We start from the raw sequence: 125,649 nt of genomic DNA on the forward strand, positions 1-125,649 counted from the left end.
GTAATGAGTCTTGTGACAAAAATAATGACAGGTATCAATAAGATAATGCAAAATGAAAATATATACGATGAAGAAATGCCAGTTCTACTAACCATGCTCCAAATTCTATCAGGATTGTGGTGCCTACCCTTAGACTGCAAAATTAAAGTAAAAGTTTAACCTAAAAACCATACATCAAAAACTAATTGGCATCATAATCAATGGAACCAACAGACATAAATTAACAAAGACAAATTCACAGGCTTAAAAATAGGAATAGTGTAACATAGTGATCTGGTAACCTGCAAAAATGGCTGCCACTCGGGACTTGGCAATGCCTGTACCTAACAGCAAAGAGAAACCCAAGGAAGAGGCAACACCTACAGTAACCAAGCCTGCGGGCTGCGGCAAAGTATGGGAACAACCTTTCTCCCCCACCAGCCTGAAGCCCTTCCCGCCACAGCCCTTTCATCCCCTTCCTCCAAACCTTGCGGAATCGCCTTACAGTGGGAGTACTCATCCCACCAACCTCAATAAAGAAAAATGTATAGAAAGCCATGGACATTCAAAGATAATTATGATTATAATTCGATCAGAACTGGGAAAACCAGTCACAGCGAAGTGCTCAACAGGAAAGGAATTCTGCTTCCTTGTGCTTAACTCACGTGCCACTCTTCTATTTTCTGTCGGAGAAGTCTTCGAATGCACTTTTTGTTTATTTGTTTATTCGTTTGGTCGTTTGTTTGTTTGGGTAGAAAATTATCTCTGCCGTCTAGTATTGATTTCGCAGTGGGGACGGATTATGAAATCCCAACCTTGCTGTGTCTAGCAAAGGAAAGAACAAGATGGATAACCCTCTCAGTGACTTCGTCTTCAGCATTATCCCCCTTCCCTACGTCAAGGAACTAAAGTAAGGAGACTATCATGTGACCATTTCATTTCCTTTGGTTAGCACTAGAAGCCCATGACGGCAGCTCAATCCTGTTGGACAAAAAATGGGGGGAAGGAGGCAGGTGGCAACCAGTCAGTCGTGTAGTCGAGTAGTTCTAACACCGAATCATCTTGCCTCGCACCACAGGTCTCGCCCTTTCCAGTTCCTTCAATCAGTTCTACATTTTTGGAAGGAGTGGTCTAAAAATAAAATTACCTTGGCGGTGATCAAGTACATATAAGGCTAGTGCTGCACAGGGCAGGCTGAGAGTAGATGTGGTAGACGTGTTTGCAGACAACTTAGGTAATTAGGTTGATTGCTTGTGTAAGTTATTAACCCTTCGGTATTTTGTGTGTGTGATTTTGTACTTGGGAGTAGGACACCGGCACACTCTCTGATGGCTGTCAACTGGCGTCACAACCAGAGATTGTTGCCCCCAGGCGGGATCTGATCCGAAGGCACATGATTTTGAATTTCACTGCCCTGACAAAGAGCAATCGTTGCACCAAGCTTGTGGTCCCTGCCTATATTTTTTCCGAGTTTTGCCACATGCCTTTTCTACGCATGAGCGAAAAATAACCGTGATTGCCAGATACCAGACCTTGGCCTCAACCATGCGTTTTCTGTGTTCGATCATTTTGCCAAAACCTATACCTAACCTGTAACCCTAAGCCTCAATGCTAGGAACCTTCATTTCCTGGATAAGTGTCTTTAGTGCTCTTCCTCTTCGCCCTATCATTAAAAGTCGAGCCCTTCACGAGGAAGTCTACTCAACTCCGATTTCAAACTGGCGAATCTTTCCATCGTCTAGCGAAGTCTATCAGAAGATTTGTGCATAATAAAGAATTTTTTTTACAAGAACATCTCAAAACATACAGCTGAAGGAGGTAAGCTGCTGTATTTGCAAACACTTCAATATTGTATTGATAATACAATAAGATTTTTATGTGTCTTAAAACGAGTGATCACTGTTATACAAGATTCATTTTAATTTATTTTTAAGAAACCAATGTTTTCTCATTTTAGTACTGTCAGCTTGTTAGCTTAAAATAAATGCTTACCATTTTTTTCTAAAATTTGCGCAAGATTCTTATTGTGTATTTAATAATTTTGCAAAGCGTGATAGTTATTGACATCTGTTAATATATATTATCAACACTAGCAAAACCATAGATTTTGATAATGCACAATGATTGTGATGATTTTTTAGTCATCAGACGAATGATCTGTTAAAAGTTGTAACATGCTAGCAATATGTGTCCGTGTCTTGAACCCTTCTCTCAAGATGACGAAGACCGCACCGCCTCACCCCGGATCTCGCGCGACTAATCGTCAGATGTACGCGGCTCTCGCCAAGCCTCTTTGTCGACATTTTTACACGTGCCAGCCAACATCAGTGGCGTACGAACCAGGGAGGCAAGAGAGGAGGGGGCCACCCTCTAAAAAAAAACCCAGAAAAACAAACGAATTCTGAGGGCGCAAGACTATCTGACCAACCCCGGCCCAATGCTTGAGATGAGATTTTTCGCAAATTACTAATAGGGCACAGAGAGCGAAATGACAACTCTTTATTAACGGGGCAACAGAATAAGCAAAAGTTGTGGGTTTTTCCTTTTTTTACATCGATCCTTTGATCTAAAGAAAGGAAGAAGAAACACTCCCTTAATTCTTAAAAAAGGGGGCATTATTACAAAAAAGGGTGGTTGTTTTTTTTTGGAACACTGACTTTCAGATCTTGCATGTGAATAATCTGATTATAAAGTTTATCTTATTCTGAGTATTACATAATTTTTGTTCTAATTTCTATAACTGAGTCATTTTCAATGAATTTTGTTTCTTGTTTAGTGTTGCTTTGTCGTTTAACACTGAAAGCTTCATATGTCTGATGCTACCACCGCCGTGTACCCGCGTGTGTGTGTGTGGTGGCACTCATGCACCTCCTAGTTTTCGTAATGTGCGGGTGCAAACATGGTTTCGTTCGTTGTCAGCATGGACATTGCCCTCCTTCCCAAAGCCGAGCATCTTCCTACACCACTGAACTTGGTAGCAAACAGCCTTGACAGCGGGTCATAAGTTCAATTGCCTACAGCATAAAAATTATGCTATGTCATAATCAATGTGTGTAATTGGAGCTCCAATGCCGTTGTTGTTGTTGTTGGAGGAGGAGAGGGGGCAAGGGAAGAACATCTTTGACCCAGATTTTGAGAATACTTACGAATACTACCGCCAAGATATGCTTCTTCACAGCTTTCCATCCACTCTGTGTGGGTTCTGAGGGAATTCTTGGGTTTCTGACAGGAACTGTCAGCTGGTGTAAGATCCTAAGAACCTCTTGAGACACATCAGACAGCATCATGTCCCCGGTGAGTTTGTGAGTCTTTGATGATACTGCTTCCTCCTTGCGACGTCAAGGCGAAGAACCAATACATAAGGCATGTCGCCATGACGACCAGTCTGTCGATGAAAGAAAATCAAGACATGGGGAACGGAAGACAAATATTTCCTCAGATAGAGGAAACGACAGGTCCTTCGCTCGGAGATGTGCATAAAATATTTTACTTAATTTAGCACTGAATGTACAGGGGCACAGCTGACAGGGTCTCATCCCAACTCCTTCTGCCTTTCAAAGCACGAACTAATGTTCAAAGTGGAATATTTTACATTCAACCCACTTGTGCTTTAATAAGACTGTTTAGGAATGGTTAAAAAAAATCTTCATCGTGGCATAAAACTGTTATATTTTGTAAATATGAAATGATTGGAATGAGAGTAATGTTCCTTCGTCTTTCTCGCTTGAGGGGATGCATTGTAATTTTGTCTTGTCCGTTGAACTGCGCTTTTTGTTGTACCAGTTGCCTAAACTTGTCCACCACACCTTGAACTAAAGATCTTGCTCCTTTACTATGATGCTGTATTGTTGTGCCTCTGAATATTTGTTGTTATGTTTTGTTCTTTCTATGCATACTATGTGACTGTTAAATACAAATAATTTGTGTATTTTAATGTTTACCTTTTGTAGGTCCATTGCAAGGAAGAAATATGCTAACCAATTAGGCATGAGATCCATGAAATAAAATAAATGAAAATATTATTACTATAAATATTGTTTTGAGAGCTCACTGATTCCATTGAAATCAAACACTTTGTTTTTTAGTACATGTCTGGCCACAAAACGTTTAAAAAAATCTCTGTTTTATTTGTTCGTTGTACGCGCAGTCTAGCACATCTAAACACAATCGCAATTACAGATGCACGCACATACAGACACATTGACACACGTGAGAGCACGCATGCACACACGTATGTGTAGGATGCAGAGAAGATGCTCTCCCGACCTTCTATCGATTGCGACTGCCAGGGAGGCTGTGTCCAGCAACAAGTGTCAGCCTCACGCACAGCACATGACAGGAGGCTGCGACACACTCCCACCGCGTGCCTCCAGCCTGGGGTGCGTTGCCTAACTGTTAGGGTGACGAGCGATCGCTCGCTGTGGCTACGAAACCGATGTAGCAGGAGACAAAAATGGAGGTTGCTTCAAAATCTGAGCTACTGACAAAGTTTGTGAAAAAACACCCTAAACACTAAAGTATGAAAAAGAGCTTACATTTTTCTCTATACTTTAATCTTGCCATTAACATCGTAATCATACGTGTTTCCTAAAATCACAATAACGCACTCAGTTTTCGTAAATTTTAAAAGTATTTTGCTTTCATAACGATGATTTGGCCTCTCTTGATGCGTTAAGAAGTTTTCTAATAAAAAGAAACGGAAATAAACAAAGGATAGAAGAAAAGAAGGAATTGAACGTTCTTTACTTACACCCGAGCTCTGGTGCTGTCGGTGTTCAGGAACGGTATCCAGGGAAAAGACGGAACAACTCTAGTCTGGTAAAGTCCGTGTACCAGGTTCGGTGCCGGAAATAACCAGCCGCCCACCTCATCGCGAGATGTGATGTATCAAAGAGGACAGCGTGAGTTCTCAGTCAAGCCCAGATCGAAGAGCCTTCCAAAACAGTAACTGGGGCTGGCTTTACTGGATTCAAGACAAGTATTACAATGTCAAAATGTGAAGTGACAAATGCTTGTTTATGGTATAAAAAACTTATTTTCATCACTCAGTCCTTCCTACACACAGCGAAACCTCGATACACCCACACACGCGTGCTCTCACTCACATACACACATGCAACACTTACGATCTCTCTCTCTCACACACACACACACGTGCACACACACACACACAGTCACACGTGCAACACTTACACATCACACACATGCTCGCATACACATGCAACACTTACCCATCTCTCTCACACACATACATACAAACTATACGTACATAAAATAAGCACACATAGTAACTGGCGACTACATAACGTTTCAGTACTCAACACTCAGATGATTGAATGAATAAAGCTGTTTCTGCACCATTTCGTTCTGCCAAAGGTTGGGGTGGGGTTTTAAAAGCTTCAGCAGGAGGGAGAGGGGTCAAAGTATTGAGCAAGGAAATGTCTGTCGTCTTGGACGAGTTTTCTACTGCGGGCTGTGGAGCTGTGACAGACAGCTACCCTCAGCCTCCTGTCGTCTGCTCGCAGTCAAGTCCACAGAACAAGGAACTGCGCAGATGTCGTGTCACTAGTGTGTGAAAAGTGTTGATCAAAGGTTCTAGTCTCTATGCTGCTGTATAAATCCTCGCGAGCCTAGTTCCTCACCTACTGCCCTTCCCCTCACCCCCACCCCAAACATCCGGGTCTTTCATCTTCCGTAGTCTCTATTCAAGTCACCGGTAGTTATAGGTCATCACATTTGTTCAGGAGCCCGCAACAAAAATCCTGTCGTGGCTCTGCACAGTCCTTTAAAAGCCAACAGTTTTTTTAAAAAGAAAATGTATCCTAACTGTATTTAACTTTGCTCTTCCTGCAGTTTGAGTTTAAAGATAATGCTTACAGGTATGTGCAATGGCGCCTAAACAAACAGCAAACACAACAGGTGGCTGTTGGACAGGTTAAGTTGAGGTTTTTTTTTACTTATTCTAAAAGATTGTACATTGCTTCGTCGACACCCACTCTTGTCGCATTCGGTGAGTGGACTGCATACCAGCAATGGGCAGGAACAGATGGTAAATATGGCCTAGGTAAAATCAGCAAAAGGGTCTGAGATTCCTAAAGTTTGTAGAAAGCCACCGATTCAGCCAATACCTTCTATCCCACACAATGAATCCATGATGGCAACGTTGCAATCTCTAGATGATTTGCTTATATAATCGACTTAATCTTGCTGCCAAGGCGTTTCAAATCCAGTACCAACAATGCTGAAGCAAAGTCATAATCAAGGACTAACATAGACAAAGAACATAATCTCATAACGAGCCTCAAGTTGAGGCTGAAGGTAGAACCCGGCTTCGACATGCAGAATCAGTAAGACCCAAAAGTTGGGGTGGATGGATCTTTAAGGTCAAAGACAGAGGTAGTTTTGCCGATCTGAACGTGGTGGACTGTGATGTAAAAACCTTTATCGAAAACATAAAAAGATACTACAGATGAAGCTAGACCAACAATGGAAGAAAACAACCCTAGGTCACGAATGGCATCCCATATCTCTGTGACCAACGAAGAGTTTGATGAAAAAGAAAAAAGCTATCCAGAAACAGAACTCAAGACCAAGCAGTGACATGCGACATCTGGAAGAAGATGAAGGCTACACCGGAAACCTAGATCGAGGACCAGTGCCAGACCAAAGAGGAATGAATGGCACGAGTTGACAGGATAAACGTCTAACAGCTACTGAAAACCCTCAGAAAGACATGTCAACGTAAGACTTCCATCATCCAAGACAGAAATGGCCGCCTTTTCAAGAAAAGAGCTTTTTTCTAAGCTGATGGACTAAATATTGCAACGACCTGTACAACTTCCAGCTGACAAAAGCTACCATCCCTCAAAGCATCCAAGGAGCCTGCAGACCTAGAAGTCCTACGATAAGAGATTTAAGGGAGGGAAGTCACTTGGTGTGAGCAGATCACTGAGGGCAGTACTGTTAGACAACCAAATGGGAGATTACTTTCACACAACAGTGGGCGTCCGTCATGGGGTCCTACTTTCACCTGTACTGCTCAACATATTTTTGGAGGGTATCATGCCAGAAACACTTCACGACCAACACACTTCCATTTTACTTGATGGTAGGCTCACGTGCAACATACGGTTTGCAAATCGATTTCATGGCAGACACCTACATTGAACTGCAAGACCTGACAGACAGTTGCAACACGTATGGAATGGTCACCAGCAAAGTCGTGTTGAAAGGGAAGCCAAAACAGAGATTGATATAAAAGAAGCCCATCTCGAGAAAAAAAAAAGTTTTAACTACTTGGGAACTATCCTTTCCAAAGAAGGCAACTCCACGGCAGACATCCGCATCAGGAACGCAACAGGGACACCGGTAATGGCCAGGCTGGACAGGGCTCTGGTACGGCAACACCATCAAACCAATCTTTTACAAAACATGGTTGCCACCTTCGTAGGACACCAGGAACCCATTCTCGCAACAGTCAAGCTCTGGTTCTGTCAAGTGACGGGGCAGGACATTCTAAGACTGTCCTTCAGACTACCTCAGAGGTAAAGGGTCGACACCGAGGTAGATGAAGAACTGACGCAAATGTAAAGGAGTGGACCTGCTCACCACCACTGCCCAAGACAAGACTAACTGGCGAGTCTTGTCAACCGCTGTTCCACCCAACGATCAGCATGACCGTTTGTCAGCTGGTACCGGTCAAGGAATGAATGATTGATGAATTAAATCATCGTTCGTTCATTGTCATTATTACATTGGAATGATCTCATTGGGTGTAACTGGCTAGAGGGCGACTCTTTATCCATCTCTTGTCGTCTTGGTCCGTAAATCTTTGTCCCGCTTTGTGTACTGTTGATCTGTGCTTCTGTTACGTCACTTGTTTACTCTGGATTGTTTTTCTCTGCTGCGCCTCGTTCATTTGTTTACGGACCACTTTGTTAACTAGCCATATCTACCAACACATCTACATCGCACTGCCGCTGACTTGCTCCTGGATGTGTCAGCAACATGGACTTTAAACTCTGATCTCTTTTTTGCTATTGCTCCATAAATTTTCTCGGCTGTTAATACAACTGCTATCCCACTAATCATTGTGCAAGCCGGAAATGACAGTCACGTGCTCAGGAGCTCAAGTCTCTGCCGCCAATGAAACAGTCGTTTAAGGATTTTTGGTTATTATGCAGCGAAACAATGGAACTCTCTTCCTTTCCATATCCGCCACCTACCCAGTATTAAATCCTTTACACGTGCACTAAAGACACATCTTCCGTAAACATCACTCCTGGACATCCTTTCCCATAATGCTAGTCTTTTTCACACTCTTCCTTTTGCAATATCATGTTATCCTCAGCTCTTGTTTTGTTACTTTTACTCTTTGTGTTATTCTTTGCGGCCCTATGCCCCTCGAGGAGTAACAAGGACTAATATTGTGTTTTGTGTATTTGATGTTATTTTTCGTTGCTACATTGTCTCCATCCTTTTGTTTGCTGACGTGTTTGATGTTGTTGCATTTTGTGTCTGTCTGTCTTTCTCTGCGTATTTGTATTTGTTTTGTCAAGCGCATTAAACCAGTTAAGGACACGTGCTATACAAATTCCATTACTGTTATTACCATGGGGATCCGCTTGACATCGCTAACAGCCGGTAATTTCCTGGTTCTTTGCTCGTTTCTCTTTGTTGTTGAGAAGAGGACAGAAGTCCACAAGGACAATTTTCAACTGACATTCAAGTGTGCTAATTTAATTCCTTGTATTTTTTTTATTTACTTTTTTTTAATCTATTGTACACTCACCAGCACTTAACTAACCTAGAAGTCCACAAAAGACCCAGCTTTATCTCTTGTGTTTTCTTCGATTGTTCATGTTTCTCCATCTTCTTTGATGTAATTCACATTCGCTCTTTGCTCAGCATGTAGACCTCGCACGTTTCACTCACCCAAGATGTAGCTTGTGTCAAGATCAGAACAAACGATTGGCCTCGCGCAAAGAGGTATGTAAATTCAAAAATGGATTTATTTATACTTTTATTTCTAGTACTTTATCCTTTGCTACTCTTACTTTGTCTAGTATGAACATCTTTCATTCCCAGACCATCCGGAATCTTAGAGTTATTATCGACACATAGTTATCTCTTGAATCGCACATCAATGCAGTCTGTATCTTCCACGAGCTTCACAGGATGAGTCACATCGGACCCTTCTTGTCTGTTTCTGGCACCAAAAAGCTGATGTCTGCTTTTGTGTTGTCCCGGCTGGATTACTGCAACTCTCTGCTCGTCGATCTCCTTGATCGTCTACTGGACAAACTTCAAAGGGTTCAGAATAATGCCGCTCGTATTGTCTTCCGCATGCGACAAAAGATCATCTCCACCAGCTTCGCTGCCTGCCAGTCCGAGCTCGCACTGATTACAAGATGGCCACACTGTCCTACCCTTGTCTTCATGGCCTAGCCCCAACATACCCGTCTGAACTACTGACGCCTTACCACCCAAGTCTCTTCGGTCTGGGTGTTGCCCTCTGTCTGACGACAGGAGAAATCGAGCAGACGGTCCATCTCCTTCTCAAACCCCATTGTTTAATACTCTCTGCTACTTAGTAATATTGAAGTCTAGCACCAAAACCCAACTCTTTCAAAAACAAACGCATTATTCTGTTCACTACTCAGTTCTTATCTTCACCCATGCAGTTCTTTTAAGTTTGCTATGTGTCATCCGTTTATGGATGCTAGTGTTTCTTGTGTACTTGTTGACTGTTGGCTTGGGTATAGTCTTTCCTCGCGGAAAAATGCGCGACACAAAATTTTTATTATGTTTTGAAGATATTGAAAATTTCATGCATGGCATTTATCTGTAATAGTTAATCGTAGTCTTGATTTCAAATTTTGTTTGGTGATGCATTCACATGACTTCTGATTATGTTTATCGTCTTCATACGTGTTCTGATTGCGGATAATAATACTCGTCTATTATGTTCTAATCATAATCGTGCCCTTATGACCCTATCATATTTACATATTGGGGATGATTTGAGGACATGGTTTCTGCATGTTACGCTTCACGTCTTATCCCGTAATCAGTGAGCACTGCGTACCCATCATAATCATACAGTTTCCTATGTGACAATGTTGACCACACGATTAACATTCAAGTGCTCGGGTGGCCTCGCAGCCTCCTCTCCATCGTGCGCGGGATGTCAAGGACGACAGCAGCGACCCTTGTGACGCACGTGTACAATGACCTTGCCCCAGCTGGAGTCGACCTGTCCCACATCTCCAGACAGACGCTGACTCGTGGGAGCATGCGATGGGGGGAGAGAGAGGGAGGAGGGGAAAGCGGCACCCTAAAAATGGAGATGCAACAGCAGCACCAGCGGTAGCCTATTACAGTGCCGGCCGGTGCTCGTCTGTTGATTCAGGGGAGACCACGCTCGATCGATGCCAGTGGGCGTCTGTCTGGAAGGCTGAGAGAAAGAGAGAAAGAAAGAGAGAGAGAGGGGTGCTGGGCAGGCAGCAGCGATTTTCGACCAAGTGAGGGGCTGGTGCTGAAGCACGCAATGGCAGGGTGTCTGGCATGCCTGTTGCCGCGGTGACGACTGGGTGTCGCATCCGAGACTGTCGGCTTTCTTCCGGGAATCATGGGGGCTTGTCGACAAATTCCTCTTTTTTTCCATTCTTTTTTTAATGAACCGATGCAGGAGAATGTTTGATCCAACAGCAGAGGAAACAGAACAGATATTCGATCAACGCTCAAGACAGCTATTTGTGGAATTCCACCTGTGACCTTTTCGCCATCATTTGGATTTTTTTTAAACTAATTTTTTTTTTTTTTCATTTTCTCCATCTTCCCTTCCATTATTTTTCTTTTTGTTATTTTTATTGTTGTTCTTGTTATTCTTCTGGCAGTAAAGCTTTTTGAGCCAGTTAAGATCGGCTCTTTGGTTCAGATCTCGCCTTGGGCAAGCTTTTCTTTTTGTGGCATAAATGTAAAGAAGCGGATGTGATGCTAACATGAATATCAACTCAAAATTACCCTCATTCTCCCCCTCATACCCATCATTATTACAAAACAACCGTGCTTGAGAGCTAAAGAATTCTACACATAGAAAAAGAGAAACACTGATCCTTGTACCTAAGGAAAGGAAAAGAAGAAAGCAAGCCATATGTTTCTCCTGTTTTTATATACACCTTCTGAATGTCGCTTTTAGGATTTCTTTCCTTCCCTCCGCTAACCGACCATTCAACACGTGGTCATGTGATTAGTCCTTATATGGCTAAACCCTTCCCCGTGGTAACCCCACCAATGCCCTAACTGCTAGCATGTGAGCTGACAATAGTCGGATTGCAGGATCGTAGGATGTAAACATCGGAGTTTAAGTAAACTCTTTTTTTTTTTTTCATTTCTGCCATGGCCGTGATCTGTAGACCCCGCCTCCACTCTCGATCCATCTCCAGCAGCTGTGTCAGGAGCTGTTGACAGATTTGGCCAATTCTACCTCACGAAGCTAATCATACCCAGCATCCTTCTCCACTCGGGTACGTTGGTCAGATCATGGTGCTTATCGCTTCAACCTTTTCCGGGTGTAGTGAAATTCCAATTTTTCTCATTCGATGGCCCAGAAATTTAATCTCATGCTCACTAAGTTCACATTTCTCAAAGTTAAGTTTGAGGTTAATACTAGCAATTAAGCTTCTTCCTGATGCTGTCGAGTAGTTTGTTCATTCTCACTATGCACATCAAAACAGCAAATTACTCTGAACTTATCTTTTACAATAGTTTCCAAGGCTCTCTGCAAGATCTCTGTAGTCGAGAATTGCCAATTGGTAGCATCTTGAAAAAAATGTTTCCCCGCTTAGAGTGATAAATATACTAAGCTTAGCAGAACCTGGATCAAGAGGAACCTGGTAGAAACCTGATGCTGTCCAAATTTCTTAGACTGCTGGTAATGTTGGCAAGGTGGACCGCTTTCATTTTACTGCGGTATTGAGTCGCTTATAGTCAACACAAATACAACAATTTACTTGACTTTTTCGTTTTCAGCTACTATTGGAGAGCACCAGTATGTTGGTTTTATTCATTCCTGTGTAACTCCTTACTCTCTGCATCTTCTTCCAATCTTTCTTGACCTTTTCCTGGTATCGGTATTCTTTTTGCCGAATAAACATAAATGGTTCAGTATATTTTTTCCTTCAGGACGATACTGACTGCTGGACCTCCACATGTGTCTTATCAAGCTTGCGACTATAGCATGACAACTTCTATCTTCTTCACCGAGTCCATCCTTCCTGCTACTTGTCTGCTAACAGATTTTCAGTGATTGAAAACTCACACTGTATGAATCTTATCATGAATTCTTGTTCAAGTAATGACTAGTCCATCGCACTTCAGGTCTTTTCCTACACTCTTAAGGATTGCATTAGTCTTCAATACCTCGAGATGTGGTGAAAACTTATTGAATTGTGTGCTGATAAATAACAGCAACGCCCGCCCATGTGTCCATTTTGAACTTGACATCACAACCGCCAAACTGGAGTACAGTTGGTCATGGTGGCTCTTAGCTGTCCCAGCAAAATATTTCTCTACATGTTTTTCGTAATGACTTTTTCTACACACTGTAGCAAACTGTCCAAGACTACCGCTTCTTTCCTGAATGCGTGTTCAGTGTGGTTACCCATCGAAAAGCACTGACCTCAACAACTCGGGTAGAACCTTATACGCAGCGGAAGTGAGGGTGTGAGTTATGTGCCATTAATGAACTGCCTTTAATGAACCGGGTGATAGGGATATTTTATTGTGTTTTTTTTAATCGATTAGAATGTGTGAGACTGGGGTAAACAGACGACAGAAATGGAGTGGCTTCACAATATCTGCATAGTTCCGCCATTTTATATAACGGCCGTCGACTGTTACTTCATAAGAGAAAGCTAATGCCTTTGTTTTCTTTGTCTAATCTTGATGCACATTTGATGTTTTCACTCAGGCAATAAACTTGACTGAAGTAAAGCCAAACGGTTCGGGAGCTGTGACTGAGCCCATCTTGCCGCTTGATTAATACTGAGCTGGTCAGAATACAAGATCCGCCGACTCCGCAATGTAAAGTCAGCCGTCAAACAGAAGCTGAATTAGGCAAAAGAACAGAAAACAATAATGGATGACAAAAGCGACTCCCAGCCGGAAAACCAACAATATAAAAGCCTCAGAGCTTTTTCCGAGAAACACAACTCCCTATAATCACTACATCGTTTTAGGCAAGACGCATGCATCTTGGCGGTGGTCCTTGTTCTTGTCACTGAATGAGAAACGGTGGTAACTGGACACTTGCCTCAGATGGCGTCTACCGCTGCGAACACGTGGTCTGAGGCGACCTGTTTGAACACCTGGCCGGACACCCGAACTGTGAGACAAGCTAACGGACCAGTACAGCAAAAAATATTTACCGAAAAATTTACCTCCAACCTCTTACCAGCCCCCACTCATCAGGCCAACGACGAGCCCCTAACTTGGGTTCATTCGCCCCAACAATACTGACTTTCAATTCACTTCAAGCATCTGTCAGTGATTTTAAATCTTTATGTTTGTTAAAAGATATTTAACAGAATGACAATTTTTAAATGAAGAAAGGTGGAAACTATAATGATGGAGGGTGGGATGGACAGAGATTATAGAGAAAGTCGTCGCATGCATCAAATGGCGCAAGATGTGGGAGCTTGGGGATAAGCATCTTGTGTTCATATTTATAAAGCGGTGTCCACAGGTGCAACTTCACCCTAGGGTGGTAGTTAATAAGCAATGCCAAAGGTCCTATGGTCAAATGGCATACACCACTGTTTGAGGGGTCTGCACACTCCTGAGACAAGATTCTTGTTTCCCACCCCACCCAACTATGCTCGGGGGCAACGTTTTACCTCGCGACCCTGGGACCGACAAAAATCCCATCTCCAGCCCTCTAGACATAAGTCACATCCACGGACACGAACGTGCGTCCCCAAGACGAGACCTGAACCAACACATCGATTCTTACTGCCGTTAGTGTCAATCATGCGACCGCCTTACCACTGCGTCACCGCGATGCCCGCCCGCACCTGTCTGGATTGACTGCGGCTCATCACACGGCGGAATGTTTGAACTAGTGACTTCCCCGGATGTACATACATGCACTGACGTCTTCAAAGATGGATCAGACCGTGCTCCCACCCCCCCTCCACAAGGCCTTCGCTGTTCAACCGATCAATACCAGCAGCGGTTCGGAAAAAAAGTATCGAATCTCAGGAACAGGTTTACGACCGGCATGTCGGCTGCAGTGTTTGGATGCAATTTTATATACAGAAATTTCTGGATGCAATTTCCAGATACATAAAAAATTATATAACCATAAATACAGGTCTGAAGATTGTGTGTGTATTTGTGTGTTCAGATATGAGAAATAGAGGCAGCTGGCGATAACTGGTGGTTGATCACCAAGTGGAGTGTACCCCCTCCTCCTCCTCCTCCTCCTCTTCCCCATCTTTCCAGTGTCATCCATCCACATCCACATCCTCCTCAGTGAGGAAATCGCTTCCAAGAGCAAACACAGGCCCTACTCAAGAAAATTCCCAACCGTACTTACACTCACACGGAAGAGAAAAGGCAAGCGAGACAGACAAAAAGACAAGCCTGAGAAGTAATTGTTATCATAGTGTAGCGCTAAAAACTCTCATAAGATCCGATGGGACTGGGACAAAAGCTCTCCCTTACGTCAGTCTAATTACGCCCTCGAGGTACGAGGAGCCTCCAGACGGTTTTTACCATGCGTCTCCCTGTATGCAGCTGACTAGCAAATCCCTGCCGCCCTCGTCGTCATAGTCCTCGGCACAAATCTGTGATACTCATAGAAACCTTTGTACAGTCAGGTTCTTACACAGCTGTCCAGACAAACGCAGCTGTTGATGTACTGCCGAAGTGTTGTTCAACTCTGATTGCAGTCTGCATCATACCCAGTCCAGTTGCGCATGCTCTGTGAGTTTGCGGTTTGGCAGGGTGGAAGGCGGCGGAGGGAACTAAAATGTTACTTAGCGAGATTAAATGTGGTAATTTGATCGCGAAGACACAAAACGTTTCTTATGTTAATAACCTGAAGAGCTGAACACTTGTTTGTCCTCGGTTAGGTAAAAATTGAATCCAGCTTGCTTTTATGGCAAAAGCGAAGCTGTGTTGACAACAGTCTTTCTGTATCTCTTCCTTTCTTTTACATCTATTGACAGGGTTAGCTGCCTTGCCACCATATAGACTTAGCTGCTGGCTCCGTGTAAACACCAATTCCTTCCCCTCATTTCTTTTAATTGTACAACAGAAGCAGATGAAGCGCAGTCTTAAGGATTAAAAGTGATTGAGGTTTGTGGTCATTTGTGTCCACCAGGGGAGGAAGGGAGGATTGCAAACTTTTTTTTTCCAAAACTGATTGGTAGGGATTCTTGAAATTTGTCTTTGTCACTGAATATAACGATGAAGCCGATTGCATGACCCATCCTCAATCTATGCCACACAGTTTTGAACTAGTTTGTTTTATGGTTTAGCCTCCTATGCATTTCTCAGCCTTTTGGTCTTTTGTTTCTAACTCCCTTAGTTCTTCTTACCTACTAAAATGCGAGGCAAATTTGCAGATGACGTTTTACACTCATTGTCTCCAGCGAATTCTGGCATTAATGATAATAAATATTAATAATGATAGTATGCTTTTACCCCAAACAGCTAAAAGTAATTTCTCCGCAAAAATTCTTCAATTCATCCTTAGCTCTTCGTGGCACAAACACGTTTAAATGTTAATGAAGGGATGTATTCCTTTAAATTAATAAGTCATACATAACATGCTCTCCTTTAAATGGGATTTTTTGCGTTTTGAGATGTGAAATCAATCCTGCTAGTTGTTAAATATGCCACATCATTTTAAAAATGGTCGCTACCAATAAGCAATAAGCTGTTATCTGTGTAAGACGAATCTTAATCGTGGAATCAAAAGTAAATAACAGGACAGCTACTGGCTGCATGTCTCACCTGATTCTGTTACACACATTGTGCAGCAAGAACACTGCCACTGGCATCTATGATGACACCTAGTTGCACGGGAGGGTCGCTCCGACTTTGTGAATGGTAAACTTGCAATGTTACCTGTTACTGACATTAGAAGAAAGACTACATGAGAACTAAAGTAGAATGCTTAAACCATTAATAGCTAATCTTAATTAATTGTTATACGATCTTGACACTTTAATGATGTTTTTAAACAAATTTTGACAGATTTTATGTTCATCACTTCATCATGCGTTAGATTCAGCTTACACAAGGATCGATGCCATTAGCGCGATTTTCTCTAGACATCGACTCTTGACTGCACTATATTAACCAGCTAACATAACCACTAGTTTTTTTGTTTTGTTTTTTGTTGTTTGTTTGTTGTTTGTTTGTTTGTTTGTTTTTTTACTATTGCTTCGTGTTATCAGTCTTCTAGGACTCACGCTAGAAATCGGAACGCCTGTAGATGTAAACTCGACAGCGTCTATCAAAATGGCGCCGAATCTCAACATACGGGTCTCTAACAGGGAATTCCCCTTCACAAAGGCCCGACGGGATTTTCTTTCGTTATAAGTGGTGAACTCTCTTTCAATAGTATTCTCATTAACCGGAATATTCACATTGAGTTAAAAAATAACAGAAAAATAAATGATGACGATTATTTATCTTGGAAAAAGGCCATGGCCTTATTCCTCGTGACTTCACAAAGCTGGAGTCGCTGAAAAATAGCTAGTTAGATGTTATTAGCGCACGCTCCAAGGTATGGCGTGGGCTGCAGCCTTCAATAACACTAGAAGCTAACATTTACATGTACATCCATTAACGTTTTCTTTAAAGCACCAGTGGGTGCAAAATTCGTTACTATGGATTTGTTAAAGACCTACCAATCGATCCGAGTTATAAACAGATTCTAATAGGAGAGATACTATAAATATATTTTGTAGGTTTCAGCGGTTTATTTATTATTTAATTTCAAACTACAGTCCTGAGAAATCTCGCTCCCGCGCGTGAATAACGTGAGACGTCAAAGGTGGTGAGGTCCACGCGCCAGAAGGTGGAGCAATACATCGAGTTTATCGGACAGCAGATGACGAAGAACTTCATCAGACTACATCGTAAGCATTGTTGATGTTCGTCAAATTTTGAAAGCTGCTGATGACCATTCAGTTATATGTTTCAGTTTACTTACGTACTGTCACAAAAGCTAAAGTTTGAAAATGTACTGTTGTGACCGATTTGCACATTTATATGGCATAGTTTTTCAGACGGTTGTTGATGTAAATAGCAGTATGAAAAGGAGAGATTTTCGTCCGTACAATGGGGGAAAAAAAGAAAATCAGAAATATATTTTTGGGAACTCTGTTGATTCCTAATCATTGACTGTCTGCCTGCATCTTGTTAATGACAAATACTGTGTCGCCGATCACAGTTGTATTTGTTGGACTTTCTACTTTGGCTTGAGAAGCTGAATTCGAAGTACCATACTTATTGAGCTAATTTTAGATGTTTGTGCAGCTACTCCTTGAAAGCAAACATTGTATTCTTTAGCCAAAAGATTGTACTAAACATGCTTTATAACATTTCCGGCAATAGCAGCCTTAGTCTACAGTTATGTAGATGATTTTTCTTTCGGATTTTTTTGAAAAATATAATCTAAGGGCATACACTTTCAATAAACTCCGCCTGGAAATCCCCCGGGTAACCTGCCGGTCCCAAGACCGGATGAAAGAGGAGGGTTGGGCGTGGGGCTAGCAACCCCACCCTGTAAAACAACTCCTGCTACGGAAACCGCAAATACAACACAAGCACAACGAGAGCCTGGACGGGAAGATCTCTCTTCGGAAGGGCCTATGACGCGTGTTGGCGAAAGCCCTAGGGAAGTCAGCTCGCCGACCCATCTTCCCACGGCCAAGGCAAAAACCAGGATAGGGACCTGGAACATCAGAACCCTATACGAGAGAAAATCAGCTCAGGTAGCACAGGAAATGAAGAACTGTACATCAAGCTCCTCGGCTTGTGCGAGACAAGGCGGAATGGCAACGGTCAGACCAGACTTTCGTCAGGGGAGACTATTATCTACTCTGGACATGAAGACCCTGACCATGACCACACACAAAGAGTAGCAGTACTGATGACACCAGAGGCTGCAAGAGCACTAATAGCATGGGAACCGGTTTCTGCTCGTTCAATGACCTTGTTGTCGGAGGCACAGTTTTTCCACACAAAATCATCCACAAGACCACCTGGAAGTCACCAGATGGACATACAGAAAACCATATCGATCACATCACCATTAATCGCCAGTTTAGAAGGAGCCTGCTGGATGTCAGGGTAAAGCGAGGCGCAGATGCAGCCACAGACCACCATTTGCTTGTGGCAACCATGAAGATAAAGCTGAGGTCTTTCCATGACACATCAGACAGACCGCACCACAAATTCAACATGCAGTTTCTTAGAGACTGCAGAAAGCAAGAAGAGTTCAACTGCGAAGTTAAAAACAGGTTTGCGCACTGGAGGAACTCCAGAAAGAAACACTGGCCAACCACTGGACAGGATTACAAGACACGTGGAAGACTGCCTGCACACGCCTTCTGGAGAAAAAAGGAACAGCACAAGGAATGACTGACTTTAGGGACATCAGAAAAGATAGAGGAAAGGAAAGAACTGGAGCAGATGATCAACCAATGTCAAGACCAGCAAGAAAAAGAAGAGCTCAGAGCAAAGTACTGGGAGATAAATCGAGAAATGAAGAAGACTGAGAAGAAGAGTGTCGCAAGAGGCGACAAGAGACAGTTCGCACACAGAATGGCAGAACAAGCAGAACAAGCAGCTGGGCTAAATAACACAAAGAGATTATGCGAAATTACAAGAATTCTGTCAGGAAGGAAAAACACCACTGCTTGCAGGCTAGTAAAGAATATACCATAACAATGATCACGCTGGGCGGAAAACTTTAAAGAAATACTGAACCAGCCACCACCAGCAACCACTTTGGACATTGCTCAGCCGCCGAACAGCTCCAAGTGAACACCAACCAACCCACCAACCAAGGTAGAAATTATCAAAGTCATCAAGTCCTTGAATTCTGGAAAGGTGGCAGGCCCAGGTGGCATTCCTGCAGAGACACTCAAGGCAGCAAGTTTAACTGGATTAAATCTTGGCTTGTAATTAAAATTAAACTGCATCCTTCCTGCCTGTGCTGTGTTTACCATCAGGAATCACAATCTAAGTGCTGATGGCATCTATAAAGGCTAAATGGAGCCTCAAAAGGTTAATACATGTATACAAACAAATATACCTCACTCCTCAGTTGTGTTTCGTGTATCTTTTCCCATTTAATTCTTAATTTTCCTACCCTGATATAAAATTATTGGGGATTCTCCAACTAGTTGCTGGGAAATTTTTTTTAATGTTTTACTATGTATGTGATTGTGAAAGTGCTTATTATTAATGCCATGTTTTATGCTTGCAAACAGCATCACTGACATCTGTCCTGATAACTAATAATGACAAAATATCAAAGTTCATGTGTTTTATTGCAAGACTTCGTGAAATGTCGCTCGATGATTGCTGATTTCTCTGGTCAAATGTCCTGAAAGTCAGTGCAGATTGGGCTTTTTCTTAATCATATCTGAGCTTCATGTCAGAGATAGACATCCGCCGAGAGGCAGCATGGGCCACGGGGGCAGACGACCTCTCCGGGGCCCTGTGTAATTGTAATCGTACCTCACGCCTGGAAATAGTATACTGCAGACTTGAAACTAAACATCTGCATGTGTAATGCTTGGGTGTTCTTTCCTCACCCTCAAACCTGTTTTTAAAAGAAGAAAAAAAAAGGGAAAACAATCCACTGACCAAGGCAGGGCCCCCTTCACAGCCGCGGGCCCCTGTACAGCATCCCCCTCTTTGTCTCCCCCTACTCTCGTCAGGCCTGCAGAGATACTAAACTTTGCTGCTAAGTTCAGGACCCCTGAGGTAAGCTCTTCAACACAATACACATTCTTGAAATTCATCACATTTCAAGATTGTTAAAAAGCAGTACTAAACTATGTGCTCCGTTTTCAAAAAGAAATTTCCATGGTGTCTCATCAAACTGCACCTGGCATTATTTTGCTGCTTCTCGAATTACATATTTAATCATACAGATGGGGGAAACTAATCATAGGTACAGTTGACTTTCTTCACAGTTCAAACCTTTTCTTTGCCTCTCTGAAGGCCAGTGGTGTGCTATTTAAAGCAACTGCTAATTTAAATTGAGCTTTCCTGTCTGTGTATGCATCAACAATGTCACTTTTTATGTTAAAAACTGTTTGACGACAGTATTTCATGAACTGGGAATGTAGACACACATATTCCGTCACTATGTTTTCCTGGGAATTCAACAAAAACACAATAGTTTCCATACATGCGCTTGGGCTTTCGAGATTCGGTATTTTGGGGGCAACTTGTATCACCCATTCTAAGGTCACCACCACTGAGGTCACACGCGGATTCGGGTCCAAATAAAGATTTAAACAGGGGAAGAAATCGTTTTTATTTAATTTATCGAAATTCATGTTTTTCCTTGCGATTTCATGTTCGAGGCATTAATAAGAGATATGAAAGAAGTCTTTTGAGCGGGGTATGTGTCACCAACTGGGTAGGTCTTTAAATCTCGGTATAAGATACTATTTCCCTAAAGCTGGTAATTAATACTCCTCTTTCGTTCTCGAGATACAGGCGTCTCCAAAATTTCATCATACACAGGAAGAGGTCAAAATCATGGCCCCACGATGTACCTAATTAGCATTTCCAAGCTCTCCCATTCACAAATGAAATTTATCCACGCACATTCCTGACGACTGTTTTATTAAAGAGCTTTTGAAATGCTGTCAGGCATTGCTTCTCACTGTATTGAAAGGATAATCACAGATTTGCCTACTTCTATGTCAGTGAGCGAGCATCTGTTTTGGCAGCAGGCGTAATGTGCTCATAAAAATATTTTCTAGGTAAAGTAACACCACCATTCAAAGATTCAAGAGTTTAAAACCTATTTCTTCTCTTTTTTTGTTTCTTTAGTAAACTGCAAGTGAAGTCGAGCAAGTGGAGGGACATAACTGTTCCAGACCAGAAGTCAATGCAACACCTAGATGTCGAGATTTTTAGAAATGTTCATCTCCAAGCTGACTGATAAAAAATTCCTCTTAAAATTCTGTAATTTCTAAGACAGTTATATGTCAGCGCAGGTGTAATTTTAGAAACATTGTCTTTTGTCAGAGTTTGGCTACTGGAGAAGGTGAGGCGGGGTGTGAGTGTGTAAAGACGATGTACAGAGATCGATAACACTCTGTACAGCTGTGTCCCTTCTCTTACCTCGTCCGTCGGTAACTGATCCTTGCGGCAGCCACACAACCTTCCGGCCACCATCAGTCCCCTTGAGCGCCATTCACAGTTCTGTACTTGGCATTCACACATTGAAAGGTTTCAGTTTGAATGGTGGTGACGTCTTCAGCTGCCATCTTGGAGTTCGAGTTAACCACGTTGGTGACGAACATCTTATTCACCAGTATAAACCATCACTGATACAGTTCTTTTATTCCATTTTGACAAGCGCATTTAATTATTTAGATGTAGATACACAGCTTGAAACTACCTGTCAGTGCACTTAATGTATACACAGACACGTGGAACTTAAAATTACTTTAGAGCATAACTTTTTCTAAAATAGTTAATATAGACGGATCTCTTGTGTGTGCATACTCTTGTGTGTGTGTGTGGTGAGTACCTTCTAGCTAGAACCAGGCATAATATAAAAATTATTAAGGCCAGACACCGGTCGAAAAATTGTCAAAAATTTTTCATTTTGGCCATTTTCAGATTACTTCATACTGTCAAAGTTTATCTTTTGTTCTATTCACTCACCAAGTGGTTTTTCATAGAATAATCTAGAAATATGTCTATTTTGTCAATGAAAACATCTACTTCTATCCTATTTACTTTTCCCGAGCGCAGAATTAGCGAGAATAGAGAATGTTTGAGACATAGCAACACACCTCGCCACGTGGGCAACTGTGTCACATCGTATATCGGTCGAAAGGTCATGACATGAATTTTCAAACAAAGGCTGAGTCAAAACCCTTAGAAGGCCCCAAGCTATGATACAAGCTCTTTTCTAGACGACACAAAGGGTCGGAAACTTCCTTATATGGACGCATGCGTAACATACTTTGCATATAGCCAATCAGAATTCACTAATGCCGACCTAGACGGGTCATAGGGCACACGAACACGCTTCGGTTGTGCTCGGGTATCCCACAAGGCAACTGTCATGGCCTCCGGATGTATAAACAATGGCGACAGCAAGTCAAAGCTTGTTCTGGGATATTTTCTTTCTAAGACATTAACGTTGATATAAATGTTTACTGTGACTGTCAGACGCTCATTTCTTCTCACAATACCACGTGCAAAAAAATAAAAACCACGTGGACATTCTTAGACCGTCGTAGCAGCTAAAAAAAGTAACTTAGTGAACCGAATTCGGCTGTCGAAACACCATCAGTCATGTGGTAAGCGAGCTGAAAATAAGCGAAGTTTTCATTTCTGCTGCAAATCTCGGTAGTAATCAGGACTAGATGCGAACATTTACACATTTGAGTCAACTTGCAATGCTAGTTATTTATGTACTTTGTCTGGAATGTAGGGAAACAGAGCTTACATCATTTGCACAGAAAACAAGGTTGGGTGGGGGTTGGATGGTCTTACTCCAACCAAATGTAACAACAGAATGTGAAGACAATTATGTATAGCATTCCTAACAAATAGAATGAAAACTGCTATCTAGTCAAGTTTGAAGCCATTCAGTGTCTAGAGAGCACATCATTGTCAGCCCCTAAAGGCCAGACAGCTATAGTGCTTTCCCAGAAATCTTTGACAGAAAATAAGATACCCCCTAGCCACAAAATCAACCATCTATAATCTATGTGACTACAGAGGTAATTCATAAAATAATCCTAGCATACAGAGGAACAGAACATGAGCAGCTGCTTAAATTCTGGTGCACCAGTGATGTATCTCTAGATTTCATGAATAGGTTATTCTTATTCTATTTGCCCCCAGTGGAGCATAGGGCTGCAAGAATTGGTTATACTCCCCTATAAGCTTTTGAAATAATTTCTTTAATTGATGTTCATCCATCACCTGCAACTGAAGGCTAAGAAAGATGAGAGTGTTTCCTACTAATGCTGCTACTTCAGTAGATGCTCGCAAAAATTGGAAGCATATGCGACATCATCACTAAATGTTAGATAGCAAAAGACCAAAGATGGCAAAAACCATGAAGCTAGTGGACACTGAACTTCTATATAACTAACTAAACCTATAACTGTGTTGCTCAATGTTTGCAAACACCATTGTTTTTATTACTGTGTACTTCTCTGAAGCCTGGTCAGCAGTTGGGTACACAACACAACCATGTTGACTTTTCTAAAAGTGAATAAAATAATTAATTTTATTAGTAATGTTAAAGTTATATGTAGTAACACATTGAAAGATGGTTATATTTTTCATTCAGCAGGTAAATTACATGAAAGGCTTAGATAAAACAAAGTTACTAAGCTTGATATTTCTGCTCGCGCTTTTTCCGTTCATTGTTTTTGTTACAGTTTGTTTACTTAAAATCCCTATAACTTTATATTGACATGTGATATAGGCCTAAAATTTGAATGAAGTTTTTTTCATACATATGTAAATATTTCAGTGAGAGCTTTTTAAAAAATATTTAGTGGTTTAGTAGTTACTAAGCTTTCACTTTGTTTTCCTTCGCCTTTTCAGTTTCTTGTTTTAGTAAGCTTGTTTAGTTCAAAAGCTTATAACTTTATATTGGCATGTGATACAGGCCTAAAATTGGGTTGAAGTTTTCTTTATTCATATTTAAACATTTCTATGAGAGCTTTTAAAAAAATATTGAGTAGTTTAGAAGTTACTAAGCTTTCAGTTTTTCTTTCCGCGATTTCTCAGTTCCTTGTTTTGGTTAGAGACTGTTTACTTCAAAAGCTAACTCCTTCTTTTTGACAAGAGATATAGATCTGCAATTTGGTTGAGCTTTTCTTCATACCAATTTAAACATTTCTATGATAGATTTTTAAAAAATACTTAGTAGTTTGGTAGTTATACCGTTTTACAGCAAAAACTTCTTAAAATTTAACACACTTTTTTACAAAAAAAATTATAAAAAAAAAACTAAGAGGAATTCGCAAATTCTTTATCATAGAAATGTAGATCTGTCTTTTAGGTAACTATTTCAAAAAGAATTTTGAGTCTACTCACAAAATTGAAGAAGGAGTTAGCTTTTAAAATTGTTTGTTTTGGCGCCATTTTGGATTGTTTCCATGGCAACCGATAGCGCGACGAGTGCAGTAAAACCATTTTTTGAAACTTCATTCAAGGGCTAAATAGCTGATACAAAAAAATCCGCGCTATCCCGTGAAACAAAAAAAATTTTTTTTCGACCGGTGTCTAACCTTAATAACTGAAATTAGAAATTTTCCCCTTGAAAGCCTCAACTGAAACGAACAGCGATACTAATTTGTTTCTTGTTAGAAACCAGCTCCTCTTGGGAATTCAGAGGCACAGAACTGTAGGTCAGATCATTGGACAATGGACAATCATACACTTAGCATGTTACCTCTGTGTGTGTGTTTTTTTTTTTTTTGGTGGGTTTTTTTTTTCTTTGTTTGTTTGTTTTTTAACCTGGGGAAAAATAACAGGCGTGGAGGACAACTTTTTCTGTCAAATGTAGCAGCAACCACGGTTGAGGAGGAAAGAATTATATAGGGGTAAGAAGGGAAAAAGGGGTGGGGTGAGATATGTACATTATAATTATTTAATCCCCTTCAGTAACGATCTTTAGGTCGTCCACTAACCTTTTTTAGTCGATAGGATATTAGGTGGTAGAGACCTCAGACTCGCTTTTCTCAGTCAGCTTTATGTAACGGTGGAATCCATCTCTCCTTCTTTGGCTTTTATTCCCAAACCCTTTGTGAAATCAGGTAACTATGTAAAATTACAGATTTTTTCCTGTAAGTACAGTTCATTCGCGAACGTCAGTTCGACGCATGCACAATTAAATATACAAAATTATAAGCGAGAAAGGGAAAATATGGTGTCTTTAGTCACAGAATAGTCTATTTATATACACGTATATATCTTTGAGCAATGACACACGTTTGTCCGTGGGGGGCGCCCGTTAGTGTATATATATATAACGGCTATAAAAAAAACTCTCGTCACCACTGCAGTGAGGAATGTTTCAGATCTCGTTTCGGGACACTCTGTGTGTGACACCTGTCCGCATGCCTGGGAGTCGGGGTTTTCTGCGGGTACGAATGTTTCCTACCTTTCCCTCCCCCCACAGGGCAAAAATCACGTCAAGGTGGAAGCACTTTCCTACTAAATAAACCAACCACACGTTTGTCATACTCCACTCAACAAATATCTAAAATGTCTAAATCAACAACTGGAGTTTGTTTTTTAATGTCTCGAAAATAACCAGCCTCACACGTTGTCAGAGCGCTCAGCTCTATTCCTTCAGGATTTCGTAAAAACAGCTTCTTCGCAAATTAATTCCGACAGCGTATGCCGCAAAACTTCCGCCTCGCGTCGCTCGTTACGTATGGCGGCAGCCAATGCTTCTCCCCTGTGACCTACATTCCACGTTCGCTCACGTTGGCGGCCGACGCCACGATGAGAGCCGCCTTCCCATTGGCTGCAATGTCGTTATGGAATAAGGTTAGGTATCCAACCCAGTTTGTGTGTGGAAAAGATGGCGCATCACAATAAAATGGGTTACACACCGCCTACAATGGTAGTTCGGATTCACACTCCCCCCTAGAAGATACTACCTGTGCACCTTATTTATTAAATTCGTGTGTGGAGTACCTGACACAAGATGCGCTGGACAAGGCCTCAGACGGAGCCACCTAAGACTTTCAGCCGCACGCTCAAGAAGGTTGCGGTCCCTCTTGCAACCAAACTAGTAAGTGGCATTGAGTCTGCTGATCAACAAACCATGATGTGATAGCAGTAAATAATTTTCAAATTTCGTTTTTACGGGTCTAAATCTACCTCACCACCGATCTGCTGACCATGGCTGCTAAGTTTCCCGGAGATATTTTCGGAGAGTGTTGTGTCTGCGAGAGGAGCATTGAATATCGAGCAAAGGCTTTTTCAGGTTGTGGTCACAACATTTGTGAACATTGCTGGTACAAATACAAGTTTCCGACTCACTATTCCTCGATCCTCTGCCCTATTTGCGCTGATCGACGTAAGCGAAGCGAATCGTTCGTGAACAGTGCTCAGGAAAGCAATTCAGATGCAAATCACGACGAGGGCTGCATAGCCGATATGTTAGGGCCGGATGTTTTGCTGCAGTTTAATGTGCAACAAGCGTCAGATTTGTTTTCCGTCCAAGAGGACCCGCAGGAATTGTCGCAGCAGGTATCTTTTACAGTTTTAAAACGCTGCTTCTGTTAGTTTCCTCCCACTTTTTTTTTTTTTTTTTGTCATCTCACTTCATGACTGTTACACTGCTGTATGTTATTTTCAGCAGATTTCTTAAAATTTTTGAATATCTTCTTACCATTTACAAGGAGATTAGTGATCTGAAACGTTTTTGTTACAAACAAATATGTTCAAGCTTACTTGTCTATTCAAGAAATACCTAGGGCTTTTAAGTAAACGCAGTCAGGTGACAGTCAGCCTTTTGAGAGTAAATCCTCAGATTATGTAGAACAGGGTAATTATTTTTTTGCACAATTTTAATTATACAATTTTGCTGTATAAAATTTAAATAAACCTATTGATGATCTTGTAAGCTTTCACTTTGTTCCTTGGATACTCTTTAGTGCAAAGTTTTTATATCAACTGTCTTCAACATTAAATAATAGCAGTAACCTGGAAAACATAAGTAAAACTTTTTTTTAAATAGGGATTTTTTCCCCCCTATTGTTCTTCAAACAACAAGTATAAAAATCTTACTCTGTAAGCAGTGCAATTTTGATTGTAACATGTATAGCATTAGGAAGTCAGTGGCAAACATCTGCAGTTTTTAAAAGAGCTTCTCCTCTCTACTAGCGCTAGTATTGATTTTACTTTGTTGAAGCATAAGCACCACATACTGCTTTAGCTCACATTACCAGTGTAGAAACAAAATGAGTGGAGTGCTTGAGTTCTTCTTGTGTCCTGCTTATGTCCAGAGCTGATGTGACATGGTTTTAATTATGAGGTCTAAGTGCCTGCTATTGACAATAAAGCTTGTGCTTGGAATTTCTCCTTTTCATTTTTATTTATTTTGTAGCTTCAAGGCTGACGTATTGCGTGTCAGTCCCTGCATGCCTTAATGTGTCTCTGCCTGAGGTCATGTAGTGCTTGAAAAGCTTTGCAAATAAGAATTAAATGTTTACATTTTATTTCTACAGCTCTTCAGACTGACATTCATTTGATCAGCAAAATTTTTTTGGGGGGGGGGTTTAACTTTTGCACAAGAGACTATATGTATTACAGGATCATATAATAAATACAACTTCTCATTCCTTTTTGTTGATTGGTGGAATAACCATTAGAAAGGTTATTAAATTCATTGCTGATATATCCATTTCATCGGTAGTACAAGTTGAAAATGCCTTAAACACGTGTATCTGTGCAATAGTTTAATTATGTAGCATCATTTTTTTAGTGGTTTGGAAATTTAAAGTAACGAAGAAAATGCCACATTTAAGATTGAAAAGCTGACATTAGACATGTGCTAAGTATAAGTGACTTATTAAGAATGTGCTAAACTTCACATCTGCCTATTAAAAACTATCACAACAGATTCAGGTACACCTAGTGCATATGAAGTCCCTGAAGTTCTGCTGTCTTTCAGCGCCACCATTTTCTGCTTGTGAAGCTTTACTTAGCACCTTGCTTGGATGGTCATGATAGTTTCTGCGATCTCATCTTGTTTTTGTTTTCACATTCTCTCTGTCTCATAACGAAGGTGAAGAATGATTTTAGACTTGAAAAGGAAGTAGATGAGCAGGAGAGTTCTCAAAGGCAGATAATGTATAAAACATATTTTTCTCTTACTGTCCTTGTTCATTATTCATTTGCTCTCGGCTGTCGTAATTAGTCATTGAGCAAGTTTGCTTTTGTGTATAAACTTTGTCACATGTTAGTTAGTTTCTTTATTAAACAGTTTGTCTCCGTCAAATGCCATGATTTGTGGACAATATTAAGTAGGGTAATAAAGCTAGAGAGAGAAGCAGAACCTTGCCATAAGTACTTTCAGTAATTACCACCAAAGTTACAAAAAATTACCACTAACCCTCTAACTTCTCAATCCCACCACTTCCCTGCACTCACCTTCAAATTTCACTGACCCGTTTCCATGGTTCCACCATAGCTGGTACAAACACACTCTCACACACTGTTTGTCAGTCTTCCCATTGATTGTAACTAGAGCATGCTTAATTCTGTGTTTGGCTTGCTGTCATTATGAAAGACTTCTTTGCGGCTTTTATGCTCACTGGTGACGGTGGTGGTAATGCTAATATACATCTGTCTTTGAGGATGAAAAATAGCATACATTTAAGGCTTGGGTTGCATGAATGTATATCTTTTCCTATGTGTAAATTGTCCATTGCTGTTCTTTTTAAAACATAACAGATTTGAAGTTTCTGTATAAAACAACTTGCTAATCAGGTGTATTATTGTTACAGTGGGATTATTATGCATTATAAATCCTACAGTTCATGCTGTTTTTTATTGTCATGGTGAAGTTTGCATCTTTATAATTACAAGAGTTTGGAGTTTTTGTGAACAGAAGGGAAGAAAAAGACCTGACCATGTGGTTATTGACATTCTGAAAATTTGGACCAAAGAAACCTTTCATTCCAAAATTTACTGGATTTTTTTAGACTCATTTTCTAATTTTTTGTTGTTGCTAATAAATATCTTTCTTTTATTTTCTTCAGCAGATATCTTCACAACATAGGCATGGCTTGGGAATAGAGATGCTTCTTATCCCACAGAACCAGGAGATATCTGGTAGTGTCTGTATGGTGTGCAACAGTGCAGCAAACCATGTCTCCGAGTTCAGTGATAAGCTTCTGTGCAAGCAGTGTGCACAGATATATAAAAAAGCAGTGGCAGAACCTCAATACACCCATCCACATGTCTTTTACTTCGAGGAGCACCCAGTTCAACAGAAGTCTACCTCAAGTCCGACACCCATCACATTCACATTTTTTAAGCAAGAGCAGCCATGTTCAGTACCACCATTTCCTGCTGCTTTGCCACCAGATGACTCCTATAATGTAAAACCGGCCTCGCACGTACAGCAGACAATGCAGCAAAATTTCCAGCAGCACCAGCTGCCTCGGCAGTTCCAATCCTCTCAGGTACGCCAGTCTCAGCCTCAGGAAACCCAATGTTACCATCTACTTTCTGTACAGCCCCCACCAGTTCCTCGAAACCATATTTTGCACAATCATCAGAGCCCATTTTCTAGCGACCCATTTCAGTCTCATGAGAGCAGTGCTTCCAAGGTTCGTTCCCATCATTCATCTGCACCTGTTTCGACAGCAAGGGCTATAACCAACCATCCCAGTGACTTAATGACCAACCAGATTTTTAGTACATCTCTCAGGTCCTGCAGCACCAATTCAACATTGCTTTCTAATCAGCTTTTGAAGCCATCTTCGGGGCCTGCAGTGGAAAAAGATTCTCGTGCCCTCAGCCAAAGAAATTCTCCAGCACTTGATTGTACAGATCTGAGAAATGAATTACCTAGTCAGTTTACAAAGCAATTATTTCAGGAAAACCAGTTTGAAAGTCAACAGTCCATGTGGGAGCAAAGTGGCAGATCTGTCTTGGCACCATATGGTGATTCTTGTAACATGGAGAGGTTTTCTCCATTTGGTTTTCAAAACCAGCCAAACCACTGGCCACATCCAACGTCACCAATTTCATCGCTGGTAGAAAAAGCATCTTCACTGCCTGTAGGTTCAGTTCATTCTCAGAAGAGTCCAATACTCACTTCAAATGATAAATTGTCTTTTCAAGTTAATGGCCCAAACAGCCACTTGCGTGTGTGCAGTTGCAGCGAAGTGTCTAACAAATGTACAGAAGAATCAGAATGCCGGGTAGGCATTCAAAATAGCTCCAGTGAGGATTTGACCCAATGGGACCAGATAGCAGAGTTGTGGGATAAGCTTCATTTAATAGAAAGGGACAGGGAATCATATAAAGATTACTTGTTTGAACAGCCAATACTGATTGACAATAGGGAAGACACGGTGTGTGCTGAAATAAAAGATCACTTCAGGATGATCCAAGAAAGCTGTCTGAAACGGAGCAAAATAAGTTGGTTGAGAGTCACAAGATTGCTGAAGGCAAACGTGCAACATTGAAAGAATACTTGCTTAAAACCGAAGCAGACCTGGCCGAGATACGCCGGTTAATGTCTAGCATTAGGCGTACACTGGAATTGGAGCAAGGCATTGCAGCTTGCCCTCAGAGTGCAGATATTGTAGCTTTCTTGCAGCGGCTGCAAGAAGAAACCCTTGGCCCATTCAATGTAATGGATTACAAGTTTTTGCCTCCAGATGAGAAAGTCCTACAATATATTTCTGCCATTGGATCAGTCACCTCAGAATCTGAACCAAAGTCATGTATAGTTAGGAGTGAAGATCTTCACTACACAGTTTGTGGAGGCAAAGGAAAATTTGTTGTTATTCCACAAAATGCTGCAAACCAGTCAGTGTGTGATCAAGGATTTTCAGCCTACATAACAACTCCAGACAAAAAGGAGCACGCACTGATAGTAGATAAAATAGATGAAAACTATATTTTTAATTTCACATTTTCAGACAAAGGCAAACATACACTGATGATCAAGGTTCGGGGTCACCGGGTTGCTGCTAGCCCATATACTATCAATTGTCAAGAGGGATATACCTATGTCAGCTTATCAAAGGGACCAGATGCAGTCTTCCTTGACCGCGGTGAGCTGAACAGAGCATGGGGAATGGCTGTCAATAGGTCTTCTCCCAGATTATACATAGCAGATCGTGGGAATCACAGAATTGTTGCTTGCTCCATTAAGGAGGGTCATCATGTCGGTCCTATAGAGTTCACGTTTGGTGAAGAGGGAGAAGGACCAGGACAGTTCAAGAAGCCAGTAAGTGTGGCATATAGCACATTTGATGGCAGGGTTGCAGTTGTGGACAAGGACAACCATAGAATACAGGTATTTACAGAAAAGGGGCGCTTTCTTTTTGAGGCTGGGGCGCTAACTGCATCACATCAAGTCAAGAAGCCCCCACCACTGGCCTTCAACTTTCCATGGGATATTGCATATAGTCCTGATGGAAATATGGCAGTATCTGATTCCAAGAATAATCGGATACAACTTTTAGATAAGGATGGAAACTTCCTCAAGACTATAGGTGAATCATTCCTGCTGGACAGTGTTCGAGGTATTACCTTTGACAGCCAGGGAAATCTTTATGCTACAGATTTTAATTTTCACAGGCTGGTGGTTTTTGCAGCATCAACTGGTTTTGCAGCATTTGCAGTTTATCGAGTGGCAAAGGCAGATGGTCTGACTGGGCTAAATCGTCCGCAAGGGATTTGCGTGGACAGGTTGGACAATGTTCTCTTAGCTGATTCAAAGAATATGAGAATATTGGTATTTTCTAAGGAGCTTTTTGGCAGTTTTCTAGCTGATCCTACTTCAAGTAATGAAACGGCATTATGTTGGCATGTCACGTGAAGTCCTTCTTCATCCAACTGCCATATACACAACACCAAATCGTGAAGGCAACACGCAACGACTCCTTAGCATCGCTTCAGCACCTGATGGTTCACTGCTGTGCATGTATCAGTCTGAAGAACGCACGTCATCTTTGTCCAATTCTGATGAATCTCTGGAGAATGGTGGAACAAGAAGAACTGTGATGGGGAACTGTGAGAGTAGAAATCACACATTGCCATTTCCGCTGAGAAGAAGAGCTGGATCTTTGATGAATAATGGTAAGGACAGCCTGAAGAATGATGCTGGGTCATCAAGGGCTGGAAGCAAAACTTCCAACAGCATTCATGGTGTGAAAAATGCAGTGTGGCTTTTTTTGCAGGATACATCCTGCAATCCTAAACATTTTTAGCTCCAAAATGCTTGAAGCTTCATGTTCTAGAAAGGGGCATTCTAGCTTTGTTGCCTGTGCTTTGTCTGTTGATGCCTCAGGGATTTTACATGTATTTTAGGACTCTAGTTTTGATGCAGCCTTTTGATGTGTTACCACATATTATATGGACTTAATCTCATCACTTTTGCATTGTCCATTTGTAGATTTGCAGTCTAACAATCGCTGTTCTATCGTTGACAGTTATTCTTGGTAAACATTTATTTTTTAGCCTTTTCTAAACATCTTAGGCATGTCTAACATTTTTCTTCCTTTTTTTGTCATTTTGTAGAGCTCTCATGTTTTAGGGTTTGCACTCAGTGGGCAACAGGTCTGATGCATGAACTGAGAAAACTACAAGCTCAGGTACAAGCTGCAGTGTGTCTGCTTCATATATGGGAAATAGAGGGTTTGTGTAAAGTCAGACTGGCATTTTTATGGATAAGAGGCCTGTAGTTTGCAGATGCATTGACTACAGAGCTCCGCACCATTTCCTTTTTTCCAAACAGTGACCTAACACTGTCATGCGACCATTGTATACAGATTTGATTGTTAAAAGGTTTCTTGTTCAGACTAATGTGGAGTTATTTTTTCCCCCACCTGTAACCTCTCACCCATCCCCCCTATCCCTCTCCACTTCCCAGTCCCACCAACCGGGCTTGTACTTTCAGACCACACTTTTCCATGTAGTTTCAATGTGTTGTCTGGGTTCAAGCATCAGAGCCAGTTTTTTGACTTGGGCAGCTTGCAGGTGTTTTGCATAAATTATGTGACAAATCCCAGATGAACGATTACTGTTTTCAGATAACAATGTGATGTGATAGTGTCTTGTGAGACCAGGATGGCGTACTTTTGTGTTTTTTGGACTGTGGCTCAAGGATCCTCAAGTGATCGGTAAAGTGTTTTATTATTAATTTGTTGTTTGTTCAGGTGACCGGTGATTGTTTTAATTGTTTTCATCTATCATTGCTGCGACACTGTGAGTGTTTGTCATGAAGACAGAGCCTCAGAGGCTTCATGCAGAAGTGGCTGTCTGAAAAACAGCATGATGTGTATGATGTGCAAGCACATGTACACATATGAGTTTTGTCAATCATAAGCTAGAGCAGACATTTATCCTTTTTATCCTGAAGAGCAGACATTTATCCTGAATCAAAATTGAAAGTGAGATTATGACAGCTGTCATGCTCCATGCTAGCCTTCTGCTCTCAAATTAATTTAAAGATGGCATTTCTCAAAGAAGCCTCCTAGTACTATTATATATTAAAAAAAAGAAATCATTGCAGACATAAACAAGTTTTGCTGGCATTTGCATGGTGGTTGCCTGGCATTGTTTTTATTGTAATCAAACGCTGGTGACATGTTCAGCAACAAGACTTAAATTTTTGAGGGCGCATTTGTGGGTAGATAGCTCCAACGTTGATTATGCTTTAATTATGACTTGCCGTGTAATTAAAATGTTAAGTGTGTGACAGTCATGTGAAAAAGTGCACAATGCACAGATGTGGCAAAGAAGATAACTCCTGTATTCATAATTATCTTGAAATGTAGATCTTGTGTCACTGCCATTGCTCACTTGTACTTCGCAACAAAAATTAAGCTAAAAGATACATGCAAAAGTACGTTCTGCAGCTGTCCAGCTTTTGAGTGCTTTTATTGTGGAGTTGTCAATGCTTTTTCTCTCAGGGCTTTGCTTTTAGGACTGAAATACTGCTTGAGCTTGATAATTTTGTCGGGTTGTTTTTGGCAGTGTCAGAACAATTTAGCATGTCACTGGTCCAAGCTTGTTTTTTTTTAAATCTGGGATTACATGTTTTTCTTTGTATGTTTTAATATCAAAAGTGTTTTATAACTTTTTTCTTAAATGTGAAAGGGGATCATTATTGACTACTTTGTATTTTTGTTGATTGTTCAGGTATATAGCAAGTTCTCTGTTAATTAACTAGAGAATTTTACAGGCTTTATATTGTTTTACCTTTTATGATTTTACTTAATAATGTACTACAGTACTCATATTGCAAACTGTGGAACAGGAGTACTTTATATCATGAACTTACATTTACTGAGCATTTAGGAGTTTATATAGGTTATATAGCTTGATGTGGTTTACACTAAAAGGGAGAGCTCAGTTATGCTCAGTGGTGATTATGGTAACTGACCTCGGGGAAATCTCTCCAATATATTTATGTCATGCAACAGTGAAGATTGGCAGCTGAACTAATGTTGATGACCTGCCATATATGACACCATGGTGAAAATGCTTTTATACTTTTTTCTGAAAAACATGTTTAGGTAAATGCAGTTCATTTCAGCATGTGTATTACACAGTTGACAGCACCAGAAGCATGTGCATTATTAGGCTACTTTATACCTCTTACTGTTCTGAGACTGGCTACAAATTCTAAACACATTAGTTGTGGTGCTAGGAAACAGAATATCACTAACATTTCTGTTTCTTTCTCTCTTTTTTTTAAATCTGCAAATGCACCTAAAAATCTTGGATGTCGTCCGTGTATTGGATCCATACAGATTTGAAGCTTTTAGTGCTGTCTAAATTCCTTCTTCAGAGAGACTGTACTACCTACAAAGTACCTCCAAGAACTTCCCTTTTTTAAGTACCATTTTTGTGCTCATGAATTGTTAACTAAGTCAAGAAGACAATGATTTTGCAAATTATGAGAAGCCCATCTCATCTACTTTTATCATTTGCTCATGATTTATAAATAAGGTAAAATGGGAATTAGTCTATTTTACAATAAAAGATAAATAGCAAAGAATATTTATTACTAAGCAGGAATGGATCACTGGAATAAATTCTAGATTGGAAAACAGCTGAGACTTCCCTTAGGCTGAAAGTGTTGCTGTTTCTGTGTCAAGGCAAGATTAGGTTTTAATTTCATTTGAAAATTGAGCAAGATTAAGGGTTGTTTTATCTTGTTGTTCTGGTAAGGTATAAAATTTTAACAGTTCACCCACGAATGTGAACATCTTCATAGATGTAGCTCAATCGCATTGATACACCCATATTGAATGAATTCAAACCTTTCTCTAAAATATCTTCATCTTCTAAAGGTTGCTCGTGATTTTATGGCATTTCAAAAATAAAAAGAATAAACCTGTGACATTATAATAAAGATAAATGTATTCATTACTAAGCATGAAATCCTTATAGGATTGCAAAATCTGAATTTAGAAAGCAGGGCTGAGACTACCCAGAGTAGGCTAAATGTGCATTATTGGATGTCAAGGTAATTTACATAAGAAAATGAGAAAGGTTTTCCTTGTAGATGTTGTGTTCTTAGTTATGTGTGTGCTTCAGTTAAAAGAACAATGTCAATATTTTGTTCTTTTTTTGGATAGTGGTTTGTGCAAATAGTTGTAGAGAAAATAGTTCCATCAAGGAGGTTTGGTTTTTTTTTGCAGTTTTTTTCTTGGATGCATGATAGGATCACTAGATATTTTCTCATCTACAGCATGTGTTTAGTTGACCACACTAAACTTGAGCCATTTCAAACATTTTTGAAGCTTTGCTCAGTCTACCGGTAAACTTTGGACCAACTTTGGTTTCTGACATAATGTGAAAGAGTAATTAGTGTTAATTATGAGAAGCATGCAGGACCAAGTGAGCTGCAGATTAAGGTATGTTTTAAAAGTCCAGCTTTACTGTCCAGAAGAGAAGCAAACACAACCAACATACTGTTCTTAGAGCAGTTTTCATTCCTGCCAACTTTGTGCTAAAACTTCCTTGAAAAGAGTTCTACACATCTTGGAGAGATTTCTGATCCATATAGGCTCAGCAACATGATTGGTGAACCGTTCTTAGAACAAAGTGGGTGCCATTCTTTGTCCTCAGTGTTAACTGTTTCCTAGTCCTAAACATGTTCATAGAACATTCTATTAATGATAACTCATTATCATTTACATCATCCAATAAAAAATTGATAATTTTTTTTAATTTAAAGTAATGCAAATGATCAGTACATAAGAGAATTTTTAAAATGTTAAATTGAAAAGCATTTATGTACTGTTATTGTGAATAATTTTCTTTTAGGATAAATATTTACAAGGAGAATATTTTATCAAATACCATCATATTATCAAAAACCCTTTCCCAAGAACTTCCAGTCGGACATGGTAAGTCCATGTGATGAAGGTGAAATATGTTGTTCTGTAAAATTCCTCAGATTGGTCACCAGATAATTGTTCTTGTACATGCTTTTGATGGCTCAGATGTAAAGATGGTCATCTGTTGGAACTGAAATATATTTGGTATATAGAATGCTGCGAATGAATGGAAAATGCAACAAAATCTCAGGTGTCAAGAAACGCATATAGTTTGTTCCTTAATCACTGGCTGTTGCTGGTGTTATCTAACAAAATCCTCATACATCAACAGTCTTTACATTGTTTCAAGGTTACCTCAAAGCTTGACGTTAATAACACCAAGCAAATTGATTTTTTTTCTTCTTAATTTTGGGGAATAATTGTTGTGTGCGCTTTGTTGGTTTCGACCTTTTACTACCTCCTTTTTAAAAATAAAGTATTGAAACCTTTCAAAGCTTTGTGCTGTGTGAAATAAGGAACTTGTGAATGCACATTACCTCCAATTATAGCCTTAACCATGTTGGCATATTTTAAGAGCTTTCTGCAAATTGAGATGTGAGATCTTGCTCCTTGTGATGCTGTGTTAGTGATTCTGTAGACTTGTTTCATGTTTTAGTCTTGTGTTCAATGTGTTTCGGTACAGCAAACATATCATAATTTAATTTGAGTCGTGTGGCTAGTAAAAACTTGAAATTTAGAAAAATGATTAAATTGCTTAAAAAAAAAATGCTTTAATCGCTGAAATATAACCTAAAAAGTGAATGTGCGTGTTCGTTGTTCTTAAGAAGCCGAAATCAACTGGATGCGGAATTAATTTCTCAATTTGATTTGAATATCGCTATTTGCGCTAGTAGGATTTTTGTTTTTAATATTGGTGATGTCGTTACAGCGGACATATTAAATCAGAGATTGAAAATAAAAATTGAAGCAAGGAGTACAAAAGTGACAAAACATTTTTATGTCTGTGGCAAGGAAGGAAACTAATAATCGCTGGTATTGATTCAGTGCGCAGTCAAGCTGAACATAATAAGCAGAGGTTATGCTAGGATCCGGCAGGATTACTGCAAAACGTGGAAGGGCGCAAAGTTTACGAGTGAGCGCACATCGAGACAGATGGTGCGGCACTAATGACTGAAACGACTATATAGAATCGATGACTGATGACATTTCACCAATTATTCATTGCATGCGCAGTTCACGCTCATCATGGAGGAGGGAGAGGGTTCAGTTTATTAGCCTTACCGATACGTAAGAATGTAACGAGATGGTGGAAAAGAATACTGTTGTGCTACAAACTGTCGCAACGGTAAAGTAATAATATAGGGCAGGAGAACATTTATATTCTACCGATGATGAATGCCGAAAGCAGAAAATCGCAATTGCAAGCTATTATCAACATACTCAACAGTATGCAGTCGACTTTTCGTAGCAGGATTTCAGATAAAAATAACCGTGTTCAACCAGCTATAGGTCCCAACACTGTACATCGTGGATATGGGTCTGTGAAAACGTACGAGCTAAACAACCCCTAACAGTCTATAAGCTCGATCTGATGCATTGATTCCAAAATAACAGCTGGTGGCGTGAACCTTGAATGTAGGAGAACTTGCATTGTTGCAAGAATATACCTTAATTAATTACCCTAAAGCTGTTCCACAATTTTTATTTTTTTTTTTTACAAGAAATAGAAATGCGCACTTTTTTCCTGCCTTTAATTTCACCGTGATGTGCTTGCCAAATCACCAAAAATAACAATTAAATACGAAATAATACGTTTGTTACAATAGCAGCAGCTGACAAACGCTCAAAGGCTGCAGAGCCAGACTGTGCAGGCTAAGTCACGCATGCTTTGTTTCTCCTACCCTCTAAAATTATTACTTCGACAAGAGCAGGCAACAGTAAAAGCGATTCTGTCATAATCAGAACTTCTCTTTGATTCAAATCGCTCTTTATCCATGTCACTGGAGCAGAAATCGCATACCTCACAGATAAAAGAATGCTATAAGCTCAGTCACGCAAATAATCTCGACCCCCTTTTCCGGTTTGCGCACGGCACTAAGAAAACTGCCAAATGCTGATTGGATGTTGCTGTAGGACGCCGATCTAATATGGAAGACCCTTAGATTTTCGCATCATCAGTTCTTCTCCACCTACCAGTTCTAAATTTGCGATAGGAATCTGAAGCACTAGGACCTGCCACTGTCGCTTGCCATCATCCCTGAAGGATGAAAAAATGTTTGATGGTGCGCTCTCATCAAAGCTAGATCAAACCATGGATGTATGTAGGTGGATTGCAGTCTGTATGCCAAGACCAACGCATAGCCTCTTGCGAAGTTCTCCACTGTTAGTCTCGGCGAGCCTAAACAAAGAATGTGACTACACCGGAAGCTTTGTAGACTCATGCCTCGTTTTAGAAGTTAATCTGAAACGTGAATAAACCGGAAGCTTTGGAGTAGCATGCCTCGTTTTTGTAGTTAACTGAAAAAAAATCGTCTGCTAGCAGTCCAGTAATACAAGTTCGTGATCAAACACTGAATGGAGAGCTTATAGAGTTGACGAGTAGAAGGGAGTTTTGGAGAAAGAAAAATGAGGAGAAGCTACATGAGGACTGTCACCATGTCTCAAAGCAAGGCAGGTGCTGCTAAAGAAAGAACTGTGTATGATGGATATCGATAATGTGATCATAATGCGGAATTTGTGTTGCTATAGTTTGATGTTTTAGTGACACTAATAACCAATTTTTTTTATAGGTAATAGAGAACGACAGGTAATCTCTACAATGTCAAAAATTAATAAACACAGTAATGTAACATTTGCCCATCTGAGCTCCAAGAAAGTGAATTGGGTTTTGGAACATGTCTGGCTAGTCACCGAGAAGTTTGGAATGAGAATAAATTAAGTGTTAACAAATTTACGTTTCATTCGCCAGTTTAGACTGTTGGTAGTGGCTATTCATAAAAGATGACGGCACATAATTTAATAAGAAAGAGATCTATGCATCTAATTTCATCATATTATATATATTTTTTTTTGTTTCTACCGTATTTTGCTTTATCTCAAATGTATAGAAACGAAAAAAAGTGAAATTGACAAAACTGTTTTTGTTCTGAATAATCTTAGAAGAAGTAACAGATTCCTTATTTCACGAAATAAGGAAATCATGGACGACCATTTGGACTGGAATAGTGAAGTTTTGCTGTGAGGAATTTGTGCCTGCATTATTGCATGGGCCATATACTATCTTTCCTATTTCTTTCTGGTCATCAGGAACTTTGTTGATAATGATATGCAAGAAGATGCAACCCAACCCAAGGAGTGAAATGGTTAAAAAAGAATGTCTAATGCCATCTAATACAGTTAAATGCAGCTTATAAACTAATTTGCTTAAATCCACCTGACATTCAAATGCAGTATCAGGTGCCAAGCTGCTGATACGTTCTGCCTCACGCTGTTAAAAGTCCATGATGCTACTAAGAACCTTGTGAACATAAGAATGAGTGCAGCATTTAATAAAGTTTTAAATAGTCAACAGCTCTGATAATGTCCAGTCCAATGACAAAATTTTCTTAGCTTATGAACAAAAACATGACAGGAGACATAGCACATAAGAAGATGATGTATTTTCTGTACACAAATCACTTACACAAAAAAATCTCTTCCATATGTAATAAATTTTTTAATGTTTTGGGGGTGGGGGTGGTTTAGCAAAAGATTTCCGCATTAGAAACTGCTTCCTGCATCACCTAAGGACTGTTGTTTCCTTCTAGAAATGGGCACAAAATTCTTTAGATGAGTATAGCACCAGGCCATCCAGATTTTATTAACTTATTGACTGATACATCCTGCTTATAACCTATGGCTGTTAGCGGTTGGGTGTCACATGTCCAAAGTGCTCTTTGATTACCGACTGGGCCATCTGTCTCCTTCCTGGAGAAACAAAATTATAACTTATTTTCACACTGAGAAGACATGTATTAACTAAACGTGCTTACCTGGGATTGCTCATAATTTTATATATATAAATGCAAATAAGTCAAGATGAAGCTCTTCTTTAAACCAGTCTGAGACAGTACAAGCAACATAAAAAAAAAACTGTTAATGCAGTGCAGCCACTGTGAATATAAACAGAAGTTAATTTACTCAGCAACAATTCTAATATAAAAAACATGTAAAACTGTTTAGTCTCTCTAGTCCCAAAAGGGTTAGTAGAAATTAAGAAGAATTATACAAATGTTTGTATGTTAACATCAGTTTAGCCATGAATAAATTACCTGAGATTAAAGTGATTACCAAATGATTTTGTTCCCATGTCACCTAAGGTCATCATCAATACTCACCCTCCATGAGATCAAGGTAGAGCTTCAGGTAGTACATTTGAGCTGGCAATGGTGCGCCATTATTGGTTGACCCCTGAAACCAGTCAAGATGCCAATCAATGGTAGGAGAAACTTAAACAAGCCATACCATGAACAGATTCAACATCCTAAAAACAGTACACTCTAAGGCTTGCCATAAGTGTCAAATGATATGTTCAAATGTTTGATACTGTGTATCATTTGACTCCTCATCCCCACCAAATCAACATTTTCATTTTTAAACAAAATCTTAATAATACAATTAATTTATTAGTGTAATTGTATGAAGACAGTTGATTACAAAGATTCCTACAGCTGCAACAAGACGAACTATGCAGAAGGTCCCCTGGAGAATTTTACAAGCATTCCAAGGCAATGAGACTAAGAGACAAGTTTTATGATCCAGCAAGAGTTATCCATCTACCCACAACACCCAAAGGGTACCAATGGATGATAATGTAGAATAAACCAGGCAAGAAAGGAAACAAGGCTTATAAAATTTATACAAAAAAATCTTTATAAGCAAAAAGTGCCCTTGAATTTTGAGTGTCATAAGTTTGAGCCTTGCTTAAAGGCCAACATGAGTACAATATTTTTTCTTTAGGATTGGGTTAAGTTAATTAAAAAAAAATAACTTACAAAATATGAGTACATAATGTTCTGGTCTCCTGTTTTCTTTTACTGACTATGACATCTTTCCTCTTTGAATTCAGTTCATGCAGATGACATTATTTTTTAGAAATACTACCCTTTTGTCACTTCCTGTTTTCTCAGCAAATCCAGGTATGATTAAAAGAAAAACAATATTTCTTGTGCCTCTTTGTCATGGAATATCACCATTTTGGGGCTACTTTATACTCTATTTCCAGCTATTTTCACTGAGCACTTGTGTTGTCCTTTAAGTAAATGATTAGACTTGGAAATTCCATCTATCCATAAAAGCATGTTCGATGGAGGGTTATGGAAGGCAGAAAGAAAGAGTTGTTCCTGCCTTCTATACACTGTACCTTTGCATGGTGAACCACTTACAGTTCACCCCCTCAATTCATACTAAAATATAGAACCTTTTCCTTTAATTTTGTTGAGTAGGAAATCAAAGTAAATGCTGTTTAGCAAGTGCTGACTGAACAGTACTAAACCTGAAATGGACACACCTCCTTATAGAGAAGCAAGCTTCTTTCTATGAGCTATCAAATCCCAGAAAACACTACAAAACTATCTGAAAGACATCTGTCCTGGCAAATCAGAAAGATACTTCAAAGGCAAATTCTTATCTCAGAAAAAAAATACTGTAGAAGGCAACTGTTTTGTCTCACAAAAATACAAAGATGACAAAGTGCACCAACTCGCAGCATCAAAACAATACAAAAGAAAAATACTATTTATCATCTAAAATATCACAAAGAAAGAATGATGCCTCACTTCTGAAAGATATTTGTTGGCTTTGTCATATTCTCCACGGACAGCATGTGCCACAGCCAGGTTATGTTGCATCAAGGCCTTTGCTTTTTGCAGGTCCCGTGGGATCCAAGGGTACGGGGCTGCTGTATGAAACATCCTGACTACAAATCATACAGTTGTAGCAAGAATGTTCTGCAGCTTGTAAAATAACTATAAAGATAAACCCTACATGTCTCAGATAGTATATATAGTACACCTGACACTATCTTACCCCTGCAAAGTAGTCATTCTTGTAAAAGTTATGCCAGCAAAGGAAAATCATCAGAAAGCAGGATCTAAAATTAAAAAAGCAGCAAAAGAAAAACTGGAATGAAACCAAAGACCAAAACGAGATACTTTGTTCATCTTACCTTTGTCCTCTAAATTTTCCATCACCTCTTTCTCTCCCTTATCGTTCTTGTCTATTTTTTCTGCAAAAGGAGTATCAAAAACATTCATAAAATGCATTTCCCTGCAAGCTCAGTGCACTGCAAATGAAAGACTACAAACTGACAATCAACCATACACAAAAAATCACCATCAACAAATGAATGACACCACTGCAAACATGAACTAAGTGCATAGATGACTATGAAGAACTGAAGAGTGAAACGATTACATGTGTGTGCCAAAAAATTCTTTAACAGATCAGTTTTGAGACAAGATTTGAATGCTTTGAACACAGACAACTCGCAAAGGAAAGGGGAAAAAACTTTCAAATAGGAAGGCCTGAGAAGGAGAATGAGTGTCTGACATTGGATGAGACCAACTTAATAAGGCATTAGTAGTTCAAACAGGACCAATTAGAAACAATAAATGCAAATATACCTAAATCAGACATTAAGTAATGAGAAAACACTGGATTTGACGACTTCTGATTCAGCTGATGTAAGATATTTTTGTTTATTTCTTCTTTTCTTGTATTTCTTTTCTTTAGCAGTCTCATATGACCTATGGATGGCACAGTTAAGCATGCAAAAACAGGAAAGCATACCAGGGTCAGCCTTCACTTCCGGTGGCACAGTAATGATGTCAGCCGTTGTGAGAGTGTCTGGGCTAAGATGACTGATGGCATCTGCCACACGATCCAGAGCTACCAGAGCCTCAGCCATGTACATGTTGCCTACATAACTGCACAAACCATGGCAACACACATATATGCAGAACATACATAGATTTTTCAGTCACATCATTCATGTTGCTTAAAATATTGGACTAGAAATGGTGACAATTTTTGCCATGCAACATTCACACAATCTGATGTCAATGATGACTGTGAAATGTCTATGAATACTAGACAGCTAGTTTTCTATTTCCTGTACTACTGTCCTATCAACTAGCACTCTGCTTGACCTCTAACTGCTTGAATTCTCGCTACAAATGTCCAGGAAAGTAATTTTTCTGCCTCTTGAAAGACGAGGCATATTTGAGAAAACACAAATTTAAACGTAAGAGATGAAAGGGTGGAACCACAGACAGAACAACATTTCTTACCGCTGAGCACCAGAGAGACGTGGCTGTCGAAGAAGATTTTCAGCATGCTGCAGTGCCAGTAAAGGGTCATTGAGGCAAAGAGCAACATATGCACTTGCTGCAAGTATTGAGCACCTACAAGTATCATCATTGGAAGAAGTGAAAATCAGTGTACCTAATTCTGTTTACCAGCTTACTTCAGAAAATGCATATAATGCAGAAAATCAAACAACTACCATAAAAATATTATTACATAATAACTTAGTAAATCATCATTGCACATAAAAAATTAATTTGCTAATGGGAATATGCTGTGTAATTCTTTCTCTTGGATCATTATTAGGCATTGATAAAGTATTCTTAGAAGTGTTTTTTTTTTTTTAAACCCAGCTTTTGTACATTTTTGCAATGCTTGTCTTTTTTATATAATTTTTCAAATGTATGCTTTTGAAAATCCACATAAATTTATGCCAAACACATCCAAAATTCATCACCTACAGTTTTGAAAGATCACAGGTCCCAAGTATTCAGTTTTACCCCCTTGGTGGAATCAACATTCAGTCACTTCTTCTTGTAAAAAAATTAAATTGGAAAAATAATACTAAGTCCTTTAGTCAAATGAACACATTATCAGAAAGGATACTAGAGATGATGACAATGACAGGATGGAGGAGAAATAGATTACCTCAAGTTGGCCACTTCCACCATTCTCATGGGGTTTGCTGGAGGAGCCGGGACTAATACAGGTTCTGGGTTCGGTTTGCTGATGAACGGAAATACTCATTTTATCAGCAAAAACTTAAAATATCCCTCTGAATTTATCAAGTTTATCCACCCTTACAAGAATACTGTACCACACTCAACAAGCACTTTCAGTGACTTTGATTCATAGACTTTTTAAGAACATTCAGCTGAGTCAATTCTAACAAATATTACAAATATATTACAATATATTAACTCACTTTCCATCAGAGCTATCATCAGTCGAGGAGGTTTCTGAATCTAGTGGATCATCAGGAAGCAGGAGGACTGCATTACGAAGACAAAGAGCAGCAAATTCAAGCTGAAGAGATGGCAGAGCTGGTGGATTTGTGCTGGTCCTGTTAGGAAGATACATTACTTCTATTACCAGAAAAAACACATTTCTGTGCATAGAAACATCCTCTTAAATGTGATATAGTCACTGTATAATGTCATGAAGAATTATTCTCTTTTGTCTCACACATAATATTATATACATAGATAGGTAGGATTTTGTTTCAAAATAAAATAATCCTTTAAATGACATTTAGTGAAACGTTCTTACACGTTTACTGTCAAAAACGAATAATGCAAGAATATGACATGCCATAAGAAAAGGGCACATTTTAAAACTGATCACTCACAGAGCCTTGTCTTGACCTGTACCTGGCCCCAAGATTATTTTTCTATGAATGCCACTACCAACAGAACCTTCAATTACTCGAAGTCTCTTCTCAAGCTTAGCATCATCATCATTGTTCTGAAAGCAGAGAGGTAGGTCAGTGCAGGCAACACCTCATGTTCACAGTGCAAAAGAAACCATAATCTTTCTTTAAAATTAAAATCGAAGTCCAAGCATTCTCTATCACACTCTAACAGGCTCCAAACAATGATGATCTTTAAGGCTTTGTAAGATTACATATACCTCATCTCCCTTTGGTGAATAATATACATCACAGGACCTATGTAACCCTTGTTGATGACAAGCCTGGATTGATTTCTGCCACTAACTCTTTCAGCTATGTTTTTATTGTCAACTTTTGACCTCCTCCTTTATCTGATTCATGCATGGCGTGCATATGAAACACTTGTACTTGAATGCTACCCTCCCTCCCTGTCTTTTTCTTTCATCTTTATGACATTGTCCGAATTTGTGCTGCACAGCCGAGGCATGTCAATTTTTTTCCCATAATAATAAAGAGGTCACTCCTCTAGAGCAATTCACCCCTACAATGTAACTTAAAGTAATTTAACATGCAGTTTCTATATATTATCATTTCATTTGGAAACTTTAACATTTTAGAACAAACACCTTCCAGAGTAATATACAACAACGAAACATAGCATATGACATTATCACAGACAAAAGTATTTCTTCAGAACTTGGTGCAATCAAACTGCAGATTTACATTTCCTAAACAACCAAACAAAAAAAAATACATATACACACCCTGTCTCATGTATAAGGTTGCAAACACAAGCCTCTTTTCTAGTGCATATAATTACATTAATTGCTTTTTAATTTCAGTTTATTGTAAGGCATACATTTCTGTTTAATATAGCATAAACCATAACCAACCTCTCTGTTATGCATGATGCAACACTCTGCTAGTCTCAGCCAAAGCCTAGGGTTCACCTGATAAACCTGTACTGCCTGAATAAGACAGTCAAAGGCAGCGGATGACTTTCCACAATGCAGCAGCTGCAGACCCATGTTGTACATTAGCTCATAATATCGACTCACTCCCAGTGTGTGCAGTGGCTTACCTGAATGGAGAAAGATTCTTATATAAATACAGCTTTACAGAATTTTTGCTTCTTAGTATCATACAATTGCAAGATCATATGTTTATTTCTATATTAAAAGGGGCCTCTGGCTAGCTTATAAGTTAAATAATACTTAATATTTTTTAAAATATACTTTTATATGGAACATTTAATTTTTAATTGGTATCTTCTAATGTTATTCCTTACACGCACAAACTAATGAGGTTTGACTGTACTGCTCCTAGATGACTACAAAACCCACCCTTTTGGGAGCTCTTCACTTCTTTCACTATCTTTTCGTTCTCCATCATAGCTCTTCGGAAATAAAGGGCTCCAGTGTGGTGCTTGTGCAGGTGATAGTGAATGCAGCCCAGATTATTGTAGTACATAACAGGAAGGCTCTCTCCCGGGGAGCATGATGCTGTGCTAGGCAAAGAGGTTAGCATCTTCTGTGCCTTGCGAAAGCTGCTTCTCAGGTATTCAAAATAAGCACGCAGGTACTGAACAGTTGGACCCTACACAGCAACCAACTTTTATCAGTAACCATCAAAGCAAACTATATTCTAACATGAAAGTTATTAATAGGACTTCAAATTATTTTTACAAACACTTGTTATTATTATAATAATAGAATATATAAAGTTCATTTCCCTATATAGGGGTGTATAGATGTTCACAAACTTTTTTGGTGTGTTTTATGTACCTGCTTGACATGTACATGTATGTGAGAAAGAAGGGCCAATGCAAAAGACAGATGTTCTGGTTACTACAAGACAGTAAAAGACAAACAAGCTTAACACTTACTGCTGCTAAGCCTGGAGTGTTGACCAATGTTTTGATTTCTCTCTTGCAAGACTTCATGGACTTTTTCATTGCCAGACATCTTGTTTTATACTGTAGATGAAAAAGACTACACTTAGACACAAAATCCAGTTGCAGATGTTCATAAATCTTTTTTTTCTGATTGTGAGAAGGTAAGAAAATTATAAATTACAAAACAACCTTTCTCACAAACTGTTTCAGCATGAGGTGATAAATACTATCTAGCCAGATATGAGCTTAAAATGAACAGCTCTAAGATGTTTACCAGACACAGCCGCGCTCTCAGCATTTCACTGCTCTCAGTATTTGTTGATTCCTTCCCAGCATCTTTGTTCTGTTCTCCTTTATCGCCTCTCTCTAGCATGTTTTGGCCTCCTTTCCACTATTCAGAGACTTTTCTAAGTAGGCCAGCATATTTAAAGCTTTTTCAGGCTGCAATGCACAAAAACACACAAAAAAAATCTTCCATACACATTTTCTTATCAATGAACGGTGCATGTATTTGTATACGTGCAGTATATGCACATCTATATATATATAGGATGTTTGTGTGTGTATGCATGTGACTCTATGCATACATGACAGTGGATCTGGATAGTCATAAATGTGTTGCCCACGAGCATCCTCTTCCTTACTGATTCTCTCGTTTCCACATCCAAGGAGTTGGATGAGGGAAAAGGAAGCACTAGCATCATACATTTAACAGATCCTACTTGTACAAAAACAAATTGAGAACTAACTAGGAAAGCTTAATAAATAGTAAAAATAATATATAAAAATAAATATAAAAATAATACCCAAAAGATTGGTCACACTCAAATAACGAACTTGTATTATTGAACTGCTGGCAGATGATTTTTTTCCAGTTAACTACTAAGGCAGGTTTATTCAAAACTTTTGGTTTATTCACATTCATTGTTTAGCTTGCCGAGACTAACAGTGGAGAATTTGGCAAGAGGCTAAGCATTGGTCTCAGCAGACAAATAGCAATCCACCTATACATGTCTGTGCTCAAATAAAATGACTGAAAAATAAAATTTAACCCCAGTATATCTCCTTTGTATGTATATCTACTATTACTTTTCAAAGATGTGCTGTTTGTTTTGAAAGCTAAACCCACCTGACAAACACAAAGATACAGCTCCACCCACAGCAGCAACACATTTTGAGCCAGCAGTTCATCTGTAAACATTCCTTCAAGGGTCAACTTGAAAGCCAATTGCAACAATTCATGTTTCAATTGTTTATATAGATCAATACTCTGGCTACAGATGTTTTATACATAAGCATATGGCAAAACTCCATTTCCTGAACAGCGAGACATATCAAGGCAAACACATTAAAGACCCAATATTTTCTTTCGTATTCATCAGCATATTAATGTTTCACCTCCCAGGAGACACATATGCCCAGATTAATACACTAAATATCAGTCCTGCAATGAATCACTAGACTCATCAAGTTTGAATCTGATTATCTTGGAATAGACTTCTTAGAAAAAGAAAGAAAGGAAGGAAGGAAGGAAAAAAGAAAAAAAGAAAGACTGGCATGAAACATCCAAGAAACAGTTTCCACTATCTCAGATGTAAAATGTCAGGGACAAGAGGTGAAAGTCCTCTGGTGCTAAGCTGATGGTTAACATATAGCAATCAGAAAAAAAATCCTCATAACATGTTCATAAAATATAAGCATTTGACATTAATACTATTTATTAGCCAGCCCCTTAGCATTAGCAGTGTTTCTGGTCCTAGGTCTGCTGCCTCTTCCTTTCACTAATCATGATTTTTTTTTTAAGGAATGAAATTCAGGCACGTTGCAAATATAAATAAGCAACAAATGACATCTACCTGGTGGCTCTATGTAATGAAAACCCTTCTCCAGAATATGAAGAGCAGCTCGGTACTGTCGCATGTGGTAGTTCAGAACAGCCTGGTTGTAGTACAGCACAGCATTATCAACATCCTCTACCCCATCACTTGGATCATCTGGTGATTTGTCTATAAAACAATTTTTAAAACTCCAAATAATTGTATTGCATTTTTTTGTTGGTATTATTAAGTCTTGACAAAACCCAAGCAGCAACAAATAGACAACACTACAGTGTGTCATAGTGACATAAATCCTCACATAATAAATTGTGAAAGCAATGGCGACAATATAACAGAATATTCAATATTAAACATTGTAATTTAATCAAAAGGAGGTATAATACAATTGTAATTTAAATATCAATGGTTTATCTTAATTATACTAAGTACATGTAGTTAAAGATACCATTTGACAAACAGTCTGAAGAGCTGCCTTTAAATCCTCCACAGCACAGGCGCCACTTTGATAAAATGATGCCACAGCTTTATTATGTAGTACTTTTGGATCATTGCCCCGTTGATTCCCTAACTTTGTCATGGTGTTCACACACGGAGTAAACTGTCCTTTCTCAAATTCCTGCATAGCTTGAATGGCTAGCTCCTTTTGTTGGTCTGTAGGTGGCGGGATGCCTGAAGTGGTCAGATCACTGCTAACAACTTCCTGCCTTTCAGAAGCCATTGTGCTCTGTCTTCTTTTAAACTGCACTGCTGAAAAATTTATACAAGATGGTTTGAGAACTAAACGACAATCGAAAATTCTGAGGCAAACACCTTTACTTCATATGAAGAAACAATGTTATTTAGTATTTGAGTCTGCGGTTGGTTAACTGTATGAATGTAGCCTACCATGAAATACAAGAAAGTTTACTTTTTATTTTCGCTGTAAATCGCTAACTTATGTTGACATAGACAAAATGATGTCAAAATAAAACAAACGTTTTCAAACTTTACCCTAAACTTACGAAGACTGCCAAAGCAGAATACATTACTTTGTTTTCTGCATGCGAGATTCTTTTAAAGGGAGGCAACTTTGTACGTAAAAATAATTTGACATTTCCTCAAAAGGAAAGGGAAAGGAAGGTAACATTTAAAGAAAACTACATGTTCTCTACAGAGTATACACTACATCTGTTCAATGTAACCTGTGGAATAAGTGATAGACATACGAATGGTTCAACGTAAGATAACATGGGCCATAACGTCTCTACACGATTGAGCGGAGGCGCTCAGGGAGAGAATCGTTGACTACACGGGAAGTTGGCGAAGCTAGTTTGACATAGTTAATTCCCCTTTTCATCATTCTCTAGTGGAGATTGGTTTGCTCCACTATTTCCGGCCCCTATGGCTTGTTAATCTCATCATATTAGTTCGTGATCTCATGTTTTTTCATTTCTCTTGCAGACATCTGGAGTTTTATTTTTGTTATTTTAGTGCCCTTCGTTTTCTTACACTTCTTGCTGGTATCTTTATGTTGTTGGACGGTTTTGTTGCCTGCAGGCTCTTTCACCTGTGACTTTCTGCTTGACTGCTATCTCCACCTACTGCCATCCTGACCAACCTTTTTTGACTTCATTGTGACAGAGAAGAGCTATTAATTCACTTTGTGAAACTGTGGACCTATTTTGATTTTGCCTGCCTGACATAATGGATTTACTCTTTCCTTGATCAACCATATTGCCACTGTCAATCACAAAATAGATGGAAAACAAAATTGAACATAAAGTCTCATTAGGAAATGGAAAATCAAAACAAGCTGTGGTGAGTTTACGTTTACAAACATGCACACACACAAAACCTCATCACTCTGGTTCCTTGTAGCTACCAAATCAAAGATGTCACACACACTAGATGGAAAAATGCAAATAGCAACAAATACTCCACCAGACTGGCCATTTCCCTCTTAGAAATACTTTCTTTGTCGCCCCTCATTTTGTCCATCGTACAAGCTTGTAGATCAACTCTTCTTCCTATTCCTGCAAGGGAAATAGTAACCATACCCGAACACCCTTCTACCCTACTCAGCAGGGTAACAAACTCGCAGCAGCTGGTAATCGATTTCGTAAAAGAATTTAGTTTCTTGAAACCGAACATAACACCTCAAAATAGATCTTATAAGCAACTTATTTAAAGTAAACAAACGAGTTCACTGCTTGATACGTCTATGCTTTGTCTCCCCTGCGCAGATGCTGGCTCCCCCACCACCCCCATCCATTCTTCGAGATCGAGTTACTTCCGTGAGCACTCAACACCTCAAAATACCTGAACACTATAGCTTTGCGACAGATGTTTAATAGCAATTCGTGTTATCAAAAACATAAATACAAATAATTCTCATTTTATTAACTAAAGGCAGAATATCTTCGCCGTGGGGGAGCAGATAGCCAAGTGCCATAAAAACACATTTATTTACAGAAGACGTCGACAATGTTGATTTGGTCCCCAGGGTGACACGGGTCTTTGTGCGCTTCAAGGTACTGTTTTTGAATGCAGCTATGGCACCTATTTGTAGTGATTATCTTCAGTACTCCTCTTCTCGGTCTCTGCATGGCTATTTTCCCCACAATGCCAAATTATATTCTGACAGGAGCATCTTCCAAACAAATTAATCGGTTGAACCCAACAGTCTGGGTAGCGCCCTGTAGTTCAGTGTTCGCAAGGCAAGGCATCAGGAGTTTCCCCATGTCCACCATCTCTTTCCCTGATCATGCGAAATCGTACTTTGGAGGAAGCAACTTTCTCGACAAATAAATTATCTAGAATATAATATCTCTCAATGTCGTGTGATTGTTTCGTGCCCTGTTTATATGTCTGGCGCATGCGAAAACTCTACGAAAATAGTCTATCCAACACGCCAATCTTCACTTTATAGCTGCGAGTTTTGTTTCTCTTCTTTTTTTTCTTTTTGCCTTAACTGTATTGCTTGACGTGATGACCACTTTGCAGTCGTGATGGATTCCACGTAGCTCACGAACAGTAACAGCCTTGGAGCGCGTGGACAAGCCACGTGGACACATTACAAAAAAGTCCTCTCGGTCTTTGGGGAGCGATTTTCTGAAGGTTAAGCTTCCGACGATGCATTCTAGGTGACTATATTAGGTGTTGTAGTGACCAAAGCACGTGTTTACACACGCGCACAGACTCTCTTCTCTCTCAGCACCACACACACACACAAACAAGTACTCTCTTCTTTCTTTTACAGAAGGGAAGAAGGACAATAGAGAACAAATACAGCATGCACACACACACACAAGTGCTCGTGTGGAACATCACGTATTCATCCTCATCAAGTCAAAAGCACGTGTACGCTTCGCATGCACCGAAGAATTAGCAGCATGGTCGGCATTAGGTTACCGCAGTATTTAATGCGAAGTGTAATTGTGTAACCGCTATGATAAGAGAATTCATTTTCGTTCATCCACGTCAAAGCCGAGCTTAAACTCTTCTGGCAGCACTAGTCTTTGAGTGAGCAGCACACGCGGTTGGACACAGTGCATGGAGGTCTCAGCATATGACTTCTTGTTCTGAGGACGAAGGTTTGAACCTTTATGAGTCATGTTTGGGTCGGGGTGGGAAGCAATGAGTTCGACTCCAGACCAGCACAATCACCGAGAGACACTTTGCAGCGAAGCATTGAGGGGAAGGCTCCAAGGGAGTTAAACAGCCGGAAGTCCAGTCATGCTGAGTGACCCTGACCTCGTCGTCTTCGACTGCCAATCACGTTGCAAAGGACTGGAGAGGCTCTGAGCTGCGGGGAAGGATGCGGAGAGGAAAGCGTGGGAGGCAGCAGACGACAAGTTCTCTGATGGTCGACTTGTCTGCAGGCCTGTGGGCAAAGAATGAGATCAGCTGGCATCGGATGAAGCAGTCATTAATGTAGGCCTTAGGGATGTGAAAGGGCCGAGGAAAATCGATACAACAATCGATCAGCTAAGCCAACCAGAGATGCTGTTTTTTCTGCATCTGAAGAACCCACCCTCCGTTTTGAAAACGTACAAGACGCGTGGTGCGTGCGTACACATTCACTAACACACGCGCAGGCACGCCTCCACAAGGTTTTTAAGTTTAAGTCTACAGCATCCCAGACCGTGATATTCAAAATCCCAGAAGCACGCCGATATTAAACAAACAAACTCCAAGTAAAAGGGATTTAAAAAAAACCAGTTGAACTCATTCCAGGAATGTTTTTTTCAGGCCGCGCACAACTTTGCGAAAATATATTAAAATGGTTCGATTTTTGTGGATAGTGGATATTGATTGCCTAGATGTTCATTTGGGAGGGGGACTAAAAACCTTAATATGAAACGCATAATCAACATAATTAACATTCCGGGAAAATTGCTTAGTAAGACACAGGGACAGTGATAATAGTTCAAATTAATCAGAAGAAAACCTGTAGGACCCATGACCACTGGTATCATGAAGTATGTCAAGAAGTATGTTCTAAGCTGATAATATTATTTCAACGTACGGCGTTTGGGCAGCGGGGGAGGCGTCATGGAGTGAGTCTGCAGACGGAGCCAATCAACGCCAGCGAAGAAAGGATCGGCCGCGAGGGGGCGCTTATCACCGGAAGACTTGTACCCGGGACGATCGCGCGCAGACTTGCTTAAAAGCTGAAGAAAGAGAATTGAATGAATTGAATTGAATGATTTTGATGTTACACTGGTGCCTGACCATCGAGGACAACAGCAACACTATACAAGAAAGCAGCAAAAACAAAACATAAAATTCCACAATTAGTAATAATAAACATTGGACAGTTAACTGTTGACATCCGGGCGTTGGGAGAAAGACAACGACTATATGCAATGATTAGATGTCATAATCATAATGATGACAATGACGATGTTTCGATGTTTCATTCTCTGGCCCCTTACACGGATGGAGGGTTAACCACGGCAAACTGCTGTAAAGTTAGAGCTGCATGAGGGCTTCCTGCTGATACCGGAACTGACGTCAATTTAGACAATTTTTTTTAAAACATGGTCTACATCCCTGGTTCTACAGACTCCATATAAATCAAGACTGCACCTAGTCGTCCCTCGATCCCTGCTTCGGGACGAATCGTGAAGGCCGTAAGAAGGGGCAAAGGCCGTCGAACGTTCGACCAAAGGTCTAGGTAAAGGTCAAGGGAGCCCGATGGTTTGCGAACCAACGTTAGGGACTTTAGAACATCCGCCAGCATACTAAGTTCGAGCTTTTTTGACAATACACTGGCAATACATTCGCCATTACAGTGGGATTTAAGGCACTACAGAGGTTTGACAAGTGGTACTGTAATCAATTAAGAAAGGTCTTTAAACATTTTCTGAGGAAGTGGAAGCAAAGGCGCGCATGCCTCGGTACCCAAGAGGTACAGCGAACTTCCCTTCGCCAGCCCACCTGTCGGGAATGAGAAGGTATTCAAACGCAATCCCCACAAAAAGCTGGCCTAGAGAAAAGTGGGATCTCGAACACTGCCCTCTCCAACAACCGAAAAAGGTTAGGTTATTACCTTTACCTTAGTTTTTTTGTTTCTTTTTAGTTACCTTTTTTTGTGAACATCCTCGGAGTGATTCCCCCAGGATCGATGAATTGTGTGTGATGTTAGGAAGAAGCAGGAAAATAAAAAGGACTGGACTGGAAGTCGAAAAGGGACAGAGAAAAAGAAATGAGAGCAAGAAAACACACGAACAAGAGAGGAAGAAAGAGTATCAAACATGCAGGCACGTGCAAGAGGACGAGCAAATAATGAAAATTGTGACAACGATGTTGTTGATGATGATGAAGATAACGCACAGCTAATAGATATCACAGCTAAACTCAAAGAATAAAAGTGCTACTGAGAAAATAAAAACTCAGAGCCATCCGTGAATAAGAAAAAAAAACCCAGTAGCTTTTTACGTTTCGAGAAAATCAATCAGTCAGTCAATCAAATAAAGAAGGAAGGAATAAAACAAGAAAAAGAGTGCTAAAGATTTAGCAGGTGATGCTGTCAACATTTACTCTTTTCAGAAGGGACACGAGAGCTGAGCTGAGGAAACTGTCGTAGAACGGCTCCCTCCGAGTGATGGCAACAAAGAGTTCCTTTATGTTCTTGCCGCCGAATGGAAGCTGCAAAGCAGTGAGGATATGACTAAGAAGGTATGGCATCTGCAAAATGGCAGTAGCTGAAAAACAAGACATCACGCAGCGAAAAAAGCAAAGAAACAAATTAATGTCTTCAACTCCCAAGTGATAGAGTGTGGGAGTGAGGGCGGGGGACTTCACATTTCTAGAACTAGTAAGGAACTGAGAGTTTGTGCGTGCGTGTAGGTGGGGTGGGTGAGTAGAAAGGTTAGAAGCACAGTTGAGCCATTTAACATATACGTATTTATGAATATTTATATAAAGTTTCACTTCTTTCACAACCGCATGAAAGAATATACATAGGATACCTACTCTTCCGGTAGCCATAAGGTACAGGAGTACGCCATAAGACCACCAGTCGGCGGCCTTGCCATATGAATTTCGAAAGACCTGAAAATAGTTAAAATAAAAACACCAAAGCACATTTACTACATGATATGTTATCGCCTCCCCAACCCCCGGTTAAGCATACAAACATTTGCATCTCGCCGAAATAGCCGTTAATTAAAGGCTTTGACCAGCAAATGCTACCTAGTCCGTACGGCTTGACTAGGGATACATGATCAAGATTATGTCAATATAAATGAAACAGGCTAAAATATTCACAAATAAGGTCTCCACTAGTAGTTCTCTCTCTCTCTCAAGCACACACACACACGTGCATCTACTGTCATCATTGCCCTCATAGGGAGTTTCTAGCCAGCCTACTCATCATAGAAAAGATCAAAGGATTCAAGTACTGTTGATCGGAGCTAGACAAGCCACCACCACCACCATCCCCCGGCATAAAGGGGAGGGGTGGCTGTTTGTCGACAGAACAAATGGAGCCACATGAACAAAGTACCTACAGCGTACCTCCGGAGCAACATACAGCATACCTCGGGGGCAACGTACACAAACGTGCCGCAGGGACTATTGACTAGGCCGTCGTCTTGGAAACCGTCCACGCTGAGGCCGAAATCACAGAGGCGGATGAATCCTGCCCCGTCCAGCAGCACATTGTCCAGTTTCAGATCTCTGTAAGTGAGATATACCACAAATAAACCGTTGAACAAAGCTGTAGTAAAACTGATTGCTTCACATCGTCGTCGTCATCATCATCGTCGTCGTCATCGTCGTCGTCGTCTTCTTACCATTTCACGAAGTGGCAGCTGCAAGTGTGTTGTTTGTCAAGAAAGTGGTGGCCATCATTAAGACATGTCGCTTGGCAACCATATTTTTATCATTCTTCATCGTTATTCTCTCGACCTACAGTGGCGATGCTGACTATAAATATAAACCTCACCTGTGCAGTATGTTTTGTTCGTGAAGAAAAGACAGCGCAATGAATATCTGAGCCGCATAAAACCTGTGCAGAAGAAAATATCCCATAATAGAACAAGATAAATATTTAATGACTAAGTGAAGCAAATGGACACTCGTTACCCGCATGTGTGGGAGTGGGAGGAGGGCGTGGACACCTTCAATAATTTAGGACCGTTTTTTATCCTCTTTCTTTTTCAGACGATCAAAACTGCTCAATTCTTTATTTAGAATAAACATCTGCAATGTTTATGTTATCTATTAAGGTAGTGTTTTGATGCCATTTCCTAGCTAACCAAACACCCACCTTGTTATTAAAAGCGACTGTCCCACGTGGAGCTATAAATAGGAAATCTGATTTCAAGAAACAGTAATGAGTACTTGTTATTATTGACCAGTCAGAGACAGCTTTGATGGATCACATTAGCTGGAAGGTTAGCCTTTAAAACTCATGCAGTTGAAATGTGAAAGATGAATGGCACACTGTACCTAGGTGTATGCCTCCCAGTGCATGCAATGGAACTGCAAGTGTGTCACTGGTGATTGCCATCATTAAGACATGTCCTCGTGCAATGCCACTTGGCATTGTTAATAGACCTGATATGTAATTCTCAGGGAACAAATGTTTAGGAAAGAAAATTATGACTTGTATCCGTCTTTACGGAGAGCAGTCGTTAGACTTTGATATAAGAACAACAATGGGGGTTTTTCCCCTGGAGGGTAGGGTGAGGGAAGTCGTTTTCTCTTCAATTCACGCATCCATCCATCTTATTTCCATTCAATCAGCTTCCCGACTCGTGCCATTGGTTGTGAAACACATACTGACGTACCGGACGTTGACCTCCGGAAGTCGTCCAAAGCGGGTCAGAAGGTCTGTCAGTCGTCCTCCTTCAGCCAGCTCCATCAGTAGGAAGAAAGCTAGCGAGTGAAATGAGAACATAGAATAAAATAAAACTGAAGACTTTACACAAAAGATTATATTGCTAGTCAATGGTATCACTCTTACATTTGACATTTACTGGCAATAACTGGACGACAAAGCTTTACACCTATTAAGGAATTGTTTTAGTTGTGCGACCAGATGGACAGTCACACAGACAAAGGATGACGAGTTTCTTTGCTTCCTCAAGGTTTAACAAAATGAGTTTCCCGAAAGCAACAAAGATAACTGAAATATGCTTTTAAACCACATTAAATGGTTTTAGAATGGTCAATACAAAACTGATCTCCCCTCCTCACACAACCGTACCACTCACATTCATTGTCAACTCACACATAAAGCAAACATGAACAAATTCAGACATACAAACAAATGTACACAATCGAGCAGACACAGTAACCTAGTTACATGTCTGGTACCTTGGTCTGGAAGCATGAGACAAGTTGAATGATGAAGGGACACGAAAGGCCGGTGGCCAAGGCCCGCTGCTCGGCCAGAGCATGGACTTTGGTTTCCTCGCCGCGTTTTGTTATTTTCTTTAAAGCGAATCGCCGTTGTCCAGTTTTACATGTTGAATTTCTTAGAGTAGCATCATAGACCTTCAAATAAACACACATACACATAGAAATGTGCTTTATAACTTGCGTGTATGTATGTGTGTGTGTGTGAATGTGTGCAAGCATTTACATGAAAAACCCCGAGCACATGTAAATAGTGCGAGCATCTTGGTGTACGTTCGTGAATGTTCTCCATCTGTCTCCCCGGAGATCTTGGGTCCGATGGCCACGTGCATGTGCATTGTTGTCCAATCCTTACCGAAAAACAACTCGTCTGCGTCTCGTCTCACAAATCTTCTTCTACACCCAACTCGTTATCTCGCAACCATTCACCGAACACAGACATTGGGGCAAAGGCGACATAAAGACACTGTATGATCCATAATTAAGGATGGGAAGAGCTGATTATTGGGGACAAAAAGTTGACGCTGTAATTCTTCTTTGTTTTTGCGTGCGTGTGTGTGTGTGTTGTGGGGTTTTTTTGGGGGATTTTTTTTTTGTGCACGTGCAATACCAGCCCTTGCGCAGACCATACCCGAGTGTCCAGTTACCCAAACATTCCCGGCCACAAGTCACAGAAGACAACAAGCACCTGCCATAGCGACACTCTCACCTTGCCGTATTGGCCTTGTCCGATGAGATCCTCCACGTGAAGTACGAGATGGAGGATATAGCTGGGGTCCTGTGCTGCAGCTAGCCTTTGCTGGGCCGTTGGCTGCAGATCTGGCTGGTCTGGCTGTCAGGACACACACACGGACGCATGCAAACGTCAGTTAAGCTTAGTGTAACTTAGCATGGACTGCTTCATGGGTGAGCCTAAACTCGTATACAACAGTTATACATCATGTCTGAAGTCTTAACCTATACAGTATGTCAAATGTCTCAGCTCATACTCACATACACACTCTTCTTTATTGTTGTGCTAAACGATTTCCTTCTCTTCGGCATTTTGTTTTTATCAACAGCTTTCTATTGTCCCATCCCCCAATACATTGAGGATTGGCTCTTCCGGATTCAGTTCTCGTCTCGGGCAAACTGTTCTTTGTGTGTGGCATTTGTTTACAAGGCTGGCCATGATATAGCCTCAATTGCTGGCTCGTAGAACACCAAATCATCTTCCTCCCATATTGTCTGCCTCCTCTGTCTAATGTCAGATCGGTTTCTTTGTGCGTTCGTTGGGGAGAAGGTCACAAAGTCGATTCAGTGTGGTCTGTTGTCAGAGTTCTGTAGGTCTCTGAATTGAAGAGCTAGCAATCTACGGAAAATTTTTATTTCTGGACAAGGGTATTCTGTACCACTTACTTAATACTGAAGGTTGTTTTGAAAACCTTGATGCGTTACCATGGAGATCACGTGTGGTGTAATTTAGCGATTCCTGCTGTTAGTCCCCGTCGTCATTCACAACAGCACAGAGTGTAAACATGTAAATGTGTTAACGATAAATGGAGGAACAGTAATAGAAAGGGGTGGAAGGGAGGTAAGCATGATAAAGGGAAGATAAGTAGACCATGACCAATTCACTTCTCCACTTTCAGACTTCTATTTCCCACTCTTCAAAGTTAATTCTGTGTAGTGGGTGTACAAGGATAGGTAGAGGTCTAGTTAGAATCCTATGTCTGACTTTGTACTTACATGAATGACAGAACTCCACGTTAGCCACGGGTAGCCAGCGGCTTTCTCTGGAGTCAAGCAGAGGGAAGCTGGGCCCAAGTCTCTGGAAAATCTGCCTTCCCCTCGTCACGGCCTCGTCCTCTTTCGTACCTCTGTGCTCCTTACCTCTACTCTCAGTACCTTCGTATTTGTCCTTTGTACCCCTCTCCTCGACTACCATCTTGTGGGAAGCAGGAACTGTCCCTTGTTCAAGCTTTAGGGTAAATTCGCTGCAGAGAACATTCGTCTCTGAAGTCGAGAAATTTTTTTGTGTTAAGTTGAAATCGTCGGTCTCCCTGTTGTCTTGGAGTTCAAGATCATTTTTAATGGACTGTTGTGACCCATGTGGATACACGGTGGCTAGATGTTGTGAGGGTTGTAGCTGTGCATCCCAGTAAAAGCTACCCTTTTGTCCTCTAGAACATGTTTGTCCTTCCATGATGGCGATACTGGCTTAGGAACAACGGCGTTGGTCACCTGAAAGGTGACATCGCACGTTACAACTTCAGGTGTCGTAATACTGGAAACAAGTGGCCTTTGACCTGCTCCAACTGTCGACAAGGGACGCGATTTACCAGAAGACCTTTGATTGGTTACATCTGCAAGCGACGGAATGTTCGGTGTGGAAGATGACTTTCCCTTTTCCGACTTTAAATCCGCTGGCAACGGAACTTCTGGTCGTTGAGAACTGTCTTCTTGAACCTAATGCTCGTTGATCAAAGCCGGCTTGGGATAGCGTCTGTCGACTGTTCTTTGCCATGCTGCTCCGACACCTTGAGGACGGAGTCCCTGGAATGCAGGGCTGATGTAAATCAACAACATGCATGCGCGCACGTGAGGATATTCCTTTCTTCTTCCGGTCTGTGACCGGGGCGTCTGGTCTGACCGAAGACGTCACACGGACTGGACACTCTTCGCCGCAGAAGCGAAGAAGGCGGCGCCGGGGTCACTCGCAAGCGGTGCCCTCTTGCCTTCCTTTACAACCTTTGACCTGGCGGCAGCTACACGCGACCCATCTCGCGACAAAACCGAGGAGTCGTCAGTCTTGGACAGTCTTGACAATTTTTGCTGTTGTTTAACGCCTTGACCAGCACGTGCAGCACTGTCGCTCCTGTTCGCCGTAAGACGACCATCTGCCGTCCGCCCAACGCCGTCTCTGCTCTCAAGTCGATACATTTGCCGGCTGCTGTGCGTCAGCGGGAGACGGAAGGAATCGGACCAGGAGATAACGCCAGCACTGACGCCACATAGGTTCTGACGACGCCGTGAAAGCAGCGGGCTTCGAACGTGCTGTCCGTGGTGTACGTGCTGACATGTTGTTGTCGCCACTAGGCTCCGCCCTCTTATACAGAGACAGTGCTTCTCACCACGTCACATCCGTCGCACGTAACAGGAGCCCCAACAACCCACCCTCCACTGTCAGCAGACGATGCTACAGCAGCATGCCGGTACCTCCAGTTTCCAATCAGCGATTTTATTCGTCCCTCGTCGTTCGTGTTCACTTTTAATCGCCAAAAATAGCCACGTTGTTGGATATAAAAGTATAAATTTCTAGGTGGAAAAAAGAAAGTTTGTCCAACTAGACATATTAAAACCCAAAACCAATGTTTTCTCTTTTTTTTTTTTTTCATTTTTTTTTTTTTTTGTAACAATTCCAAGTTCAGCCGAGTCAGTTATTCCTGTTGTTGGAACATTGGCTACTTCATCCTTCACCCTTCCCCCAAACCCCTCCGCATCTTGGAGGACAGGGAAATGCTGCTGTGCCATACTGTGGGCGTTGTGCGTGGGAAACAACCATACACGACCGTCCATAAATCAAGAGGACAGCAATCAGGGGGAAAGCAACTGTGACCTCAAAGATGGAACAGGATTTGTTTTTGTTTTCTAGCACTTTCCAGACGGTTTAATCTCATAATCTTAGAAAGAAAATCCAGTATCTGTGATCAGTGTGTTTTCGCATAAGCTCTCTCAAACATCCCCCCCCCCCTCTCCATGTTTTTTACTCTGTGCATTTTTTTTAAATATTCGTATAAAAAATCTAATTTTGTTCCAAGTAAACATGCGCACTTGTTTTAAAACGAAAATGCATGTTGTCTAGCCACAAATGATCAAGGAACGTGGGTTATATCAGTCAAAGTCTTTTATAAAAGTTATTATTCCTCATGCATCCTCATGCAACACACACACGCACAAACACGTATTTTCTTCATCCCAGTCATAATTTAGTAACGGCACGATCGACTTTCTTCTTTAAAGGTCACAGACGAAGACGAAACAATAAATTTCAAAGACATTTTTAAATGACGAGCTCGACATTCATAGTCACTCCCTCTCCATCCCGCCGTCCTTGCGCTCGATACAATACTTGGATACTCTTTCATTCTCAGGTGTTTGCTTCTTCTTGATTGGTTCTCATGTTACCGTGCTGAAAATATTCTTTGTGCCGTCTGCTGTCTCTGTTGTTCCGACAGTTGCTGGAACCTAGCATGTGTCCGGGTGGATCCACAGTAAAAATATCTGACAATCGTCTGTCAATAACAGGTGTTGAACGGCCTCTGTTAAAAAAAAAAACTTCATCGTCGCTGTTATGTCATAAGGCTTTCTTATGGCCTTTCTCTCTCATTCCATTTTCTCTTTCTTCTTATGTTTCTTTGCTTTCTTACTTTCGTTGACAAACTCTTCTTGTCTGACTTAGTGGACTGACAACCACACAAGTGTTCACCCACTTTCAGACACACGTTGTGTTCACACAGCACGATGTTTCGTCGTCTGTTTGTGTTGACTGCTAAATGTTACTGTTTGTCAACACTCTGACTTCACAGTCTTTCTCGAAACAATCTTTTGTATCTGTAAAATTAAATCAATTAATTAAATTTGTTTTGATTTCTTTATGGATTATTTTTGTGTTGATATTTTTCATTTTACAATTTTTTGCATTTTTGCATTCGAAGATATGCGTTGAAGATGTGTAAGAGAATTAATGCCGGGAAGCTGCCAACCGTGGGTTTCTGTGAGGAGAAAACTTACCTGCGATTATTATGCATGCAAACTGACATTTATTTATGACAGACACATAGAAACACGTATAGCTCAAGCTATTCCAAACTGTAATAACGGTTTTTGTGGTTTGTTGTCGTGGAGTTGGTGTCGTTGAGAGGTGGCCCTCACGCTTATAACAACATTTGTGTCTGATATACACGTGTTCAAATTGCTCCAAACTTTATTAACCGGTCTTGCAATGATGATGGATGATGATGATCACCGCCTTATCTTCTCCGGTTCTGACTTCTTCGGCAAAGAGTAAATCACTTCAGGCCTGTGAAGGCTGAAACAATTCAGTTCTCTACTTTTCTTTCTTTCCATCCATCCCTCTATCCCTCTTGGAAACACATTTTGGCAGGATACCGAGCTGTCTGTGTAGACTTGTTTATAAGAATTAATGTTCTTTTAATACTTGGTACAGGACTAACTTGTAGTTATGGCTATCGTTTGCTTGTCTCTCGCTCGCCGCCACAGAGCTACAGGGGCTGACTAATTCTACAGCAAAAATCGAATGCATGGCTTTCAGAGCCACGAGTCTTGGGGCTGAAAAAACCAATTCTCATTAGCGTCATCCGCATCTCTCGACAATTGCTGCTGGAATTATTATTATTATTATCGAATTTCCTGTACATTTACATTTTCCTTCTTTTACTTTTAATTTTTCTTTTTACTCCTTTTGAACATATCTTTTTATGTAAATTATCCTGATTCAGTGCCACAAACTATGACCTGTTTACTTGTAGTAGCACAGAAGTCATAAATAAATAAATCCTGATGCAGTCCTGTCATCGTTCTTTCCAACAGACACACTCATCGCTGTCTGTGGCAGGCGCAGCTATCACGTGACACCAATGCAATGAAGTCGGTGTCAAGCGACAATCGATGGTAAATTAGCCTCATTGAGGTTACAGACAGTTACAAAAGCCATCCTGGAGTCAGCCAGTAAAATCCGAGGTATTTTTTAAATGTCTTTCTCTTAGAATCAGTCCCGATGACACTTGCAACTTGAAAGGTCATCTCGGTACGAACTGCATGCACCCATCGATCGTCTCCTGTGCGTCTGTATATGGAGATGCTGATGTTTATTAGACTGGATGTTTAAACGATGAGTGACGATGCAGATTTAATATATTTTTGATGGGGTTTGTAGGTTTTATTAGAAGAGAGATATCAAATAGTTTTGAAGTAATTTGAGTGGTCATCAGTAGAAAAAGTTAGCAAAGACCTCAGTTTTATCTTTTGCCTTTATTACTTTCCTTGTCCACGCTAAACAACATCAGCACAGTTGGGTACTTCTAGCACCAGAAAATCGTGAAGCTGGAATCCTCGAAGTGAATGCATCTCAATCTTTTCCCGAATGCATGGATATACATCTGTAGCTCACATTTTCTGCAAATATAAGCCCTATCAACCACCTAAATTAACTCATGCTAAAGGTCACACAGAACCGCAGCAGCACCACCGTAGAGAGTAGCTAGCAGAAGAAAAAGCTTGCTTCAGACCAGGTAGAAGCACAGTTGAGCAGAGCTTCAATTGTCGCATCCTTATAGAAACCATCTTCAGCATCAGCGGGACTTCTTCCACAACTTCACTGACTTTAGAAAGGCATTTGACAGAGTCTGGCACGAGGGCTAAGGCAGTTAACGCGAAAATTTAGCACTGAAGAAGGAGCTAACGTTTGGAGCTAACAAATAGGAGCTAACGTTTGCACCACAGAAGGCTTACGTCAAGGATCTACCCGGTATCTACCCGATATCACCGGTGCTGTTTAATATCTTCTTGAAGAGAACATCATGCTCAAAACCTTCCATGACCATCACACTGTCAGACTTGGTGAAAGGCCGATCTGAACCGATCCTACTCTACGGATGTAACAGTTGGACTCTGCTCGCCGATATGGAAAGGAAAATCCAAGCAAAATTTCTTGTTACCTGTCCTTCTCACACTTTTTTGGGGGGTCGGGGTGGGGAGGGGGCAAGATTTTCAACTTTCAGCATGTATTCCAAACATCAAAAGTTTCTTCTCAATACTAAGTCAACATTTCATTTCACTTGTGACTTTTTCTACAAAGACAATATTGTTAACATATCTAAAATCTATCATTTATAATGTATATAATATACACAAAATATATATAAAGACATTGGAGAGGTCAGGCAAGCTTATGGCTACTGAAGATTAAACTCATGGGTACCCAGTGCAACTGCTAGCCATATGTGAAGGACAGTGTTTGTTATAGCATAGTCATGCAAATGATGCCATATGCGTCTCATTTACCTGCATCACCCTCTCCTGTTCATCCCCCTACCCACACACACACACACACACCCGACTCCCATTCAGTCTTTTCTTCTGTTCCCCCACCCCCAACCTCTTTTGTCATGCTAGCTGAAAAAAAATCAGCATAGGAAAGAATAATCTCAAAGATTATTGTAAATTAAGTAGTTAAAGTCATCTCACTACAAGCACTTTACAACATATGAGACAAAGTAGAGGTCAACAGTAGAAAACAATTTCAGACTTGACTGTATCAACTCTAAGCCTGTAAAATGTCAGCATCCATTTAAAATTTAACAAACTCAAAGGACATCCCTACTAAGTGCTGGGGTATTTTACAAAAAGCTAGTGACATTACCAAAAAAAACAAACAAACAAAAGCTATGTGATTTTAGGAACAGTTGGTGGAAGCCTGTGTCTAATCACATGTTGTCATACTTGAATAAGGTCCTTCTACACCATCCAATATACAACGCACCCATACTCTGTATGTAGTCCTTGCTTTAATCCCTTCTGAAATTCTGTACTCGTTCATATTCCCAACACTAACAGAAAAGTGTTCTTCAGAGTTGCTGTCTTGCACTAATATATTATATTCAATCTGCTTTCCCAGAATAAGTCCCAAGTTCCAAGGTGGTTGCCATCTGACAGTCAAGGCTGCATTCATGTCTCCATAGAGTTCCAACTTGCATGAAGGATGATGAGTGGGTCCAGGCACTAACTGTGAATTTGATAACACTTGTTTTCTATCATCTGCATCCGGGTACAAGGAACGATGATCCCTGCTGTAAACTTTTTCGTGAGATTCTGCAGCGTTATTCTGCAGTACTCTGCTACTTGCTTGTTTTTCCAACATGTATTTCTTTGCCTCTTGCACTGCACTTCTGATCACATCAAGCACTTGAGGAATATTAAGAACTGTGTCCTGGAAAATATGGTAGAGCCAAGATGGGTCTTCACAACACAAATGGTCTGGCACTTCTGTTTGGGCTAAGATAACTTGTTGGCTTTTCACAGGCAAATGATGAATTCCACCAAGTTCTGGAGGCCTTTCTGGATGAGAAATGGAATTATGGGGTTCTTTGTTTACCCATGCCCTGTATATAATATTCATGCCAGGAATTTCACACAGTGTTTTATAGGGGACATATCTGGATGGATTGATGTTTAGAGGGAAAAGCTCTACTAAAAAGCTACCAGGCTGTAGAAATATGGCCATTGATAGCAAAGATCCATGCATGCCAACAATTCCCATTGAGTGGTGAATAATTGGCATCATGTCTGCTACACTGTGTGTCTCTAAACTTACGGTCATAACCTTCACACGGAACTCTTGGGTGATGGCTGTAACCAGCTCCATTTCATTAACAATAAGTCGTGTTTCTTTTCGCACAATGAGAACCATATATTTTCCCATGCCACAGAAGACACACTCATTGGATAAATAGTGTAGAAAATGTGAGCTCACATTTCTTATATGGTCTGCCAGGACTTGGGAAGTATTTAAATGGCCTTGAGGCTTGAAAAATCCATACTGATACCAGACTGTAGCTTTTGAAAGCCCAACTTGTGCCTCCTCAAAGCACACTAGTCTCTCTGATTTATCAGCCTGAAGACTCTCCATCGTGAACACATCCTTATTAACTAACACTTCATACAACTCTAAAAAATCGTTGCCACCACTTTTATCTGCAAGAAATAATGCCACTGGAAATTTCCCTGATCCTGTTGCGGGTTTCAGCTTTAAACCATGTAAAGTGTGTAAGAGTGGAATAATGTCATCATGAAAGACATGCATGATGTTATCAGGTTTAAATCTTGCGAAGATGACAGTGATGTTAGGTACTAAATATACATTAAACTGTTTTAATTCTTTTGCAGGAATATCAACATATGAGAAGTGATGGCCATTGTGGCCTGCCACAGTACTGAGCTCCAGAAGAACTGGGTTTTCATCATGTGCAGGAAGATTAACAAATGAGCTTTGGTTGCTATGGAGAATGACAAAATCTTGTGAATAGGTATTGAAACAGAGATTTTTAAAGTTGCATGCTCTTTCTGAAACTGTGTGTCCTACACATACTGCGGATGTGCCTTTCATAGAAAGTTCCTTGATTTCTCTTTCTGACAGTTTTAACAAACTGACTGTAGGCAATGGCTGCAACTTGAGTTCATCTTCTTGCATCTCTTGGTCAAGGTCCTCCATGATGTCATTTTGCTCATTTTTTGAAACAGATTCATCCACCACACCAGACCAACCCCCCAAATTCCCTTCTGTAACTTCTGTAACAGCCACCAGTTGTTCTCTTTCGTTTGCTCTTTTGTGCGGTGAGGATCCAAAGTAAAAACCACTTTTCATCTCATGCTCCAAGGTGTGACCAAATGAATGAGATGGCAAGTGACTGTTTGAAGAATCCATGGACGGAGAAAGTCTGACCTGGCCTACAGACTCACTTGTGCTGTCTGAACTCTGTAACTGCATTGTGATGTCATCATTCCAGTCAGTTTTATCATTAAAATGGTGTCCAGTGATATCATTCTGTGGTAGTTCTGTAAAGAAAACCTCGACATCAGAAGTAAAGGATGGTTGAACAACAGTCTGCCTTCCTGGGACATCATGAACTAAGGGAAGTAACTGTGGACCCCACTCAGTACTACTCTCGGAGGTCATGCTTTCAGAGGATGGTGCCTCAATGGACCTACCCTTTGCAACATACCCTGCTGTCCGACCGAAGTCATCAATCAGAAGTTCACGAGACTGTTGACTGTCTGACATGTAAAGTTCACTTCTTGTAGTACTAGGCTGGTGTTGCATGTAATGCACTTGAGTGTTTTTAGGCAAATCATGAGTTTGGGAATGAAAAGAACTTCTTGCATCAAATCCAGGACAGCTGCAAACGTTATCTTTCTTGTCATTGAAATGTCTGGCATAAGGATCACCTCTGCATGATGAAACCAGCCCTTCATACTTGGCTCTCAGCTCTTGATGCTGCACTCTGACTTCAATATACTTCTTTAGAAGGAATGATATCACCACCACTGACATCACATGAGTTAACTGATGTAATGAAGGCATCTTAAATTTCAGAACATCTGTAGTCCTGTAAATAAAGAAAGTTCTCTTTATTCAGAAGAGATTTTGAGTGATGTACCTAAATAGCTATTTTAACAAAATCCCTAAAATCTAGTGTGATATGCTTCAATGAATTATAATACTTTATCAATTTTTTTTATCATGTTTGTGGGTGATAACAATACTTAAATGCAGCCCTTGCTCCTCAAGGAGAAACAATGAATAAACTAAAACTAAACTAACAATACCTAAAAGTGGCAAACCAAAGCAACAGTGTAAAGTAACAATTAGAATGTCAGTTAATATGGTAATAGTAAAAGGTTTTTTTTTAAAACAGAAGGTATAATACAGCACAAAAAGATCAAGGCAGTATAAATCAATTATTTAACACAGTAACCATAAAACAATGCAAAACTAGCAGCTTTAGGATAGAATTAATGCATAATATACCCCAAACCACAATTTTTAATCAAAGAAAGAGAGCAACAATTAATCCATTTATCAGAGTAACTCAATATAGCCACTTATCTTTTTATTTTGTATGTATTGAGGATATTTTATCTTTCACAAATTACAGAAGATATTATTCTGTTTTATTTTTAAAGGATTAATTTGACGCCTTATCTTGAAGGTTCAAAAAGCCTTCCTCTAAACTGTTTACTTAAGAAGACATATTCGACAGAACCCAAAACATTCAAAGAAAAAGTTTGTTTATTGATAATTAACTTGCACGTAAATGAACGTTGATTTCCTAGCAGTATCGTATTGCGAACTAAGTTAGCTGTTAGCAGTATTGCCAGTCATTACCTTGCAACAAATTATACGTTCTGCACAAACGGGCCATAGCGTGTACATTTGAATTTAGTATTTTAAAATAGAAAGTACCCAAAAAGGTATGTTCCAAATTGTGCAGGTGAAAGAATAAACTTCCCTAAACTGCAAGTATGAATACAGAATTTTACAGTTTTATTAGCAATAGCACTGCTGTTGTGTGAAACTGTGTGCATTTGTGCAGCTGCAGGGGAGAAATAAATATTAAATCAAGAACGGTCACTGCTATTTCTTTTCTTTCTTCTACAGTCGTAACGGTCATTAAGGGATATTCAGAAACTTACTAACGGCAAAAATCCAGTCACGAATTTTCAGAATTCGACATATCGTATCTGCAAAACCTGGAACACATTTGCTAAAGTGAAAGAAGCTAGTTGCAGCAACCATTTGCGTGGCAAGGTGAAGGCCATACAAACCGGAAGGAAACAATTGACCAATGAGAGGCCGAGTACCTTGTTTACATTTTCTTCCGACCACGTGAGAGCCAATGGATCGATAGCCGAATGAAAAGTGAACGTGTTTACAGGTTGTTTCAAGACCAAAAGTCAACTTTATTCATCAATTCTGTGTTGCTACATACATTACTCCATTTCTGTCAACACTGAGTTGATTTAGGACTGAAAAGCTTGCCGATCTCCTGTCCCATATGCAACAACTGCACAGCATACCTGAGTGGAGACACGCCCACTCGGGCTGGCCTCATTACATCTGTGTATCAAACGTGCGCAAAGGCCATGAGAAAAAAAAAAAAAAAAACACTGCAGCTTCTTAAATTTTTGTCGCTGAAGACTCCAACAGGCAGCTAACTCTCAAACATTATTTTTGTGGCAACCACCAAATATTTAACAGACGTCATCACACGTCGCTGCTTACCCTCGCCCATTCGGTGTATTTACCCACAGCAAAATAACAAAGACCTTCATGAGGGGGGTAGGGTGATTTTGTCTCTCGAACCGTGGTTTCTAGAGCTGCCTGGTACACCCACGCATTCGGTAACTGTGGGCAAATTAGCATAATCAAGCGATCGGTGAACACGGACCACAGGACGAGGACGATGGAAGACAGCTAGGTTGGTGTGTCTGCTTTGTCATGGCCGAGGACTGCCAAAAAATGGAGGGATGGAGACAGAGGTGGGTGGGCTGAGACGCAGTAGAAGGGGGAGAAAGGGAGATATGAAGAAGTAAATTGTGCTGAATCGAGGGGAATCAGTTGATATAATTATATTTGCAGCTGGAGATTACAATTAAAGCAGTTACACAAACCTCGCACACACTGGCAACGGCTAGTTAAATAGCCAAGGCAACGCACGCACTCACATTTATATATATATAAACTTTACTGGGCTTATACTTGATGTCACTAATGGAAGGCTTGAAGCAACTCGAATGTCACACACATAAGTTGTGCAACCTGTGCAGGTTTCTTGTCTTTAGTGACTATAGTAATGGCATCCGTCTATACCACTTCGCTTGTAAATTGTGAAACGAACAAACATATGCTTTTGTTTACCCCCACCCTACTATCTTCAAGCTTATTCTCTTTCCCACTGGCTGCAGGTTACAAAACGACACTTTTTTCATGACTTCAGGATTCAATAAATGCCGTTGTCAGCTGAACACAGCCTTCAATCCCAGTGAATGCGGCGAACTTCATGTCCACCCCACCCACTGTTTCTCCACTAATTTCCTCTTCTCCCCCCTTCTCCCCCTTGCCACTCGCCCCACAACTCGAGTGCCAAAGCAGACGACTCGCTGCCACCGCCACTGCGGCGCGAAGTTGCCGCGGAGAAGATGACGCGCACTTGCTGCACGGCAGCGCAGGCAGCCACCAGCGACTTCTTCCTGCGATCATCTTGAGGCTGCAGAGCGTGTGGTGGTCTCGAGTCCCCCTGCCGGCTGGAGTAAGGACGAAAACTGCCAGTCAAGTCACATTTCGCTGGCGAGAAACAGCGCGCGAATGTCAGACCCACCGATCGTCGGCTCCTCTCCTTAGGTTTGACTGACACTGGTGACGCGTGACGTGTCAGTGGTAGTGCTTGCGGGGTTTTTTGGTGTAGGTACGTTATCTATCTACCTCCGATATTTTCTTTACGCCTTCAATTATTATTATTTTACGTCCAGTTTTCTCTCTCCCTCTCGGCGTAGTCTCGGTGCTAGGATTGTCCTCTCTCTCTTCCCCCTCCCGAGATCGACGTTGGGCGCTCCGATTGATCGGCTCATTTGCATAACCGGTGGAGGGGGATCAAAGCGACCCACTGTGCGGACGCCATCGGGCATCTCACTGCTGCCGTGACGGAGGGCTGTGTGTCTGGTGCCAGCGGCACGAAAAGGTGACGGCAAGGGAAGAACGTGTGGTCGGGCGTCCGTTGAGTTACTGTAAACATCTTTGTGAGACGTAAGAAAAATACAAACAAGCAACAAAAAAGATGCCTGAGAAGGATGCCGCTCCCTCCGAGACTCCAGCTGCTGAAGCCGGTGCCGAGGGAGGTGCCGCTAAACCCGAAGTGAAGGAGGAGGCTGCAGCCGCTGCCCCTCCCCAGAAGACGATGAAGAGCGTGGTGCTGACAGGGTTTGGCAGCATGAAGATGATCAAGGTGCAACAGAAGCCCGAGCCCAAGCTCGCAGATGGAGAGGTGCTGATCAGGGTCAAGGCCTGGTAAGTTGCTTGCTTGCTCCTCCACTCCTCTTGAATGCTATTATCTCAGTCGATCTCCCCACACCTGCACTAAATACCTTTTAATTTATTTTTATTTATTTTGCTTTCTTGAGTTTCGCAAGAGGCCATGCATGATTGATCGATGTGGTCACTGTGCGCTAATGCGTCTGACGCGCAGGCGATGTACCCCATTATGCTGGCACCCACAGAATATTAGCACCGCAGAGAATGCAAACCTGTATGTGCGGTCTTACACAGTACCTCTCATACGCGCTGTCCCCTCCCCTCTCAAACGCGCGTGCGCACACACACACCTACACACACAAACACCAGATCGATTCTGAGCGCGTCCCCACACGTTCTGACCACAACGGCTCCCTTACAGAAAAACAAAAGCCTATTTTTGTTGTTGTTGACTGGCCGGGTCGAGGCTGTGGACTGACATATTGCGCAGGAAAGTGCCTCTCGTCAGCGTTCCAGTTGTGGCAAGGCTGCATGCTATCTCCTGTACACTCTGCGCCCAACAATATTCGGTCTGTTTACAGCCGATTTGTGGCCACAGCGCACGGAAACATAACTACTCCCGGACATAGTTTGGAGGTTGGAGAGAGGTCAACTTTTATTTACGGATTAATACAAGCTTGTATTTATACCCACAGCGTCACCTCACAGTTTAAATGTTTTCTTTATAGCCTGCTATTGCAAAGCTCTTGAATGCTATTAATAATTATAAGAAAGCCTTTCATTTCTGGGTCCGGAAACCAAATCTCTTTACAGTCTGGGGTTGTCTGAAATACACAATGCGAGAAATTTCAGAATATTCTGAGAGCACTTCCGACAACAATATGCTTGGCAACTGAATCGATTTGAGTGCTTAAATACAAGTAATGTTCGTACGACAGATCGAATTTCCTGAAACAATCAGTTGAAAATGTTTTCCTTTCGCGATTTCAGCATGGCTCAATTAGTGTAGCTCTTGTTTATTTATAACAATAATTGTCCGTTTTAAAGTCTCGCATGTCGTGGTACTCTGCAGTCTGGCGGTAAACTAACGCATGCACAGTGAGGTTATCACCACTTGTAATCTTTTGTCACTGAGGGAGTGCATCAAATGTTCAGTTCGAAAGCGACAGCAGCGTGTGCTGTTCCGATTGCTATAGAAAAGGTTCTGCGCAGGGCAAGTGTACAGACGTTTCCATGACGACCGTTTACCATAACTAGAGGACAAACACCAAGGCTTCGCTGCTTTCGCGCGTCGATTTCTTTTTACCTGCTGTTGTTCTTATTGCACACACCAAAAGTGATGCATTCCTTCAAAGCCCGCTGATAAACAGGGTGTGCAGCTTGTGCGTATGACAAAAGAATCTGTGCGTATGCTGTGGGTTCTGAAATCCCCCTCCATAATGCGCATGCCTCGAAATCTACCTTGCACACTCGTAGATATATCGACTTTGACTTTCACAATATTGAAAGTGATATGCCGCTTATAATTATTTTAAATCGTGCATGTGCACAATATTAAGGTCTTTCGGGTGCAGTTTCTTGGTGGAAGTCAAGTCCTATAGATACGCGTGATTTTAATGAGATGCAAGTTAGATATCGAGGCATGAAGCTCCGCCATATTTAAATATATTTAACTAGAACGCATGCGCATTGTAGAGGCGGATGTCTGTGGGAAGGGGGATTTCTGAGCACGTGACACCGTGAATCTCGCATAAGATCTCGCGTACGATTACCTAGTGCTCCGCGAAGCCTTCCTAACAAAAAATTTGGTCGTCTGCTCAAGCTACTTCCAGGAGTGATAGAAACTGAGATTCCTAAACAAATGCAACTTTAATGGGATTTCCGTAAATACGAGAGAAATTTGAGTGCGTAACTGTTAAGACTTTTTCACCATTAGCGTCTGTCTTTGCAAAGTGATGATGATGATTTTTTTTTTTAAGCGCAATAGTTGCTGGCTTGGCGTGAAACACAGGTTTCACCTCCTACTTTTATAAATGCAGTTAGGAAACGTAGGATGGCTTCATCATCGACAGCATTTTTCTGACAATATGGATCTACGTCCTCCGGAGAAAATGCTTCATTTGCTGCACACAGCCACATACCGCACCGCTATCTGCCCGGTGCGCTTCATTTCATCTTTTGCTGCTGCTGCTTCCATTTTAACTGCAAAACGAAAGATACCGAACTTCGCTGCGTAACAAAGGTGAACGGCTGTGGTTGTGTCTGCTTTATAAGTTGATCAGTGTGTCGATGACTGCCTAATGTCATTGCCATGGTCAGATGTTCTTCAGAAAGAACACCCTGGTCAGGCGGCGCGCGCGTGTGTGTGCAGACCGGCTTGTGTCGACAGAACTCCAGGAGCCTGGAGACTGTAGAGGAATGGCCAGGTCAGGCAAGTGTAGGTGGAGGACCGTGTCCCACCATCTATAAATAGTGGCAGGCTTGCATAGCTATCGATTTGACCGTTAGTCTGGAATCTTCACCTGGCATGGGCATGTGAGACGCACGGTGTCAAGGTCCCACGTAGAAGCCTGTACTTATCCTTAGGAACAATTTGTAGGTCTGTACCTATCCCTAGAAACAGTTCGCAGGTCTAAAATTGTTCTAATATAGAGCTCAGGTTTAATATCGCCATGATGAACCCATCATAGACCAGCAATAGTTAAGAACAATTTTTCTGATGAAAAAGCCTGTAATAGTCTTGATTAAAGCTCTATCCTTTATATGGTCGAACTTTGTCCAATCAATGAAACAAATTTCTCTGGGATTTTACCGGCGTGATATTATGTTTAAAAAAATTTTAAAAATAAAAAAATATGTTTTAACAGCGGATAGATTTTATCTCGGTTTTAAAAGCTTTTTTTCGAAGTGCACCTGAGCAAAAGCTATGGAATTCAAGCTGCTGAACCAGCAAACAGCTACTATTTAAGATGCCATCTCGCAGGTGTAAATAATTAGATTAAACCTGTTTGCTCAGTTTCTCTTCTTGCAAGTTAGAGTATTCTCAAAGCTGCGGGAACCTGAAACGTTGTTAGCTCTGAGAACAAATATTATGGCTGTAGCTGTTGGCTGATCAGTACACGGTGGGACTCCAGCTGCTTGGTCCAAATGGTAAACAAATTCCAGCTGTTGACCCATCCAGTAAACACGCAGATTAAGCTACGGCAGGCAGCAGCCCGTAAACAGATGCCACGTGCAAGCACCGTGCCCGAGACGAGAAAGTCGGACCTTTGGATATAAGTAGCACACACGATATAGATACAAGAGCATTCTTTCAAAGTTTTCCTTCCTTGCCGGACATACCTTCCCTCGTGTCATTCAGTCTTCCAGTCTCCATACAAAAGCAGACGAACCCCCAATTCGTAAGGGCTATCGGTTTGGCACCAAACGCACTTCCCGGAAGCTAGGATCCGTATAGCGGTCGGATGCAGGAAGAAGGCATGGGTTTGAAGGAAGAAAGATGCGGAGGAGGAAAAAGGAACGTTGTAGAACGCAGTCAGAAATTAAATCCGCACGAGATCTGTTGATTCTAGCACTGTTTATTTAGCCTAAAGGGGGTGAACAGGGAAACCTTTGTTACAAGCACGTGCTGGAAAAATGGAAGCCGCTTCTTCTTCTTACTTGCTCATAGATTATACTTTATGATTCAGCCTGGGGAAACAATGTCTTCACAGCTAGTGAAAACCTCGTATTGCTATAAATGAGTACTGGAAAGCTTATCTATGTGCGCATTATTTATGTCAATATATTACGAACTTAGCTCGAAGAGAACAAAGGTCACTATATTTTATAGTATTAAGATATTAAATTATGCGTTTTTTTTTTTTGAATTTTTACTTTTCATTTCATAGTGTCGATTAAAGGACCTTCTTAACTGGACAAAGAACGATGAACGCTCGTGTGAGAGAACTGATATCAGGAATGTATATGGATACGCTTATGCGTTGTCAAGGAAACATGTAATGGGACATCTAGGACCGCATTGTATAGATGGTGTCACGGTTTTTCCACTTTCTCTGCCAGGTAATGTGGTAATCTTTTTAGGCTTACATCTAAACACCAGAGGTGATGTGTGAATGGGGTTTCCCCTCAGATTCGGGGAGATATGCTATTGTGAACTTAAAAATAGAAAGTGGTTTGGGAAAAAAAATTCGCCCGTTTGCAGACCTTTGCGTGTCACTCCAAGTCTTTTTATTTATTTTTTGTTTTGTTTTGTTCTGTTTTTGCAAAATGCATTCAGTGTTTATTGGTGCGTGTTCCTATGAGGAATACAACGATAACTCGCAGTTGAATGACTTGTGATGGACATGAAAGCTCGAGGAGCATCAGCGAGTTTTGTTCTTTTTCTGTTGTGGCCACGCGCCTTTGTTCACAACAGCACGTACGGCTGAGCATGACAGACCCCGCAGCCCCTTCCGCTAACTAGAGCACGTGTCTGTGCAGGTTAGAGGTTAAAGGTAACGATGTTATTGTAATGCTTCACCGGTCACATTGATTTCTTGTTTGTCCGGAAGATTTCGCCAGCTAGGTGTGGCTGCGCATAATTGTCAGTCCTTCTACGCACCCAGGGGGGAATGTGGTTGACGGGTTGTTAGTAAGTTACAAATATTGCCTAATGGAAAACATGGGTGAGGGGACGCTTGACGGACAATATAGACAGCTCCACCCCAACCCCCAGCTGGAGGAGGGGGCGGCGGTAGGACGGGTGCCAAGGGGTGCCAATACCCCACTGGACACACCTCGACATACGTAGGTGAACTTTCGAAAATATCTGTCGATAATAAAGAACCCGCAAAAAGACTATTACATAACTGTTATATGTGACTAGGGTTTTTATTTTTACTGTTAGGACCGTCAGTTACATCTGCAATCTGAAGCCACTTTAGTGCGCCAGCGGGATAGCCAATCAATGTATTCTATTAAATAAAGCTAAATAACTCTTTCCCAACTCCTTCCTTCCCTTTTTCACTGTGGATGGTAGAAGCGAATGATGGAGGTGGGAGAGGCGTTGGCGAGTGTGTTGCGTAGAAACCACTTAGGTAGCCCAAGGACCCAAGGAAGGCGAAGAGTAAAAAAAAAATCAGTACCTATTTACTCTCACCCGAGGAGTGATCGTCTTATAATGACCCTCTAATTACCATAGAGCGGGTTATCAAAGTTATCAGTGCTCAGGGTGTTGATAGCTGTAGTGCCGCAGCGAATATTTTGTGTTAGTGCGGACCTGTATGTGAGTGTGTCCGTGGTGTTAGGCTTGAGTAGCAAGCTTGTGTATACAACGATAAGTGGTGGAGGAGGGTCTTGGGATGGGGTGACTGTCACGAGACGGAAAACGGTTGTCAGCGTATTTTTAACAAGGCTTAGTCACTTGTCAGGAGGTGTCCCGTGATCCGTGTTAATAACTCTGTTTATTAAAAGACGCTCGTCCCGTGGTGTTTATGTGAGCGCGCGCATGTATGTATTCATGAGTGTTTTTTTTGAGTCTGCGCACTTCAAGTGTGTAAGGCGGATAATGCATTCATGTGTGCATGTAAGTATAGTGTGTATCAACAGCGATACAGGCAGCGGCGCAAGGGGCAGACGAGATTCACTCACAACCTTGACATTTTTTTTTCCTGGCGCGCGAGGTCGAGCGCAGGTTATATCTGATGGCGATTATTTACGCACCCAGCATATTTTGTTGACGTCTTCGGTTGGAGTTGGTTTTGTTGTTGTGGTGGGAAAAGCAAGAGATCCGCAGTGTCAGAACTATTGACAAGAATCGCAAAAGCACACCAGGTGTTTCTGTGGACATAATTCGACTGGCCTGATAAGAACCAGGCTGTATCTATCACTCTGTTAACTTTTGAACTTTAACAGCAATCAATGAAGGTCTCATGTGGACCTACCCGACCTGTCTGGACACTAAGGAGTTTAAAAAAAAGAGTGTTGCTACAGACATGGGCACAGAATGACAACACTTTAGCATGCACCTCAATTACCCCACATCCACCAACTACTGGACACGGCTAGGTATAGAATGGACACTGCTACAGAAATCTTCAGAAGAAATCTTGACAGAACACAGGCACAACCGCTGCACAGACCGGACCTATTCACAAGCACAATTACCAAGCTGGGACAAAGTGTAGCCGGCCTTGTTGTAGGACAGGTGTCTGCCATGTCCACGGAGCCATCTGAAGGGAGAGCTGACTCGGAAATGCCCAAATAGCAGTACTGCTCTTCTAGGTCAAACTTTTAACATATCGTCTCCCGCTGTAAATGTAGAGAATAAAGAACAGGATATCAAAACCTTTTTTTTAAAAAAAAAAAATTGGTGTCATGTCATGTTGTTGTCCCCGGGCAAGATGCAGGGCTTGTGCTAACGCCCACAGCCTGAACATTGCGCAAAGACCTTTCATAGAGAAATGAGGCTGCCATTTCAGTCTCAGGCAGGATGCGAAACACCATCCTCCCCACACCCACCCCACCCCACAGACATCACCAAGGATACGTAGCATTTCGAAAGAGCAGGGTTTTCTCGTGTCGTTCCATGTGAATTATTAACCATTCTTCTTTGCCCCAGTGGACCATTTGTTTTGTCCTTTCCTCATTCTCCTTCCAAGCGTAATGCGCATTAAGGATCATGCAGAAAATGTGCAACTCCTGTCAGTCCCTACACACATAATATCTACTTCAAAAAAATATATCCCGGAGGAATTCAGCTACTGGTGAGGGTCACGTGAATTTGTTTCCAGACAACCACTCACAGGCGCAGCATGGCGCACATATGTAATCCCCTTTATCCCCCCCCCCCCCACACACACACACACACAAACACAACCAAAACAACTCGAAAATCTAATGCCCACTGGGTGCTCCACTGATTGCGCTGAAGTTCAAGGCTGAAAACCAACTCTGTCTTCTAATGAGGATACAGCAGGGAAGGGGGATGGGGAAGGATGGTCTCAGAGATGCGAGCCATTGATGCCTCATGTGATGCAGCCATTGTGGATGTTTTCCGCAGCTGAAGGCTGACGCAAATGAACTTTACTGTATGCAAGTAAACACATGCTCGTTTCTCAAAGGCTAGTATTGTTTAGGTAGTGAAGTAAAAGAAAATTAACAAAAAAGTAAACCGTAAGCAGTTCAGTACCCATGTCTTTTTGTGATTCAGCAAAAAAATTATTCCCCGTCATAATTTTTAAAAAACCCGATAAAATAAACAACATGCAAAATAAATATACGAAAGAAGTTAACATCAGACATCTTATTACCGACCACCGTAGTAAGAAAGAGAAAGAGAACCCAAACCCACGCAAAGGTCGGGGTGACCAGGGCCAGAGGCGAGACTGCTAATAGCCATCGAGGGCTTGTCCCTCGCAGGGAGCTGACGCCATCGCGCCTTTATGGCGGCGGGTGCAGACACGAGATTAAAAGATGAACTGGGGCTTGTTTTATTTATTTTATTTTTTATTTTTAATTTGCTTTTTCCCTATCCTCCACAGGCCGAAAGTGGACCTCTTTGCACACCGACACAATAACAGTTTTCGTTTTACATATTTATTTGGATGCACGTGATGCCCGTGAGCCGCACTACTTTAAATTTCAAGTTATCTGCAAGAACACTCACTTTTTATGCTTTTTTACCGTTCACAGACCCTCCCACCCACAAACAGAATGATGATCTAATCCCTTACCTGTAATGGGTGTAGGCTGTTAAATATCTTTAAATTAGTCTTGCATGAGCAACACTAAACTGCAAAATAATGAGAATTACAGCCTGATGATGAATCGTGTGTTTGTTTGCAGTGGCATGAGTTTCCCAGACCTGATGGTGCGGCAGGGCGTTATCGACAATCCCCCGAAAACCCCCCTGATCCTGGGATTTGAGTGTGCTGGTGAAGTGGAGGCTGTTGGGGAGAACGTTACTGACTTCAGCGTGAGTATAAACTGAAGGATTCGTTCCTCCTGTCGCCCTATCACATGACACTTTGCCACTTCATCTACTTGACACATGCTTGCGAATATTCTCGAAAACTCTTCCCCTTCCTGATCTTCTTTCCTCCTCCATCTCGCCCCGTGACCCCCATGACTTGCCATCAACTTCCTTTTCCAAACTGTGCAGGTCAGACAAGCATAGTTGAGGGTGTGCACTGTGTCTATAAAACCATCCAAGAAAAAAAAATATAAATGTTTGACATGATGTAGTAGCTGAAAGTTGATAGTGTGGGCCTTGTTATTATTTGGAGAGGAGAGCAGTGGTGAAATATGTCAACTTATGAGAGTTTGATCAGCATGGATCCTGATAGATTGTGACCACAAGTAAAAAAATTCACACGATTGAAGTCAATCATCTACTGGAATAACAAACTGTGATGTCCATCTAGCTGTCTCCTTCATATAGTGTAACGCTCATCTAGCTATTTTCTGTCTGAAAAATTTTTTTGTTTGATTAGTAATTTGTTTTATATAAATATTATCATTGATTTTAAGTCAAGTGGTTTTACAACAGAAGTAGTGGTGGGCCAAACTCTACAGGTGATCTTGGAAGAGATGTTACTCTCGTGCATCACTAACCTTGCACACTATCATGTTTTAACTTCCAAGTCCTTAAAAACAGTGGTTATAGTTGGGCTCTAAAGCTTGATAAAGCTAGCAGCTCCCTCTAACCACCTATCACTAAATGGATATCAGATAAAGATGGCAGAGATGGTTGTGCCCTGAGCACATTGGACCAGTTGGAATTCACCACTCTGTGGCTGTTATAGACCATGGGACATAAACCTTTCTGTACGTGTCAGTCTTCTTATATGTGTTTAGAATAGTTAACTCACCAGTATTTTGTCCTAAATAAAGTTTCCAATTTGCACAGAATGCACATTCAGCAAAACAACTACACATGTACTTGTTTTCGCATCTGTTCATCTGCACAAGGAATGAACCAAAATTAAAAACATTTTTACATGCTGAAGATACTACAGCAACCAAAGTTCCAGTGCCATGCTTACCTAGCTCATTTATACATATGTGTGTTTTCCACTTGTTTTGGCAGGTTGGTGATCGTGTCATTGCTCTGACTGACTTCAAGGCATGGGCTGAACTTGTGTCCGTCTCAGCCAACACAGTGTACAAGATACCTGACAACATGAGCTTCCATGATGGCGCTGCCTTGCTGATGAATTATATCACAGCTTATGTCCTGCTTTTTGATCTGGCTAACCTGCGCAAGGGTCAGTCACTGCTTATCCACTCTGCAGCTGGTGGAGTGGTGAGTACCTTTGTGGACGGCCTTGGAGCTAGAAATACACCCTGAACTTCAGGAAAACTTGAGCACTTAAGTCAGTGATGCAGTGATTTTTGTAGCATGGAGAGTAGTGGCTGCATATCAAATTTCAGACTGACAGGAACATGTGGTGGAACAGTCTTGGGTCACAAGCAGACAACATTATTACAATGTTCATCATGATGTTAACAGGCAAAGCACTGACATTTGCAAGCACAATCAGCTTTGTATAGCAGGTGTCACATGTATTTTGAGTAAATAGCAGATAATATCCTGACATTTGACAATGCAATCACGCTTAAGTCTGTGATCACTATTAGGCAAAAAGCTGACACATGAAAGCGGTATCCGACACTTATTCCACCTTCTAAAGGCAGAAAATCATTGATGTAGGTCAGCCATTTATCATGTGGGGCATGGTTTTTCACATTCCATGGTTTGGGCCTGTCCTTGCTTCCCAGGGTCAATGCAGTGCTGCAGCTGGCAAGCATGGTGGAAGGGGTGACGGTGTTTGGCACAGCTTCAGCAAACAAGCATGAAGCCATCAAAGACAAAGTGACACACCTCTTCGACCATGGCATTGACTATGTGCAGGAAATCAGAAAGTAGGTTGTGGCATATCTAGCTTGATGAAGCATGTTTGAGTGCACAGCAGGAGAGAGCATAAATACTTATCTGATAATAAATTCATTCAGATTTTAGCTGGTTCTGATTTCTTTTGGTGGTAAATATGCTAAATGATGACATATAAAATGATACTCTTTATATGGACCTACATATATTCTGTGTGTGTGTGTCCACATGGATGCATGTGTGTCTGTGTGTGTCCACATGAATGTATGTGTATAGACTTTCTGCAGAGGGAGTAGATATTGTGCTGGACTGTCTGTGCGGAGAAGACACTAACCGTGGCATCAGCATTCTGAAGCCTATGGGCAAATATCTGCTTTATGGTAAGCCAAACAGTGACAATAAAAATCATATAAAGTTAGAAAATAGGCGAGTCTTTTCCCCCTATATTTCATATATACCCAATGCGACCCTTACAGCAAAAATGTTTCATGCAGGTGAAAGCTAACTAACCTTCAAACTAACAAATGTAATAATTAGAGCAGACTGCCTACATCTTCAATATGTTCCCTTATCCCCTTCAGGCAGATTTATTCACTGACATGCAAACACACACACACACAAATATTAAACAGCATACCTACACCCTACAGTGGCTAACAATTTATCAGCAGTCAAAATGCATCTTTAAATTGTTGAGCATCATGCATTCACATTGCTGACTAAACTGCTGTGTGCAGATGTACTTACAGTACAGAAGTAAACCTACAAACATAAAAATAAGCAACCATGTAATTAGTTTTCTAACATGAAACCTAATTTTCACCAGCACTACAGAGTGACTTGCATAATTTTGTTATTTTAGGTTCATCTAACATTGTAACTGGTGAAACCAAGAGCTTCTTCAGCTTTGCCAAGTCGGTGAGTACATTATTATGTGTCTTATTACATCTAACCGTAACACAAGCAGTTCTACTTTGAGCTTGATTCCATTCATTTGTGTGTCCTGTCATTCATCAAGCTAACATTGATAAGCTGAAAAGCACTTGCTTAGAATTCATCTGTAATAAAGTAAACAAATGAAATACTATAGATAGTTGAAAATATATAAAATGAATCACTTGGTAAAGTTTACTTACACAAGCAGTTGGGGACAGAATAATCCATTGGTAGATGCTCAACAGTAATTTAATGGGAGATTGTGTGGACCCAAAAAAAACCAAGCTATAAGATTTAAGACAAAAAAAATGTATGATTATAGTTTTAGGATAAAGACAACAATGTTTAGGGTAAAATGGTACTTGTTTGCTTTGGTCAGCTGCACATGCCTGACAACATTGTGGTAAGTAGAATGTTCCGCACGCCAAAAAAAAAAAAGCTGATGCTGGGTTTAAGTGCACTGTATACTTTTTCTTCCCAGGCCAGCTTAGCAGGGATTTCATACTTATTTGCTACATCATTCAATGCCCTTTTCTTTTTTTACTTGTTTCCATGTGCACTTAATAAGGAGAAATATTTTTGTGTACTTAAAAAACAAGAATACGTCTAGAGCCATAGCAGAGCCATTTTTATTTCTAAGTTGGACTCTTTGCGTGTTTCTTAGGACTTGCAGCTATTGTAGATTTCACATGCCACAAGCTCCCAGTTTTAGGCCATAGAATTAGAAGTTGCCTTCACACTATAGTTACTGAGATAATTGTTTTTAGCATGATTTCAGTTTTAGTACCATCTTGATTTGCTTTTTCTTTACACTTGTAAATTCTTTTCATTCTGGGTGAAAATGACTGGGATCTCCATGCGCTTCTTTCTTCTTTGTGGACATGGGACGCTTAATTGTTAGATAAAATCAATTGCTTATATTTTGATGATTACCTGCCAACAAATTTCGTAAAGACTAGTTAATGAAATTGTACATGTGCTGCAGCCACAGGCAGGCATTTTGTCTCACCTTTGTTTCAATATGCAGCTAGAACCAAATTTTCTCGACATTGTCTGCATGCAAATATCTTAGGTGTGGTTTCCCTTTCAGTATTGTCAGTGTGTGTGTGTGTCCACTGGTATGTTCCAGTTCTCCAAGGGCAAGCAAGTGTGCAGATGTGGTGTGCATGATGTGCATGCGTGCATATGCATGTTCATGCATGCATATGTGTGCATGGACAGACACATGCATTTGAGGGGTTGCATGCAAACATGTGTGTATGTCTCTGCGTGCATGCATTACAGAGAAAACTGTACGTGGAAGAATGAAGGAGAGTGAGATAAAAGGAGAGTGTTTACAAAAAATAATTTGTATTTACAAGATAATTTTGAAATAACTGTTATAACTGTAAAAGCATTCAAGGTGTTTTCAATATTTTAAGGTGTTTTGTTCATGAGTGAAGAATTCTGGGCAATATGTGTTTCAGTAGTGTTGAAATAATGCAAGAAATCATATTAGTGCTAGCATTTTTATGCCTGGTTGCACGTGCAACTTAAACATCAGTGACCATATCATTTCACGGACTCGGTAGCATAAGTGTGACATGCATGTGACAGGTGACGTAAGTGTGACATCAGCTATGTCTATAACGACATTAGCATGATTCTTTTGTGTAATGACATCCATGACTATGTAAATGTGCATGTGTGCTTGTGATTGGTCCATTCCTCATGATCAGGTGTTACAACTTTGTTCTGTGGTGTGTGCACATATAGTGGTGGCAAGTGGACAAGGTCAACCCCATAAAGTTGTCAGATGACAACAAGTGTGTTGGAGGCTTCCAGCTGCGACGTTTGCTTTTCCGTCAGAGCCAGTATGGTTATGTCCGAAATGTTGTAGATTCTCTCCTCGATTTGTATCGGCAAGGCAAGATCCACCCAACTATTGACTCTGTCTGGGCTTTTGAAGATGTAAGTGAATTCAAGTTTGGATCATTCTGAACATTTTGGTTTTTAGTTTTGATTTAGGGTAGCAGAGCTTCAGTTATAGCAATCCTTGCTGAAAGCAATGGAAATGCTGAAGTCCAAGTGAAACTGAAAGGAAGAGGCATCAACTAGGAGAATTAAATTTACTGTTATACATAGAGCTTAGAGATGAAGAAGCATGTATTCTGCTTTAAGCTTTCAGGCAGCATGTTAAAGCAATAAATGCTTAGTATAACCAGGTGTTATGTGTATAGCCCTTTAATCTGTAGACCATCTTATAGTGTGGGTAGAATAATGTTAAAAGACTATTTGTGCATGCTTTAACAGGTGGGAGAAGGCATGCAGAAGCTTCATGACAGGAAGAACATTGGGAAAATATTGTTGGACCCTTCTAAGGAACCTGTACCAAAGGTACTATCAGATTTTAACATCTTGTCTATAAATACCAGATTCTGCAACACCTGAACTATTGTCATCACTGCCCTTTGCTCAGATTGTCTATGGGGCACCTGACGATATTGCCACCAACTTTCTCAGTTCTCTGCTATTCCCTGAAAAGCATTAAATGAATTAAAAAAAGCCAGTCCACTCTTGGATTATTGTATTGCTGGAGGTAAATGGTTAGTACAGTAAAAAATACTTCAATTTTATGACAGAATACGGAATACTGTTTGGTGAACATGCTTGTTGTCTTCTAATTTTGGACTTTCTGGTGAAAGTAATAGCACAATAAACAAATGTTTATGGTAACTTGCACCAAAGCTTTGAGTTCCATATGAGGTTGGTTTTTTTTTTTTAGTTCATGTCTTTAGCCCTTTGTATCTGAATTATAGACACAGGGCAAGGGATGTGAGCAGGCAGAAGCAAACGTTGAGAATGGACCTGGAGAGAAAAGCGAGTCTGCTGTCAATGGGGAGTAATGTGAGAAGCGTTGCATGAGAGTGTGAGTATAATGGCATTCTTCAAATTGTCAAACAGTGCAGCTTACAAAATAACAGCTGACTACATTCCACGTAGACTGTTGTTGAGTAGTGGGTAACAGTGCATTTTCCACTATAATGGCATATGTTCGATTTTATGTTTCAGATAATTAATTTAAGGCCAAAGAAATTCCTAACCAAGTCAGATATGCAAAGACTTTTTAATTTTGATATGTCTGAAAAATAGGGGAAAATATTAAGAAATTGATATATAGCTTTATCCTTAACTGCATTAAAAAAATAAAAGCAAAAATCTGCATAAGCGAACACAACCTCTCAGAAACTACTGTTGTTTCCATTCCAGATCATCCTAGCAACATCACCATGAAGGAGAATGTACTGCATCGCTCATGCTAGAAGACATAAAGCTGGTTAAATGTGGTTTTTTTTTCTTATGTAAGTGTGCCCACCTGCAAACCTGCTCGGCAATGTCACCTGAACCATGACAAAAACACTGGACCTGTCATCATCACCTCAGATGGTATTTGTTAGAACCATCTGTCTAGAGGTGCATAGTCATCTATTTATGTCCATGCATTGTTCAATGTTTAAAGTTTGACGTATTCTGTTACTCTTGTGCCCTAAAAACATTGACTGGAGTTCAGATGACTGCTAGCCAGTGACAGAATTTTCAAGTGCTTAACTGCTACCACTTGTTGTAACTGGACCGCCATTTGCGGCTTTCAGTAAATCAATAAATCTAGGAAAAATGTGTAAACAATCAACAGTAACATTATTTCTTTGAATATAGTCTTGTGAAGTAAATTTATTGTGATAGAGAATTTTATTATGAAGGTTGAACAAAAATTATATATAAATTCAAGGGTATATTAGAATGTTGAAGTATGGAGCCTGTTCCACAACAGTTCAGGGAATTGTGCTATTCATGGAGCAAAGGAGGTGACTATAGAGGTAGAAAGAAAGAAAAAAAGCACATGTGCACATAAGCACCATTGTGCATTATTATGCCTGTGTGCACATTGACATAACATTTATCACAGACCTTGATGACATGTTAATGTTATGCTTTACCGCTGTAAGATTTTCCAGTGATTTAATAGGACATCAAGGTAAAAATTTTCAACACAGACATTCCAGTCAGTTCAGAGTTCAAGCATCTTCATTATGCAGATTGTATGTGAATGCTTTCGGCATGCCAGTTTAGCACGTTGCACAGATCAGATTGACATTGCTGTCCTATCATACATGCAGTCTGTGTGAAGATCTTAAAGAAACATAGAAGCTTCATGGACTTTACTGTTACTCTGCAGTCCACAGATTCTAGCCTGCAACAGTCATACTCAATGCTTAAGTCACCATTCAGGAAATTTCAAAACCAAAGTTAAGCAGACGAAACTCTGTTGATCCAGATACCAGCTCTTTCTTTGTGATCTTTATGGATAAAAATGAAAAAAAAATTTGTTGACACACATTCCTAAGCGGATAAAACAATTTTTCTAGAAATTGTTAACTCTTTTCTGGGGGTTTATACTCAATATGGCATTTACTTTGTTCATTGATATTAAAAAAAAATTTGCTAACTTGTTGCCAATGTATGTAAATATCTGTTTCTTTAGCATGTTTATAAATTTGTTGTCAAGTTCCTACAGAATGAATGAAATGAATTCTAGCCTCAGAATCCCACTAAACATCCAATCTGTACTTAAGTTTGTACCGACATATACTGTCACTTATTATTGTCATAAACATAACTGTTGCCAGCCTCAGTAAAATTGCTTTGAATTTTTGAAAATTGGAGACTGAAGACCACAGATGTGGTGCTTTGTGTATCAGTATTCTTTCTTAGCATCCATCAGAAGTTCAGGTGCGGGCACTTCAAACATGCATTTCAATTTACTGCTGCACGTTGCCACGTGAGGATGGAAGAAAGCCAACATCAAGGTGATTTTGTGATGTTTACCAGAATACCAGAGAATCAAATCAACAGCAAAGTTGATGACACTGTGGACCCACAGCCCTAGAAGAAAATCTCTGTACTGCTGGTTACTGCCTATTAAGGTTGTGAGAATGCACATCGACAGAATAGCAATATTCACCCACAAAGAACTAAAAGTACTAGCGTGTAATGCAGAACTTCCTGAACTACAACTCAAAAACACTTGAATGTCATTCAGTTAAGAATGCCACATTCAGATGATAACTTTATCTTATTATTTTTAAGATAAAAGTATTGCTGGATTATTGAATGAAGAAAAGCTGTTGACCTGTAAGGTAAAAAATATACTGCATATAATGTTGAAATAATTTTTATCATCAGTAAGAAAGTGAATTGACCACTTTGCAATAAGAGATTGTATCTTTGATTGGCTACAGGGATGCTTAAGCATGCACTTGGGCTTATGGTCTGGTCTGGCATTGCTACGAACAGTCTAGTACATTTTTTTTCCATTTTCACGATAAAGTTTTGTACTACTAAGTAAAGATGGAAGAAGCTGATGCAGCCTATCCAAGTCAGCGCTGAAAAAATGCCTGATAATAACATCACACCAGGTATCAGTTTATATATATACCAAATTACTTACCTGAGATTCATGTATAAATAACCTTATTTTGTCTTACGATGGCTTCAGCACTTTCGAAACCACGTCTATCTCTTCCATGTGTTATACCTGCTTTCAAGTAGCTTGTAATGCCAAAAACAGACCCATTGAAAATAGTTGTGCAATAAATGAAATCTATATCTGCATTTGCTAAGCATTGTAATTTGTATGCAAGAGCTGTTGTTGATAAGCAGCAAACTGTGAGACAGGGTTCCTGCAGTGAACTTGCATTGACTTGTCAGATCACCCTTGTAAGCTGTGCAACATGTGCTGGAGAAAAGTGAGCAATCTGAATTACATGACACATTGCATCATAAACACAAGGAATTTTAAAAACATATTTAAACTTTCGAACCGTTAAAAAAAAAAAGTAGTGAATAACTTTAAGACTGTTTATATACTGTAGCATTAAGTGTCTAAATGTTATAGTTGCACTTTATACATGGTCCGAATAAGAAAATCAGTTATATTGTTCACCCCACCAGGCTTGCAAAAGAGGAGCAGCAAAGTGTTGTGGAGTAATGATATGAACTACATATGCAGATTTACTGATGAGTTTACTTCTGCACAGGATTAACATCTTTGCTGAAGTGGACCAGGATGAAAAAAAAAGTAAAAAAGAACAAAACCAACAGGTCTTCCAAATCATTTAATAAATTTTGATCTGTTGAACAATTTCAACATGTGCTTGAAGAAAATATTCCACATCAGAGTACAGGCCATGAGGTGAACTTTTTCATTGTGAAGTATAAAACTGATAGCTCAAGTAGACTCATCATGCTTTAGAACAATGCATAAAATAAAAATACTTCAGCCTAAATTTCTAAATTTAGGTTAACAATGTTAATCATCCATTTATATGAAACAACATTGTTGCAAAATGTAATTTCAAAACAACCTTGTATTTAAAAGTTAAACCATATCAATGTCTCAACATGGTGAATTTCAGGTTTCTAATTTTGTTCTGGCTTACAGAATCTTACAAAAACAAGATCCTCTATCAATAGTGGACCCTGTACATGTTAAAAAAAAAAGAAAACTTAACATTCCTGTTGTGATTTATCCTGTCTCTGTGACGTGATATAAACCACTACTCATGCTCTTTCAAAGGGCGATGTATGCTAGGTATCGAATACTGTAAAGCATACAGTTTATGAAGATGACACTTGCACATTGCAAAAATCTTATTTATCCAGACTTTCTGTGCTTGTAACTAATGCTGACAGAATGTGAAGTCAAAATCAGACATGAAAGCAGAAATATCAAGTAGATTCCATCTCAAGAAAACATTGTGACTGCAAACAGAACAAGAAAATAGTGTATTCTTTGGTTGATCCCAACATACTATTTTAGGCAGGTTATCTGCAGTACAAGGCCTGGCAACAGATCTGCCCACTTCTTTATCACAAGTAGTCTCAGCGAGGCCTAAATCAGTCATTACCAGCACCTCTCCATCTCTGTAAATGTGTTTACTTTTACAGTTAAAACTGCTCCTATTCACTAATGACAGTCTTAAACAGCAGAAACCTTCAAGAAAAAAAAAAGAAGCTGACCTTCCTGAGCCTGACAGATGAGCAATTCCCTACAATAAGAAGAATCTGTACAAGCTTCTGTCCAAATGCTTTTAATGAGTATCAGTTTATATGCCTATTTCACAATTTGCATCTTACCTATCAAATACTATGGCAACCAGGCAGAAAAAGTGCCGATGACAAATGCATGTTTTCTAGTCAATTGGACCAGGCTACTCTTCAATTCAACAAGCAGTCTTGTCACTTAGCTGAAAAGAAAGTGCACCCACATGTGCATACACACACACTCTTCCTGGACTGAGAGGGCGCAATATCTGCATTGGGCTAGTTCATCTCCGCAATAATCCTTGAAACTGCAACTGCCACTAAAATAGCTTTAAAAACAATTCATCAAACTAATCCAAGTTAACATTAATGCATTCATTATACATCCCCATCTATTTGAGATTTTGGACAAGGATGCTAAAAGGTAGGGCATGACAATACATAATTTGGACATAAACCAAAATAAAATTAAAAAATAAATAAAAAAAAATGCACATGCTTTACATGCATGAAAGAAACTGCGTATAAAGTAGTTTTAAAGTCAAAGATGTTACACAACCTTCTTACTGCAGCAAGTTTACATTTACAAATGAAGCTTCATTAAATGCATTCTCAACTTCATACTAATGAATGTGGGTATACATCTATATACCACTTTGTCGTGAAAGAGTGGGATAGGGCTGTAGTGTGGGTTTGTAGATCTATTTTACTCTAGATATGACGTAATTTCTCTCTAGAAATTACGTCATTTACGCGTGTGTGGGTGGGAGCTTAGGCTCGTGGTGGTTGTGAGGCGTGATTGGTTGTGGTGTGTCAGGTGGTATGACTGGCCATCAAGACGGTTACTGGACTGAAAGATTGAGAGTTGCAAGCTGAGTGTTTCGACTTAAAAAGGAAAGATCTAGACGACAACCTGGGCTTTTGTGCAAAAACCTCTGAGGGGAAGACATCCGTGACTTTCGCGTCTCAAGTCTTTGTGTGCAGTTGTCTTTCCATCAAGCTTCAGACAAAATAACCTCTGAGCGAAAAAGGACATCGTCCCCGGAGATAAATTAAGCCACACAGTCGTCCTTGGCGTGCAGGAGAGCAACTTCGTCGGATCTGATAGCCACGTAACGGCTAGCTGGACTTCTGCTTCAAACCACAGAGAAAAGGATATCACCATAGAACTGAGCTAAGCCTCACCGTCGTACCTGCACGTACGCAGGAGCAACCTTGTTCGACCTAACAACTCAACAAGTTGCTCCGGCCACCGGGATCGGTGCGGCGTTCCATGCGGAGGACGTCAGGACTACTGGCGAACTTTTGAGGTGCACCTTCTTCATACTCCTCTCTCGTCGAGCACCAGTCAACAGAAGACCGAAGTCTGGAACAATATTTCTTCTGTGGCGCGACGAGAGAAGTCTCCATACGACGCTAGCCAGTGGGCAATCCAAGTGACCGTTGTGTGTGTGTCCTGCGAGACTAAGTCCCTACACAGCCAAAGCTTGACACAGCTAAGTGGCGTATGCGTAAGGAGTGTATGGGGAGAGTGTGTGAGCAGAGAGGTGTGTGACAGTTAATTTTAAGGTTAGATCTGGCTCACTAGCTATCTGGACCAGGAGTAAGGGAAACATTTAGATATCGGGACGACCTTTAGAACGAGTTAGGATCCACCTGTTTTTGTGTATTCTTTCTTCTGTCGTTTGGCAATAATAATTAACGTTCTTTTAACACACTAAATTGCCTCGTGTTTTCATTGGGGTATGCGTGCTTGGGGGCTCGAGCTAACTGAAAGTTGATAATTAATAAGCAATTTAGTGTGGTAGCACGCGGTAAGTGTCGACGGGATTTGGTGGGGGTATGGACGGGGTGTTGGACCGGTAATAGAAAACGTACCCCCTACCAAATCTACGGACCTATAGCCCCAGGTTTGCGACATATTGGAGGCTCTGTCTGGGATTGGACTGAATTTTACTCCTTAGATAAACTAGTCCAGGTAGCTGTGAGTCACTGTAGAGGCTGAATGTGGTTTTGTAACCAGGCCAAGCATAGTAGCTAGCCGTCCCAAATGCTTTTAAATGAGTATCAGTTTATATGCCTATTTCACAATTTGCATCTTACCTATCAAATACTATGGCAACCAGGCAGAAAAGGTGCCGATGACAAATGCATGTTTTCTAGTCAATAGTCAATTGGACCAGGCTACTCCTCAATTCAACAAGCAGTCTTGTCACTTAGCTGAAAAGAAAGTGCACCCACATGTGCGTACACACACACTCTTCCTGGACTGAGAGGGCGCAATATCTGCATTGGGCTAGTTCATCTCCGCAATAATCCTTGAAACTGCAACTGCCACTAAAATAGCTTTAAAAACAATTCATCAAACTAATCCAAGTTAACATTAATGCATTCATTATACATCCCCATCTATTTGAGATTTTGGACAAGGATGCTAAAAGGTAGGCAGGACAATACAAATTTGGACATAAACCAAAATAAATAAAAAATAAATAAAAAAAATGCACATGCTTACATGCATGAAAGAAACTGCGTATAAAGTAGTTTTAAAGTCAAAGATGTTACACAACCTTCTTACTGCAGCAAGTTTACATTTACAAATGAAGCTTCATTAAATGCATTCTCAACTTCATACTATGAATGTGGTATACATCTATATACCACTTGAAAAGTAAAATTTAAAATATAAAGCTTACAGTAGCCAATTTTTTCCAAAAATGTCACAAAGATGAGAATGTTAATTGTGCTGTAGTCATTATGGTGCTCTACTGCACTAACTAGATGCTAACATCTATCTAGAAGTCAGCTAATTTGCTTGTAAAATATTAGTACCTTAGCTGACTGATCAACTATACTTTAGGATCCAGCTAGCGTAGCTGCAACCCTCAAGCTGCTTTGCAACCTTACTATTCTTATTGCACAGTTCATGATTTGTATGCAAGAGCTGTTGTTGATAAGCAGCAAACTTGTCAGATCACCCTTGTAAGCTGTGCAACATGTGCTGGAGAAAAGTGAGCAATCTGAATTACATGACAGTTTATTACACATTGCATCATAAACACAAGGAATTTTAAAAACATATTTAAACTTTCGAATCGTTAAAAAAAAAAGTAGTGATTAACTTTAAGACTGTTTATATACTGTAACATTAAGTGTCTAAATGTTATAGTTGCACTTTAAGAGTAAGTAAGAAAGAGCAAAACCAACAGGTCTTCCAAATCATTTAATAAATTTTGATCTGTTGAACAATTTCAACATGTGCTTGAAGAAAATATTCCACATCAGAGTACAGGCCATGAGGTGAACTTTTTCATTGTGAAGTATAAAACTGATAGCTCAAGTAGACTCATCATGCTTTAGAACAATGCATAAAATAAAAATACTTCAGCCTAAATTTCTAAATTTAGGTTAACAATGTTAATCATCCATTTATATGAAACAACAATGTTGCAAAATGTAATTTCAAAACAACCTTGTATTTAAAAGTTAAACCATATCAATGTCTCAACATGCGTGAATTTCAGGTTTCTAATTTTGTTCTGGCTTACAGAATCTTACAAAAACAAGATCCTCTATCAATAGTGGACCCTGTACATGTTAAAAAAAAAGAAGAAAACTTAACATTCCTGTTGTGATTTATCCTGTCGCTGTGATGTGATATAAACCACTACTCATGCTCTTTCAAAGGGCGATGTATGCTAGGTATCGAATACTGTAAAGCATACAGTTTATGAAGATGACACTTGCACATTGCAAAAATCTTATTTATCCAGACTTTCTGTGCTTGTAACTAATGCTGACAGAATGTGAAGTCAAAATCAGACATGAAAGCAGAAATATCAAGTAGATTCCATCTCAAGAAAACATTGTGACTGCAAACAGAACAAGAAAATAGTGTATTCTTTGGTTGATCCCAATATACTATTTTAGGCAGGTTATCTGCAGTAAAAGGCCTGGCAACAGATCTGCCCACTTCTTTATCACAAGTAGTCTCAGCGAGGCCTAAATCAGTCATTACCAGCACCTCTCCATCTCTGTAAATGTGTTTACTTTTACAGTTAAAACTGCTCCTATTCACTAATGACAGTCTTAAACAGCAGAAACCTTCAAGAAAAAAAAAAGAAGCTGACCTTCCTGAGCCTGACAGATGAGCAATTCCCTACAATAAGAAGAATCTGTACAAGCTTCTGTCCCAAATGCTTTTAAATGAGTATCAGTTTATATGCCTATTTCACAATTTGCATCTTACCTATCAAATACTATGGCAACCAGGCAGAAAAGGTGCCGATGACAAATGCATGTTTTCTAGTCAATTGGACCAGGCTACTCCTCAATTCAACAAGCAGTCTTGTCACTTAGCTGAAAAGAAAGTGCACCCACATGTGCGTACACACACACTCTTCCTGGACTGAGAGGGCGCAATATCTGCATTGGGCTAGTTCATCTCCGCAATAATCCTTGAAACTGCAACTGCCACTAAAATAGCTTTAAAAACAATTCATCAAACTAATCCAAGTTAACATTAATGCATTCATTATACATCCCCATCTATTTGAGATTTTGGACAAGGATGCTAAAAGGTAGGGCATGACAATACATAATTTGGACATAAACCAAAATAAAAATAAGAAATAAATATAAAAAAAATGCACATGCTTTACATGCATGAAAGAAACTGCGTATAAAGTAGTTTTAAAGTCAAAGATGTTACACAACCTTCTTACTGCAGCAAGTTTACATTTACAAATGAAGCTTCATTAAATGCATTCTCAACTTCATACTAATGAATGTGGGTATACATCTATATACCACTTGAAAAGTAAAATTTAAAATATAAAGCTTACAGTAGCCAATTTTTTCCAAAAATGTCACAAAGATGAGAATGTTAATTGTGCTGTAGTCATTATGGTGCTCTACTGCACTAACTAGATGCTAACATCTATCTAGAAGTCAGCTAATTTGCTTGTAAAATATTAGTACCTTAGCTGACTGATCAACTATACTTTAGGATCCAGCTAGCGTAGCTGCAACCCTCAAGCTGCTTTGCAACCTTACTATTCTTATTGCACAGTTCATGATTGATGCTAGTTAAAATGATAAAGCCCTTTCAGAAAAACCACAACAGCCATCACATGCAAACTCAAACTCCCCTCTAGTAGCAGTCAATGGACATGATGATGTAATACAGTTTTAGCCTTGTGCTGAAGAGTGCATACAAAAATAATAAAAATGAGGATACAAGATATTTCAGCAGATACTAATGGGCAAGACTTCAGTAAAAAAAATGCAGCTTGGTGTCCCAGAGAATTACTTTGAACATGTTATTGACAACAATCCTGCTATTGCATACATAAATATGCATGCACTGTACATGCACACAAAAACCCTGATAAATGACACAACCAGCAACAGATATTCACATGCTACTTATGGAGTATAGCAGTGAACTTTCTCATTACATGTAACTCCCAAAGAGCAATAAACACATACTCCCTGCAGCTGTACAGAAACTTTCATTTTCGAATCACCATGGTAGATATCTGGTAGTAACATTACTAATACATCCAAAAAAAAAGGATTTGGCAAGGGGTACCTATAGCCTTTCAGTCATAGAGCGATTAGGTGTCAGGTACTAGCTTTGTGAGAGGGCAATGCTTATCTCTCCTCTCTCTACCTTTCTTTCAACTTTCATATTTGTTACCCTCTCCCCCCAAGCCACACACACACAGTAGAGGTAATTGGGGGGGGGGGTATTGCGGAGAGGGGATATGGGGTGGGGAGGGAAATCTGTGCCACACCAGCTAGTGTACTTACTAGTTGTCTTAAATACAGTGACCAAACCCTTTGGTCATCCACTTTTACAACCATTACCCTAACACTATCAATCTAGTCAATTTTTACAAAAAAAAAAAAAAGGAACTTTGATATTCTTTGTTCCAATGCTATATCAAAAGTGATTAAGATCTTTTAAGTTTAAAAGGTTATTTTAAAGAAAATCCTACATAAAAGAATAAATGTGAAACTGAGAGGGAAAAATGGCAAGATCAGAGATGGGAGCATGTTAAACTGGCTCAATGCACCTAAAAAATGAGATCCATAAAATGATAAAAAGACACACAAAAAACCCCCAAAAAAACAAAACAAAAAAACCTGAAAAATGAACAGCATGTTGAATAATGGTTGTGACCCAGATAATGGAAGGAGAAATGAACTAATAGGATACACTGTAAATATTTACTTTCGAGTTCAAAGAGTCTGCTCCACTAATATAAGTTACTGCTGTTAGTAGCTTTGTAAAAATAATATCTTTTATGGGAATACAATACTCAACATGCTACTGTTGACTTTTAGCATAGTCACACAAACAATGATCATTATATATGATACATATAAATTTTCTTTTTCAGACAGCATGTCATGGCCCTGTCACATTGTCAAAGCAGCCATCATAATTTTCTATGTAATGAGAGCCAAAACACTACACTTGAGTATCATGTAATTCACAACAGTTGCTGTGTACACATGCGAAGGCTTCCATATATGCTCAGAGTCAGAGGAAAGAGAATTCCACAATTATAACATTCTGTTTTATGAATAGCCATGTGACGACCACAAATCTTATTTTCCATTCATATCTCCCATTCTCCCCTTAAACTTTAAAAAAAAAAAAGCCCTTGAAATCACAAACCCTGGATACTAATCAGACTGCTAAATGCAAAAAATTATATATATATGCTACACTAGCAGATCCTATGCTACACTAACTAACAGATCCATACAGATGTTACACTAGCAAATTACAGCATAATGACAGCAGTATTGTAAATACTAAAACTGTTCTCAAGGTGCAGGCCTGCTTTGAGCACCAGCCCTTTTTAAGGAAAGACATTAAGTGGAATAATACCATAGATCAATGTCTGGAAAAAGCAAAAACAAATTAAGAAAACAAACGAGGAAAAGATTATCAGCATAAGACATTATGCACTTGAGCAGACCATATTCACTAACCAGCTTGAGGTTGTTGCAACCTGGCTTGTACAGAAAAGAGAGTGAAGTCATACTTTGCAAGCTTTTGATTTCTTGTTCGACTACATCCTCTCTTCACATTTACGGTGGAAGAATTAGATTACTTTACCAGCAGCCCAATGGAAGAGGTGTTAAAAGTCTTTGATTACAACCATCAAAGACCAATAGTGTAAGAGCGACCCTTAGGGTTGTGAATGGGAAGTGTCTGGGGCTGCACCATGGTCCATTCATACCACACATTCTTCTCTGTTACTCTGCGCCATATCTGGACCACAACCTTGGTGCCTTTGGTCACAAATGTTGGTGTCTGAAGTAAGAAATGTATAAGTTATAAGTCTGATGGGCAACGGAAAAACAAAAATATCCTGATGTATTTTCATTTTGTTTAAAAAGACAGAACAGATTTCAAGATGTTAATTATATTTACCAAGTGATGATCTGTACTACAATATATGCTTAATGCAAATACATGCATGCACCTGCAGTGCAGACATGCATGATCTTGTAACAACAAAAGAAGTAAGTTCTGTACTGTATAACTCAATCCTAAAATAATGGACTCTTTAACTTAGTTTTGATATACTGGACTCCACAACTCAGATAAGAGATGTTGGACTGAGATGCTGAAATGCAAATTTCAAAAACGTACGAGCATTTGCTGCTTAGCTTTAAGGAATTTTTAGAGTTGTACTGTAGAGTTATGTAATCTGAAATTCATTTCTTTACATGTTAAGATTTAGTTAAAGCAAAAAGTATCTCTAGAGTACAATTTCTCTTTGTCAGCAAACAGCATATAACTAATCTTGAAGAGCTGAAGAAAATGTTTAATAAGTTGATTACTGATGACGACTGCACAAACCAAAATGCAATGCTACATGGCATATGACATGCAAACAAAAGCACTCACTCTCAGGGGAAACAGGATAGGAAACCAGCTAAACATTCCTGGTGAATGTGTGGAGGGCAGGATACCTGCAACATATTATAATACATTCAGAGGCAGATTCTCCTGTTAACAGATCCTGAAAATTGAATATTTTCAAAATGCCCACCTATCCTTATACATAAAATATTAAATAGTGTTAGTTTTCTAACTCTGATGATGTAGCTTTATATTTATATTACTCATAATCCTAAGCAAAATATATCCATAAAAGTTTACATCTTTAAATATGCTTACAAAATGACTTTTAACAACTCCAGTATCGTCCAAAAATATTTGGAAACCCTCTATATCAAGTACACTGGCCTAAATCTTGGAGTGATTACTGCAATGAAAATGATCATAGGGAGCATACAGTTGTTTGCATCAAAAGCTGATTGCAGATCATACTGCTATAAAGCCAAGAAATCATCAAATTATCTTTTTCACATACACATGCACAACAAACACTTATTGCAAATTCACAAAAAATACTTCATACTTAACACAACATCTTTGTATAGCACTGTGTCAAAGTATCCAGCCAATCCATGTACAACGCAGTCTTCACTAATTTCAAATTCCAAACTTGCATGCCGAGTGTTGTCTATGACCTTATCTGTGATACAGAAAAAGAGTAAAGAACAAGACATGCGGCGGGAACCAAACCAGTCTTAGCACAGTCTTTCACTGCTTAGATTTAACACCTTTTTGCTGCATTATAAGTCAGAAAACCTATTAAATCTATTAATAACAACTGCTTTAATGATATAAAACCAGACATCAACAAATACAAATCAAATGAACCTAACTATTGACCCCACCACAAACACAGAGGCTTCATGAATGATTCACAAAATTTGTGATGGACACACTTTGTTTGCACACAGACCCACCTCTGTTAGGATGATGGAAGCTGAATACTTTCTGTGGTTCTGCCAGGATCTGGCAATTGTGAAGGCGAACAACGTAAGGCATCTCAAAGCAGCTCTAGAAGACACAAAGATACACATTAACTAATACCCTAGAAGACACACACACCCCTATACTTTAGAAGACACAAACATACACGCGTATCAACACCTTCAACTCACATAATCATAAAAACTATTTCAACTTCTTTCTACATATAACCACTCTGCACTATGTGTAGCCATCATGGTTAAACATAATAATAATAATCATGGAATTTGTAGAGCAGCTTTCCTGGTGGTGATGTGAGATCAATGCATCGTGCACAAAGATTATCAACGGACAGTTAACTGCATAACAAAGATACACAAGCTACAGCAAATGGATGACACCATGGCAACCATTAAAAAATAAATGCATGGGTGAAGATGGGGAATCAATGAGTGGAAGAACAAATTACTGCTACTTCACTAAGCAAAAAATTTCCACAAAACAAAAAGAAACTACATACACAAATAAAAACAAATCACACACACACACAATGCTATTTCTCTACCAACTTACCTCAGGGGTTTTATCCTTTTCTTTCTGTATGCGGAACTCACTGTACAGTTTTGCTGACTGTAAAGGAGCTAGGTATGATGTGTATGCTGAAGGAATACTAATGCCATCATCTGCAGCAATATAAAAATGCATAAGGCACCATCACCACAGCCTCTTACTACACAGTATCATGACAAAGACATACAACTTTAAAGGCATAAACATACATCTAAGGTTGTGACAATGTCTGTTAAAGTGCTTTAAAAAACAAAACAAAACAGAAGACAATGTGCAGTAATGAGATCCGATGTGATACTAGCATGTCCAAATGCATTATGAGTAAGAGAGCTTCATATACTTACCTTTAAGAAAGCGCTGAGCTCCATCAAGACATTCAGGTGAGAGTTCATTGTCACCAAAAGAGCCAAGTAATTCACTAATGATAATGTCAGCCTTTTCAGGGGCATCCCAATGTCTCATGTCACATGACACTACTTCGACCAAGTGGCCCCACATTTCATCTCTCAAATTTTCTAATCTGAAGGCAAATAGACAAGACATAAAAGTGAGTAATTTATTCATTGTGGTCGTACCAATGTCATGCCATAAACAAATTTTGTGCTACAGATACAATACTAAGCAAAGATTCATTTTGGGGAAACATCCATGGGTCCACCACCCCACAAAAAAAAAAAAAAAGAGTAATAATGACTAAAAAAAATGCAAGTCCTTTACAATAGTCACAAAAGGTTGGCCAACTCTGGGTCATACCAGTGAAAGGCAGCTCAGTCCAGGGTTTGTGCATGTACACAAAAAATCACCAAAAAACAGCAAATACAACATTTAACTTTCATTAACACTGTTTAAGGTTTGCTTCCTTATAGAGCTGCTTATAATTTGCTTCTGGGATAAATAGTTCTATGACCATAAATGATCTAAAATTCCATGAAACATAGAATTGAGCCATGTGTGCTCATCAAGACATACGTAATGACAGCATTGGGGTTTTTCTCCACTGCATAAATCTTCTTTACTTTGCGGTCTGCCTGCTTGGTAGCATTGATTGCTGCCCTGACCAAAGGTCCCTTCCAGCCCCCACCACCATCAAAACCCTGCACAGTACAAGGTCATGTATGGTCATGTTAAAGGCATCAAATAAGGAAAATACACTAATCTTATTACAAGATTAACAGATGAACATTACAGGAAGCTATTCTTTCTATATCTTCTATACTAATATATATTGACTGTGTGTGTTTATATATATATATTGACTAATTAAACTGATGTCCCCTCATCTAACAGGCTGATGGGGCAGCTCTGTATTTTTCTGTTTTGTCTACAATCTGTTCTGGTTTTAATGTCATCAATTTGTGGATATGCACCTTCCATTAGTTCCTCTGTGTGCTGGATTTTCTGTGGCTTTCTGCCTTTTTTTGTCTTATGGAATAGACAGATGAGGTCAAAGTTTTTTTTTTTGACTAACAGTCTCCAATTCCTTACACTTCATGTGTGGTCTGTGATTTGTACCCCTCAGTTTTAAAATTATTGTGCATCCAGAGAGTGCTTTGTAAGTACTTGTTTACAAGATATGATGGTTCAGCTTAACTTCAATTTCTTTACTTGGATGCCTTGATGAAGTAATTGAACAAAAAATTATATTTAGATCCATAACATCATTGATTGAGGTGATCTCTCTTTAGCTAAAAAAAGGTTAAAAATGACTTTTTTCTACACTGCTGATCTCCACTTGACTTTCTCTTCTTACTGCATTCTTGCTGAGAGAAACTGTCTATCACCACATTGTGTGCTTTTGTGTCACATCATTGCCCCATCTTCATTGACTTGATCTTCTTCTGCAGGGCACTGAACTTGTCATTTGACAAGGAAGCAGGCTATAACAAGTTTCTTCCTTAGTGGAGTGCTACAGTTTTATCTTTCATCTATTTTTCTAAAAAGGGGTTTTGCTTGTTTTGCAAAAGCACAGAATTTATAAAAATAAATAGTTCAAACAATGAATCAAACAGTTATGACAACTTCAAAAGTACACTTACAGTTCCATGGTTTCTTTATCCTTATCTTCTATTCTGTCAATAACAGCCCGATAGATTGCCTGTACACAAGAAAAACATCAATGGTTCCTAATTACCAATTGTTTAGTGTACAATCCTGTTTAGATTATCAACATCACAGCAACTGTCACTTGGCTACACCATCTAAGCCATTTTTAAAGTTATTATGTAAGCCAATAAAGGTAAAAAAAAAGAAAAGAAAAAAAAAAAAAGCAAAACTGCAATCTGACCTTCCTGGAAAATAATATATATATAGAGAGAGATAAATGCTACTTTAAGTTACAATTGATTGAAAATATCACTTTAAACTGGAATAAAAATTACCCGCTGGTACTCCGAGTATTTCACAGGATCTTTCTCAAAAATTTCGTATGTGTGTGACTCCAGATTATCCATGAGAGGCTGCAAACAACCAAACAATTCTAAATGGTTGCTGTACCTTATATCACAGTTAACCAATGATATTATTGTACATTAATTTAATTGATCATTTGAAGTCAGAAAAAAAAAAAAACAACTTACAAAAAGCAAATTCTCAGCAGCTAATAAGCATCAAATATATCTGTCATATACATTTATTAAATTTTAAAAAAAATGCATAGTAATTCTTTTTTTGCAACTCCCCTACTCGGAAAAAACCCGAAACTACAAACAAGAAATGTTAAGGAAGCAAAGAAAAAAATACAGCACCTGCAAAGGATTTTGAAGATAATCCTCAAATCCTTTGGCAAACTCTGTGACAGGATCTGGTGATGGCTGTGTCTGAAAGATTATTGAATTATTCAGCCAAGCATTTTACTGCCAACCCATAGCTATATTTGTCATACTTCCAAGGTATAGCAAATCAGTCAAATTTATCTCAAATAATCAAGAATACATCATAAAACTTATAATATTCATCTATTCACGAGGAATTTATGCATTTCAAAGACTTTGATATTAAATCCCACAGCCAGTCTTCTATTTTTTTTTTTATATGCCTACTTGCGGTTGCTTTAAAAAATTTAATTTTTGAAAAAATCCTTTCTATTGAAATGGAGATGCTCTTTTCAACAAACATTTATTTCATCTGTGATATACCACTAACTGCAATAAATAAATAATCACTTGCTTTAAATGACAGTCTTTAATTTAATTTTATCTTAGGCAGACATAAAACAAAAAGCACAGCAGCACCTGCCAGAGGTGATCCAAGTACTGCTGGTAACATCTAATGCCTTTGTCTGGGTGTCGATCCACTCCTGTTAAAACCACTTGCACATCCAGCTGAAAAAAAGTACATTACATAAATAGTATGCTATAAACAAATGCACACATACAAAATCATGATGCCATAAAAATATAGTATGTTCGACAAATAGAGAAAACTAAACTAACAGCTGCTGGGAGCATCTGACAGGTAAGAAATTGTTTTCTTTCTTGCAGGCATTTCTTTTTTTTTTTTTTTAAAAATAAATGTAAGCGTACTTGCCAGGAGACATTTTATGCAAAAACACCCCAGTGAACAGTTTGGGGCTGAATATTAAACACAAGATGATTCCCAGCTTTTGAGAGCAAAATATTAGTATCTTCAAAGCCACATGATAGTAACCAAGCCGCCGAGTTAAGTCTGCAGCCTCATTTCACAGGCAAGCATTTCAACAATTTGACTGCTACCATTCTTCTTACTAATCAGTGTCAAGGATGGAAATGTTGACCAAACAAATGATGCAAATTGTTAGTTTTCAACCAAATCACTGCAATGACCACACTTTATAGTGTAAAACATTTGTTAATATTTAAAGATACAGAATTTTACACTATGCCACGCAAGAAGAATTGCAAGGGGTAAAATGATAATTTTACCAAACAAAAAAAAAAAAATACCCCAACATTCACTTTCCTTAACACTTAAAATAAATTAATAAAATAGTTTTGAGTACCAGAGGTACCAACTGGATGTTTTACTCCATCCACTATTACCAGCAGTCTTGCTTATTGCTTTGCATTTCACAAACTAATTAAGGCAGAAAAAGACATTTTACTTATTACTATAGTTCACTACTTAGCTGCAAGGCCAGAGCTAGTGTTAAAGTATTTAATCTGACCTTGAAAAAACTCCTGAGAACAGCCTGGTGTGCTTTTGACAGAACAGGATAGCCCTTCTTGTTGGTCAGAAATAAACTGGTGGATACCAAAACTGCTTTCACTGGCTCTGCCAGCCATCGCTGGATCATTTCATCTTCTGGCAAATCTGCAGTTACCTCCAGTAGGACATCCAGTTTCTTACTCCAGTCACACAGAGAACGGAATGTATTCCACCTGATACACAAACCTATTTTCCATGATACTAGTGCTGCTGTGTATTCAATAAAGGGATCAATACTTTAAGCCTGTAAATAGACTATATAACTTTCTCATAATAGTCACATAATGTTGACTGCTATTGTCATCAATGCCTTACCTTTTTTTTTAATTATTTAATGATTAACTAAACAAAGCAACCTGCTGACAAACTTGATATTCTTGTTCTAGCATAATATAATAATAATAATAAGTCGATTTGTAATGCGCAGGTATCCATTCCGAAGAATGCTCATTGCGCAGAAACACAAAAAAACATAAGAAGAAAAAATAAAGTGAACAAATATATAAAACACCAGGAAAGTAAAAAATATAGACAGAAGTGTTTCTTGGTAGTTTAAGACTGGTTTGAAAGAAGCAGATGGGTTTTCAGTTTTTTGCGAAACGTGGTTTGTGAGCAATATGCAGAGCAAAACTTCTATTGTTGATTTATACCAAGAAAACAAACTTATGTTGTTTATTCCTTAACAACTAAACATATTCTCTCATTAAAAACATCAGTTTGAGTGTTACACCTCTCAGCATTAACTCAGCACACCCAGACCAAGACTGCTATCACAGATGCAAAAACAACAATCTTCTTATGTCATGTTGATCCAAATGTTAGCCACTGATGCATATGATGCTACTTAACTGAATAGTGCAAAAATTTCAACATCTTAAAAGGATTGAAGGCAGGCATGAAAATTTACTAAAATAGGACCCACAGATATCATGAATTCAAGATTCTGTGTCTAGGTAAGCAAGCCACTGTCCACACAACAGGAGAGTAAAAAAGTGATGCATGAGTCTGATTGCACTGCGATCCTTCAGTACTGTGAAGCTGTAGTAATGTGACAATATGCCATAGGGGCACCAACTAGTTAAAAGAAGCCCCTCAGGATGAGGCACGATCAAAATACATTTGATGCAGTTACCTACAGAGTAAAATGTGTAATTAATTTAAGAGATTATTGATTAAAAAGTAAAAAACAAATTTTGTCTGTATATTAAAAGCAATGTTTAAAAAACTCATAGTTTTAAAAAGTCATGTGGGTCAAACTGTATATGGTGAACTATACCACTGTTTACTCCTATTCTATTTTAAAGCTCTGAGAAATGGCATATAGCAGCCTAAAATTGTAGTTGATGCAGTCAAAAAAAAACAAAAACAAACCAGTTCTCACGTATCCATTTTATCACATTAAGAGAAACCTTAAATCACAAAATCTATTCTTACACATTTTAAACAAAACAAAAATGATAGGGTTGGGGACCAGAATAAAGCTATCAGTAGAATGAGAAAAAAAAAACAACAACTTATGACCTGCAATAATGGGACAAAACTCATAATAACCCAGACTACACTGATTTTAGATTACCTCCCTTAGAAAGTGGGCCCTGAGATACTGCAAGATATAGATCTATAATTATTTTAAGCTAATATCATCTAAAAGGATTAGTGTCAATGTCAAGGCAGTAGACTTAATGACACACACAGTTAACCCAGGAACCCAAGACACTATGTTATACAGTTTTTCAGATGAAGCAGCAAGCAGAGTAAGCAAATCAGATTACAGCTGGTCGTAGTGAAAATACTCACAGCTAAGTAAATAAACGTAAAAATGGATGCAATGCGCCATTGATTAATAACAAAAACAACAAAAAAAAAAAAACCAAAAGAATGCTTCTAAAGAATGAGATCTAGGGATAAGCAGAAAACTAATTACAAGTTAAAACTAGGCCTTGAAAGAATACAAACATTAGAACGGTACTTAAAATGATACCTATTTCTCCAAGATTTTAGGAATAGAAACTGTACGTGTGAAGGTGCAATCCAACTTGAACATCAAGAGTGTTTTTTTTTAAAATTTTGAATATCCATGTATAACAACATCCCTTAAGATTATTTTCAAGTACAGGATGATAAAATAACTGACCACTGCCAGGTGTCTTCTGGAACACGCTCTGTTTCTTCTTCCTCTTCAAGCACTGGGTCTTTCTGATCTTCAGCACTCAGCATTGGAACATGAATCCAGTATTGCTAGAAACAAAAGGCATAAAAGACTACCAAAAAATATGCCTATTTTGTTTGCAAGTATCTGCCCTTTAAAAATAACCAAAACCTTCACATGTGCTAACATTTGCCAAACTGTCACGATGATGAAAACAATGTGGTAATGTAATAAAATTAAAAAACACAACAAAATAGTCTCTGAATTTGTAATTTCCACAAAAATGACCTATTGCAAAAATGGCTGCACCTGTGGGCAGTAGGTTGATAATATGTGCTCATTGAGACACCGGGCCAGGTTGGCACAGTTTCCATTTTCCAGTTGTAGGACAACAGCAGGTAGTCCCAGGTGAGCCGTGTAACTGAGTTCTTGTTGCAGTGCCTGAATAAAATAAATATTATAAAAATATCGTTAAACACAGATCACTGATGAATTAAAACACTTTAAATAAATCTTTCAAAAATTAAAATGACAAAATAAGGAAAATTCACTTACTATTTCAGAATTTCTACGAACTTTATAGTTGGGTGAATCCAACTGAAGCCATGGAGAAATTTTGCCGACCACCAAATTACTCCAATCTGCCAAAAACAAAACTGATTGTTCAATGCCATTTGTGATCACAAGACAACTCAACAGTTTCAGTGGACACACTTATGTGAGGATTTAATAAGACAAGTCCATGCTAAAATGTGCAGGAATAAAATTCCCAAGATCCTGTCTTGTCAAAGTCTGTCTGGAAGCTGTATTCAATTTCATTTTGAAAAAACTCTCAATTTGTCCTGGTTGATTTGGTCAAATTTAGAGTTCTCCAACCCCTCCCCTAAACGCAATTGTTTTTTTAATTATATCAAAATTATTAAAAAAAAATCTTGCAGTTTTCAATTCACAGAACGGACATTGGACAAACGAAGACATGATGGCGAGGGAAGCCAGTGAAGAGACCACTGTGTATAACTTACCATTACTAGAGAGGCAAAGATCGGAACGAGTCAATGGACCTGGCCGATTTTTGGCTGGATCGTTCAGAAATTCCCTTTTTAACCGAGGATGAACAACAGGTATACAGGCAAAGTCGAATCTGTAATTATAATATGAAAGAAAACTATGCTTAACGAACAAAACAAGTAGACTAGAATGACTGGAGGACGTTTAAGATGACGATGTGTTCTACCTTCGGATTTCTTTGGAAATGTCAACTAAACTCGCAATGCAAACTTCTATTCAGGGGTAGACCCTAGGGGATACATTTATACAGTTTATCCTCGTTTTACTACTGTACTATTTTATTATTCTAGTCGACATACGAAGGATGCAAGTCTTCTTTGCGCATATGATGAAAAAGAAGTGAAGTAATCGTCTCTTTCAAATGATGATCTTTCGATAAATGGGAAAAAGTGAATCAAAAGTTATTTTTAAAATACAAATGCAAAAAACAAAGTGAATACAAACCCTGATCGACATACTGATTCCAATGTTGAGTTTATATCAGGGCAACAGTTAACATCACGACCACAAGATAACCTGGGCGGCATTTTCTGCTCTCAGTAATCACTCAGCAGCAGCGTGCCGGACATGCACTACAGCCACATGGAGCGAGCTTTACGCAACCTCGAGAGATTAAACAAAATGCCGTAAAATAAATCTTCAAAAAATTAATATTATACTGTTTAATTTTTTTCTCAAAACTTTTTATCACAGGTAAATAAAATTGGTAATAAAAATATTATATTTTATTATTGTTTCGTATAATTTAAAGTAGTGCTATTAAAGAGGAAATAAGTGATAAATTTCTTTAGAAGTAATAGAATGTTCTTAGTATAGAAAATAATATTTTTCCATAAAATTTTTTAAAATCACTATAATATTTTTTTTAGTAATGATTTAAGAAATTTTTGAATTTTGTTTATTAGAGATAATTACCACACAATACATCGATTATTTTAACCACGCACATGGTGTTATTATCATTGATGGTTGCAGTTGTCTGAGAAAGTTACTACAATATCAGCGTTTAGCGTAAGATAATTAGTAATTGTGTGTTTAAGGGAGTGCGTTTGAGGCAGTATGCCTGCGGATAGATCATTGTAGTTATTACTTCGCTCTTGTGATCTGTAGTAGAAAGTGTACAGCACATGCAGTATTGGATAGAACTCTGTGTGAAGTCCAGTGCCTTGCATTAAACTACCTTATGAAGTAAACACGGAAACTTATTTACAGAAAGGAATTAATAGCTCATATACATCGTCTTATTTCAGTGAAGATGAACGTGTCAGAGGAAGAGAAACTACACTCATCTGACAATGAATCCGATTCAGAGTCGGAGGGTGACTTGCTTTCTGAGAACGAATCTAGCTCAGAGGATATAACTGAGTCGAGCTCAGACTCGGGTTCAGATTCAGACACAGAGTCGGAGAGTGAAGATGAAGAAAACGCACCAAATGGAGATATACGTGTCAGTGGATGAGTAACATTGGCTTTTAAAACATTAATATAAGTGTAATGAATGAAACATGTTTTATCAGCTCTAGCGGGCTAGGTGTGGTGGTGGGGAGGATGTGAGGGAGGAGTGTGTCCCTCGATTGAACATCAGTTTTTGTCAGAGGTGTTATATCACACAGCTGATAACAGTGTGCTGTACCATCAGCCTGTTCAAATGTAAATGTTCATATTATATCTTGTTTCAGCAGTCAGGAGATGCAGAAAAGCAGGAGAAACCTAAAGATGAATATGCTGAAGATTCTTCAGATGAAGAGGTGAGATTTTCTCTTTTACTGCCAAAATGGAAATCTCAGTTTTGATAATCATCAGTTGGAATCAAAACTTGATAACAAAAATAATGATGCTAACCATTTTATAAAGATTTTCTCTCTCTTTAATCCCCTTTCTCTGCCCCCCAAAAAAGGATGGCTGTCATCAGTTTGGTCTTTTACATTTCTTCAACCAGTTCCCACTCAGTATGACATCACATTTTTATAAGCATTTGATATTACATGTATGTTGAAGTACATTAACTGGTTTCCCTATCTCTTCTGTCACAGGACATTCGCAACACAGTGGGTAATATACCAATGGAATGGTATAGAGACTATGCTCATCTTGGATATGATGTGGCTGGTCAAAAAGTAGCTAAAGGCTCCAAAGGCGATGAACTTGATGAATTTTTGGACAAAATGGAAAATCCTGACTACTGGTGAGTGTTTTTTTTTTTTAAAATTAGTTTGGAATCTTTTATTGTTGGTATTCATTAGACTTAAAGGAAAATTAAGTTTCCATCATGTTTGAGGAAGGTGACTTTTCAAAACACTTTAATTTGTTTGAAGAAGACAGTTTTAGGCCTATGCTCAAAATGACATACTACCTGGTACATTTATTTAAAACAGCAAGAAATCACAATGATGGCTTAAAACTACTTGAATGAAAGCCCACTTTGAATGAAAGTCACTTTATATTGTAAATACTGGTTAAGTTATTACGATGACTATAATTGAACAGCAGCTGTACAAGGTAGTTTGTACATTAGGCATGTGTTTGAGAGGGAGAAAAGAAAGACTGCATGTGTGTGCCTGCATGCATTTGCACATGTATGTGCATACCACTTTTTTGCATAATTCTCTCTGGATAATACTTGTTGATTAAATATATAAAAATATAAGTGCCTCTCACACCTGGAAGCTTCAGGCCACACAGTGGTAAAGAACAGCACAACAATAAGGTATGTTAGAAAAAAAGGAGCAGGTGAATAAAAAAAGCAAAGAAGAAAACAACTGTGTCATAGCTTAAATGCTGTTTTAAAGACTGTTGGTTTCTTTCCAGGCGTACAGTAACAGACAAACTTACTGGTCAGAAAACAGTGTTGAGCGATGATGATATTGATCTTATCAAGCGCATTCAAAAAGGCTGCCATCCTTCCAGTTCTGAAAACTTGCATGAGGTGTGTTTGTTTTTGTGGGGTCTGTTTTTGTTTTTATTTACTTTTGGTAGCATGGTGTGTCATGTTTTTTATTTTAATAAAACATCACTTGTAGCAGTGATATTACATGCTTTACAAACTTGATAGTTAAGTGTCATTAGTTGTATGTTGTGTTAGTCCAGGCTGTTTAAATGTGCTATGACATTGTACTTTCCAGCCTTGGATAGACTTCTTTAGCAGTGAAACAATGATTCATCCAGTCACCAATAGGCCAGCTGACAAGCGCAGTTTTATTCCTTCAAAGTGGGAGAAGCTTAAGGTATTTTTTCACAGTCTTGCTTGTCTTATATTTTTCTTGAAAGATGCATATTCTTGCATATGTGATTTTATATGGTTTTTTTCCCTTGTCAAGTAGAAAATATTTTATTGGATGTGGAGGCGTGTTTGCTCTATACAATTATGTTTAGATTTACAGTTTAAAGAGGATTGAGTAAACTTTTTTCAACACCTGAAATTTACTATTGGTAATGTCTGTAACTATTATAGAACAAGTAGTATGTAACTTTAATAAATGTATCTTATTCTCTCTGTAATGGCATACATTAAGTGCATAGTGCATGAAAATTCTAAGTGATCTCAGATTATGGCAAATGCATTGAAGATTGAAATTATTTTAAGACATTCTGCTTCAGAAGTGCACACAAAACTTTTTTTGAAAAATGCCAACAGGTAGGTCAGATGGTACATGCCATTAAGATGGGATGGATGAAGCCACGGCAAGAAAAGAAAGTAAAGGAAGAACAAGAGTTCTACAATTTGTGGAAGGATGATGAAGAGCCAGAAATCACTAAACGCTATCGACAACACATCCCAGCTCCCAAAGAAATACCTGGAGGACACGCGGAATCATACAGGCCTCCACCAGAGTACCTTTTCACAAAAGAAGAGGTAATAATAAAAGATTTGTTCATTCTTGTTTATGTTTAATTCTTGGTTTTCCTCTCTCATTCTTCAAAATAAATTTCTGCCAATTCAGGTTTGAGAGAACTGTCATTGATGGTTTGTTCACAGGAAGAAAAGTGGAGAGAACAGGAGCCTGATGAACGACGCATTAACTTCATTCCCCAGTCATTTTCATCACTGCGACTCCTGCCTGCATATGATCGGTTTATTAAGGAAAGATTTGAGCGGTGTCTTGATCTTTACCTATGTCCAAGACAGAGAAAGATGCGAGTAAGTAAATCTTAGTGGTGTATTTAGATAGTTTAAATTGTGTAAATAATTGGTAAATTCATTTGTGTCAGAAGTCCTTGAAAACTTTTTTTGGTTCGATCCAGGTTCCAGGGTACTTAAAGCTTACAATTATATTAACGTATCAGTGTGAATTATCTTTTCTGTTTATACTATGTAGATGAATGTCAACCCAGAGGATCTGATCCCTAAGTTGCCTAAACCTCAAGACCTTCGACCTTTTCCCACAGCAGAGTATTTGGCAAGTATAGTTATTGTTGTCTTGTTACAGTTTAGAATGATTCTTGCATCCAGATAATTTGAGATGGTAGGTCTATCCGCAGTGTTTTCCTTATAGCATGCAAGTTATATCTTTTAAGACCTCCAATCCATACTCTTATGTTTGAGACCCTTGACACCAAATCATGCATATTAAATTTTCAGACTTCTATGACAGATTTTCTGTAAGTAATGTAAATCTCCCTTACCGTGATTTATGCATGCTTTTATAAAATGGTAGAAACATTTTGTAACAGATGAATGAATCATACACTAACCAAAATGTCTTTAACTGGTTGATTGTTTATTTTGAACTTCTCTCAAAGCAATCTTAGGTAACCTTTGCTTCTTTTTCTCAGGTTTTCAAGGGTCACACAGACATTGTACGCTCCATTTCTGTCCATCCTTCAGGCCAGTGGCTTGCTACAGGTGGATAGAAATACTTAATCATCTCATGTTGTGTGCTTCTGTTTGGGCTCTTAAGATACAATGAAATAATTGCCACGATTTTTATCATTCCATTCTTTAGTGACTGTCTTTGCTGTCATTTACATTTTAGTATATATTTTCTGGTGGTGTGAATTATTTAAGCATTTAGGTACATCAGGTTTTTCAGATGACTGTATTGCTTACTCTAGAACAGAAGGTTATCCAAGCTAGTTATTTACAGGGTCTGATGATGGGACTGTCAGATTCTGGGAGGAAATCACAGGCAGGTGTTGGAGGAAAGTGGATGTTGGTGGCAAAGTCAGCAGTGTGGCGTGGAATCCTGATCCTAATTTGTGCCTTGTTGCAGTTGCTGTGTGAGTCACTAATTAAGTCACCTTGCAGTCCCCCTTCCCTCCCCAAGTATTTAATGAAATTCATGGTTTTGTTCCCTACCTTGACTGTCATAAAATTTGATTGGTGTCTGGGCCAACTCTGTGGGCATTAATGTAATTTATGTATATGTTATAGACTTAAGCTTGAAAGATTTGACGTTTGCATTTTGAGGGTTTTTTTTTTTTTTTTTTTGATTTGCAACATGACAGGAAGTTTTCTTGTTAATTCAATGTTTCATTTGGAAGGTGGAGGATTCACTCCAGTGAAGAAATATTTAAAAAGATATATTTGTTGCAGGAACACTTCTGTGATCCTAATTAATCCAAGATTGGGTGATAAGCTTATTGTCTCCAATACAGATTCTTCTGTTCTCTCTTTTGGACAAGAAGAAGACAACTCAACAGGTTTTATCATTTTTCTTCTGTTAGTAGTACTGTCATTGGTCTTTGATATATTAACAAATTAACTTATATTTATTTAGTTTCCCCTTTTAAATAAACAACATTTTTTTTCATCGTTTTTCAGTGGCAGAGAAAAAATTGCCTGTTAACTGGATTCCTTCTGACCTCAACCTAAATGACTATAAAGCAGGCATTTTGCTGCGGGTGGAGCATAATAAGGTATCGTTGTACTTCCCCACAGTCAAATTTAGGTTCCTCTTTAGGAGGATAGGGATGTGGGATATAGCAACAGTTTTATCATTACAGTTAAGACATCACTGTAGAGTTGTTTTTATTTTCACTTCAAACAGTGTATAATATGTTTTTCAAATATGTTTACTGTTTGCAGAGTTTTTCCTGTGTAAGAGCAATGTGAGGTTGTGTGTGTTTTTTAAATACTTCTACCATTATAGTATTCCAGTGCCAGTTCATTGTGTGACTCTCAGTCTTAATTCGTTATATATATTTGAATTGTAATTGTACGTAACCAACTGGTCTGTAGGGTTTCACTTGAATAATGAATAAAGAGGTGCACATGCTAGAATATATTTCCTTATGTATTTTGAGCCTATGTAATTTAGATTTCATGCAGTTAACTAATTTTTGTCACTGTAATCACACCTGAGTGTGGAAATTCTGAAGTTGGTGTTTTTATTTTTCATTACACTTGAAATGCAGGAAGTTTCTCAGGTGACCTGGCATGCTAAGGGTGATTACTTTGCTACTGTGATGCCACAAGGGGGAAGTATGTCTGTTTTCATTCATCAGCTTACAAGGCGACGGACACAGGTAAACTGCAGTCCTTTGTGAAATGCTAATTTTATGCAATGTACTGTATGAATTCCTGTACTCTGAAACTTGTGGTCACATTGCCTCATTTAAATTAGTACATGTCTATCAGAAATAGAAGCTGAGTATTTTGTTGAAATAGGAATTTTTTAGTCCATTTCTTTGTGACATGTTTGAAAAATATTGTGCATCTGAAATGACTTTCGTAGCTTATAGATGGTAATTTCATTATAATATATATATACACACACATTCATAATTTTTTGTACTTCCTTGTAGTTGTAATGAAATCTATTTAATAGCGTTGATTTTATGGAATGTATTTTTTGTATTAAATTAATGTTGAGCTTAAACCTGTATTTTTGCAGAATCCTTTCTCGAAGCCAAAGGGTCTGGTGCAAAAAGTCATGTTTCATCCAGTGCGACCATATTTGTTTGTGGCTGTAAGTATCTAGAATCAAAGGATGCAAATTGCTGTTTCATTTAAGAATCACTTTTCTTTGTCGTATTTTTTCTTTAAGTGTTTTAAATGTGTTTGTAGTACATTTCTATTAGAGTTATGCCTCTGTGCATCAGGTGTTCTGTCACTAAATTAGCTGTCACATTTTTTTCTCTTGTGCCCTCAGACACAAAAATATGTACGAGTGTACAATCTACTAAAACAACAGCTGGTGAAAAAACTCCAAACCAATTGCAAATGGGTGTCTAGCATGGATGTGCATCCTGGTGGTAAGTGCAACATTTGATTTTTTTGCAATTCAAGATTGATTCTATAATATCAAACACATTTCCATTTGGGGATGCTTTAACATCTTATACCTTCTCCAGATTGTCATTTTCTAAAATGCATTCTACCTAAAACTACATTAATAGAGGTACTGTATCTAATTAATCACACCTTGGCACTAAATGAGCTCTGTTATGTAGTCTCCCAACTGTGCAGTTTGCCACTTTTTTGTATTCATGCATTTTTATCACACTTGCTTCATTCCGCCAAGCAACATTTAAGCTACATATGTGAAATATTATCTTTATTAAAATACAGACTCTTACCTGCAATACTGTATCAAAGTCCACTTTTCATTAAAAATTATTTCCTTTTTATTTTTTACAATCTTCTTCTGTTACATAAGATCATACCTGTCAGACTTCTAGCTTTATTTTACAGAAGCCCCATGATATTCATGTGTGCATACAATTGGCACTGTCTAGTCCAGAGGTGAAATATAGTGTGCTGATTGCAGATAGTCCATAGGCAGATTGTATTTGGTTTCACTGGTGTTTGAATTGGTGCTGGAGAAGAGCTTTGGCTGTGCTGGTTTTGTTGTTCTAGACATCTACCAGACACAGCCATAAATACGCAAAGAGAAATAATTGTAGCACAACAAAAACACAGATCCTACAACATGCATGCTCAGTGGACACTCTTATCCTGGCAGCAATGTCTTCAGCAGATGACACAACCTCATTCTCAGTTGAATTTTATTTCTGCTCTTAAGCAACTCATTATTATTTTTGTTTCACGGACTTGATGCTTCTCTGTAGTCTGGACACTGATCACATCCTGCCTCTTCTCTCATGCACACTTCACACTAACATTCACTGCAGTTATTAGTGACCCAGTCCCTGACTTTTTGAACAACTTACTGTGGCTGTACAATTTTGAACTTTAAGAATATGCAAAAGATATTACACTTTTCTTTCAGGTGACAATGTCATTATTGGAAGTTATGATTGTCGTCTCAGCTGGTTTGACCTTGATCTGTCTACAAAACCTTATCAGACTTTAAGGTATTTACATCCTGGCAAAAAGTGTTTCTATGCATTTCTGATAATGTTAAAAGATAATTATAAGCAGATTTGTGTAGTACATAACCCCATTTACAACAGACTATTTTTTTAAAATATATTTTAATGTGTAGTTTGTAAAATTACATGCTTCATTTTCTTTTTCCAATGTAGGCATTATTCAGCAATAGTTCAGGTATCACTATTTCTCAAAGTTTAAGATTTTATATTTACGATTTCCCTTATCCCTTTAAAATGTGTTGCATATTTTAAAATTAACAGAATTGAGGGTGAAACTATTGTTTAAAATTTTAATATCACAATATTAGCTATAGCTTAAAGACATTTTGTTGTTAAAAATAATTGCAGACACCACAAAAAAGCCATCAGACAGGTGACCTACCATCGTCGTTATCCTCTCTTTGCTTCGGCTTCTGATGATGGAACTGTAATTGTTTGTCATGGCATGGTATACAGGTTTGTATAATTTAGTTTTTAATAGGGCATAGATTTCACCTGGTGAGTGGTCAGATTTAAATAAGCAGGAAGAAACAGCCCTGACTGCAAATAGCTTAAAGCTTATTTAACGTAGCATTCATGAGGACTGTATGTTTATAAGAAAAAAATAGCAAGGTAGCTAAGAGCTATAGAGAAAAGAAATAGCAAGGTAGCTAAATTTATTCATTTCTTTTTTTATTCCAGCGACCTTCTGCAAAACCCATTGATTGTGCCAGTAAAGATATTGCGTGGGCATGGTACACAGAAAGGCTTGGGGGTCACGGACTGTCAGTTCCATCCATTACAACCATGGCTGTTTTCTGCTGGTGCAGACGGAACAGTTCGCCTTTACAGATGATCTTTATTCTGGAAGTTTTTCTATGAAAGATACATGGGACTGGATTGGTGGGCAGAAGAGATCATCTGTCAGATTCATTGCAGTGTATGCCCAGTTTTGCTTGTTTATGTACAAATGGTACAGATGGGAGACCTATTCACACAAACAATGGAAAGTGGATTTGAAAAGACCTTCATGCAATTCTCATACTAATAATAAACATTGTCGAAAGAAGCTTCATATGTTTTATTTTATAAAGGTGGTATTTGAAGAATGTCATTACTGGCTACAAGACAATGACGTAAGTGCATACATATCTTGGTATCATTAAGACAAGCTTCAGTCATGGATGAGCATTCATTCCATAGCTGTTAGTGGCACAAATCTTTCCCTTCTCAGAAAATCAAGTTTTTTTTTTTTTTTTGTTTTTTTTAAATCAGCCGCTAAAAGACAACTTTCAGTCCAGTAGAAGTCATAAAACAGAAGCAGTGTATTAAAAAAATACAGACATGCCATGGTTTTGTTACATCTGACACAGGTGTGCAACTAGAGGAGAAATATTGTTGACAAAAACAAGGCAGAATTCTAAACTTTGTTGTAGCTATTCCTGTAGTGCATAGACTGTTTTATTGTGATTTTTCTTTTGATCTTTTCATGCAATTACATGTAACTGAACTCAAGGTTGGGTGTGTATGAAAGGTACATATGAATGCCTCACCTGAAAAGGTGCATGATAGTGCACCTGTTTATAAAATTCTTTGATCCTGGTGTTGAGGATAAAATTTTACAAACGGTTGACACAACTGTAACTTTATTCTTATATTTCTTTGTTGTATTTGTGAGAATACAAGCAGAATTGATGACCCAAAAACTGCAGCTTGGCTCTTTTGAATGTCATCAGCTATAGCAGTTAGCCTTGCACTGCCTTATGACTGGTTTGTGTACGGCTATTTTAAAACAGATGCATGCAAGCATACATACATCCCTTGACTGGTATCACCCACGGAGCAGTTATGCTGGTCTGTTAGTATTTTTTTTGGGAGGGGGGATGTTTAACTCTGAGCCAGCAACTAAGGCTATATCATGGCAAGGCAAACAGCTCTGTAAACTGATGCCACATACAGAGAAAGAACAGTGTGCCCAAGACAAGAGCTGAACCCTGGACAGCCAACCTTCACTGTGTTGACAGGCGCTAATTATTGCACCACTGGACTGCCCCTAGTATTGGGGAGGAAAAAGCTTACTGCTTAGAGTGGTGGTAAACATGCATTGCATGAAAAAAGCAGTCGCCTCCTTCCATTTGCCAACCAGTTCTTCCCTCCTCCAAGGTACCCAACGGATGGTTTTAGACAGTGTCATGTTGGGTCACTTGGCCAAACCAGACAAACTTGCATCATTTTACCGTTCTATTTTATCATTCAGTGATTTATTTGTCATACGATAACTGACATGCCTAACTTCACATCGCCCATGTGCATAGAGGTTCACTGGTACAGTTCAAAAAAGAAAAGATCAAGAGGGTAGGTTAGGTGCAAGTTTATATCCTCTGATAAAGTAGGACAAGTTTGTAACTACAAACACAATGGTCTTTATAATGCTCTATGCCCAGTCAAAAAAATTTTTTTTAATATCAAACATTCTTTGCCAAATATTTCTTTCAAATATATATATGGCCTTCAAAATAAGAATATAGGCAAACAAAAGTAAAAATACTACATATGCTTGCCACAGAACATTTCAACAAGAAAACTCCTTGGGAAACACAACACTAGCTATCTTGGCAAAAGCTCCACAGTAACGGCCAATGATAATTCACAACCAGAAAAATAAAGCTTCATCTCACAACGTGTTAAAATGCAACATAACAATTCTGTTTTAAAGATTCATCCTCCAGTGAAATACTTTCTTACAGCTGAAACTGTCACACCAATTACATAAATTATTGCTTACAATAAAAAGCAACAATACAGTTGCAATTGAAATGTACAACGACAGGTATATCTCTCTGTGCAGATTTTGAAAATACAAGTGGCAGCTGAAATCGTAGAAATTAGATAAGATTTTCTCTGAATACCCTATCCTCATTGATGAAATTGGTTAGTAACTACCATGTTTCCCCGGCCGTCATTGCCCTTGCCTCCTTGAAATAAGTAGATGATTTATCACCGTTTACCCTCGGTAAAGTCCCATAAAAGTATACCATTTTACCCAACAGACTTGAACTCTTAAATTGTTGTAAACTGGCAAGATAAAATGAAGTAGGTGGTAATAACCTGTGGGCAAAATATTGAGCATACATCGGACCACACGCAAAATTTAATCCTAGAAGCTAGAATGTTTCCCTCTTGCAAAGACACAAGGGTCCATGTTCGAAAGCTCCCATGTTTTGGATGGGAGCGCAAGCTCTGTACTAAGCATCATTTATTATTCTGTAGACTACAACTCTTTCTATCGTTGCACCTGCTGGTTTCCTCTCAAACTTCGCCACGTGAAAGATAAACGATTGCAAATCCAGTGCCTTCTCTTTTCGTGTTCACGGAGAGGCAAGCAACCGCACTGCCAAAATCATTGCTTCAGCTATCGAGCAGCTGGGGAAACGATCACTCTCTCCCTACCCGTCTTCGTTCACTCCTTACCACCACCGCCGCCGCCCAGCCGCCCTCTTCAGCCTTTGGCTTGAGATGCCTACTGCTGTTCTCTTGGTGTATCGTGAGACTTATCAAAGACTTCATTCCCACTAGATGTTCGTTATCGCAGACTACGAACAGACTCTGGATACAGCAGTCTGACGTCAAGAAGGTGTTTTGAACAAGGCGCGTGCTAACCCGTCGGAATAAACTCTGAGTATAGAACGTAGAGGGGAACTATGATGAACGCGCGTAGATTATTTTTTTTTTTTACCTTGTAAACACCCTGCCTTCCCCCTTAAGAAAAAAAAAAAACCAACAAAGAAAGCACGCATCACAAAGTACTCATGCATCATCCCACCCATCTTCTAATTCAGGGGTGGGCAATTAATTTTCCCAAGGGACTGCATGAGAAATTGGGATGGTTTTAGAGGGCCGGACTAATATAGTTTACTCAGTTTTACCCAATACTGTATATATAGTATATATACTATCTCTTCGGCAGAAGGCGGGCCGGTCAGAGACAGTAGGCGGGCCGCATCCGGCCCGCGTGCCGGCCTGTGCCCAGGTCTGTTCTAAATCGAAAATGGCGGGGGGAAGGGTGGAACCTCTCCACACATGTAGTAAACAGCCGACAACAAAATAACTTGCAGACAATCCTTGCATTCAATTTTTTTAAAATATCGGGAACATCTCATATTTGGCTAGAACGGAGGCAATTTTCGTGTGAAATAAATCCTTGCTGAGAAAATGATACCGTTTCCCCACCACGGTCGCACCTTAACCGGCGATCAGACCTAATGTCCGTGCCATAAACCGGAACAGGTTACACGCCGAGAGCTCGATGTGAGCGATTCGCCACAAGTGTTTATTTTATCAATCGTTTTCTCGCCTTTTAATCGGGCCAGAAATCTTATTTAACTAAATAAATATTTGATTAGTGGGCTGAGAATTACTTAACAAAACTATCTAAGTTTCTCTCTTCCCATTTGTCGAAACATCAATAGCCACTGTAAAATGTATGCAATGACAGGGTCACGTTTGCACTGAGCACGAACGGACGGACGACTTAAAAACGACACGATCAGAGGACTGAGTAGACAGATTACATCGGAAGTGTCTGTGAGAGAGTGAGAGAAAGAGCCTTTTTATCAACATATTCCGGAAAGAAAGCTGCTTCATGAGTCACTTCTGAACGTTAAATTTTAAGCGTCCAGTTTTGCACGAGCAAAGAATGTGGGTGTGTACCAATCCCCTCCACCCCACTCAACACTCAATAAGCACCTTTTTTAATAAGAACTTATTAAAAATAAAAGATCAAACAGCACGAACGACAGCCAGGGCCCTGTGGAACGAGTTCTTCATGACTTATGGATTCCCCGGCAGAATTCTGTCTGATCAAGGTCTTTGAGTCAAAACTCATCCAAGAACTGTGCAGCCTCGCCGGAATCCAGAAATGCAGGACCACGCCCTACCACCCTTGCGGGAACCCTGTGGAAAGGTGGAACCAAACGCTGATCGGTATGCTGCGAACCTTGGAGACGGAACAGAAGGACTGGCGGAAACACCTGAAGTCTGTGGTGCACGCCTACAACTCGTGCATACACAGCAGCACGGGATTCTCACCCTCCTACCTGTTCTACGGACGGCACCCAAGACTGCCAGTCGACCTGGCATTTGGCCTGGACATAGGGAAGCGACAAGGGAAGAGTTGCAGGCAGTATGTGCAGGACATGAAAGAAAGCCTCCGTAGTGCATACAGAATGGCCACAGAGCAAATGGAAAAGGCCTCTCTTAAGAACAAGATAAGGTATGATGCAGGAGCTTTGGCAGCTACCTTAGAAGTGGGAGACAGAGTCCTGGTAAAGAAGATGGGGCCACGAATTACATCCAAAGTGGATGACCGCTGGGAGGAAGGAGTTTTTGTCGTGCTGGACAAAATGAACGATATACCGGTGTATGTGGTCAAACGAGAGGACGGCTCCGGACCAAAACGGACACTCCATCGGAATCTGCTACTCCCAGTGGGTGCATTAGGCTGGGCACCACCCTTGGCCCAGGAAAGAACCACCAGAAACAACCCCAGACAGCGCACAGACGAGGTAGCAGCCACGCCCCCCGACTGTGGAAATGGTGAGGATGACGAACCGGTGCAATTTCCAGACATCGAAGTGGGCCTAGAGTTGAGGCCAGAGGCACCAGAGTTTATTCCAGCAGCGGTACCTGCAGGAAACCGGCAGGAGGAAGTAGAGCAGGAAGATGAAGCAGAGGAGATAGTAGAGAGAGTGAAGAGCAGCAACCTCTACGCCGCTCTGACAGAATCCGCCGACCGGTGGACAGACTGAACTTAATGCACCGATGTGCGAGTGGAAATCAGTCGGACAGGGCGAGGTTGTATAGTGTCCGACAAGAGATGGCAAGTCTTTTAGCTTCTAGTCAGAAAGCTCCCCACCAGGTGATACAGTCTGTATGGCGGGCCATAAACGATGTAATGGAAGTGTTGGACAGGTTGTTTAGCTTACCTCTAATTGAAACTGATATGTGATCGATCGATCTTTTCTTCAACAGCTTTATTTTGACAGACACCTTTAGGGGTAGTTCTGAAAATTTGTATTGAATTGATATACATGATGGGTAATACTTGTTATGCTATGGTATTTAGCTACTATGCTGCATTTTGACTGTAGAGATTTGTTCACGGGGAAATCTTGTTTTATGCTCGGGTTGATGTTTCTGTCTTTTCAAATGAAAATTGAAAGGAAACATTCTTTTTCTTTCCCCGGGTAAGTGTAGCACTCTAGAAGTGTACTGAGTACAGTATATAATTGTTTGTTGTAAGGTCAGCGTCGAGTGACGCTGCCCTATTTCCCACGATGGCTGCGTCCGTAGGTAGCCGAGCTTGAACTGCCCACCCCCCGGCCACTGGTCTATTGTTACACCCGCCTGAGAACTTGGGTGGAAACAATGACCAGACAGGGCGAGGGGGGCAGGGGATGGAGGGATCGAGATTCTAGAATGTTCCGAGGGTAGGGAAATAAGTAGCGGGGCGTACAGTGGCTTGGAGGCTGTTGAGATTAGAGAGAGAGAGAGAGGAGGCAGGCCAGCAACCGAGAAAAGAGTTGAATAAAGAAACTTCACCGTGAGAAATCCATCTTGTGTTTTCCTGTACAACGTAGCCCAACCCTACGTAGCCATGTTAACGTGTTGGTTACACAGATGTGCATCACTTTTACAGTAGTAAATATGAACACCACAGGAAGAATTCCAGTGGTTGTGACTGTGATCTCCACTGTTTAATTATGATATTTATACATCTTTTAGATATATAATTAATATTCATATTTTGTTGTACAATCCAAATGAAGATATGTAAACGTTTTATATTATGGTAATGATAAAACATATCTGGAAAAGGGGGAAATCTTGGATGTGTGTCAATGACCTTGCAATCAATTTCGTTATATATTCCTATATTTGTGTGTATACAGTTCTACATTTCCTTATACTTACATTCAGTTCTGGCTTTAGAATACTTTTAACACACACATATGCACACGTGCAAACTATCTGATTTGACACACAGCAAATTGGCATTTGTCATTCTGTCTTTACATGTCATTTATAACATACATGCAGTATAAGATGTATACTTGGACGTTACAACTTATAATACTTATATACTAATTGTTAAAACATAGCATACACTCAGTTCTGACATTAGTCTTTATAAAATGTATGATATTCTGATAAAACTCTAGTTTGCTTAGGGTCAGGTCGATTAGACCATTTGCCTATTCAACTATACAAGATACAAGACATCTTTATTGTCTATGTCTGGTCGCAACAGACAGAAATTTTTCTTTGTTGCTGGGAGCTCCCACAGTCAATTGAGAAAAATATACATAAGAAAATGAAGGGATTACCATTATACTTCTCATAATTCTCTTTATTATTCTTTTCAGTGGTACCAGAATCGTGTCCACCGCAACATTGACGTTGGTGCGGGTGAGGGAACCTCAGCCGGCCCAGTAAATGTGCCGGCAACAACTCGAACCACGGTTACGACCAGAGCGCAGGCCGCGGCACAGCAGGCCCCGACAACAGCGCGGGTGTGCCGTTGCAGTAAAATTAAACCAGGACTGTGGTTTATAAATTCTGTTTTAAATACACTGCCCGTACAGGAGGCACTTGAGAACGAGGCACGCTTCGTAACTCAAACTGCCAACCTAGTCAGCACAGCGAACACAGCCGAAGAGCCAGGTGATCAAGAGCCAGGTGATGAAGAGCCAGGTGATGACTCTGATGATTAACTTAAGTTCAAACTTTAGACTTTTCAAGCCTTTTAAAAAAAACAAAATGAAGATCTTACTCTTGGCATTTGTCATTCTGTCTTTACATTTATAACATACATGCAGTATAAGATGTATACTTGGACGTTACAACTTATAATACAGTGGTACCTCGACATACGAGTGCCCTGACATACGAGTGTTTTGAGATACGAGCCGCCGAGCGAGCGATATTTTGCTTCGAGATAAGAGCAAGATTTGAGATACGAGGACTCGCACACTACACCACTGCACACGACCCTAACATGCGGGGCGGATGTTGGGGTCGTGTGCAGCTTCTAACAGTTTCTCCCACCTCAGACTAGACCTCAGTCTGTGTGCTTGTTTCCCTCGTTTTCGAAGCATTTTTGATAAGTTGGGTTCGCGTTTTTTTGCTTTTTGTACATTTACAAAACATTATCACATTTATTTTTGTAACCATGGGTCCGAAGAAGAAGATGATGTCTATTGAATTAAAGCGCGAAATCGTAGAAAAACATGAGCAAGGTGTGCGAGTAATTGACTTGGCGAGGATGTACGGGTGTAGCACATCAGTGATATGTTCTGAGCTTAAACAGGAGTTGATAAAGGGTACAACGCCAGCTAGGGGCGTTACAATAATAAGATAAGATAAGATAAGATAATACTTTATTAATCCCTAGAGGGCAATTTAGTTGCAGCTCGATTATATATATTAAACCCACAGGCAGTCGTGTTGCAGTCAATCATACCAGCTCGATTAAAGTCATACAGGATCGCATGCACATCACATTCATAATCCATTCAAAAGTCTGACGGCTGAAGCAACAAAAGACAGCCGCAGTCGGTTTGTCCTGCAGGCAGGCATACTATATCGGCGAACTGATGGGAGCTGGACAAGTTCACCCGACAGAGCATGCCTGTCATCACGAAGGATGGCAGACACTTTCAGAAGAGTCCTCTTGTTATACAGATCCTGAAGAGAACTATGGGTGGATCCAACGACTTTGGAGCAGGTGGATACCACCCGATGTAGGCTGCTCTTAATTTCTAAGCTCCGGACTTCTCTCCATGAAAAGATGGAGAAACTATTGACTGTGTGGGTGACAGAGAAGCAGCTTCAAGGAGGAACCTTAACACAAAGCATCATGTGTGAGAAGGCACGAGCGATTTACGGTGATTTGCTGAAGCAGATCCCACACACTTCCACAAACGAAGAATTTAATATGTTTTTATAGAATATGTATTTGTTATTCATAAATAAATGTTTCTTCTTGTAAATACACTTTTTCTTATTCAAAAACACTTAACAAAAACAACTGAGGTGGTGTTTTGGGAGCTGGAACGGATTAATGGCATTTCAATGAATTTCAATGGGGAAAATTGCTTTGAGATACGAGCAATTTGACATACGAGCAAGGTTACGGAACGAATTAAACTCGTATGTCGAGGTACCACTGTACTTATATACTAATTGTTAAAACATAGCATACACTCAGTTGTGACATTAGTCTTTATAAAATGTATGATATTCTGATAAAACTCTAGTTTGCTTAGGGTCCAGTCGATTAGACCATTTGCCTATTCGACCACTGAACCATTTGATTCGACCAGCCAACCGAGAAAAATATACAAAAGAAAATGAAGGGATTACCATTACACCTCATAAACTCTGTCCAGTAAATCAGTTCTCTGCAGATCACCCTATACCCACATATGCATTAACTAAATCTCTTTATTATTATTTTCAGAGGTATCGCAACCGACGACAACAGCGTCAAAATGAGATAAATCTTGCCGCTGGAGAAGGTACATCTGCCGGGCCGGCCGCCGGACCGCCACCAGCTCAGACAACGGCACCTGTGCCGGCGCAGGCACAGGCCCCGGCACCTGGGCCAGCAAACCCAGCAGTTCAATCCAACAATATACGGCCAGGCTGCTGTTACATAAGTTATTGTTTAAATCTTCTTCAGCCTGCAGAAGCTAATGAACTCGAGGCTTTGATGGTTCAAGAAGCTGCAAGTAGAGTCAGGGAGCTCCATGCATGACTAAAACGAGTAATTAACACAGAAGTCGTTCGGACTCTGGCTGGACTCCACGAAATGAGCAATCGAAGAACAAGTCCGCACTTTAAAATCCGGTATGACAATGACAATGACAATGACAATTCTTTATTTACGAGGGGTAAAATAAGCAACTGAGCACTTTTTTCCACTTAGCCCTCGCCCTTTTCAGGGAAGGAAATTAACTATATAAATGAATTAATTAAGCATTAAATATAAAAAGATAATAAGCACAGAGAAGGGTGGATATGTACCCAGAAGCCAAAAACGACCAACGCGACAAAGAGAAGAATACCGTGAACCGCAGAGAACATACGATTTAACATACGATTTAAAGAAACGCCGGAAATGTCGCCAACAAAAAAGCCGTCGACGCAGAAAAGCCACCAGCGTAAGAAAAGGAACCATCAACAAAAATGCCGTCGACGGCAAAAGCAATGCCCTCGGAAGAGTGGTCACAATTATCAAAGACATAAACTGAGAGATCACCATCGACATCAATGGAATCAGCTGCCTCCTTCAGCATTCTCCAACAAACCTTCTGGAAACGGTCTTCACCTTATGCTTACCAAAGGTGGGACCGATTCATAAACAGACCTGGAACATCGTCGGCTGTAACAATGATATCAGATATCTGCCACTCCAATGTGCTTTAGTCAACGAAGATGGTACTCTTTCATTAGTTGTGGATCGAGCCAGGGCTGACATGGTCTAGCAGATGAGTGAAAGCAAGATGAAATAATAGTCCCTGTCACTGGACTAAGAATCTGCGAGCCCCAAAGAAGAAGGAACAAATTATATATTCATAAGATACAATATAATCTGATTATAATGACTTTGAGATGAGTTTTATATATATATCTCAAATTCTGTTTAAACACATCATGCTACCCGATACTCATTTTGAAATTTTTTTTTAGAAAGATAGACTTTGAAAAAGCAGAACATAATTTGTATGTTCTCAATATGTAATTTGCTTTTTGTATGCTCATTTCACATGAAAAAAACCTGTATGTTGTAAAAGTCAGTGAGGACAGAGCAAAAATAACTAAAAGTGTGCTATGTAAACTCATAAACAACAACAATCAAAATCTGATGCTCTGATAGGGATATACATAAATGTACATTATAACTGAACTAAGTCAACCAAAAAAAAGAATAAACATTATTGTTATCAAATGATGGAAATGATCTCTTAAATACTTCTTTCCAGGAAAATTTCTCCAGTAATAATCCCTTTTTGCTCATAATAGCCACATAAAATATGTTTAGGAACACTTGTTCAATATACAAAAACTATTGGCCAACATTCTGGCATGCTGATTTTTGAATAAAATACGCTACAAATAAAAAAAACCAAAAAACAAAAAAAAAAAACGAGTAATTAAGAACTAATCCCAGTTGTTGACATTCTGGATTTTTATTCTTTTACAAAGACATCGGCTCTACCTGTTTTAGGTATAATTTCTACATTTTACTTTGCTACATTCAGCACTTATATCAATTTTTAATTACTTACAATTTCCAAATGCTGGTGAGCTAAAGATGCGACTTCAAATATTGCATCCCGTATATTTTGTTCGTTTCTGCCTCTTATGACATCTTCCTGTGATACCTTGTTCTAGGTGGAAAGGTAGAAAGAGATTAAAGCCTGTTAACTAAA

General features: G+C 39.6%; 7 protein-coding genes across 14 annotated transcripts; 3 read left to right on the forward strand and 4 right to left on the reverse strand.

Moving 5' to 3' along the window:
• The first annotated feature begins 25,400 nt into the window (after positions 1 to 25,400).
• On the forward strand, positions 25,401 to 36,772 carry LOC112576852 (E3 ubiquitin-protein ligase TRIM71-like). 5 transcript variants are annotated; one of them, XM_025259649.1, is made up of 2 exons: positions 25,401 to 26,493; positions 29,013 to 36,772. In XM_025259649.1, exons 1-2 carry the CDS (start codon positions 26,143 to 26,145, stop codon positions 30,444 to 30,446), a joined length of 1,785 nt encoding a protein of 594 aa, XP_025115434.1. In that variant the 5' UTR covers positions 25,401 to 26,142; the 3' UTR covers positions 30,447 to 36,772. The 5 variants fall into 5 exon arrangements, with proteins under 5 accessions (XP_025115434.1, XP_025115435.1, XP_025115436.1 ...); XM_025259650.1 differs by having other exon boundaries at positions 25,401 to 26,032; positions 29,010 to 36,772; XM_025259651.1 differs by having other exon boundaries at positions 25,401 to 26,032.
• Positions 36,773 to 39,921: 3,149 nt separating this feature from the next.
• On the reverse strand, positions 39,922 to 49,494 carry LOC112553233 (CCR4-NOT transcription complex subunit 10-like). Its single transcript, XM_025220322.1, is given in 17 exon segments — positions 39,922 to 40,250; positions 40,661 to 40,733; positions 42,101 to 42,240; positions 42,490 to 42,549; positions 43,113 to 43,249; positions 43,613 to 43,726; positions 44,277 to 44,354; positions 44,554 to 44,691; positions 44,977 to 45,092; positions 45,912 to 46,099; positions 46,362 to 46,614; positions 46,904 to 46,993; positions 47,187 to 47,279; positions 47,282 to 47,353; positions 48,042 to 48,103; positions 48,769 to 48,906; positions 49,180 to 49,494. Coding segments are annotated over 17 exon segments (2,106 nt in total). The 5' UTR covers positions 49,469 to 49,494; the 3' UTR covers positions 39,922 to 40,185.
• A 1,586-nt stretch (positions 49,495 to 51,080) lies between these two features.
• On the reverse strand, positions 51,081 to 60,537 carry LOC112553441 (protein kinase C-like 2). 2 transcript variants are annotated; one of them, XM_025220657.1, is made up of 10 exons: positions 59,329 to 60,533; positions 58,310 to 58,432; positions 57,559 to 57,738; positions 57,030 to 57,121; positions 56,183 to 56,245; positions 55,776 to 55,914; positions 55,210 to 55,287; positions 54,775 to 54,882; positions 53,258 to 53,402; positions 51,081 to 52,612 (listed from the first exon to the last, which is right to left on the reverse strand). In XM_025220657.1, exons 4-10 carry the CDS (start codon positions 57,101 to 57,103, stop codon positions 52,443 to 52,445), a joined length of 777 nt encoding a protein of 258 aa, XP_025076442.1. In that variant the 5' UTR covers positions 57,104 to 57,121; positions 57,559 to 57,738; positions 58,310 to 58,432; positions 59,329 to 60,533; the 3' UTR covers positions 51,081 to 52,442. The 2 variants fall into 2 exon arrangements, with proteins under 2 accessions (XP_025076442.1, XP_025076443.1); XM_025220658.1 differs by lacking the exon at positions 54,775 to 54,882 and having other exon boundaries at positions 57,030 to 57,122; positions 57,560 to 57,738; positions 59,329 to 60,537.
• A 3,878-nt stretch (positions 60,538 to 64,415) lies between these two features.
• On the reverse strand, positions 64,416 to 68,998 carry LOC112576492 (protein O-linked-mannose beta-1,4-N-acetylglucosaminyltransferase 2-like). 2 transcript variants are annotated; one of them, XM_025258963.1, is made up of 2 exons: positions 68,854 to 68,998; positions 64,416 to 67,766 (listed from the first exon to the last, which is right to left on the reverse strand). In XM_025258963.1, the coding sequence occupies exon 2, from the start codon at positions 67,739 to 67,741 to the stop codon at positions 65,084 to 65,086; it is 2,658 nt and encodes an 885-aa protein (XP_025114748.1). In that variant the 5' UTR covers positions 67,742 to 67,766; positions 68,854 to 68,998; the 3' UTR covers positions 64,416 to 65,083. The 2 variants fall into 2 exon arrangements, with proteins under 2 accessions (XP_025114748.1, XP_025114749.1); XM_025258964.1 differs by having other exon boundaries at positions 68,858 to 68,987.
• Positions 68,999 to 70,346: 1,348 nt separating this feature from the next.
• On the forward strand, positions 70,347 to 87,650 carry LOC112576495 (synaptic vesicle membrane protein VAT-1 homolog-like). Its single transcript, XM_025258966.1, has 11 exons — positions 70,347 to 71,224; positions 79,016 to 79,145; positions 80,259 to 80,471; positions 80,726 to 80,727; positions 80,951 to 81,094; positions 81,339 to 81,442; positions 81,925 to 81,980; positions 83,754 to 83,948; positions 84,291 to 84,374; positions 84,797 to 84,906; positions 85,248 to 87,650. The coding sequence occupies exons 1-10, from the start codon at positions 70,995 to 70,997 to the stop codon at positions 84,881 to 84,883; spliced, it is 1,245 nt and encodes a 414-aa protein (XP_025114751.1). The 5' UTR covers positions 70,347 to 70,994; the 3' UTR covers positions 84,884 to 84,906; positions 85,248 to 87,650.
• A 4,639-nt stretch (positions 87,651 to 92,289) lies between these two features.
• On the reverse strand, positions 92,290 to 106,501 carry LOC112576494 (protein arginine N-methyltransferase 5-like). The gene is given in 18 exon segments (XM_025258965.1): positions 92,290 to 96,414; positions 97,015 to 97,079; positions 97,532 to 97,648; positions 97,926 to 98,019; positions 98,506 to 98,615; positions 98,847 to 99,022; positions 99,472 to 99,571; positions 99,574 to 99,596; positions 100,539 to 100,597; positions 100,881 to 100,958; positions 101,247 to 101,318; positions 101,733 to 101,822; positions 102,644 to 102,857; positions 104,819 to 104,922; positions 105,143 to 105,274; positions 105,389 to 105,474; positions 105,856 to 105,974; positions 106,346 to 106,501. Coding segments are annotated over 18 exon segments (1,875 nt in total). The 5' UTR covers positions 106,429 to 106,501; the 3' UTR covers positions 92,290 to 96,261.
• A 325-nt stretch (positions 106,502 to 106,826) lies between these two features.
• LOC112553323 (ribosome biogenesis protein bop1-like) lies at positions 106,827 to 115,223 on the forward strand. Of its 2 annotated transcripts, none has more exons than XM_025220454.1 (19): positions 106,827 to 106,912; positions 107,152 to 107,348; positions 107,581 to 107,649; positions 107,935 to 108,086; positions 108,710 to 108,827; positions 109,024 to 109,125; positions 109,536 to 109,754; positions 109,878 to 110,039; positions 110,218 to 110,298; positions 110,675 to 110,744; positions 110,986 to 111,118; positions 111,435 to 111,541; positions 111,663 to 111,757; positions 112,256 to 112,366; positions 112,735 to 112,809; positions 112,993 to 113,095; positions 114,073 to 114,157; positions 114,524 to 114,631; positions 114,857 to 115,223. In XM_025220454.1, the coding sequence occupies exons 2-19, from the start codon at positions 107,157 to 107,159 to the stop codon at positions 115,008 to 115,010; spliced, it is 2,136 nt and encodes a 711-aa protein (XP_025076239.1). In that variant the 5' UTR covers positions 106,827 to 106,912; positions 107,152 to 107,156; the 3' UTR covers positions 115,011 to 115,223. The 2 variants fall into 2 exon arrangements, with proteins under 2 accessions (XP_025076239.1, XP_025076240.1); XM_025220455.1 differs by having other exon boundaries at positions 107,584 to 107,649.
• Positions 115,224 to 125,649: the final 10,426 nt, after the last annotated feature.

This window comes from Pomacea canaliculata, linkage group LG12 (genome assembly GCF_003073045.1).
Source record: "Pomacea canaliculata isolate SZHN2017 linkage group LG12, ASM307304v1, whole genome shotgun sequence".
NCBI lineage: Eukaryota > Metazoa > Mollusca > Gastropoda > Architaenioglossa > Ampullariidae > Pomacea > Pomacea canaliculata.

Coding starts and splice junctions, on each gene's coding strand:
- LOC112576852 (XM_025259648.1), top strand. CDS start 26,143: ATGGCTGCTAAGTTTCCCGGAGATATTTTCGGAGAGTGTTGTGTCTGC. Junction 26,494..29,009: donor CGCAGGAATTGTCGCAGCAG/GTATCTTTTACA, acceptor TATTTTCTTCAG/CAGATATCTTCACAACATAG.
- LOC112553441 (XM_025220657.1), bottom strand. CDS start 57,103: ATGGAGCTGGCTGAAGGAGGACGACTGACAGACCTTCTGACCCGCTTT. Junction 56,246..57,029: donor CTTCCGGAGGTCAACGTCCG/GTACGTCAGTAT, acceptor TCTTCTGCACAG/GTTTTATGCGGCTCAGATAT. Junction 54,883..55,209: donor ACCTTATGGCTACCGGAAGA/GTAGGTATCCTA, acceptor ACTGCTTTGCAG/CTTCCATTCGGCGGCAAGAA.
- LOC112576492 (XM_025258963.1), bottom strand. CDS start 67,741: ATGCCTTCATTACATCAGTTAACTCATGTGATGTCAGTGGTGGTGATA.
- LOC112576495 (XM_025258966.1), top strand. CDS start 70,995: ATGCCTGAGAAGGATGCCGCTCCCTCCGAGACTCCAGCTGCTGAAGCC. Junction 79,146..80,258: donor AGAACGTTACTGACTTCAGC/GTGAGTATAAAC, acceptor TTGTTTTGGCAG/GTTGGTGATCGTGTCATTGC. Junction 83,949..84,290: donor CTGTCTGGGCTTTTGAAGAT/GTAAGTGAATTC, acceptor ATGCTTTAACAG/GTGGGAGAAGGCATGCAGAA.
- LOC112553323 (XM_025220454.1), top strand. CDS start 107,157: ATGAACGTGTCAGAGGAAGAGAAACTACACTCATCTGACAATGAATCC. Junction 108,087..108,709: donor ATGGAAAATCCTGACTACTG/GTGAGTGTTTTT, acceptor GTTTCTTTCCAG/GCGTACAGTAACAGACAAAC. Junction 113,096..114,072: donor CATGGATGTGCATCCTGGTG/GTAAGTGCAACA, acceptor CTTTTCTTTCAG/GTGACAATGTCATTATTGGA.